The sequence below is a fragment of the Pseudophryne corroboree genome, chromosome 11 (assembly GCF_028390025.1).
Source record: "Pseudophryne corroboree isolate aPseCor3 chromosome 11, aPseCor3.hap2, whole genome shotgun sequence".
In the NCBI taxonomy this organism is placed as follows: domain Eukaryota; kingdom Metazoa; phylum Chordata; class Amphibia; order Anura; family Myobatrachidae; genus Pseudophryne; species Pseudophryne corroboree.
In genome coordinates, this window is record NC_086454.1 from 158,223,002 (window position 1) to 158,367,180 (window position 144,179).

General features: G+C 44.9%; 1 protein-coding gene across 1 annotated transcript; it reads right to left on the reverse strand.

Annotated features, from left to right (window-relative positions):
* Positions 1-14,388: 14,388 nt before the first annotated feature.
* On the reverse strand, positions 14,389-107,971 carry AHNAK (AHNAK nucleoprotein). Its single transcript, XM_063945015.1, has 5 exons — positions 107,876-107,971; positions 50,518-50,595; positions 33,066-33,216; positions 32,701-32,888; positions 14,389-31,066 (listed from the first exon to the last, which is right to left on the reverse strand). The coding sequence occupies exons 3-5, from the start codon at positions 33,214-33,216 to the stop codon at positions 15,644-15,646; spliced, it is 15,762 nt and encodes a 5,253-aa protein (XP_063801085.1). The 5' UTR covers positions 50,518-50,595; positions 107,876-107,971; the 3' UTR covers positions 14,389-15,643.
* Between the last annotated feature and the right edge of the window lie 36,208 nt (positions 107,972-144,179).

Sequence of the window (144,179 nt, forward strand, 5' to 3'; positions counted from 1 at the left end):
GAAAACTCTGGAGAGCTCTCTGTAGTGCACCCATTCTCCTCTGGGCACAAGATCTAACTGAGGTCTGGAGGAGGGGCATAAAGGGAGGAGCCAGTGCACACCCATAGTCAAAGTTCTTTTTAGGTGCCCTATCTCCTGCGGAGCCCGTCTATACCCCATGGTCCTTACGGAGTCCCCAGCATCCTCTAGGACGTAAGAGAAAAAGGCATTTGAGATATATCGCATGGGATGGATAGCAGTGCGTTAGATCGCATGAGATAAATCACATGTAAAAAATAACTCAAGTAGTAAATTGCAATCGCAGGGCTCCTGGGAACCTCCCAGACAGATTGCAGGAAAATTGGAGCCAACTCATTGCAGAAATAAAACTCCCTAGTGGATGGGCTGCCTTAAGGGTTCCTGGATCTGAAGGGTGCAATGTACTTAGTGTTTGCTCACCAGCTCCTGTTTACTGTGTTCACTGAAGCACCGTCCCCTTTCTCAGGCTGGGAGCTGCATCCAGTCCGCCCCGTAGGGGAGGGGAGCTATGTCACCATACTCCCCAGGCCAGCTCCAGCAATAGAAACTCCACTTCAGCTCCGCCCCATTCGGTGCATGTCCGCTGCGATCACTGGAAGCGGGGGATATGTTGCGGGAGGCTCTCACTGCTCTCTGGTTGTCATTTCTCTAACTCTAAATGGAAGGAAGATCAAAGGCGCTACTTTACAAAGAACTAATATATCAAAAAGAAAAATATAATATACATCACATGCAATCTTCGTAGTCCTTCATTAATTTCTTTCTATTATTCCAATGATTACCGGATGTTTACATGCAAAAAAACAAAATTGAACAACAAATGTATAGTAATGTTTGTAATAAGGTGCATTTCTGTGAGTTCTCCAGCGAAACAGAACCCTATGTTGTGAAGATTTCTTGATAGTAGGTAAGGATAGTTTCTCACAGTGCCGTAACTAGGCATTTTAGCGCTGTGTGCAAGAAATGGCATTGGCGCCCCCCCCCCACACACACCTATATGTAAAAAATAGGGGCGTGGCATCATGGGGAAAGGGTGTGGCCACAAAATTATACCAATTCATACTACGGTGCACAGTAGTCTCCATTATTCAAATTACACCGCACAGTAGCGCAGAGCCCCTTTTTACACATTACGGCAGAGAGCGTGCCCTTTTTACACATTACAGCAGACAGCGTCCCCTTTTTACACATTACGGCAGACAGCGTCCCCTTTTTACACATTACGGCAGACAGCGTCCACTAACTAGGCATTACGGCAGACAGCGTCCCCTAACTAGGCATTACGGCAGAAAGCGTCCCCTTTTTACACATTACAGCAGACAGCGTCCCCTGTCACAACTGAGGGCCTGAGCTGACGGGAGGCAGCCTCAGTTGTAGGGGCTGAGATGTACCGGAACCTGGGAGGTTGTATCAGACCCCTGGACATGTAAGTAACATGAATAATAACTGCCCGAAGGCGTGACCACGACAACTTGGATAAAAGTCAATGATGTTTATTATGACAACTCCGCAACACAGCAGCAATAAAAGAAAACGTAAAAGTCAGCAAAGAATAAATACAGTTCCTGGGTACTACAGGATGGCAGGAGCCACAGGGCACTGGTAGTGTGAGATAGTTCTTATGATCTTCTAGATGGAAAGTCCTTACCAGGCCCAACTGTAGCAATGGAGATAACCCAGGATTGTGCCAGCTGGTGTTCCAGGAAAAGCTGGGTTGCTGAAGATAAAACAGCTGCTGTGGATACTGGCTGGAACCAGACTGTTGTTAGTACGGAGTGGATACTGGCTGGAACCAGTTAAATAATAAATGAACTTGGGAGCGATGAAATATGAACTGAAATGTAGAACTTGAGAGCGGAGAAATAATAATACCGGTGGAGAGTGGTAAAGTGTAGAAAGGACACCGGCCCTTTAAGAGAAGCTGTACTCTGCTGGAAGCTGAGCTGGAAGCAGGTAATGCTGTAGCTGGAAACAGATGAATCCACAATGGGTTGGAGAGTCAGGCTACACCGCAGGTGGAATGCTGGTGCGGGTCTCTATGGTGGAAGTCTTGAGACAGGAGCTGGAACCTGGAAGACAATCACAGGAGAGAGACAAACAGGAACTAGGTTTGACAACCAAAGCACTGACGCCTTCCTTGCTCAGGCACAGTGTATTTATACCTGCAGCAAGGAAGGGATTGGCTAGGCAATTATGCAGATTATCAATACTGAGAACAGATTGGTGGAAATGATCAGCTGACAGAATCCAAGATGGCTGCGCCCATGCAGACACTTGGAGGGAAGTTTGGTTTGTAATCCATGTGGTAATGAAAACAGTAATGGCGGCGCCGGCCACCGGAGACAGGAGGCGCCAGGCTGACAGATGCACATCCAACCACGCGGACACAGCGGAGGCCGCGGCTGACGTAATCGCCACTCAGACACTCTGCATGCAGAAGTTCAGGGACGGCGGCGGAGGCCGCGGGAGACGCCATGCCAGGTGTAATATGGCGTTTACTGTGACAGCGTCCCAGAGTGACAGGAGAGGATACAGGAATGTACACCTCAGGATAACAGATGGGATCCGGTCCTGGAGCGCTGAGCCAGCCTTAGGAGGCATCTGATGGGTAAGAAATGGCGTCCAGATACCCGGATCGTGACAGCACCCCCCCCCCCTTTAGGAGTGGCCCCAGGACACTTCTTTGGCTTTTGAGGAAACTTGGAATGGAATCTCCGGACCAAGGCAGGAGCATGGACATCAGAAGCATTGGTCCATGAACGTTCCTCAGGACCATAACCCTTCCAGTCAATAAGATATTGTAGTTGACCGTAACGGTGACGTGAGTCCAGGATCTTGGCCACTTCATACTCAACGCCTCGTTGAGTTTGGACTTTCGGAGTTGGAGGAAGTGAGGAATGAAACCGATTCAAGATCAGCGGTTTCAACAGGGAAACATGGAATGTCCTGGGTATTTTTAAGAAGGGAGGCAACTGGAGTCTGTAAGCAACAGGATTGATGACTTGTTCAATCTTGAAAGGACCGATATAGCGAGGTGCAAACTTCATACTGGGAACTCTTAACCTCAAATTCTTCGTGGATAACCATACCCGATCACCCACCTTGAGAGCAGGAACTGCTCGACGCTTCTTATCCGCAAACTTCTTGTACCTGAACGATGCCTTGAGCAGAGCTGATCGTACGCTCTTCCAGATATTGGCAAACTGATGCAAGGTGATATCCACTGCGGGAACAGAAGTTGCTGGAAGCGGTTGGAACTCAGGGACTTTAGGGTGGAATCCAAAGTTAGTGAAGAATGGTGTTGAAGCAGATGAAGAATGATACTGGTTGTTATGACAGAACTCGGCCCAGGGAAGTAATTGAACCCAGTCATCTTGAGAGGAGGACACATAGATGCGGAGGAAGGCCTCCAAGTCCTGATTCACCCTCTCGGTTTGACCATTGGTCTGAGGATGGTAAGCCGTGGAAAACTTTAGCTTGACTTGGAGGACTTGACATAAACTTCGCCAGAATTTGGCTGTGAATTGAACTCCTCGATCTGAGATAATTTCTTCAGGAAGACCGTGGAGTCGGAAGATCTCTTGTATGAATACTTGAGCCAACTTGGAAGCTGACGGAAGACCGGTGAGAGGAATGAAGTGTGCCATCTTGGTGAACCGGTCAACTACCACCCAGATGGTATTGAACTTGTTGCACATGGGTAAGTCTGTAATGAAATCCATCGACAAGTGGGTCCATGGTCGACGGGGAACGGATAGTGGAACCAGTTGCCCCGCAGGCGACTGGCGGGATACTTTATGTTGGGCACACTTTGGGCAAGATGCAATAAACTCCAAGACGTCCTTTTTCAGAGTTGGCCACCAATAGGACCTAGAGATAAACTCCAGGGTTTTTTGGATACCTGTATGTCCGGCAAAACGGGAAGCATGGGCCCAATGCATGAGCTTCTTCCTTAGCATCGGCTTCACAAAACTTTTCCCTGATGGGGGCGTAGAGTCCATCCCTACCGTGGAGAATGCCAACGGATTTATAATAGGATGCTTGTCTGAAGACTCTGACTCATTTTCTTGCTCCCATGAGCGGGAAAGGGCATCGGCCTTGCGATTCTGAGAGCCCGGACAGAACTGGAGTTTAAAGTCTAACCTGGAAAAGAAAAGTGCCCATCTGGCCTGACGAGGGTTGAGACATTGTGCGCCCTTCAGGTATAAAAGGTTCTTGTGGTCTGTAAGTATGGTGATTGAATGAGAAGCTCCCTCCAACAGATACCTCCACTCTTCTAGAGCGAGCTTGATGGCTAGCAACTCCTGGTCGCCAATGGCATAGTTGCGCTCAGCTGGGGAGAACTTCCGGGAGAAGAAACTGCAAGGGTGTAAATGGCCATCTTTAGCCCTCTGAGATAACACCGCTCCTACTCCAACGGAGGAGGCATCCACCTCTAAGATGAAAGGAGAGTCGATGTCAGGCTGTTTCAGAACAGGCGCAGAGATGAACCTTTGTTTTAAAAGATGAAATGCTTGCATGGCTTCTTCAGACCACTTGGACGGGTTAGCACCCTTCTTAGTGAAAGCAGTAATAGGCGCCACAATGGTGGAAAAGTCTCGTATAAACTTTCGGTAATAGTTGGCGAACCCTAAGAACCTCTGGACCCCTTTGAGGGTTAAGGGTACCGGCCAATTTTGGATTGCTTGTAGTTTCTCAGGATCCATCTCTAGTCCGGAACCGGACACAATGTACCCTAGAAACGGAATGGACTTGACTTCAAAGACGCATTTTTCTAATTTGCAATAGAGATGATTGACACGGAGACGGGACAGAACCTCTTTAACCCAAAAACGATGTTCCTCTAAATCGTTGGCAAAAATGAGGATATCGTCTAGATAGACCACGACATGACGGTATAGAATGTCTCTGAAGATCTCATTGACAAAATGCTGGAAGACAGCTGGAGCATTGCTCAATCCGAAGGGCATGACGAGGTACTCATAATGTCCGTCACGGGTGTTAAAGGCGGTCTTCCACTCGTCACCCTCACGGATCCGGATGAGATTGTATGCACCTCGCAAGTCCAGCTTTGTAAAGATGGTAGCTCCGCTAACTCTGTCAAAGAGCTCAGTAATCAGGGGTAAAGGATAACGGTTCTTGATGGTAATGTCGTTCAAACCTCTGTAGTCGATGCACGGCCGCAGACCACCATCTTTCTTTTTTACAAAAAAGAAGCCTGCGCCGGCTGGAGAAGAAGAAGGTCGAATGAACCCCTTTGCTAGGTTCTCTTTAATATATTCCTCCATAGAATGTGTCTCAGGCAGAGACAACGGATACGTTCGGCCTCGAGGTGGAACCTTCCCTGGAACGAGATCAATCGGGCAGTCCCATTCTCTATGAGGAGGAAGGATATCAGCAGAAGCTTTACTGAACACATCCGTGAAATCTTGATATGGAGGAGGTGGAACATCAGACGACCTGGGGGAGGAAGAACAGACAGGCAATACTTTAAACAAACATGTCTCAGCACAGGAGGAACCCCATGCCAGGATTTGCGTAGTCGTCCAATCAATTGTAGGATTGTGAAGACGGAGCCATGGAAGGCCCAGGACCACAGGATGTGTGGCTCTTGGAATCACTAAAAAAGAAATAAGTTCGGAATGAAGAACTCCCACTCTCAGACGAACTGGTAGAGTCCTTAAAGAAATAACTGCATCAAAAATTTTGCTGCCATCCACGGCAGTTAAAGAAATGGACGAAGGAAGTCTCTCGGTGGGTAGGGACCACCGTTTAACATAGGCTTCGGTAATAAAGTTCCCAGCTGCTCCGGAATCAAGGAGGGCAATGACGTTCCGATAACGTTGAGCAACTTGAAGCGAGACTGGGAGATTACAATCTTGAGGAGATGGAGAGGAGATCATTACTCCTAGCCGGCCCTCTCCTTGGCGAGCTAGGATTTGGAGTTTCCCGGACGTTTGGGACAGGCACTAATGGTGTGAGACGGAGCTGCACAATAGAGACAGAGAGACTCGGAAAGACGTCTTCGGCGCTCAGCAGGAGTTAAACGGGAACGGCCAAGTTGCATGGGCTCATCTTTAGATGGTGACAGTTGACGAGGAGGAGGAGCAGAAGATTTTGGAGCAGATGATCTTCCACGCTCAGTTGCTCTCTCTCTGAAACGTAAATCAACTTTCGTGCAGAGTGAGATTAGCTCATCTAACTTAGAAGGTAAGTCTCTGGTAGCTAACTCATCTTTAATACGCTCAGATAAGCCATGCCAGAATGCAGCATACAGGGCCTCGTCGTTCCATGCCAGTTCGGATGCCAGGATCTGGAACTGTATCAGATATTGTCCTACAGTACGTGACCCCTGGCGTAAACGGAGAATCTCGGATGAAGCTGAGGTTACCCGGCCTGGCTCGTCGAAGATGCGCCTGAATGTTGACACGAAGGCAGTGTAGGAAGATAGCAGGGTGTCGGACCTCTCCCATAACGGTGATGCCCAATCAAGGGCTGAGCCACTGAGAAGAGAAATAATGTAGGCAATTTTTGTACGGTCACTGGGAAAATTGCCAGGTTGTAGCTCAAACTGAATCTCACACTGGTTGAGAAATCCCCTGCAGAATCTTGGAGATCCGTCAAATTTTGCTGGCGTTGGAAGATGAAGACGTGGAGCAGAAATGGGTAAGGTGGGTGGGGTTATAGCTGGAGTCACTGTGGTTGACGCACCAGACGCGCCTGATCCACGGAGAGTTGTCTGAATCCCATCCAGCCGAGTAGAGAGATCCTGGAGACAGCGGATGATGTGGCCCTGTGCAGCCTCCTGATGTTCTAGTCGGGCTGCCAGTTCTTGCATCGGCCTGGCCGCTTGATCCTGGTCTCCAGCTGGATTCATTAGGTCAGTGCTTACTGTCACAATTGAGGGCCTGAGCTGACGGGAGGCAGCCTCAGTTGTAGGGGCTGAGATGTACCGGAACCTGGGAGGTTGTATCAGACCCCTGGACATGTAAGTAACATGAATAATAACTGCCCGAAGGCGTGACCACGACAACTTGGATAAAAGTCAATGATGTTTATTATGACAACTCCGCAACACAGCAGCAATAAAAGAAAACGTAAAAGTCAGCAAAGAATAAATACAGTTCCTGGGTACTACAGGATGGCAGGAGCCACAGGGCACTGGTAGTGTGAGATAGTTCTTATGATCTTCTAGATGGAAAGTCCTTACCAGGCCCGACTGTAGCAATGGAGATAACCCAGGATTGTGCCAGCTGGTGTTCCAGGAAAAGCTGGGTTGCTGAAGATAAAACAGCTGCTGTGGATACTGGCTGGAACCAGACTGTTGTTAGTACGGAGTGGATACTGGCTGGAACCAGTTAAATAATAAATGAACTTGGGAGCGATGAAATATGAACTGAAATGTAGAACTTGAGAGCGGAGAAATAATAATACCGGTGGAGAGTGGTAAAGTGTAGAAAGGACACCGGCTCTTTAAGAGAAGCTGTACTCTGCTGGAAGCTGAGCTGGAAGCAGGTAATGCTGTAGCTGGAAACAGATGAATCCACAATGGGTTGGAGAGTCAGGCTACACCGCAGGTGGAATTCTGGTGCGGGTCTCTATGGTGGAAGTCTTGAGACAGGAGCTGGAACCTGGAAGACAATCACAGGAGAGAGACAAACAGGAACTAGGTTTGACAACCAAAGCACTGACGCCTTCCTTGCTCAGGCACAGTGTATTTATACCTGCAGCAAGGAAGGGATTGGCTAGGCAATTATGCAGATTATCAATACTGAGAACAGATTGGTGGAAATGATCAGCTGACAGAATCCAAGATGGCTGCGCCCATGCAGACACTTGGAGGGAAGTTTGGTTTGTAATCCATGTGGTAATGAAAACAGTAATGGCGGCGCCGGCCACCGGAGACAGGAGGCGCCAGGCTGACAGATGCACATCCAACCACGCGGACACAGCGGAGGCCGCGGCTGACGTAATCGCCACTCAGACACTCTGCATGCAGAAGTTCAGGGACGGCGGCGGAGGCCGCGGGAGACGCCATGCCAGGTGTAATATGGCGTTTACTGTGACAGCGTCCCAGAGTGACAGGAGAGGATACAGGAATGTACACCTCAGGATAACAGATGGGATCCGGTCCTGGAGCGCTGAGCCAGCCTTAGGAGGCATCTGATGGGTAAGAAATGGCGTCCAGATACCCGGATCGTGACATCCCCTTTTTACACATTACGGCAGACAGCGTCCCCTAACTAGGCATTACGGCAGACAGCGTCCCCTAACTAGGCATTACGGCAGAAAGCGTCCCCTTTTTACACATTACGGCAGACAGCGTCCCCTAACTAGGCATTACGGCAGACAGCGTCCCCTAACTAGGCATTACGGCAGAAAGCGTCCCCTTTTTACACATTACGGCAGACTGCGTCCCCTTTTTACACATACATACATACATACATACACATACAGACACACACAGAGAAAAAAACGTCTGGCACTCAGCTACAATAAATCCACACACACATGAGGGCACAATGAGGTGAATTTCGCAAGTGGCGGTGCCCCTGACCCCCACTTACCACAGAGCAGGAGGACTGTGCTGCTACTTGTGGGGCTTTTCCTCAGACACGTTGGGAGTGACAGGTGCGTTGGGCGCTTGGGGAGTTAATAGCGCGATGCACATGCTATTGCTGCCAAACTTTTCTGGCTCCTCGTCCTCTGCTGCGGAGTGCTGTCCTCCTCCCTGTCAGCATGTCGCCAGATCACCCCACCGCTGCCCGTGCCCCGTAGTGCTCCTCTTCCTGCGTCCTGGGAGCATCCTGCCTGGCGTGGTTGCGGCCGCGGCTCTCATGAACCAGGAAGTGGTGCGCATGTGACCTGTCATGCTGCGCCGCCCGCTCGCCGTAGCTTCAGCACCGCTGCAAAGGGGGATTAATGTCCCCTTCAGCAGCAGCAGCAGCAGACCTGGCCTCTTCTGCCTCCCCGCTCCGATGCTCTGTACAGTGGAGCTGAGGCTCGCCAATAGAGCTGTACGGAGCTCTGATGCTCCGTACACAGAGCTCCGTACAGCGTTAATACAGGGCCGTGACTGCGCTCCCCAGGGCTTTGCGCTGTGTGCGAGGCCCCCCTCGCACACACCTAGTTACGGCCCTGGTTTCTCACCACCACTTCATAAACATAGGTAAACGTACCAAGACTCACTTAGAATTATATATCACCATACACGTAAAGGTTTCTTTTACACTTCTGATCATAGCATATGAAGCAAGCTCTGTTCAATAAAACGTACCACACTCACTTTTCAGCAGATGGAATTCCACACGTAGCGGTTTCTTTAAACAGACGAATCACTCTTCTCTCCAAAAAATGATTTATTTGTACATAATAAAATTGTAATGAACAATCGAATAAAATCTCCTTATTCAATTCCCAAAAATTATTTCCAGGATAAAACAAATGTGTGTCAAGATGGAATTAAGACAATCACAAGTAAATTCCGGACTTATACTTGTGAACACAAATGCTAAATTACCTTGGAATGGTATGAATGGAGAAGAATTGAAAAAAACACTGTCTGGTATCACCAACGCCGTTTCGACACAAAGGTCTTTATCAAGGTGTGTGCTCAGACAGTGAATGACAAAAATATTTATACCAGTAGACAGGAAATAGAAATGCATGGTGGGTAAATTAGACAAAATAAAAAAATAAAAAAAAAATTGAGAGATTTTCTTATCTCACATTGTGTTGAAATCAAATAGAGAGCATTGTAACTCTCCCCCTACTGTTGAATCATATTTTTGTGAACATTATGGGCTGAATAGAACAGGGAACGCATCGCGATCGCGGCCAGCCGCACTTCCGCGTTCCACGATGCGCTCCATAGCCCGGAAGTGAGTCACGATCCCGTGACATCCGTTTCCTTTCTCCCGCAGAGTGATGTTGTGTGTGCATCATGATCGCGGCCAGCTGTACTTCCGCGTTTCACGATGCGTTCCAACGCCCGGAAGTGAGCCGCAAACATGTGACACCACCTTCCTCTTTCACGGGGAAAAATGCTCAGTGCGTCCCAGTCACCTAGCAACAATGTAGTACAATTATACACTTTATTTCTGGCTTCTCTAGTTAATATGGCGCTGGGACTTAATTAAATACACTCTAATTGCCATGATTCTTACGTTTAAAATTGCATTACACACCTCATTATCAGTAGATGTCAATATACAAGATGTGTAATTAAAAAGTTTAAAAAGATTTTTTACAAAAAACACAATAAGAGCATCAAACGCATATGGACATCAAACGCATCCGTGGTTGAAGTCGGGGCAAATTTTAACCCCTTCTGTAAGATACTTTGTTCCTCCTCAGTCAATATGTGGGAACTTAAATTGAATATTTTGATTTCATCTACACTCTCCGTGTCCTCTATTTCACATACTTCTTTTTTCTTTTTCTTTTTTCTCTTGTTATGTCCCCCCCTTTTTCCCCGACTTTTTAATTTTAATTTTGTTATCTCATATTCCTCCTGTTGTCTCGACGTCCTAAAAAAGGCCATCTATTCTCTCTAAAATGATCAAAAGCCTCGAATCTATTATAAGTATCCACTGGGGGTCTACTGTTCCATCTATTATATCTGAAGTCCCTTCTAGCGAATCTCCTTGGGTATGTCCAGTTGTTTTGTTGGAATCGATCTTCTTCTCTATTCCTTGACGAGTATCTTCCTCCTCCTTGTGCAACATCAAAAATATCTTCATTTATGGGAATTCAGCAAGTTAGATCCAATTGGAGAGATAGGGATTTGGAAACAAACCTTGCAAAGGCTGAGATGCAGTGGATTTTTAAACTGAATACCCTCATCCCCTGTGGCTTGAATTCAGACTTTGAGCTAAAATGGTTCATGTAAGTTGTTCAGGGTCGGAACCGATTAATTACTTTTTAAAATATAAATTTTAGAGTGCACTCATTGTTATTTTGCCGTTTGATGCTCTTAGTGTTTTTTGTAAAAAATCTTTTTAAACTTTTTAATTACACATCTTGTATATTGACATCTACTGATTATGAGGTGTGTAATGCAATTTTAAACGTAAGAATCATGGCAATTAGAGTGTATTTAATTAAGTCCCAGCGCCATATTAACTAGAGCAGCCAGAAATAAAGTGTATAATTGTACTACATTGTTGCTAGGTGACTGGGACGCACTGAGCATTTTTCCCCGTGAAAGAGGAAGGTGGTGTCACATGTTTGCGGCTCACTTCCGGGCATTGGAACGCATCGTGAAACGCGGAAGTACAGCTGGCCGCGATCATGATGCACACACAACATCACTCTCCGGGAGAAAGGAAACGGATGTCACGGGATCGTGACTCACTTCCGGGCTATGGAACGCATCGTGGAACGCGGAAGTGCGGCTGGCCACGATCGCGATGCGTTCCCTGTTCTATTCAGCCCATAATGTTCACAAAAATATGATTCAACAGTAGGGGGAGAGTTACAATGCTCTCTATTTGATTTCAACACAATGTGAGATAAGAAAATCCCTCAATTTTTTTAAAAATTTTTTATTTTGTCTAATTTACCCACCATGCATTTCTATTTCCTGTCTACTGGTATAAATATTTTTGTCATTCACTGTCTGAGCACACACCTTGATAAAGACCTTTGTGTCGAAACGGCGTTAGTGATACCAGACAGTGTTTTTTTCAATTCTTCTCCATTCATACCATTCCAAGGTAATTTAGCATTTGTGTTCACAAGTATAAGTCCGGAATTTACTTGTGATTGTCTTAATTCCATCTTGACACACATTTGTTTTATCCTGGAAATAATTTTTGGGAATTGAATGAGATTTTATTCGATTGGTCATTACAATTTTATTATGTACAAATAAATCATTTTTTGGAGAAAAGAGTGATTCGTCTGTTTAAAGAAACCGCTACGTGTGGAATTCCATCTGCTGAAAAGTGAGTGTGGTACGTTTTATTGAACAGAGCTTGCTTCATATGCTATGATCAGAAGTGTAAAAGAAACCTTTACGTGTATGGTGATATATAATTCTAAGTGAGTCTTGGTACGTTTACCTATGTTTATGAAGTGGTGGTGAGAAACTATCCTTATCTACTATCAAGAAATCTTCACAACATAGGGTTCTGTTTCGCTGGAGAACTCACAGAAATTGACCTTATTACAAACATTACTATACATTTGTTGTTCAATTTTGTTTTTTTGCATGTAAACATCCGGTAATCATTGGAATAATAGAAAGAAATTAATGAAGGACTACGAAGATTGCATGTGATGTATATTATATTTTTCTTTTTGATATATTAGTTCTTTGTAAAGTAGCGCCTTTGATCTTCCTTCCATTTATTGTTTTTCACTTGTTTCTTGTGTGATCTGGATTTGAGCGGATCATAGGAAGGTTAGGATTGGGCTGCTAACTTCATTGCGCCAGAACTCATACATATCTATTTTTATTTCTCTAACTCTGGTCACCGAGGACAGTGGCTTTTACAGGTAACCTGCGCAGCACCTCCTCACAGCAGACCAGCCACATCCTCTCCCTAAGAAGGCCGTCCAACAACCAGCAACTATCACAGCTGACTTTGGTCATGTGTCCATCTCCTGACCTCTTGAGCAGCTGCAGAGGCTGCTGGGAATTGTCTGCCTGTGAAATGATAGACATGCGATGTAGTGCGCTGCACAGTGTCAGATATACAGTAATATATCACATAGCGGGGGTATTATATATATACAGAGAGAGAGAGATATGCTATCACATTTTATTAACATGCAGCCCCTGCTACCAAACTGAATGAGCCAGCAGCGGATCCCAGCAGCAAGTCCCTCATCAAAAATAACACAGTAAGAGGGAGAGAGACAGAAGAAAGAAGCAAGCACTGGGGAGAACTGTTAGTATATATATATATATATATATATATATATATATATATATATAGGGATATGGAAGAAAGGCGGCACTCAAACAGACTTGTATTGCGGTTTAAAAGTGGTCAGTTTAATCCGACATGTTTCGGGGTAATCACCCCGTCCTCAAGGTGATTACCCCGAAACATGTCGGATTAAACTGACCACTTTTAAACCGCAATACAAGTCTGTTTGAGTGCCGCCTTTCTTCCATATCTCTGTACAGAGGTCTTCGCCTCCAGGAGGGCACCGCAGCATCTACTAGCCTGTCAGAGTGAGTGCTGAGTACACAGCAAAAGGTATATATATATATATATATATATATATATCCACAAGATTTCCTGCACTCGCATCAATCCTAGTTCGAAGTGGGCGGGTGCTCCCAATGGCCTTGTTGGAGGTCCACAAATATGCCGCATCTACCACATAGTGGAGGGTGCACTCTCGACCAAACAAGTCTCTGAGATATATCACCATACAAGGGTTTTTATATATTTTATTCAAATAGTGCAGTCACAGTCGACGTTTCAGTCCGTTCACAAACCTTTATCAAGACAGGTAGTTCATAGCATCTACAAAAAACATCAAAAATACTTAATTATAATATACATGAAATATTAGACACAGGATAACATGCACCATCACCACCACTGCCTCCCAGGTACCTGGCACCTGTGGTCGGAGGTTTAGCTGCAGCATTTGTCTGATTTTGAAGCTCCCAGGTATGAATGAGCTATATGGTCTTAATATCTGAGACACTTATAGTATTGTTTTTCTGATGGACTGTGTTTGCTTGAACTTTAGTGGCATGCCTTAATGGAGTCGTTTGTTATTTATACAATGCACTTTTAAGACTGCTATCCATTGTAGTGACAGGTAACTCTTTCTGTTATCGTTTGTTTACGTGCTTCTGGTATAAGTGGCTTTAGGTCTAAGCCGTCACTAGCATTATATTAGAGAAGGTGGTGGCTCATTCCTTGAAAATGGTGCATATTGGTATTTTTTTATGACTAATACGATAAGGGCCTGGGAGTCAGTGGTGGTGATGGTGCATGTTATCCTGTGTCTAATACTTCATGTATATTATAATTAAGTATTTTTGATGTTTTTTGTAGATGCTATGAACTGCCTGTCTTGATAAAGGTTTGTGAACGGACCGAAACATCGAGTACGACGGCACTATTTGAATAAAATATATAAAAATCCTTGTATGTTGATATATCTCAGACTTGTTTGCGCGAGAGTGCACCCTCCACTATGTGGTAGATGCGGTATATATATATATATATATATATACACGTGGGTAGAAGAAACGGCACTCTTGAAAACAGCCTGTTAAATGCAAGTATACATATATATATAAACACGTATACATCTACACACACACACACACACACACACACACACACACACACACAAATATACATACATTTTTGTGACAGATTGTAGACACAGACATTTTACTAAAGGTTAGAAGCTTTATTTTGGTTTTGTTTTTTTAACAATCCACCATAACACATTTCTGAATGAAGTGTTTACAGATTTATGAAGTTAAAACTTTATTTAAATCTTATTTTTATTTATTTTTATTTTACTAGAAATGAAAGCAAATCTTGTTTACGTCCAACAAATACAAGCAGCAGTTTAGGTATGACAATTGAAGAAAAGTCTTATAGTACAAATAAAAAAATGACGCATTGAACCACCAGATGCTAAAGACAGGGCTGAAATTGATCACCTTTAGAAAGATGGAGAGTTTCAGCGTAAAATTGAAATAACACATTGACCATACCCCTCCCATTAGCTTTTTCCCCCCCCTATGTTACACAATTTAAACAGGTCAGTGTCAGTTTCTAAACATATGTAAGGTTTACATAGTTTGGGAGTTTACCAGTTATCAGCTTGATTTACTAAGGTGACCAAATATCAAGCGGGACAACTGCATATGAAAAAAAGAAAAAGAAAAAAAGAAACTCTTGCACAGGCACATTTAATAATTCATAGCAGTAACAGCTATTTTTTATTTTACAGGTGTCCTTCACTTGAGATATAGCCACTTTTCAAAAAGAGTGCACCAATGTTTAGTTATTTTTTATATTTTTTCACTTTCACTTCTTTGTGACCATGATCACATGAAAGAAGCAGAAAGCAACACTATATATTGTGAACGATCTGCAAATAAATTAGACAGGATGTAAAAAAAAAAAAAAAAGTGCACTTTTTCTGTCAGATTAGATCTCTGAAAACAAATGCTGTTTTAAACATTACATATTTTGTTACCATTAGATTACAACTTCTCAGACTCCTGAATTTCATCCACCTAGCTGGTTCAATGCAATTTACAGTGTTTTATTACGTCTGTTTGCATCTATCTGTAAAGCCCCACAAAGGAAAATATCAACTGTAAATGCAAGTAAAAAAAATATATGGAAAAATATATTTCCATGTACAAATTGTTATATCAAAAACAGATCATTAAATCTCTCACTGCCCGGGTTTGGCGTACAAGTAAAATATGTCAGGTAGTGAAAGGTTTAATGTGTGCATGGAATTTAATAAACAATTGAGGATCTGTCTGCTTTTACTTTATCACCTTTGTTTTTCATCTCCACTGTTCATTCAAAAAGGTTAGAATTCTATAAAGGCTGCAAAATGTATGTACAAACACACAGATATATATATTTATATACATGCTGGGTTAAAGGTGGGGGATTCATTCTTTCTTTTTGGCAACAGTAATCTCCACCTTAGGCAAATGGACGCCTGCCTTAGTTGCACTGTCATTGCTCGAGGAGGAAGAGACCCTGGACTTACGAGAGGAAACAGATGCCCCACTACCTTGGACGTTTTCATCATCACTTAATGTGACCTCATAGGAACCCTTTGATTTAGACCCTAAGCCACCAAAAGTGCCAAATTTAATCTTAGAATGTTTTCCTTTCTTTTTCCCTCCTTCTGCTGACAATGAACCTTCTGCTTCCAATGTACCACTTGGAGATGAGTGTGCTGATTCGTCCTTCTCCTCACTCAGAGAGGAAGATCTGTGTCTTGGCTTTTTGCTAGTAAATAAGGAAAACTCATACTTTGCAGGTTTTTCTACCTCCACTTTAGCAGACCCCAACCCTACTTCAGCAGAACCTAAACTAGCTTTTGAGCTTTTAAGATCTCCCTTTGACCCAGAAACTGAGACATCTGGGAGACTAGCATCACTTTTACCTTTGGATTTGAAGTTGAACTTGGGCATTTTTATTTTAGACTTTTTTATTTTTATGTCACTTTCTTCAAATTCTACATCAGCTTGGCCAGACTTTTCAACATGCACATCTGCAGATGGAAAGTCTACATCAACTCCCACTTCTCTTCCAGACAGTTCAGGACCAGCTGTTGTAAATTTTGGCATTAAAAGTCTGGGGAAAGTAATTTTACCAGAAGAACTTTCTAGATTTGCATCTATTCCTTGTACATTCAATTTTCCATCAGGTCCTTGCAAGCGTGGACCAGAAATGTCCACCTGAGGCAAATTAATCTGACTGTCAAATCCTTTCACTTGAATGCCTGGCACTGCAACACTTACATTTTGTTTTTTTCCACCAAAGATTCCAAACTCACCTTCAGTCTCTGGTCTTTGAAAATTCATGTCAATATCTGTACCAGAAACCTTTGGAACAGATATATCAACTTTAGGCATGTTGATGGAGGAACCTTTTAGTTTTGCCCCCATCTGTGGTCCTTTAAGTTCAGTATTAAAACTAACCTCAGGACCATCTCCAGATGCTCCAGAGATGCCCAATTTAGGAATTTTAATTTGCCCACCTGACCCAGAGATGTCTACATTAGGTGGACTTAATTCCATACTTCCAGAAGTTACCTTATAACCTTTAACTTTTGGTCCTTGCAAATTCACATCCGCATCTGGAACAGACATTTTTGGTACTGAGGTGTCAATTGAAACATTGGGTGCTTCATTTCTAATATTTAATGCACCAATATTTACATCTAGGGCAGGAGTTCCCAAGTCTGTTGCAACCTTTGGGCCAGATATATTAATTTCTCCTTTTGAAAGGGAAAGGTCAGTTTCAGGTATGTCTACCTTTGGCCCTGACATATTGAAAGTTGGGAGTTTGAATTTAGGTTTTTTCACCTTTATATCAGGACCTTCAATGCTAACCCCAGCAGATGTGAAGTCAGCTTCTGGAGTGTTTATTCCACCATCAATGTCTAACTCAGGAGTCTTTAAGTCTGCTCTAGGAGTTTGAAGGGAAGTTTCTCCTTTTATTTTTGGAGATTTAATGTCGAATTCTACATCAGGGAAATACAATTTTCCAAAGAGTGGTTTTCGAGTTTTAGGTGCTTTTAAGCCAACATCGGTTTTCAATCCTGCTTCTCCTCCTGAAATATTTAAATCAACATCAGGCGCATTAAGGTTTATGTCACTATCTATGTCAGGCGCACTTACATCAAAACCACCTTTTTTGCCTTTTATTTTCGGGCCACTCATGTGAATTTTTGGCATTTTAAATTTACCCTTTTTGCCCTTGGCTCCAACACTTATATCAGGAACCTCAGAATCAAAATCTGCATCTGGAATTGTAACATCTACTGACGGAGTTTTTATATCTGATTTAGGTGATTTCATGCCAAAACCAAACTTTGGTTTCTTACCTTTAGGCAGTTTTAAATTAGCCTCAGGGCCCTCGATCTCTGCTCCTTGACCTTTCACACTAATGTTTGTAGAACCAAAGTTGATATCAGGCACTGACATGTCAATTTCTGGGCTCTTCAGTTCTCCTTCTAATTGTCGGCCAGTGAGAGCAACATCAAAATCTCCTGTCAAATGTGGACCCTTCAAATGTATGTCTTTTTCCATATTTGGGCCACTCAGGTCTGCTTCTCCCTTAATTTTGGGTCCCTTTAGATTTATTTCTGGCATGGATACTTTTGGTAAGCTAAAATTCATTGATGGCATGTTGAATTTTGAGCCCTTTGCCTTAACATCTGGGCCTTCAATGTTCAATTCTGGTGCAATATCTACACCTTCCCCTTTTGGTACAGAAATTCCAAACTTAGGCATTTTTAATTTTGGCATCTTAATTTTGCCTTCAGGACCTTCTAGGTCAATATCGGGTACATCAAGGTCAAGTTCAGGACTTTTTAACTGACCCTTTACTTTTGGGCCTGACAAGTCTGCTCCTCCCTTCCAGCTTGAGCCTTTCAAATTAATGTCAATATCTGGCATATTCAGTGAGGGCATCTTAAATTTAGAGTCTTTTAGCTTTCCATCAGGGCCCTCAATTTCTATTACTGGTGCTGTAACATCTAATTTAGGACTAGAGATATCAATATCTCCAGATATATCAACATTTCCTTTGGATGGACCCTTAATGTCAATAGTGGGACCTTTCAAACCTCCTTCAAATTTGGAACCTTTAACATTAAGGTCAAAATCGGGCATGGATACTTTTGGTAAACTGATATTCATAGATGGTATTTTTAAATTAGGACCTTTTAGCTTACCTTCAGGGCCCTCAACATCAATTTCAGGTGCTTTAATGTCTACATTTGGACCAGCTATATCAAGTTTTCCCTTGGGCAGGCTAGTATCTACATCTAGTTCCCCCATTTTTGTCCCAGAAATACCAAATTTAGGCATTTTGAATTTGGGCATTTTAAGTTTTCCGTCTGGGCCTTTCAAATCGACATCTGGAGCATCTATTTCAATGCCTGGACCCTCAACATCAAATTTAGGACCTTTCAGATTAAAGTCAGGCATAGACACTTTTGGAACATTCATTGTTGGCATCTTAAATTTTGGGCCTTTTATTTTCCCATCAAGGTCTACATCTGGGGCTTCAAGATCTACCTCAGGCACTTTAATATCAACATCAGGACATTTCAATTCTCCTTCCATTTTAGGGCCTTTTAGATTAAAGTCAGGCATAGACAATTTCGGAACATTCATTGTTGGCATCTTAAATTTTGGGCCTTTTATTTTCCCATCAAGGTCTACATCTGGGGCTTCAAGATCTACCTCAGGCACTTTAATATCAACATCAGGACATTTCAATTCTCCTTCCATTTTAGGGCCTTTCAGATTAAAGTCAGGCATAGACAATTTCGGAACATTCATTGTTGGCATCTTAAATTTTGGGCCTTTTATTTTCCCATCAAGGTCTACATGTGGGGCTTCAAGTTCCACGTCAGGCACTTTAATATCAACATCAGGACATTTCAATTCTCCTTCCATTTTAGGGCCTTTCAGATTAAAGTCAGGCATAGACAATTTCGGAACATTCATTGTTGGCATCTTAAATTTGGGGCCTTTTATTTTCCCATCAAGGTCTACATCTGGGGCTTCAAGATCTACCTCAGGCACTTTAATATCAACATCAGGACATTTCAATTCTCCTTCCATTTTAGGGCCTTTCAGATTAAAGTCAGGCATAGACAATTTCGGAACATTCATTGTTGGCATCTTAAATTTTGGGCCTTTTATTTTCCCATCAAGGTCTACATCTGGGGCTTCAAGATCTACCTCAGGCACTTTAATATCAACATCAGGACATTTCAATTCTCCTTCCATTTTAGGGCCTTTCAGATTAAAGTCAGGCATAGACAATTTCGGAACATTCATTGTTGGCATCTTAAATTTTGAGCCTTTAATTTTCCCATCAAGGTCTACATCTGGGGCTTCAAGATCTACGTCAGGCACTTTAATATCAACATCAGGACATTTCAATTCTCCTTCCATTTTAGGGCCTTTCAGATTAAAGTCAGGCATAGACAATTTCGGAACATTCATTGTTGGCATCTTAAATTTTGGCCCTTTTATTTTCCCATCAAGGTCTACATCTGGGGCTTTAAGATCTACGTCAGGCACTTTAATATCAACATCAGGACCTTTTAAATCTCCTTTCATCTTAGGACCTTTCACATTTAGATCAAGATCAGGCATGGAAACTTTCGGCAAATCTACACTAAATGAGGGCATCTTCAGTTTTGGACCCTTCAGTTTTCCATCTGGGCCATCAATATCCATATCAGGAGTTTCCATTTTTAACTTTGGACTAGACAAATTGAGGTCAGCTTTTGGAAATTTTAGATCAATATCTGGAGCATCTGGTTTTGAACCAGAAAATCCAAACTTGGGAAGACTGAATTTTGGCATTTTCAGCTTCCCTTTACCTTCTGGGCCTTCTAGCGAAAGGTCAGGTGTCTCAAGGTCCATATCTGGAGTTTTTATATCTAGCTTGGAACCCTTTAATTCACCTTCAAAATTTGGCGATGAGACATCTACATCTCCTTTTAATTTGGGTCCTTTTAAATTTAATTCAACATCTGGCATGGATACTTTAGGGCTAGTTATGTTTAATGAGGGCATTTTAAATTTTTGACTTTTACCCTTTATTTCCATATTGGGACTTTCCAAATCAGGGCCGCTGATATTAATGTCAGTTTTTGGAACCTTAATGTCAACACTGGGTGCTTGTGCTTTAGGACCTGAAAAGTTAAACTTTGGCAGCCTAAATTTGGATTTCTTAACTTTTGCTTCTGGCATGTCAAAGTCTACCTCTGGCAATTCTACTCCCAACTCTGGGCCTTTAAGTTTGCCTCCCACTGCAATTGAAGCATCAATATCACCCTTCACTTTAGGTCCTTTCAAATTAAGATCTACATCTGGCATGGAAACACTGGGTTTTGAAAAACCCCATGATGGTAACTTAAATTTTGACCCTTTAACTTTGCCTTCTGGCAATTCAGCAGACAGAGTTGGGCTTGAGATATCAAATTCTGGACCTTTGATCTTGAATTTTGGATCCTTTATTCCTGCGTCATAATTTGCATCAGGTTTATCCACATCCCCTTTTAATTTGGGACCTTTAACATGCAGGTCCATGTCTGGCAGCTTCAACTTCGGGCCCTTTACTTTAGCTTCAGGACCTTCTATGTCAAAATCTGGCCCAGACACTGCAAGGTCAGCTTTTGGAAGATCAATATCTACTCCTGGAGCATTAGATCCTGAAAAGCCAAACTTAGGCATTTTAAATTTAGGCAATTTCAGCTTTCCTTCTGGACCTTCGATATCAACACCAGCCATTTCTAGATCAACACTTGGACCCTTTAGAGCAACATTAGGACCTTTCAATTCTCCTTCTAAAGTAGGTAAATCAACGTCTGCTTTTCCTTTCCAGTTTGGACCTTTCAAATGAAAGTCAGGCATAGACATATGTGGTAGATGCATTGATGGCATATTGAATTTTGGGCCTTTTATTTTACCATCAATGCCCACATCTGGGCATTCAAGGTCTACCTCAGGTCCCTTTAGGTCAACTTTTGGAGCTTTCACATCTCCTTCCAGTTTAGGAGTTTTTACATTAAAATCAACATCAGGCATTTTTGGAAGACTCATAGATGGGATCTTGAGTTTTGGACCTTTTCCTTTACCATCAATGTCTATTTCAGGGGCTTCAAGGTCCAACTTGGGTCCCTTAATATCCACTTTAGCATCACCGGAACCTTTCATGCCTATATCAAAATCAGGCTTAGACATCTTAGGTAGATTAAAATTCATTGATGGCATCTTGAATTTTGAGCCCTTTACTTTAGCTTCAGGGCCATCAATGTCAAAACCTGGCCCAGACACTTCAAGATCAGCTTTTGGAAGCTCAACATCCCCTACAGATGCGTCTGTACTCGATCCTGAAAGGCCAAACTTGGGCATTTTAAATTTAGGCATTTTCAGCTTTCCTTCTGGACCTTCAACATCAACACCTGCCATTTCTAGATCAACCTCAGGCCCCTTTAGGTCAACATTAGGACCTTTCAACTCTCCTTCTAAATTAGGCAAATCAACATCTGCTTTTCCTTTCCAGTTTGGACCTTTCAAATGAATGTCAGGCATAGACATATGTGGAAGATGCATTGATGGTATCTTGAATTTTGAGCCTTTTATTTTACCATCAATGTCCACATCTGGGCATTCAAGGTCTACCTCAGGACCCTTTAGGTCAACATTAGGACCTTTCAACTCTCCTTCTAAATTAGGAAAATCAACATCTGCTTTTCCTTTCCAGTTTGGACCTTTCAAATGAATGTCAGGCATAGACATATGTGGAAGATGCATTGATGGTATCTTGAATTTTGAGCCTTTTATTTTACCATCAATGTCCACATCTGGGCATTCAAGGTCTACCTCAGGTCCCTTTAGGTCAACTTTTGGTGCTTTCACATCTCCTTCCAGTTTAGGAGTTCTTATATTAAAATCAACATCAGGCATTTTTGGAAGACCCATAGATGGGATCTTGAATTTTGGACCTTTTCCTTTACCATCAATGTCTATTTCAGGGGTTTCAAGGTCCAACTTGGGACCCTTAATATCCACTTTAGCATCACCGGAACCTTTCATGCCTATATCAAAATCAGGCTTAGACATCTTAGGTAGATTAAAATTCATTGATGGCATCTTGAATTTTGAGCCCTTTACTTTTGCTTCAGGGCCATCAATGTCAAAATCTGGTCCAGACACTTCAAGGTCAGCTTTTGGAAGCTCAACATCCCCTAGAGATGCGTCTGCACTCGATCCTGAAAGGCCAAACTTGGGCATTTTAAATTTAGGCATTTTCAGCTTTCCTTCTGGACCTTCAACATCAACACCTACCATTGCTAGATCAACCTCAGGCCCCTTTAGGTTAACATTAGGACCTTTCAACTCTCCTTCTAAATTAGGCAAATCAACATCTGCTTTTCCTTTCCAGTTTGGACCTTTCAAATGAATGTCAGGCATAGACATATGTGGAAGATGCATTGATGGTATCTTGAATTTTGAGCCTTTTATTTTACCATCAATGTCCACATCTGGGCATTCAAGGTCTACCTCAGGTCCCTTTAGGTCAACTTTTGGTGCTTTCACATCTCCTTCCAGTTTAGGAGTTCTTACATTAAAATCAACATCAGGCATTTTTGGAAGACCCATAGATGGGATCTTGAATTTTGGACCTTTTCCTTTACCATCAATGTCTATTTCAGGGGTTTCAAGGTCCAACTTGGGACCCTTAATATCCACTTTAGCATCACCGGAACCTTTCATGCCTATATCAAAATCAGGCTTAGACATCTTAGGTAGATTAAAATTCATTGATGGCATCTTGAATTTTGAGCCCTTTACTTTTGCTTCAGGGCCATCGATGTCAAAATCTGGCCCAGACACTTCAAGGTCAGCTTTTGGAAGCTCAACATCCCCTACAGATGCGTCTGCACTCGATCCTGAAAGGCCAAACTTGGGCATTTTAAATTTAGGCATTTTCAGCTTTCCTTCTGGACCTTCAACATCAACACCTGCCATTTCTAGATCAACCTCAGGCCCCTTTAGGTCAACATTAGGACCTTTCAACTCTCCTTCTAAATTAGGCAAATCAACATCTGCTTTTCCTTTCCAGTTTGGACCTTTCAAATGAATGTCAGGCATAGACATATGTGGAAGATGCATTGATGGTATCTTGAATTTTGAGCCTTTTATTTTACCATCAATGTCCACATCTGGGCATTCAAGGTCTACCTCAGGACCCTTTAGGTCAACATTAGGACCTTTCAACTCTCCTTCTAAATTAGGAAAATCAACATCTGCTTTTCCTTTCCAGTTTGGACCTTTCAAATGAATGTCAGGCATAGACATATGTGGAAGATGCATTGATGGTATCTTGAATTTTGAGCCTTTTATTTTACCATCAATGTCCACATCTGGGCATTCAAGGTCTACCTCAGGTCCCTTTAGGTCAACTTTTGGTGCTTTCACATCTCCTTCCAGTTTAGGAGTTCTTACATTAAAATCAACATTAGGCATTTTTGGAAAACTCATAGTTGGGATCTTGAATTTTGGACCTTTTCCTTTACCATCAATGTCTATTTCAGGGGTTTCAAGGTCCAACTTGGGACCCTTAATATCCACTTTAGCATCACCGGAACCTTTCATGCCTATATCAAAATCAGGCTTAGACATCTTAGGTAGATTAAAATTCATTGATGGCATCTTGAATTTTGAGCCCTTTAATTTTGCTTCAGGGCCATCAATGTCAAAATCTGGCCCAGACACTTCAAGGTCAGCTTTTGGAAGCTCAACATCCCCTAGAGAAGCGTCTGCACTCGATCCTGAAAGGCCAAACTTGGGCATTTTAAATTTAGGCATTTTCAGCTTTCCTTCTGGACCTTCAACATCAACACCTGCCATTTCTAGATCAACCTCAGGCCCCTTTAGGTCAACATTAGGACCTTTCAACTCTCCTTCTAAATTAGGCAAATCAACATCTGCTTTTCCTTTCCAGTTTGGACCTTTCAAATGAATGTCAGGCATAGACATATGTGGAAGATGCATTGATGGCATCTTGAATTTTGAGCCTTTTATTTTACCATCAATGTCCACATCTGGGCATTCAAGGTCTACCTCAGGACCCTTTAGGTCAACATTAGGACCTTTCAACTCTCCTTCTAAATTAGGAAAATCAACATCTGCTTTTCCTTTCCAGTTTGGACCTTTCAAATGAATGTCAGGCATAGACATATGTGGAAGATGCATTGATGGCATCTTGAATTTTGAGCCTTTTATTTTACCATCAATGTCCACATCTGGGCATTCAAGGTCTACCTCAGGTCCCTTTAGGTCAACTTTTGGTGCTTTCACATCTCCTTCCAGTTTAGGAGTTCTTACATTAAAATCAACATCAGGCATTTTTGGAAGACCCATTGATGGGATCTTGAATTTTGGACCTTTTCCTTTACCATCAATGTCTATTTCAGGGGTTTCAAGGTCCAACTTGGGACCCTTAATATCCACTTTAGCATCACCGGAACCTTTCATGCCTATATCAAAATCAGGCTTAGACATCTTAGGTAGATTAAAATTCATTGATGGCATCTTGAATTTTGAGCCCTTTACTTTTGCTTCAGGGCCATCGATGTCAAAATCTGGCCCAGACACTTCAAGGTCAGCTTTTGGAAGCTCAACATCCCCTACAGATGCGCTTGCACTCGATCCTGAAAGGCCAAACTTGGGCATTTTAAATTTAGGCATTTTCAGCTTTCCTTCTGGACCTTCAAAATCAACACCTGCCATTTCTAGATCAACCTCAGGCCCCTTTAGGTCAACATTAGGACCTTTCAACTCTCCTTCTAAATTAGGCAAATCAACATCTGCTTTTCCTTTCCAGTTTGGACCTTTCAAATGAATGTCAGGCATAGACATATGTGGAAGATGCATTGATGGCATCTTGAATTTTGAGCCTTTTATTTTACCATCAATGTCCACATCTGGGCATTCAAGGTCTACCTCAGGTCCCTTTAGGTCAATTTTTGGTGCTTTCACATCTCCTTCCAGTTTAGGAGTTCTTACATTAAAATCAACATCAGGCATTTTTGGAAAACTCATAGTTGGGATCTTGAATTTTGGACCTTTTCCTTTACCATCAATGTCTATTTCAGGGGTTTCAAGGTCCAACTTGGGACCCTTAATATCCACTTTAGCATCACCGGAACCTTTCATGCCTATATCAAAATCAGGCTTAGACATCTTAGGTAGATTAAAATTCATTGATGGCATCTTGAATTTTGAGCCCTTTACTTTTGCTTCAGGGCCATCGATGTCAAAATCTGGCCCAGACACTTCAAGGCCAGCTTTTGGAAGCTCAACATCCCCTAGAGATGCGTCTGCACTCGATCCTGAAAGGCCAAACTTGGGCATTTTAAATTTAGGCATTTTCAGCTTTCCTTCTGGACCTTCAACATCAACACCTGCCATTTCTAGATCAACCTCAGGCCCCTTTAGGTCAACATTAGGACCTTTCAACTCTCCTTCTAAATTAGGCAAATCAACATCTGCTTTTCCTTTCCAGTTTGGACCTTTCAAATGAATGTCAGGCATAGACATATGTGGAAGATGCATTGATGGTATCTTGAATTTTGAGCCTTTTATTTTACCATCAATGTCCACATCTGGGCATTCAAGGTCTACCTCAGGTCCCTTTAGGTCAACTTTTGGCGCTTTCACATCTCCTTCCAGTTTAGGAGTTCTTACATTAAAATCAACATCAGGCATTTTTGGAATACCCATAGATGGGATCTTGAATTTTGGACCTTTTCCTTTACCATCAATGTCTATTTCAGGGGTTTCAAGGTCCAACTTGGGACCCTTAATATCCACTTTAGCATCACCGGAACCTTTCATGCCTATATCAAAATCAGGCTTAGACATCTTAGGTAGATTAAAACTCATTGATGGCATCTTGAATTTTGAGCCCTTTACTTTTGCTTCAGGGCCATCGATGTCAAAATCTGGCCCAGACACTTCAAGGTCAGCTTTTGGAAGCTCAACATCCCCTACAGATGCATCTGCACTCGATCCTGAAAGGCCAAACTTGGGCATTTTAAATTTAGGCATTTTCAGCTTTCCTTCTGGACCTTCAACATCAACACCTGCCATTTCAAGATCAACCTCAGGCCCCTTTAGGTCAACATTAGGACCTTTCAACTCTCCTTCTAAATTAGGAAAATCAACATCTGCTTTTCCTTTCCAGTTTGGACCTTTCAAATGAATGTCAGGCATAGACATATGTGTAAGATGCATTGATGGTATCTTGAATTTTGAGCCTTTTATTTTACCATCAATGTCCACATCTGGGCATTCAAGGTCTACCTCAGGTCCCTTTAGGTCAACTTTTGGCGCTTTCACATCTCCTTCCAGTTTAGGAGTTCTTACATTAAAATCAACATCAGGCATTTTTGGAAGACCCATAGATGGGATCTTGAATTTTGGACCTTTTCCTTTACCATCAATGTCTATATCAGGGGTTTCAAGGTCCAACTTGGGACCCTTAATATCCACTTTAGCATCACCGGAACCTTTCATGCCTATATCAAAATCAGGCTTAGACATCTTAGGTAGATTAAAATTCATTGATGGCATCTTGAATTTTGAGCCCTTTACTTTTGCTTCAGGGCCATCGATGTCAAAATCTGGCCCAGACACTTCAAGGTCAGCTTTTGGAAGCTCAACATCCCCTACAGATGCGTCTGCACTCGATCCTGAAAGGCCAAACTTGGGCATTTTAAATTTAGGCATTTTCAGCTTTCCTTCTGGACCTTCAACATCAACACCTGCCATTTCTAGATCAACCTCAGGCCCCTTTAGGTCAACATTAGGACCTTTCAACTCTCCTTCTAAATTAGGCAAATCAACATCTGCTTTTCCTTTCCAGTTTGGACCTTTCAAATGAATGTCAGGCATAGACATATGTGGAAGATGCATTGATGGTATCTTGAATTTTGAGCCTTTTATTTTACCATCAATGTCCACATCTGGGCATTCAAGGTCTACCTCAGGTCCCTTTAGGTCAACTTTTGGCGCTTTCACATCTCCTTCCAGTTTAGGAGTTCTTACATTAAAATCAACATTAGGCATTTTGGGAAGATTCATTGATGGCATCTTGTATCGTGAGTCTTTTACTTTTACCTCAAAGTCTACATCTGGGGCATTAAGATCTACTTTAGGGACATCAATGTCCACGTTGGGCCCCTTCATGTCAACTTTTGGTTGTTTCAAGTTTGCTTCTAATATAGGGCCAGAGGTACCAGTCGCTCCTTTCCATTTGGGTCCTTTCAAATTCATGTCAACATTGGGCATTGACACTTTTGGCATATCAAGATTTATTGATGGCATATTAAACTTTCGTCCTTTAATATTACCTTCAGGACCTTCTGTACCAAATTCTGGAAAATCCATATCTAGACTTTGTAATTCTCCTTCAATTTTAGGACCTGAAACATCAACTACTCCCTTCAATTTAGGACCCTTTACTTTACTTTCAGGAATATCAATTTTTGGAATTTCAACATCTACTTTTGGACCACTGATCTCAATTTCTCCTTTTGGCAATTTAACATCTGAACCTTCATCTTTAAAACCAGAAAAGCCAAATTTTGGCATGTGAAATTTAGGAGTTTTTAATTTTGCTTTTCCCTCTATATCTATATTTGGTGCAACAACATCAGCTTCCGGAGCTTTAATATCAATTTCAGGACCATTTAAATTTCCTTCAATTTTGGGCCCTGTGATTTCAGCTTCTCCTTTCCATTTTGGACTTTTCAAATTTAGGTCAACATCAGGCACTGACATTTTTGAAAGCGCAGGAGGCATCTTCAATTTAGGCCCTTGCACTTTAACATCTGGGCTTTCTAGGTCTAACTCTGAAGCTTCAATATCAATCTCACCCTTTGGAAGTTTGGCATCTATATTTTGACCTCCACTTTTTGAACCAGACAAATTAAACTTGGGCATTTTAAATTTGGGCATTTTGAATTTTCCTTCAGGACCTTCAAGATCAACATCTGGAAAATTTACACCAACTTCAGAAACCTGTGCATCAACTTTTGACCCTTTAATATCTCCTTCAATCTTAGGGACAGATATATTAACATCTACTTTCCCACTGAGACCATCAATGTTTGGAAGGTGCGCAGACCCTTTTACCTTTCCATCTACACTTAGTTTTGGAGCATCAAATTCTGTACCTTTGACATCAACTTTTGAGCCCTCCATTTTAGGACCTTTCAATCTCAGGTCAACTTCAGGCATAGATAGTTCTGGTAACTTAGGGCCCTTCACCTTACCCCCTGTGCCTTCAATATTTAAGTCAGGAGATTCAACATTTATATCTTTTCCTGATTTAGCAATATTTACATTGGGGAGACTTTTATCAATAGTTGAGTATTCCACTTTTGGTTTAGAAATGCCAAACTTGGGCATTTTAAATTTAGGCATTTTAAGTTTTCCTTCTGAACCTTTCAGATTGAAATCAGGTGCTTCCAGATCAACCTCTGGCACTTTACCATCCATCTCTGGTCCCTTAATATCAAGACTGACACCTCTAAAATCTCCTTCTAGCTTAGGACCTTTCACGTTAACATCAATATCTGACATTTTTGGATGATGCACACTGACTTTGGAACCCTTTACTTTTCCAGTATCTATATCTGGAGCCTCAAGGTTAACTTCTGGCACTCTGAAATCCACTTTGGGACCTTTAAAATTGCCACCCAGATTAGGACCTTTCAGGTTCAGATCAACATCAGGCACCTTTGGTAAAGAGACATTCATTGACTGCATGTTAACTTTAGGGCTTATCATTTTCACATCTGGGCCACCAATATCTCTGTTTGCTTTTGAAATGTTTATATCTACATTTGGGACTTCCACATTTGACTCACTAATACCAAATTTAGGCATTTTAAGCCCTCCTTTTGAGCCAGTCACACTGACATTTGATACTCCTAAATTAATTTCTTGAGCCTTAAGATCAATGCCTGGGCTTTTTAGATCTGCCTTAACTTTAGATTTTGGAATATCCATTCCTTTGGGGCCTTTCAAGCTGAAGTCTGGCACAGATACGCTTGACATGGAGACACCCAAAGATGGCTTAGTCGTATCACCACCTTTCACATTTACCTCTGGACTTTTAATATCAAATGCTGGAGTCTCAATGCCAACATCAGGACCTGTTACCTGTATAGCACCTTTAGAAATCACTACATCATCTTCTTTTGTAGAAGTCCCAAACTTTGGCATTTTAAATTTTGGAATCTTTAGTTTGTCTTCATACCTGTGAATATCTAACTCCGGAGCCTCAAGTTCAACTTCTGTTGCTTTTACATCTACCTGTGGACCTCCTTCCCACTTGGCACTCTTCAGATTTATGTCAACATTAGGCACTGAAGCTTTCAGTACTTTCTCTGGAGCTGCAATATCAATTTGTGGGCCTGAGATATCAATACCACCTTCTGGTTTCGATCCTGACATTTCAAATGTAGGTAATTTAAATTTTGGCACATTCAACCTTCCTTCTAGCCCTTCAACACACACATTTTGCATGGCTACCTCTGCCTTTGGAGCATTAATAATACATTTGGGATGTTTTACATCAGCCTCTACACTTAAGTCCACATTAGGAGTGGGTGCATCAACTTTTGCTCCTTTTAGGTCCATCTGCAGACCTTTAACACCTATATCTTTTGATGCAAGGTTAAACTGTGGACTCTTCACATCAATTTTAGGAACTGTTACATCGCCTTCTATTGTGGGACCTGTAATTTGCGTCACTCCCTTCGATTTAGAACCTGGCATATCAATGCTAACATTTGGCATGGAATAGTTTGGTACATCAACAACAATACTAGGACCCTTAATTTTACCATCCAGATGAATGTCTGGATTTGTGACACTGGTCTTACCCACTGTTATGGGAGTGTCAACAGTTGCTTCTGGAAATTTCATGCCAATTTTGGTAATCCCTTCACTTGTTTCTGAGAAACCAAACCGTGGCATTTTAAATGAGGGTATTTGTATCTTTCCAACAGAGCTGTCAAACTCAGCATCCGGTTCTTTCACACCCAAAATAGGTGCGGTCTGGTTTACTTTTGGAGCTTTGATATTCATAGTTGCTCTAGTTGAAGTGTCAAAATCTGATACTTTCCCAACATGACCTGTTAAACCAATGTCCGTAGAAGAAGAACTTCCTGCAACATTAGGACCTCTAAAACCAATATCATGCTCTGCTCCAAATCTGGACATGTTGACATCAATTTTCTTTTCATAATTTTGGAACTTTGGTCCAGAAACACTTACACCAGGCACACTGATGCCGAAGGATGATCTGCTGTCAACCTGGGCATGAGAATCACTATAGCCTTCCGGAAACTCATATTGCCTCCCACTCAAATCTTGATATCTTACAGTGGTACTATGAACATTGACAGAATCTCCTGGCTGGGAAACGCTGTATTCTCCACCTGCCTGAAAGCTTTTTCCAGACACATCAATACCAGGAATCCGGATTACTGTTTTGCCCTCATCTGTCTCCACGCTGGTTTTTGATATTTCAGTTATTTCATGACGAGGAATTTTGATTTTGTATTCAGGGCTACTTATGTCAATCTCTTTTGAATCTTTTGCCCCTGTCACATCCACAGTGTAGGCAGTCACCTTCCTGGTAACTGTGATGGTCCTTGTCTGAGTCTCTGGCTCTAGAGACTCATCTGACTTCAGTCGTGGCTTAATCTTCTTTGTGTAAATTCGTCTGTATTCCTCATCATCTCCACTCTGCAAAGAAATAATATGGTTAAAGAAAGTGCTGGAAAAAGACTGGAAAATAGATGTTGGTCAGTCTGGTATGCTTAACAAATAAAGTTCATTTAAATAAGATAAAATAAAAAAATAAACATTCCCTCAGCTTTCGTGATGGACAAATTAATTTTCTATTAGAGATGTGCGGGTTCTGATTTACTTGGTTCTTATAATGCCAAATTAGCACAAGTTCGGATTTATCCAGATTTTTCTTACTTGCTATCCAAAACACATGACAACCAAATAGCCAATAAGATGCTGTTTCGAATCAGATTAAATCCATGTAAATTTGAACCTGCACATCTCTATTTTCTATCAAACAATGTTAACATGAAGCACCCATGTAGAAGCTTATATTGATGAAGTTAACTTCTTAATCTATGTAAAACATTATTAAAAGAAGTCTGTTTAGGGCATCCCCTTCTTAATGAAACATGTCCACCATATATGGTAAATAGTTTATCTCTGGGGACCTTCATTTACTTCAACCAATCCACAGCTCTACAAAAAAAACTATATTATATAGCTATGGATGGCATGTAATAAACACATTTTTCTGCAGTGTCTGTCCATTATGAATGGCATAACTTGAATTCCTTAAAGTTGTAATAATTTATATTATGGGCAGGATTAAGAACCCATGGTGCCACTTGTTACACATTGATCACTGTACACAGGTCACCGGTGGCCTGATAGTAATATGTACTGCAAAAACAGTAATACAAAGTAATAACTGCTTACCCTATACATATTATAGCTCTATGGTATCTGCCAGGATACAATGCTTTATTAGTGTCCCTGAGAACAGCACTATTTGGAGTGAGGGGAGTATACTATATCTGGTAATCAGTAATGGTGCCAAGTGAGAACATTATACAGGTGCATAGCGGGAGACTATTTACTGAGTACATGGGGCTTGCAGAGCAATGCACATAAATTACATGACATACTGTATAAAGTTCTGCAACCTAACTTTGTTATATAAAATAATGATCACCAGCATCTATAATATTAATAAAATAATTCATTTGTATGCATTTTCACAATAAACTCGAGAACTACTGAACTGATTTTGATCAGGGTTTCACTGAAACATTCCTTGAGATCCTCCGAGTAACACATGCTATGAATCATCTCACTATCATGTTAATTGGCTAATTAGCTAACAAAATCATCGACCCATTGAATCATTTCAATTGTCGTGCAACAGAGCAGGTAATGGAGGGGAGGGGGCATACATGGGTCATGGGGGGAGGGGCATAGGCAGATATGGGTAATAGGGCACATAATAACGGGGCACGCCCTGTCATTTTTGAATTTTTTTAACTTTATTCAAGTGAAGCAACACAGTGTGCAAAGGCACATGCCGGTACGGGGGATGGGGCAAGGGGGCGCCATCCATTGTCGTGGGGTGCACTGCACTGAGGAAACTAATACCATTTGGCTGTTGCTTGCCTGTCCCTGACTGCAGTGCTGCAGGGATCCTGCCACCCACCGAGTCAGCAGTACTGCAGTCAGGGACATGCAGGCAACAGCCAAACCATATTAGAAAATAATCACTTATACACCACTACTTTCACTCAAAAACATAAGTATTAGGACTCGCTCACCAGAACAACATCAGGACTTTTCAGGCTAAAGACGTCATGTGAATAGGTCATGCCAGGTAGAGGGGATCGATCCCCTTTCCTCTGTAGCTTGAGACCTACAGTATGGTGTCCTACATTTGCCAGCAGATTTTGTATGTCTTCTGATGACATGTTGTCAAAGTAGACCGTTGCGCCAACAATCTGGTCACCTAAACAGACAAAAAAATGTTTTATTTATTTTTTCATATTTAAGTGGGAACATATTTTATCACCCTAGTAAACGTTCTCAATTCCCCATCTCCACTTTATACAGGCTATCGCCATCCCACCTCATGGGGGTGGGAGGGGGTACAAGAGCTAGTTATTTCTTGCTAAACAGCACTCACCTTCCTTTACAACTCCTGTTTTGGCAGCTGGTGAGTTCTGCACCAGCTGTTTCACAAATACTCCTTCTTCGTTCTTGTCCAGGGTTAGACCCATCGATCCACTGCCTTGCCAGTTGGGTAGCAAAAGTTCCCGAGTATCTTCCTCCTCCATCTAAAAACATAAAAATACGCCACATGGTTTAATCCATGACATAATATGAACATGTTAGTATATAATATTTTTTTTTCAAACATATCTTTATTCATCCAAGTACACACTTCTATATCACATAACAGTATAAGAATCCAAAATATAATAAGTACATAAATATTTTTAGGAAGAGCAATCCAAAGATGAACCACATAAACAACTAGTGACAGTAATATATATATCTATATATACACAATAGAGCAATGCAGAGTATGCAGTTTCCCTACCTAGGTATAGCCAGCAGTCTCTCCCAGAACCCTGAAAACCATGTGCCAGAAACAGGGCATAATTCAGCTTGAGGGTGACAAAAAATCCGAGGATCCTCCAACAAGATATGTGTCTCATACAATATGTATAACAAAAGCAATTATATATGTGGCGCTTAAGTTCTGGGGTGAAGGAATCTATAAATTCCTTCACATAGCTGAAAGAAAGAAGCCGCTTTTTTTTTTATGAATTCAAAAGTTTTATTGAGAAATTTTCATATATAGTACAGAGAAAGAAAACAAACTACAAACCCTCCCCAGCAACTGCCATACAGTATAGTAGTAATATTGCATTTGGTAATCTCAAGGAAATTGTACAGATGAGTAAGGCAAACAAATAAATAACTATATGCGAATTATCCTGGTATCACGTGTGGTTCTTGTGTTCAGATACATAGTAAAGTGCATTAGTACAGTAGAGTCAATGAATCATAATCATATCAGCTGACATTTTAGTTAAGCAGCACCAAGCGGCCAACAACATCTAGACAGAGACACATCTACCGGTGTATGTACGGTGAGTTCAACCACCTCTCCCAGATGCAACAATATTTTGTTTCAGCACGTCTGCTCATATATACTGTGACAAGAACACTGGGATAGTGTTTGAGGGCAGGTATATTTGTCCCAGGTTCTTGTCTTACATGTTTTAGAAAATGTTAACTTCTAGGAAAAATGCTTTTTGTTTTGTCTGAACCTTTTCAGTTTGCTGTAAAAGCTGGGTAAAGGCTCTGAGAGAGAGATAAGGCGAGTTCTAGACATTGGGCCCAGTTCGGGTCTTTGGCCTCACAGAGGGCTAATCAGGGTTTCAGCTGTGTAAGAGTGTTATAGTGCTTCTAACCTGATTAGTATGGGCAGACTGCCTGGGAAGGCTGCAGGATCTGTGTGTGAGAGACACGCTTTCTGATGCAAGTAAGCTATACAGTATGTACTGAAGAACTCTGTGTTTTGTTTAGTGACAGTTAGGAATATCTTATGTTTAGTTAGTGCCGGACAGGCAAGGTATTTTTATTTTGGGGTTTGTTTTATTTTCTGTTTCAATAAAACTGGCCGGGGTCAGTTGTACCAGAAACTGGACTTGTGTTGTTCCTCAGCTGCTGCGTGCGGTCATATTCCCCAGGAAAAGGCGCCTTGCACCCCTACAGTGTTACAATACATATTTTTCCTGTTTGACAACCTTGTTAGTAAGAGATATCCAGGCCGCGGTACAAGGACCGCTAGCGGACATCCACAGTCTGGCTATATAGACCTTGGCCAGTATACAGCGGTTGGCAATATATCGTTGCATATTTTTGTCAAGAGCATCATCATCAAAAGCCGCTAGCAAACATATAGCAGGTGTGCAAGCGTCCGAGCGTATACCGGTGGAAACCAGAATACGGACAATCTCGGTCCAGAATAAATTAACCACAGGGCAGGACCATAAAAGGTGCCAGAACGTGCCCTCCATCGAGTCACATTTAGGGCATTTAGAATCCCCCATACCCCCCATCTGAAGCAGGCGCATAGGGGTAATGTATACTCTGTGCAGTATGAATAATTGAATCTGTTGAAATCTCGCTGAAGTGGACGAGGTACGAGGGCCAGTCAGAGCAGCGTCCCAGGCGTCCTGAGACAAGGGCTCCAAGTCCACCTGTCATTGTAAACGAAGGCGTGGCATGTCAGTCGCATGGTGCGAAGCGAGCAGGTTAGAGTATATCTGGGACGTGAGGAGGGAACCATCCAGGGACAGCAGCATTAGCCTAACAGGGGACTGTTGCAGCTGGATCAAATTGTCAGGGAATTGAGCAGAGCAGGCATGCCGCAATTGTAATAAGCGATAGAAATAAGTATGGGGAATCGGATAATCCGACTGTAGTTGTGAGAAGGATTTAAACACATTCCCAGAGTATAACTGCCCAATAGTATATATACCCCAACTACCCCATACATCACGGAGCCTAAGAGCCCTCAGTTCCTTAAACCCAATGGTACCATCTAATGGGGCATCCGGGTCCCAGCCCTCACTCAAAAGCAGAATCCCAGCTTGCTTCCAAATCATCACAGCCTACTTAAATATCGGTAAGCCAATTAAGTTGTTATTGCCAGACAGCAAGCAGTGCAATGGAGTGAGTCCAAGAGCCAACGCAGATACCACCAGAGAAGGAAGATCCAACCCAGCCTTGTCTCCAAGCCAGTCATAAATATGTGTCAGTTGTGTGGCCCAATAATAAAGTCTAAAACATGGCACTGCCATACCCCCAGAGTCTCTATCCTGAGTTAGGGTGTTCAGTTTGATTCGCACTCTCTTGCTAGACCATATTATGGAGGAGATGAAACTGTCCATGCGCTTAAATACCGCTTGAGGGATATAAATCGGGGAATGCTGCAATATATATATATAACAACTTAGGTTGTGCCGCCATTTTAATTAGATTAATTCTCCGGGTGACAGTCAGCGGGAGCCTGCCCCAGACCGATATCCGGGATTTCAAGTAATCCAATTGGGGTTGTACGTTAAGGGTTGCATACCGAGATGGGTCGTTAGATATCCATATTCCCAAGTACTTAAAAACCTCCACCCACTGAAGCGGGAGGGATATTCTAGGAGTCTCCGGACACTGACCCCTGAGCGGCATTATACAGGATTTGTCCCAGTTTATTAGAAGGCCTGAATACACACCAAAGTCATTAATTATAGTAAGGATTATAGGCATGGTGACGGGGTAGTTGGAGACAAAAAGCAATATGTCATTTGCATACAAAGCTATCTTGTCCTCTCTCAGACCAATTTTAAAACCGGGTACAGCCGCAGTATGTCTAATGAGACACGCCAACGGCTCCACCACTAGTGCGAACAGGGTAGGGGATAGGGGGCAGCCCTGCCTAGTCCCCCTCTGCAACGGGAATGAGGAGGAGATAAAGCCGTTAACCGATACCCTAGCCCTAGGGTTCGAGTACATCAATTTAACCCATTTAATAAAACCAGGACCTTCCCAAATTTCTCCATGGTCCCCCAAAGGAACTTCCACTCCACCGAGTCAAACGCTATAGCAGCGTCCAATGAAAGTATAATCGAGGAGTGGTCATCCCCATGGGGGACCTGCAGATGAGTAACTAATCTCCTAAGATTAATCAGAGTAGATTTCCTCGTCATGAATCAGCTGGGCAATAACTGAGTTAAGTCTAATTGCTAGAATTTTAGCTAGGATTTTGACATCGGTAGGCAGCAGAGATATGGGCCGATATGACTCCACTCTAGTGGGGTCCTTATCAGGCTTTAAAAAAACAATAATCAGTGCCTCAGACATAGATTCTGGTACTGTCCCCTCCCTGAACATTCCCTCATAGAGAGCCAGCAATCTAGGCGTGCAAAATTCCCCGTGCTTCTTATAGAATTCTACAGGTATGCCGTCCAGCCCGGCGCTTTGCCGCCAGGGAAGGACTTTATGGCCCTTTCCACCTCAGCCAGTGAGATCGGGGAATCAAGAAAATCCCATGCATCAAGGGTCAGTGTCGGCAGAGGGACAGCAGCAAGATACGACAGAAGATCCTCATCCGTGCAGGACAACCTAGTGCTATATAAATGTTTATAGTAATCAAGAAATTGATTGGATATATCGGGGGTATGGTCGTACACAATGCAGTCGTGGCCTATAAGACTAACTACAGTATTAGACGGTTGCTCAGTACGTGCCAGTCTGGCCAAGAAGCCACCGGGTCTGTCACTCATTGCATAAAGTGAATGCTTAGTAAAGAGTAGTCTGTACTTAGCTTTGTCAGTCAAGCAGTCAGTCCATTCCCTCTGTGCTCGCAACCAAGCCTCCTTGGAAGAAGACAGATTATCGGTCAGGTAGGCAAGCTCCAGGGCCCTACAAGAAGTCTCCAGAGCAGCCTCCCTTTCCCTATACGATTTCTTTAGAGTCGATACCGCCCGGATAAGAGTACCCCGTAGGTGGGACTTAAATGCGTCCCAAAGTACAGATAAAGGAACAGTACCCTCATTAAACTCCATGAACTCCGCCCACTGCTCCTCCAGCGCCCCATCAGTACCCAGCCTGGTAAGCCAGAAGGGATTTAGCTTCCAAAATGCCTGACCTCGCATCCCTCCCATATCTAGAACTAGGGAAACCGGGGAGTGATTAGAGATCCCCCTGGTTTCATATTGCACCGAGCGGACTCGTGGTAGCAATTCAGGAGAAACCAGAGCAAGGTCTATCCTAGAAAAAGCAGAATATGTAAGTGAGAAACAAGAATATTGTTTAGTACCAGGGTTTCTTTGACGCTACATGTCAACCAACCCCATGCCCTCCACCAATGCCCTAAAGGAACCACTGCCTTGGCCGGGAGGCATCCCAGCAGCCGTAAGTCTATCCAGGATCAGATTTAGGGTATTGTTATAGTCCCCCAGGCTAATGACGGGAGCATCAGGGAAAATAGCAAGAAACTCTGCAGCTTTTTTAAGGACTTCCGGGGAATACAGGGGTGGTATATAAAGTGCTATCAGTACAAGAGATACGGAGTGAATCTGGCACTTAATAAAAACTGACCTACCCCAGGGGTCAATCTGCACCTGCTCTATTGTAAACGGAACATGTTTCTTGATCAAGATGGAGACCCCCCGAGAAGAGGAGGTATGGGTTGAGTGGTAAGTCCAAACCACCCACGGTTTTTTCAACGACAGAAATCTAGCCTCAACTAGGTGGGTCTCCATCAGGCACATGACGTCCGCCTCAAGCTGTTTGAGCTGTCCAACGTCCTTTTAACCTTGTCGTTGAGGCCACATTCGTTCCAGGAGAGAAATTTAATTAAATTAGTTGTCATAGTACCGTATTGTGTCGTAGAACCGGGACTCCACTGGCCCACACACCATCCAGCATGTACCATAGTGCACTCCCAATATCACAGAAATACACACTTCCCACACACCATAATGCAGTTGAAGAAAAAAAAAAAACATCTCAATAGTGGCAAAACAATCCTAGTATCCACTCCTCCAGTTGCCGCCTCAAACCTTGATAAACCTTTACACCCAGATCCCACACCCCCCTCCCTGTATACCACCCGAACATTGGCATAGTTGGATCCCTTCAACAATAAACTAACCCCCACCCCCCTTTACCAGAAAACACTTACTATAATCCTAAATACCCAATGGGAAATTGGTGGTCAAAAAATACAGTTGCGACTAGACATGTCACAGCGTCCTCCGTACAAGTAAGGCATCCTCCTATATTAGATCTACAAAAGACATTCTATATAACATAACATCGTGGCGTGAAGCATTAACTTTAAACTGCCCCAACCCCAAAATTCCCCTAAATAGAACCAGTGCGATGTCTAACCAACTAAGGCGGACCCTCTTGCTAACCCTATCCAGCTACTAACCCTTAAGGGGACACACTATAGAGCCCACCCAGAGCCCCTGAACTTAGTAGGTACACAAAGGGAGAATAGGAGGCCGATTTTCAATATACATTCCCCCCAGCATCCCTGCCAACATTAAGTAAAATCCAGATCAAGATGTACAAGAGAGTGTCCACATCAGAAGGATAAACACACATCATCAATCCTCGGCCATAGCCCTTCTCTCCGGCCTGGCAGTGTCCAGCCATACAGAGGCTTCCCGAGGAGTGGAAAAGAATTTTGCCTCTCCATCCACCACAACTCTCAATTTAGAAGGGTATAACATGGCATTAGATATGTTCAGCATAACACAAAGACGTCTCTTAACTGGGGTAAATTGGGCCCTATTCTTTTGGACTTCCACTGCAAAGTCAGGGAATACGGATATACGGGAGCCATTCCACAGCAGCGGGCCTTTAGTCCGATTCAATCTCAAGAGAGCATCCCTGTCGCGGTAATTAAGGAGCTTAGCTATCAAGGTACGAGGAGGCGCCCCAGGTGAGGGAGGGCGGAAGGGAACTCTATGAGCTCTTTCCACGGTGAAAAAGGGCGAGAAGGATTCCATTCCGTAGCTATCAGTGAGCCATTTTTCCACGAATTTCTCAGGAGACTGGCCCTCCTATCGTTCCGGGAGACCTACGAAGCGCACGTTGCATCTCCTCAGACGCCCCTCCATGTCCAGCAGGTTGTGTTGTACATCCGTCAATTGAGCTGTAATAGTAGTAACCTTGGCCCCCAGTGGCTTCACTGAGTCCTCAAGGGAGGATGTGCGGGCCTCCACCTCACCTACTCGTTCCCGGACCCTCTGAAGGTCATGGTGTATAATAGACAGATCAGATTGAACCTGACCAATTTTATCCGCTAGCCTAGCCTCACTAGCCGTCACAGCCTCCAGGACCTTCTGTAGGGCAGCATCAGGAGAAGCGTCCGAGGCATCCGAGCCACGCAGAGATTTAGGTGGAGGAGAGGAGTCACGGTCAGGAGTCACCTCTTTACGGGTAGGATTACATGACCGGGAATACTTCTACAGCTTAGCAGCAGCCGATTGCTGCGGTTTCACCATTATGATGTAGTATAAGGAGAGGTACCCAGGCAGAGGTCAATAGTATAGAATAAAATAGCAAAGATACTGTGCAGGGTAAATATCAGATCAAGCACTGGTTAGGAAGGAGCAAATGACCACACTTTTAAGGCACACAGGCACTGTACGGGTAAAATGGCGGCGCTTCCCGCCTCCGTATTGTCCACACTGTAAACTCTGTGGAGTATGGGGATCCCAAAGACCACGGGTCTCAGCAGAGAAGCAGAGCAAGCCACATATGAGCAGAGAGCTATTGGGGCCAGGGCACACAGCAATAGAGCCCAGGCAGATGACTCTTCTCTACTCTCAGCAGCCTCCTGTCTCCCCCCACAGGGTGGATGCGTGTGCTTTAATGGCGTCGGGGTTGGGGTTCAGTAGGAGGCACAACAGGGCCCACGCATGTGACTGAGCTTACCCCTCCAAGCCTCCGAGCCGCTGAACCGCTGTCCCCGTCTTCTGCTGCACCCGGCGCCGTCCTGCGTGCGAGCCGCAGCTTCAGCTCCAGCTTCTTCCGCCCGTGATGGCGCCGGCTTCTTCCCGTGCGACGATTCCCGCAGCACTCTTCGGGTCCTCATGGCCGCCGCACACAGCCCGGAGCAGGATCACTGCAGGCAGGGCAAGTTCCCCCACACTTCAGATGCCGCACAAGATGCAGGAGGGATATCAGGATATGTTAGACAGGATAATGGAGACGGAGAGCGCTGATCAGAAGCTGCTACTCCATGTCCGCAAAGCCACGCCACAAAGAAGCCGCTTTTTAAGGCATTGTATACCTTGTTCCTAAATAGGGAGAGTGATGGCATGTTTTATAATATTACATGGTTTTCATTACTGAATGGTAGGTACCATGGGGGGTAATTCCAAGTTGATCGCAGCAGGAATTTTGTTAGCAGTTGGGCAAAACCATGTGCACTGCAGGGAAGGCAGATATAACATGTGCAGAAAGAGTTAGATTTGGGTGGGTTATTTTATTTCTGTGCAGGGTAAATACTGGCTGCTTTATTGTTACACTGCAAATTAGATTGCAGATTGAACACACCACACCCAAATCTAACTCTCTCTGCACATGTTAAATCTGCCTCCCCTGCAGTGCACACGGTTTTGCCCAACTGCTAACAAAATTCCTGCTGCGATCAACTTGGAATTACCCCCCATAGAAATTAATATGCAAACTTCACTTAATAACTATCGCTTCAGATGCATGTCTACGATGCCAGTTTATGTTACTGGGTTCCATACATGGCTATATAAAACAGATACAGTGGTCATTACAACACAAACTTTAAAAATAGGTGTAATTATTGCATTGAAGTGTTGGGTATGTAGTATCCAATTAGGGGGAGACTTACCAAACTTTCTAAGGAAAACAAGTGGAGGAGTTGCCATAGCAACCAAATAGATTCTAGCTATCATTTTATAGACTGCAGTAGAGAAACAATAGCTAAACTTTGGGTTGCTATGGGAAACAACTCCATAGTTAGAAGAATACGATGTGCCTTCAATGGTATCCGGTCTTTAGGGCGACATCACTTAGGTCGACCACTATTGGTTGACTTGCATTAGGTCGCCACATGAAAAGGGCGACATAGGTTTTTTTTTTATAAAAATCTTCATTTTTTGAACTTTTTCATACTTTACGATCCACGTGGACTACGATTGGGAAAATTAACCTGCCCGCGAGCCATGCGAGGGGACAAGGAGCACTAATTGGGGTTACTGGTCACTTTTACAAAGAAACCAACACCCCAAAAAAAAGCAACTCATTTCGACCTAGTCACTGCCGACCAATAGTGATCGACCTAATGACAGTGGACCTAGTTACTGTCGACCCAGCGAACCATACCCGCCTTCAATATGCTCCAAAAACTATTAATGCTTTTGCAGACTTAACTTCTTTTTAAAAAAATGGGATTTTGGTATTAATCGATAAATCCATAGGGGATACTGAAGTTGCTAATTACAATGGGGTATAGATGGGGTTCGAGAGCCAGTGCACTTTAAATTTAGTGTGTGTGTGTGTGTGTGTGTGTGTGTGTGTGTGTGTGTGTGTGTGTGTGTGTGTGTTGGCTCCTACCCTCTATGCCCCTCCCATTCAGACCCAGCTCAGAAAAACTGTGCCCGAAGAGAACGGACTATGGGGGTCATTCCGACCTGATCGCACACTAGGTTTTTTCGCTGCGGTGTGATCAGGTCTAAATTGCGCATGCGTATGCACCGCAATGCGCATGCGTGTCGTACGGGTACAAAGCGGATCGTTGCTGAGCGATGGATTTAACAAAGAATCCATTTGCACAGCCGATCGCAAGGAGATTGACAGGAAGAAGGCGTTCATGGGTGTCAACGTGTCCAAGCGTTTGCAGGGCGGGTGTCTGACGTCAATTCCTGACAGGCTGAAGTAATCGCAGCGGCTGAGAAAGTTCAAACCTACTCAGAAACTGCACAAAACTTTTCTGTACCACTTGGCTGCACAAGCGTTCGCACACTTGCAAAGCGAAAATACACTCCCCTATAGGCGGTGACTACCTGATCGCAGCGCTGCAAAAAGTAGCTAGCGAACGATCAACTCGGAATGACCCCCTATACTGGAGAGGAGAAAAGTAAAAGAACAGAATAAGCATAGAACAGAAACAACTAATAACAGAACATAGAACTTAATAGCTGATACAACCATCAAACACACAAGTGAAAGAGGGTGGTCTTCAGTATGCCGATAGTCGGGATCCCGGCGCACAGTATACCGGCGCCGGAATCCCGACACCCGGCATACCGACAGATATTCTCCCTCGTGGCGTAGCGCGCCACTGTGCCCGCAGCGTGGCGAGCGCAGCAAGCCCGCAAGGGGCTCCTTTGCGCTCGCCACGATGTCGGTATGTCGGCGGTCGGGCTTCCGGCTCCGGTATGCTGGTCGCCGGGAGCCCGGCCGCCAGCATCCCATACTACACCCAGTGAAAGAGGTATGCAGTAGGAAAGCAGCACCGGGTGGGCGTCCAGTATCCCCTATGGACTCAGAGAAAAGGATTTATCGGTGAGTACCAAAATCCCATTTTCTCAGTAGTCCATAGAGTATACTGAGTTGCTGTTTACAATAGGGACATCCCAGAGCTCCCATTTCGGGAGGAGTGTCCTGTGAACCCTGTCCGAACCGAGAGTCAGACGCTAAGGTATCAAACCTATAAAACTTAACAAAAGTGTTACTTCCCGACCAGGTAGCAGCATGACATAATTGCAGAGCAGAAACTCCACGGGCAGCCGCCCTGGAAGAACCCACCAAACAGGTAGAATGAGCCGTAACGGAAGACGGCAGGGACTTAGACACCCAAGAATAAGCCCGTTGAATGGTGAACTTGATGCAAACAGCTATAGATTGCTAGGAAGCTAGACTATCTTATTAGCATCACAGAGGATAAACAGGGACTCCGTTTTCAGAACTCCTGCTGACCTCTTCATGTAGATGCGAAGGGCCCTCACCACATCCAGAGCCCTGGAACCTGAAGAGGCAGTTGAAAACACCAGAACCACAATGGGTTGATTAATATGAAAGGCTGAAACAACTTTAGGGAGAAACGCCTGCCGAGTCTGTTATTCAGCTCTGTCAGCGTGAAAGATTATGTATGGAAGTTGACATGATAAGAGCCCCCAATTCCGAAACCCTCTGAGGCCAAGGCAAGGCGAGTAGCTGTTTTCCACGCGAGATATTTGAAATATGCAGTCTCCAATGGTTCAAAGAACGAACATTGGAGGAATTCCAAGACAAGAGCCAAATCCCAAGGAGCAGAAGGTGCCGTAAATAGGGCTGATACGCAAAACTCCCGTTCACACCAGATAACATACGCCTTCCAAATGCGGTGGTAATGCTTGGAAGTAACCGCTTTTCTGGCTCAGAGCATGGTGGGAATTACCGTATGCGGTATATCCTTCCTCGCTAGTATTGCCTTTTTAACAGCCACACCGTCAAATGCAGCTGCTTTAAGTTGGGATAAATGAAAGGACCTTGCTGAAGAAGACCTTCCTGAAGTGGCAGGGGCCAGGGTTCCTGGACGACGAGAAGAGCATAAAGTTCGCCATACCAAACCCTGCGAGGCCAATCAGGAGCAATAAGAATTGTCAACACTCCATCCCGTTTTATCCGTTTCAAAACTCGAGGAAGTAGCAGGAAGGGAGGAAAGCTGTAGATCATGCGGAAACACCAAGGAGCTGTTAATGCATCGACCACTATTGCTCCTGGATCCTGCATCCGAGCACAATACTGCTGAAGTTTTTTGTTGTGGCGAGACGTCATCAAATCGATCTCTGGTCTCCCCCACCGAGCGATTATATGGTGGAATACCTGAGAGTTTAGGCCCCAATCTCCGAGGTCTAAATCCTGTCTGATTAAATAATCCGCCTCCCAATTGTCGACTCCTGGAATGAAAATCGCTGAAATTGCGGAGGCGTACTTCTCTGCCCATTGCAGGATCCTGGTTACTTCTCTCACAGCTGCCCTGCTCTTCGTTCCGCCCTGTTGATTGATGTACGCCACAGTCGTGACGTTATTGGACTGAACCTGAACAGGACGACCTTGTAGTAGAGGAGAGGCCTGACCGAGGGCATTGAAGATCGCCCTCAATTCTAAGATGTTGATAGGGAGAGTGGCCTCCCTGTTGGATCAACGACCTTGAAATTGAGAGCCCTGAATTACTGCCCCCCAGCCTCTGAGGCTTGCATCTGTGGTCAGGAGGATCCAGTTCTGGGAGCTGAAAGCCTGATCTGCCAACAGGTGTGGGCTCTGTAACCACCACAGTAGAGACAGGTGAGCCTGAGGTGAAAGGCGGACTAACTGATGCATGTGGAGGTGTGAACCCGTCCATTTGGATAGTAGATCCAATTGAAATGGGCGGGAATGGAACCTTCCGTATTGAATCGCCTCGAAGGAGGCTGCCATCCTGCCCAAGAGGCGGATGCAGAGATGAATGTAAACATGACATGGCTGCAGGACCAACCGTACCATGGCTTGAATTGCCTGGGCCTTGTCCAGGGGAAGGAACACTCATTGAGACACAGTGTCGAGCATCATCCCAAGGAACTGGAGGTTGTGTGTGGGTTCCAGCAGAGACTTTTGAAAACTGAGAATCCACCTGTGTTGGATGAGCAGATTCTGAGTGAGTGTTATGCTGCGGAGCAGACGTTCCCTGGACGGTGCTTTTATGAGCAGGTCATCCAGGTAAGGCACAATATTTACCCCTTGTAGTCGGAGTTGTGACGTAATTTCTGCCATGACCTTTGTGAAAACTCTCGGTGCCGAAACTGCCGTAGCAGACATTCTGGAAGTAAACAGACCAATCTCTCTGAAAGCCTCACACAGATACACCGCAGATTCCTGGATGTGCTGTGATACCATGATTAATTCCTCCTGGGACATGTCTCCCTGAATGCCAGAAGCAATCTTTTGTGCCCATGCCTCTATTAACCCTGCAACATACTATTGTCGGGCGTAGAGAAATCCCCGCTGCCGTGTATATATGTGTTTTCCAACTTACGGTCCTCTGAATCATTAAGTGAGGTAGCTCCTGGGACCGGAAGCACAATCTTCTTTGATAACCTCGATACTGACGGATCCACCAGAGGAGGATATTCCCAACACTTTCTGTTTTCCCGAAAGGAAAAGACGTAAGAATACGTTTAGGTACCTGATACTTCTTGTCGGGTGTACCCAGGCCTCCTGAAATTGGCTAACCAATTCCTCCGATACAGGAAGAGTTGCCAAGGATTTCACCTTTTTACAGAAAAAAGAAGGTTACATCCCTTACAGCCTGTATTAGAGCGTCCACCCCCTGAGAGGAAGCATTTGAGTCATCTACCTGTGATTCTAACTCAGTCTCCTCCTCCAGGGCCGGCATCTCATCATCATCCGGTGCATCAGATTGCAAGACTGCAGAGAATGCATTTTTGAGACAGGATGAGCAGGGTGAGATGAACTGTGTTGTGCTGTGCCCAATGTAGTGGTTAAAGGGTCCACGGACTTTTTAAGCGCCAGCGCCCATCCGGGTTCGGAGCCTTGCATAGGCTGAGCTTGATGGGCCTTTCTGTCATGTCTGGCCGCAGCTAATTCAGAGGACAGATCAGACATAACACCAGTAAGTGTCGACAGCTAGGCCGGTGCAGAGTCCTGAACCAAGCTGTCTGTCTATGAATCTGACTCCTCTGTACACTTTTCACAGAATAAAGTAACTTACAAGTGAACAGCTTCTGTGAACCTTTTGATGCAGTACTTTTCCCTGCCATTCTCACAGTAATCAGGCGCACAGAATGAAATACAAAAAGGTATCAGACACAGTCAGTGAGGGTAGGAACCACCACCTGCCCTTGATGCTAATAATACCGTAATTAATAGCCATGCAGTCTAACAAAAACACTCCTAGAAACAGAAATAAGAGACTAAGGGGGACATTTACTAAGCAGTGATAAGAGCGGAGAAGTGAGCCAGTGGAGAAGTTGCCCATGGCAACCAATCAGCACTGAAGTAACATCTATAATTTGCATACTATAAAATGATACAGAGCTGCTGATTGGTTGATGGGGAAATGTCTCCTCCGGCTCACTTCTCCGCTCTTCTCACTGCTTAGTAAATGTCCCCCTAAGTAGTATATGTATTAGGTGTTGTGTCTAACCAGCACTGGTCCCCCACACAGTCTCCCTCTGTGTGACTACACCTGCAGAAGTGTGGGAGAGTCCAAGCAGCCTTTCATCCACAGTCTGTGACCTGTGAGCTGCCAACTGTCTACCTGTGAAGAAAAACTGAAGGAAAATAACTTTAAAATAATAATAAATGGAAAATCACTGGAGCCCTCAGGAGTGTGACCGGCTCTGCAGGCACTTTTTCTAAAACTGGGTCTGATGGGAGGGCCACAGAGGGGAGGAGCCAGCACACAGACACACACATTAAATTTAAAGTGCACCGGCTCTTGGACCCCATCTATACCCCACTGTAAACAGCAGCTCCAGTATCCCCTATGGATGACTGAGAAAAAAAGTTAAAGGTTACTAATATTATATGTTAGGGTCATAGAAAATGAAAAAGCATTTTATAACAACAATATATAAAGCTCCCATACCCCGACAGTAGTCATATTATCAACCACACACATTCTTTTCTGTTATTAGCCATTTTAGGCTCCAAAGGGTGTTCCTGACATGAAATCATCCAGTTGTAATTAGTCACTGTATTATAGGCATCTTCGTTTTCATGGACTGTCAGATGCAGAAACGTGTAAGAACACAGGGACATTAACAATACCCACACATCCCATCAGAGGTGGGCGGTGGAAAGTTCTTACACACATTATTGTTTTCTATGAAAATCAGTTACTCATCTTTATGGTTAGTAATGGTTAGTAAGAAATAGACCTGACAGGGAAATGTGTAATGGTTAAGCTGCCCAAACACCTCTTTTTATCAGGGTCTTGGAACTTACCTTGAGCAAACTGTTGATCAGCCCTGTGAAGCAAACCGTTACAAGGGACATAACTTTAGTCATTGTAATGGGTCTTCTTTCTCTCTTTGGGTGTTTTTTTAGTTTGTTTAAACCTTACTAAATGTTTAATTGTGTTTGTGTGCTATTTTAAATCTATAAAAGTATACAATCATTTCCCATGCTTTAGAATAGTGTTTAGAAAAAGAAAAAAAAACACCCACATTTAGATATGGTAAAAAAGAATCTATTTGGCTGTAACATTTGTGTTTGTTTTATTATTGTGCATTGTTAGATACAATTTGTAACTGGCTAAATATCACTTGCTAACTTTCCCCTTTTACAATGTATAAATAAATAATAATAAAAAATGTGACTGCAGAGGACGGGGGCGTGAGCAGGAGTACCAATGAGAATATGCTATATCAATCCTCTGATTGGTCTCCCACTCACACCCCCATTCAATAGAATCACACAGCCTAGGTTTTGTTGCCAGGACAGTTAATGGGATCATTGAGCCCAGTAAATATAGCTGCATGTAGTAGCGCCCTGGGTGTTAATCTGCTGTAGATGGTAATGGGGCGTCAGTAGTATATAAAAATGATTACAAGGTTGCATGACTTGTCGTGATTATGTCTAACATAAATGTATAATGTGTATATCTCCCTATACAGTAGTTCTAGATTTTCTAACATGCGCTGCATTTATACTGAAATATATAAAACAGGACATTTTTATTTTATTATCGAGTCCCTTAGAAAAGGAAACAAGGACATTAATATTGTGAGCATTTTATATCACCTTTAATGGGTGCAAGCAACAAACTTCAACCCATTTTAACACCACCAGGCTGGCCTATTCACAAGTATACAAACACTTACGGACAAGGATCTGTATATTTGCCAGATATTTTTTTTTTTTTTACAAGGCCATTAACCCTACCGCTCAATTGGGTGTGGATTATGATATCTACACTAAAAAGGTCTACAGTCAATAGGTCTACCACTAATGGCAGACATGCATTAGGTCGACAGTGTCAAAAGGCCAACATAGAAAAGGTAAACATTAGAAAAGGTCTACAGGGCCAAAAGGTCGACAAGGTCAAAAGGTCGATATGGACAATGGAAAAGGTAGACACAATTTTTTTTTTTTTGGGGGGGGGGGATTTGTCACTTTTCTGCCACAAACAAGCCCCATTAGTGTACTGTGTCCCCTCGCAGCTTTGGGCAAGGTGCCTCGCTCTGCTCGCACTGTGCTCGGCAGAGGTTACTACTCCCAATCGTAGTCCACGTGGATGGTATGAAAATGTTTTTAAAAAATGAAAAAACAAATTAAAAAAAACTTGTGTCTACCATATGTGTGTCAACCATTGTAATGTCGACGTTTTGACCCTGTCGACCTGTTGAACTGTCTACCTTTTGCATGTCGACCTTTTGACCCTGTCAACCTCATGCATGTCTACCATTAGTGGTAGACCTATTGACTGCAGACCTTTTTAGTGTATATCACTAACAGGGCGCGGCTGACCCCTTCGCTGCGCGCTGGGACTCCGGGACGGTCTCCCTGCTCTAGGCTTCGGGACCCGGCGTGCGGTCAGCGGTCTCTCCGCTCCATGGGCGCTGCCACTGTGCCCTGCGTCCACGTAAGCAGGATGGGCTAATGGTGCAACCCGGAGCTCCCACCCCCACCAATAAGAACAGAGCGGGCAGTTAAAAAGGAGGTGCCGGGTAAAGCTCCGGTGCCTGAGTATCGTCGCTGTACTAGATGCTCCCAGGCTCACGCTGCTTTTCTTGGAGGCCCAGCGTTTCCAGTGTGTATCCCAGCATTCACTAAACTTCAGCGTTTTCAGCAATTCCAGGCTTCATTCAGTGTTCTTCAGCATCGTTCACAAATTATCATTCATTTCTTCATTCAGTGTTCTTCAGCATCGGCACAAGTCATCACTCATTTCTTCATTCAGAGTCCTTCAGCATTGGTCACGAATCATCAACCATTTTCTCATCCCGTATTCTTCAGCATCATTCAAGACATCGCTTACTTCTTCACTCAGTGCTCTTGGCATTTTTCTCAAAGCATAGTATCTATAAATCTGCATGAAGAAGATCTACATCCGTCCATCTTTATTTCGACCCAGCTCTCCAGTTCCTCTTCCTGATCATCGGAAGAATCTCCGAGTACCCAACTCTCCCGTTCCAGGTCTGTGACAGTGTAGATCTATAGTCCGGATACCCACAAAATTTTCCTTAAATAAAAGAGCTACACTGCACTCAGCAATGTCAGGAGATTGCCAGAACTGGAGAGATGGACGATAACACAAAACTACTGCCATTCTATAAGACTCCAACAACGTACAGGATATTAAATATTAATATATTAAATATTTGTGAATGTATTAAATATGAATATATTAAATATTTGTGAATGTTACTGCTGTCATTATTACTTAGATAAGGTTTTACATAAAGCTGTCCCTTAATACTTACAGGAGCTTTATGTGTACAGAAAAGGGGCAATTCAATTGTTTTTCTACTTTTGTGTGCCTTACGGAGCAATTCAATTGTTGCTCTGTTCGGGCATGAATATTTCAGCCTCCTGAGATGGTGAGCTGAAATGTGTGAAAAGTCGGCTGTTTGGGTGCCCAAACAGCACTTTTCATGTCATGCCCATTAGTTTAGATGGGTTTAGACAAAATATCACCCCACGATCCCCCATAAATTGAAACAACTGAATCGCCCCAAAGAGTCTAGAAAATTATTATGTTCATCACCGAGACTGGCCTGGCAGTCTTGACTTTTGCTAAACTCTTATTAAAGACCTGCAGCAGGACTCCGTTGCAAATGCTGTCATCCCGCACTATACATGATTGCAAAGGGTTGTATATTGCAGATATGCTTTGGCCACCATGGAATATCTATATATTTGGTATGAGCCAAAGAAATAGATTATTGGAATTACACAAAATGTATTACTTTTCCATACTGCCCAATAACTGCTTGGCAGGCAGAGTTAAAAAGTACATGACAATTATATTAGTCATTTAATAGTTTCCCTTGTAGGCACATTAAATATGGGGAATAAATTACCTTGATTTGTTGAGTCAGTTACCTTGTACAAGACTTTGCTGGCTCTGACTGCACATATGTTCGCATTAGGACTTCAGTCTGTAAGATACAAGGAAAACTACTTCAGATATTGGAAAAAAAGACTCATGCACCTCATCATTCCGCATGTGACACCATTTATGCTTTTTGCACATGTAATATACACGGGTACATAATGAAACCTACAAATATTGTGTCTATACACAGACAGAGCAGGGTGTGGGCCTCTATAAAATGTGGATACCCATACAAATCATGAAACATTAAACAAACCTCCCTGTGTAAATATTATACAAAGAATTGAAGATAAAGACTACTTCTCCCATGACTCCGGCCAAATCAACAGACCATACGCCCCAAATTAACTAGACACTGCTACTCTGTATGAAGGCAAGCTTCATCTGACCTTCTCTAGCTCCCGCAGCGAATGAATTAAAATGCCTGATGCGCATATGCTTGTCACCACATCAAACCATTGATAAAAAAAACAAAACAAAATAAAAATAACCTTGATGAAAGGAACATTTTTATTGCCTCCATCTAAGTAATATTTCTGGGTACAGATATAAGCAAAGTTGGGTGAAATGGCATACAAATCGTAGAAGTGCAAAGTTCTAGCAATACGATTTTTAAATTCCATATACAGTATTTTCCATACTGTGGAACACCATTTTAGACTTGTAAATGAGCACTTCATATAATTCATGGTCTATGAATAGAACACGACTTACAGGTAATTACCACCTGCAATATGCTAAATATTTGTGTGGACAAATTTTTTATGGAACGATTTTCACTGCTGCTAGACCCCACTAGTTTGGAAAGTTTGGAAGAGACTGCCTATACTGCTGCTAAACCCCTCCAGTTTGGAAGAGACTCCCTATACTGCTGCTAGACCCCTTCACCTTGGAAGGGACTACCTAAACTACTGCTACACCCCCCTCCGCACCCCTACTTTGGAAGAGACTGCTTATACTGCTGCTAGACCCCTCTAGTTTGGAAGAGGCAGCCTATATTGCTGCTAGACCCCTCTAGTTTGGAAGAGAGTGCCTATACTGCTGCTAGACTCCTCCACTTTGAAGTTGACTGCCTATGCTGCTGCTAGACCCCTTCAGTTTGGAAGAGACTGTATATACTGCTGCTAGACCCCTCTAGTTTGGAAGAGACTGCCTATACTGCTGCTAGACCCCTCCACTTTGAAGGAGACTGCCTATGCTGCTGCTAGACCCCTTCAGTTCGGAAGAGACTGCCTATGCTGCTGCTAGACCCATCCAGTTTGGAAGAGACTGCCTACACTGCTGCTAGAACCCTCCAGTTTAGAAGAGACTGCCTATACTGCAGTTAGACCCCTTCACTTTGGAAGAGACTACCTAAACTACTGCTAGACCCACGTCCCTAATTTACAATAGACTGCTTATATTGCTGCTAGACCCATCCAGTTTGGAAGAGACTGCCTATACTGCTGCTAGACTCCTCTAGTTTGGAAGATACTGCCTATACTGCTGCTAGACCCCTCCATGTTGAAAGAGAGACTGCCTATACTGCTGCTTGACCCCTCCAGTTTGGAAGAGACTGACTATACTGCTGGTAGACCACTTTAGTTTGGAAAAGACTGCTTCTTGCACAGTATTTTCCAAGCAGAACAGCCTGGAGAACTGTAAATCAGGAGCGACAGGACGGAAGATAATTGCCACAGAATCCTCATACCATCAGCATGCCTAGATAAACTGCTCAAAACCTCATTCAGATTCAAAGGAAGGAGGTTCTGGTGCTATTCAATTCAGCACGCTGCTATGTCAGCGAAAACCGGTTACTTGCGCCTTAAACAGGGTGCGAGAATGGGCATTCTCCGACTTAAATGTCCCACCGCAATGCTGTTTGAGTCGGGTTAGGGCACAAAACAGCATTGCAGACCTAGGGGGTAATTTAGATCTGATCGTAGATGTGCTAAATTTAGCACATCTACGCTCATTTTCTCAGACATGCGGGGGGACGCCCAGCATAGGGCTAGTCTGGCCCTACCCCCCCACAAGGGTCCCCCCCCGCATGTCTGGCCCAACCCCCCCCCCCCTCCCACAAGGGTGCAAAAGCATTGCACAGCGGCAATGCTTTTGCACCCGCTGAGTAGCTCCCTACTCGCCGCGTACCGGGTCACATCTGCTTCATGTGACCTCACGCAGCTGCAGGGGTATGCAACCATCTGGACATGCCTCCGCTGTCTGGACCGCGCCTCACCAACCGCGTTGGCACGCCCGCGACCACCCCTGCCTGTCAGCGATCCAGTCTGAATTAGGCCCCTAGGTTTGTCTGGTTTCTGCTCACAGTGTAGAAATTCACTAGACTTAACTGCGCACTGAATTGAATTGCTCTGGGACCTCCTTCCTGTCGCTATTAAATTTGTGTTGAATTGAATCAACCCCAAATTGATGCAGTCTGTTATACCTTGAGAAGTCAGAGATTATTTATTCTAATGGACTGAATTATACACAAAATGTCCGTGGGACCCCTAGTAGTCTTTTCTGACCCCACATACCTTGACAATTCTGCTACTTGAGGAAAGGTTTAAAAAATATTTGCCCAGATTTTTACAGTAAAACATGTGCACGTATTGGCCAACTCATACCCTGAGTCTGTCATGTGATATATTTCTTTCTATTACATTCCTCATTTAAATAAGCCTTCATATAAACATTCTAGTACTGTTTGCTATCCACAAAGGGATAGTCACTGTTCACAGGTTATAAAGGGAGTGGTCAACCCCTACTGTATATAATAAGGGTATTAGAAGACACAAGTCACTCTGTGATAATATATAAAATACATAAAATAACTGTTGATAACAGAAACCACATGCATGTAAATACAAAACCTTAGTAAAGCTTCTTATTGGAAAAAGTGCTTGTATAAAATCAACTTTTGTGAAAGTAGTAGCATGTCTACCAAACAATGAGTCAGTGATAGAATTTGTTCTTTCAACACACAAATTCATGACAAATGATAAAACCTATTTTCTTACAGAAAACATATCTGTCATTCACCTCAGATTCTGCCCCATTTGAGATTACAGTCTAATTATGTTCCATATTAACACGGTTATAGTAATGTTCCAATTAAACTACTCTCACAGCTCAACCAATTACGGTCTAAAACAAAACTGCACTTTTTATCCAAAGAATTAAACTAACAGTAAATTGTAAACTCTGAAAAAGAAGGCACTGTACAAAGTACATGCCTACCGCTAAAATACTCTTCCCATCCTTGTTGCTACTCACACAACACGTACGCAAATACACAAACATGGTTCTGCCCTATTTTCTCAAACATAAATTATATTTAAAAAAAAAAAACCTCTTGAGTTGAGAGCAGACTTTAGTGGAAGGCGGACAGCCCCAGAGACTGAGAAGGGGCAAGGGAAAAGAGTGTTTGGCAGAAACTTTACAGCAACTGTAAAAAATAAAAATTGAAAAAAGTACATGGGGTTATTAAAAATGGGAAAAGGCTTGGTTTAGAAACAAAGCAAGATTGTTGTGTTCTGAGAACAGAGAGGCTTTGAGGTGCAGGAATGCAGGGAGGCCATGCAGAGACATGCAGGGGAGGCTGTGTGATCTAGAAGAGCTGGTTTATCCATGTATATGGCCACATATACCTCTCCGATTACAGAAAAGGTCGAGAAGGGAGAGAGAGAGGATCTACCATACACATGTCTGCAACATCTGCAGCTGATGAACTCCCCCGCCTCATCCCCCCACACTCTAATAGTAGGAAAATATTTCTCAGATTAAGAATCCCCTTTGGCAAACATTCAACAGTTTTTATAAGTCACGTTTAAATCAAATATTTTCCCAAAATAGTTACCATGACATTATTTAAGGCCAACGCGGTATATGTGCAACTCGGTTTCTGCGGTTATTGTATTAATACACTTTTGCTTCTGTGCAGTGTCTGCAAGCTTATGTGCTATTTTCTGCAAAAAGGAGGCTGGCCAGTGTCCCACAATGGGTTAACCCTAATATCTAGTCCTGCAGTTCTCAAGAAAAATACCTTTTCACTACAGCTTCCATTCTAATGAACTCTGATACATTTTTACATAAGCATTTACTGAGGGGTCAATCCTATTAGCTGCGATTATATCGTGGATGCGAGTCATTGCGGTAGCGGACCCACTTTTTTACGGCGACCCGAATTTGCACAAAAGTACTTGCTGCCCCTTAGGGCTCTGTAGTGTTTTGAATGCAAAGGATGTTCACACCAAATATTAATTTGATTTAGATTTCTGTTCATTCATTTTGCATTTTATTAATTGATAAAACTAAACTGTTAAACAAGCATGCTTACTTTTTTTCCAACACCTGTCTGATATATGTATTTAGGGGGAGAGAAGAGGCCAGGGATCTCCGTGGTTGCACAGAGATTTCCTGGCCTCTGCAATGGGCGGCTTGTGCATCACCATGGGTGCCGCAAGCCACCCTATGGTGAGTCCAGTGATCTGATGCTGCATCCTAAGATGCAGGTTGGATCACTACTGCAGCAGGAGGCGTCTGCTTGTAATAGACACCTCCTGCTGCACTAACGCTGCTGCTTCATACCACCTCCGACCACATCTGAATTAGGCTCTTTTACATAATATTTTCTGTTTTGAGATGAACATCTGCAACAAATGCTTCATGCCTTGAACATCTCTGCTTTGCTTACATCAGGCATGTCCAAACTGCGGCCCTCCAGCTGCTGTGAAACTACATATCCCAGCATGCCCTGACACCGTTTTGCTGTCAGAGAATGCTGAAGCTGTGTGAGGGCATGCTGGGATGTGTAGTTTCTCAACAGCTGGAGGGCCGCAGTTTGGACATGCCTGGCTTACATACTGCCATCAGGCTACCTCCCGCTTGCTTGCACCTCATGTCATCTGTCTGTTGCCCCTTCCCACTAGATTGTTAGCTCTTCAGAGCAGGGCCCTCTTTACTCTTGTTGTCAAAGCCCTCTTCTCGACACATTTCACTCACAGCTCTCTCCTACTCAGTGACCAGCTTTTCCTCCTGGTGGTAAAGGCTCATCTCAATCTATGGCCGCCAGCCCCAAGTAGTACGATGATTACTCCCTCGCTACTTACATCTTAGCTGTATTATGTTTTGAGAATTGTGGTGCTTTGTTACCTGTACTATATTTTTGTTATTTATTTACTGTAATGCTAAGTTTTGTCTCCATGTACTGTCCTTTGTACGGTGCTGCGAAACACTTGTGGCGCCTTATAAATAAAATGTAATAATAATAATAGTAATAATAATAAAAAATGTCCTTCAATTTTATCATCATTTAATTAAATAGCCTAACCACAGAATATTTCCCATAATCAGCTGTGTGAAATTGAGGCCCCATTAGGCAAACCACACACATCCACGTTTTTACCACAATAAAATGGTATATGTGAACTCACGATCGGACAGATTTGAAGTTTGAGGCATTTGGGTCTGAATGTAAGCATAAAAAAGTGCTAAAAATTATTATTAGTATTAGGGATGTATCATGTTGATTTGCCTGTACTTCCAAGGTGCATTTAACTAGAAACACAGCAGTACTACAGTACAACACACAAACAAATGAGGATACATACTGTGGAGGTGCAGTCAGACAGTATTAGTTATAAATGCAAAGGTCGCATTACCCTAGTCATACATTGTATAATGTATTATAGTCTAATGTACACAAGGAATATTCTCCTGACAATAATGCTACAGTTGCATATTCTGTATTTATTGTATTACACCCACACACAAACACATGTCCTTTGATCACCATTTAACAAATCCAATAGGAATCTTTTTTCCTGCTTCAGTACACATGGAAATGACAAATATGAAGAGACGCCACGACGGCAGTTAATATTCAAACAGCCAATCAGAAGTGGCTAAACAATGGTAGGCAACAGACGGGACATCATTTGTTGCTCCGAGTCCTAGTGGCTGTTCCTGATCTTACTTGGGACCTGATTCAGAGGTAAACACAGTGGAGTATATTTACTATTAAGGTGTTAGTTTTTTTAGAAGTGGATATATTGCCCTTAGCAACCAATCTGATTCCACTTAACATTTATCTAGCTGCTTCTAGAAGATAATAGAATCTGATTGGTTGCTATGGGCAACAGCTCCACTTCTAAAAAAAAACCTCACACCGTAGTAAATATACCCAGTGAGTGTACTCCACTTACGCTTCGCACCTTTGTTCCGTCTCTGCAGAGGTAAGTTGCAGCAAATTTAACATATACCTATAACTACACAGAGACAAATTTTGGTATGCATGCATAATAGTTGTACGGACCCTATATGCATAAAAATAAAAATATCAAAAAACCTCTTCAAACGGTTGAATTGAAATTTCTCACTTGGAAGGTGGTCATGTTGTTGGCCTTGGCATCTGCAAGGCGGGTGTCCGAATTGGCGGCCTTGTCTCACAAGAGCCCCTATTTGACCTTCCATGTGGATAGAGCGGAGTTGAGGACTCGTCCTCAATTTTTGCCTAAGGTGGTTTCTTCATTTCATTTCATATGAACCAACCTATTGTGGTGCCTGTGGCTACGAGTGACTAGGAGGATTCCAAGTCCCTGGATGTAGTCAGGGTCTTAAAAATCTATGTAGCCAGGACGGCTCGAGTTAGGAAAACAGAAGCACTGTTTGTCCTATATGCAGCCAACAAAGTTGGCGCTCCTGCTTCGAAGCAGACTATTGCTCGCTAGATCTGTAACAATTTTCTTGGGATCATACAGGACAAACAGAGAGTCCGATTTTCTGTGACGAGCAGTCCTCTTCACGTAGATTTTCAGAGCCCTTACAACATCTAAGGACTTTGATGAAATTGAGGAGGCAGTCGCAACTGGCACCACAATAGGTTGGTTGATATGAAATGCCGACACAACCTTCGGAAGGAACTGCCTACGTGTCCGGAGCTCAGCTCTATCTTCATGGAAGATCAAGTAGGGGCTTTTACAGGACAAAGCCCCAACTCCGACACACGTCTAGCAGAAGCTAAGGCCAACAAAGTGACAGCCTTCCACGTGAGAAACTTTACCAGTCCGACTGGAGGAACTGCAACACCACGTTAAGATCCCAGGGTTCCATAGGTGGCACAAAGGGAGGTTGAATGTGCAGAACTCCCTTCAAAAAAGTCTGAACTTTAGGGAGGGCAGCCAATTGTTTCTGGAAGAAAATGGATAAGGCCGAAATCTGGACCTTCACAGATCCCAGCCTCAGGCCCATATCCACACCTGCTTGCAGGAAGAGGAGAAACCATCCCAGTTGAAACGCCACCGTAGGAAACTTCTTGGACTCGCACCAAGATACATATTTATTCCAAATACGATGGTAATGTTTAGACGTTATTCCTTTCCTAGTCTGTATCAGGGTAGGAATAACCTTGTTCGGAATGCCCTTCCGAGCTAATATCTGGTGTTCAACCTCCATGCCGTCAAACGTAGCCGTGGTAAGTCTTGATAAGCGAATAGCCCCTGTTGCAGCAGGTCCTCCCGAAGAAGAAAAGGCCTCGGATCTTCCAGCAGTAGATCCAGAAGCTCTGCGTACCAAGCCCTTCTATGCCAGTCCGGAGCAATGAGGATTGCCTGAACTGTTATGAGTTTTAGAACTCTTGGAATGAGTAGAAGTGGAGGAAATACGTACACCGATTGGAACACCCACGGAGTCACTAGGGCGTCCACCGCCACGGCTTGTGGGTCCCTCGACCTGGAACAATACCGCCGAAGCTTCTTGTTGAGACGAGAGGCCATCATGTCTATTTGAGGTACGCCCCAAAGTTTTGTCACCTCCGTGAACACCTCCGGATGGACTCCCCATTCTCCTGGATGAAGATCGTGTCTGTTGAGGAAGTCCACTTCCCAGTTGTCTACTCCCAGAATGTAGATTGCTGACAGCGCCAACGCGTGTTTTTCTGCCCAATGGATTATTCTTGTTACCTCTGACATTGCAGCTCTGCTCTTCGCTCCACCCTGACTGTTTAAGTTACTGTTTAAGCTACTGTCGTTACATTGTCCGACTGCACTTGAATGGCCCGGTTTCTCAGAAGATGGGCCGCTTGGAGAAGACCGTTGTAGACGGCTCTTATTTCCAAAATGTTTATCGGTAGGCCAGCTTCCCGACTTGACCACCTTCCTTGGAAGGATTCCCCTTGAGTGACTGCGCCCCAGCCCCGGAGACTTGCATCCGTGGTTAGAAGGAACCAGTCCTGAATCCCGAACCTGCGGCCCTCCAGAAGGTGAGGTAATTGAAGCCTCCAGAGGAGTGAAATCCTGGCCTTTGGCGACAGACATAGTCTTTGGTGCATGTGTAGATGAGATACCGACCACTTGTCCAGGAGATCCAGTTGGAAGGGCCGAGCATGAAACCTCCCATAAGGGAGAGCCTCGTAAGAGGCCACCATCTTCCCCAGAAGGCGAATGCACTGATGAACTGATACCCGGGCAGGCTTCAAGACATCCCGGACCATTGATTGTATCACCAACGCTTTCTCTACCGGTAGAAACACCCTCTGCACTTCCGTGTCAAGGATCATCTCCAGGAAAGACAATCCCCTTGTCGGTTCCAAATGTGACCTTGGAAGATTCAGGATCCAACCATGATCCCCGAGCAGTCAAGTCGTGAGAGCAATGGACTGCAACAACTTCTCCCTGGACACTGCCTTTATCAGCAGATCGTCCAGATATGGAATTATGTTCACTCCCCGACTGCAGAGGAGAACCATAATCTCTGCCATCACTTTGGTGAACACCCTTGGTGCCGTGAAGAGACCGAATGGCAGTGCCTGTAACTGATAGTGACAGTCTAACAGTGCGAATCGGAGATAAGCCTGATGCAGTGGCCAAATCGGAATGTGGAGGTACGCATCCTTGATATCCAGGGATACCAGGAACTACCCCTACCCTAGACCTGAGATTACTGCTCTCAGAGACTCCATTTTGAATTTGAACTCCCTCAGATAGGGGTTCAACATTTTTAAATTCAAAATTGACCTGAGCGAACCATCCGGTTTCGGTACCACGAAAAGGTTTAAATAGTAACCCTTGTTTTGCATCTGAGGTGGAACTGGTACAATGACCTGTGACTTTTCTAATTTTTGGATGGCTTCCTGTAGGACAGCCCTGTCTGACAGCAAAGCTGGTAGGCCTGATTTGAGGAATCGGTGAGGCGGGAGTTCTTGATAGCTGTACCCTCTGAGCCTCGCCCCCGCCGGCCCTTCCACCAGGCCGCGCGGACCGTCATGCTGAGGATTTTGATGGACCAGAAGCAGGCTGCTGGTCCTGGGAAACTGCAGTAGCAGGATTTTTGGATTTTGTCCGATCTCCTCTAAAGAAGGTGTTAGACGGCTTGGTCTTTTTTTAGCTGTCCGAAAGGACTGTGACGTAGCTGAAGAAATGGGTTTCTTTGTAGCAGGCGCAGCTGAGGGAAGAAAAGGTGACTTACCCGCGGTTACCATGGAAATCCACGCATCCAACGCTTCCCCAAATAGAGCCTGACCTGTGTAGGGTAGGTACTCCACACCTTTCCTAGATTCTGCGTTGGCAGACCATTGGTGTAGCCAGAGTCCTCTGCGAGCTGAGACAGACATGGAAGATATCCCTGCAGCCATCGAACCCAGGTCTTTCATGGATTCCACCATTAAACCTGCAGAATCCTGTATGTTACGTAAAAACAATGCAACGACCACTTTACAATGGCTTTAGAAATCCATGCACAGGCAATAGTGGGCCTTAACGCCACTCCTGAATGTAAATGGATTTGAGCGTAGTGTCAATTTTACGATCAGCTGGGTCTTTCAACGCGGTAGAACCCGGGACAGGCAAAACCACCTTATTTGACAGTCTGGAGACAGACGAGTCAACTATGGGTGGGGTTACCCAACTTTTCCTATCCTCTTCAGGGAAGGGAAAAGCAACCAAAACCCTTTTGGGGATCTGGAATCCTTACTCCGGATTTTCCCAGGATATAACAAATATAGCGTTTAATTCATTAGACGCAGGGAAGGTTAGCGAGGCTTCCTTATGGTCAGTGAAGTAAGCCTCCTCAACCTGCTCAGGTGGAGTGTCAGTAATATTTAACACATCACAAATGGCCTCAATCATGAGCTGCACCCCCTTTGCAAGGTATGCCGCCCCCGTCAGTATGTCCTCATCACCTTCTGCTGTATCAGAGTCGGTATCCGTGTCAACTTGCATAATCTGGGCAAGTGCACGTTTCCGTGGGAACATACTAGGGGATTTTGCATGAATAGGGACAGAGCCTGACCAAACTGTCACTGATTTCTTAAACACCTGAGTTTCAGTCGCAGTATTAGATACCCTAGTAGATATCTGAGATATCATCCCCTTCTGAAACAAGGCATTACATTCCTGTGTACATGGAATGGATCCCTCCTGAGAGGAATATCTCCTGTAGCATATGACACAGAGTCCCTAGACATGGCTATGGGAGATATTAAACCCCCCCCCCCCCCCACACACAAACACACACACAGGCAGATGTCCGACACCATTCCCCCCCAAGTATGCCACAGAGAGACACAGAGATTGGAGCCAACCCACACACAGCCCTTTCTGAGGCAGACTAAATAAAACTACCAGCGCTGTCTCTGTACCTTAATAGGCTACACAGACTTTACACAGCCTCCCCCTCCCCCTTCTACAACCCCCTGGTACCGTACAGGATAGCTGGAGTTGCTTGGTGGGGTAGCTCTCCCTGTCAGCATCTGTGGAATAGGAGCTGCAGGCAGGAAATGGCGCTGAACACTGCTGGGTCCGCTCTGAGAAGCTCTGCCCCCTGAAAATGGTGCTGCTTCCCGCTCTTCAGTTGTATTATACTGGCCTGAGGTATGTGCTGGCAGTGATCCGGGGTCCCTGACAGGCTCGCCGACCAGTGTAGGGTGTAGGCTCTAGCTCAGGGCACCCATCACAGCGCCGCACTATGTACCGCTGAGCCCCAGAGCGCAATTAGTACTGCGCTCCATACCCTGTTGCCGCCATCTTCACACCAGCTCCCCGCTTGCTAGGGGGATCGGTGACTAACTCGCCACAAGTCTTCTGGCTCTGTAAGGGGGTGGCGGCATGCTGCCGGGGTGAGCGATCCCCTGTGGCGGCGATCGATCAATCCCTTCAGGAGCTCAGTGTCCTGTCAGCGGAGATAGTGGCTCAGACCCCTTAGGGCGGACACTACTCCCCCCCCCCTTAGTCCTATGAAGCAGGGAGGCTGTTGCCAGCAGCCTCCCTGTAAAATAATAAACTCTAAAAAAAAAACTTTTACTGGAGAAACTCTGGAGAGCTCCCCTAGCTGTGACCGGCTCCTCCGGGCACATTTTATAAACTGAGTCTGGTAGGAGGGGCATAGAGGGAGGAGCCAGCCCACACTCTTAAACTCTTAAAGTGCCAATGGCTCCTAGTGGACCCGTCTATACCCCCATGGTACTAATCTGGACCCCAGCATCCTCTAGGACGTAAGAGAAATATAACAGTTTTTTTCTATCCCTCTAGCATTCCTTATTTGGTCTCCATGGATAATCATAAATATTGTCAAGGTCCCCCCTCTTGCACCAAAACAGCTCTGACCCTTCGAGGCATGCATTCCAGAGAAAGGCCTCTGAAGGTGACCTGTAGCCTCTGGCACCAAGACGTTATCAGCAGATCCTTTAAGTTCTGCAAGTTAGGAGGTGGGGCCTCCATTGGGTCTGACTTGTTTTTCCAGAACATCCCACAGATGCTCAATAGGTTAGTGATGTGGGGTATTTAGATGCCAAGTCAACACCTTAAACTCTTTGGGGGTTAATCAGAGATGAACGCAGATGGCTGCATACGCAGACAGATCTACATCTCTGCACATGCTAGGGGGCCGACTAGCACTGGGCAAGGCCGCCCAGCATGTGTAAGGCTGCCTCCCGATGCATCTGCAATCTAATTACGAACGCATTGGATCTAAGGTTGACCCCTGGCAGCGCAGCCAGGTGGTCAGTGGCCATTTCTTTTTATTACACAGCGTCACGCAGCTTTCCCGAAAACGGTCCTGGCCCGGCCCCCAACGGCGCGTCGCCGCCCCAAAAATGCCTACCGCTGTCGGTCACACTGCGGTCGCATCGATGCAATCGCAATGTGTGAGTCTGCGCAGCCACTGTGCACTCACTGCGCTGTATGCTGCAACAGCGACTGGGTCTGAATGACCCTCTTTGTCATATTACTCACACCATTTCTGAACCAATTTTTGCAGTGAGGCATTTTGCAGTGTAACATCCACATTAATGGCAGGATCCATGGTTTTCCAGTAGAATATTGCCCACAGCATCACACTGCCTCTGATGCCTTTTTACCATGGTGCATCCTGGTGTCATCTCTACCCCAGATAAACAACACACAAACACCCAGCTGTCCAGAGAAAACACAGTCTTCCATTGTTCCATGGGCCAGTTCTGACACTCAGTGGTCATTTGACAGGGGTCAACATGTGCAGTGTGACCGGTCTATGGCTACACAGCAGCATGGGTACTCTGACTGGTCTTAAGGCTACGCAGCAAGGTACGATGCACTGTGTGTTCTGACACCTTTCTACCATAGCCAGGACTAACTATTTTATTAATCTGTGCTACAGTAGCTCTTCTGTTGTATTGGACCAAATGGACTAGCCTTCACTCCCCACATGCATCAATGGGCCTTGGGTGTCCACGACCCTGATGCCAGTTCACGGTTGTCTTTCCTTGGACCCCACTTTAGTAGGAACTATCCACTATATACTGGAAACACCACACGAGACCTGCTGGTTTGAAGATGCTCTGACCCAGTCGTCAAGCCATCACAATTTGGTCCTTGTCAAAGTCACTCAGATCCTTACGCTTGTTCATTTTTTCTGCTACCAACACATCAACGTCAAGAACTGACTGTTCACACACACACACACACACACACACACACACACACAATAAGGGAATACAATACATACTGAAACCGGCACGCTTAGGTCTCACATGGTCTATTAGGTTGTCTTTTTTTTTCTTCTTTTAGTCTGTATTCTAATAAGCTTAAAGGACACTACTATGTGATTTTAACTATGCGATATTGGCTATGTGCGATTTTGGCTATGGACAATTTTGACTTTACTTTAGTACTAGATAGTAAAAATGTACTTGCCTGCACAGTCTATCTAACCTTGCGATACCGACCCCGCGGGACCACGCATTGGTATTGCAAGCTGTGTACACATGGGGCCTAATTCAGAGTTGATTGTAGCTGTGCAAAATTTTGCACAGCTACGATCAGTTTCACAGACATGCGGGGGGACGCCCAGTGCAGGGCTAGTCCGCCCCGCATGTCTGGCTCTGCCCCGCCGCATAGGTACAAAAGCATCGCACAGCGGCTATGCTTTTGTACCTGAGGAGTAGCTCCATGCCAGTGCAGCTCCTGCGCTCTGGCAGGGAGCTACTCGTCGCTGCTCGGTTCGCAGCGACTGCGTGTGACGTCACACAGCCGCCACAGCCCGCGAAAACGCACAGCAGCGATCAGGTCTGATATACCCCCCATGGTGTGATATGCACTAACTTTCCTTGTGATTTTGACTATATAGTCAAAATCGCAAGGATATATCGCACCGTGTGCATGCACCTTTAGAAGTGGGTGGCCTGTCACTTAGTATACCTTCCAACAGAGCCAGAGTCTAAATTGAGACAGGAGGAACAGGGGGAAGTTTGTGGCCGTGTCAAGCCTGGGGTGTGACCACATCATGGGGAAGTGACCCCTGACATCAAAACCGTACTACCAAAAAGTGACAGATGTGAGGTATGCCTTAGGGCCTAATGAGAAGACACTATTGGGAGAGATTAAAAAAAACTTTCTCTGTGAGGCGCAATGTTAAAAAATGTGTGTATATATATATATATATATATATATATATATACACATACATACTAAATTGCATAAAAATTATAATAATAACCTGTAAGAATTATAAAAAAAAACAAAGGACCCAGTGGTACTGTGTGTCAGAAACTAAAGATATGACTAAACTTACAATGGAGATGAATTCCATATACAGGTCTATAGAATTCTTGAATAAAAATAGGATTTTGGTACTTACCAGGTAAATCCTTTTCTTTGAATCCATAGGGGGCACTGGAGTACTCTTGGGATATGGACGGGCGGAGCCGAACAAAGGCACTGAATATTCAAATTTAGGACCCTCCCACCCCTCCATATCCCCGAGTACCTCAGTGTACTATCTCAGTGTTTTTTCGGTGCTCACAGCACGAACATCGGCTTGTGGTATAGCCACACTTGGATTTTTATTTTTATTTTTATTTTTACACTTAGCACATCCCTTCCCAGTTTCTGGAAAAACATGGGTCCGGGATAGTGCCGCTGCACGGGCAGCGCATGGCGTGTCGGTCCTCACAAAGAGCACCCTCACAGCCACAGACAGCATGGCGTGTCGGTCCTCACAAAGAGCACCCTCACGGCCACAGACAGCACTGCTTCTACAAACAGCAGCCAGGACTAGAGAGCTGGACGGGCTTGCAAGAAGCCGTCGCAGCCATAGATCACTGGAAGCTGACTGGAGTACAGGTCTATAGAATTCTTGAATAAAAAGAGCAGAGTATGGAAATGGCCACGTGGGAAATGGTTGGCATTAAAATCTGTCTACAAACGTCAAAGTACAGGTTGATCCAAATTGCAGGCATATCTTCACCATCACTGCTGTATGCATGTATTTATTTTTCCATTATGCAATAAAGTTAAAAAGGAACAAAGAAGATCTATAATAAAAAGACGTAATTTGTCATAGGAACATTTACATATATCACCATATATATTATCGAAAAATAGCTGCATTGCTTCATACACGACATTAAAACAAGAAAATTAAAATATGGTTGCTTTTAATCAAAGCTAAATGTGATATAGCAACATAAAACGGGAGTAGCATTACCAGTAAGCCATCTTACATCAAATGCATTTTTTATATTGTTGTTTCTTATACAATGCCATTATAATGAACAGTATCAGCTGAGAGACAGGATATACAATTAGTGGTGGACTGTGGTCTCTTGCTCACAAAGGAAATAAAACACAGGTAATATTAAATGAATCCAGGAACACAAAGCAGAGCACCCGGTTTACAAACCACAGAGTACTTTTACATTTCCAGAAGGCCATACTTAGTGAGTCCTCCTTACTGTACAGACAGCTGGTAATGGGCCCTCGCTCTGCAGTGCCTACTTCATGGCATACTTGCTTCTTTTCCATAGCTCCCTCCTGGTAGGGGAGGACCAGGTGGACAGCATGGCGCCACAAATCATGTCATTGGGGTCAATTCAATTCAGCAACTTATGAATAGCGCCGGGAATTAGCTCCCGACGCTATTCAATTCAGCTGCTAGTTACCCGTGTGAAGGGGATTGCAACCTTCCCCTCCACGGAGCGACGGGCGGCGGAGCGACGAGCGGCGACTCGGCGGGCGGTTTCCAGTCTGGAGGGGCTTGCATCCGAAAGGATTCAAGCCCCTCCAATCCCAGCGGCGCATTTCAAACGGCGCGCCAAGCGCGAGCCAATCAGGGCTCGCGCCTTGGCCGCCAATCAGAGCTCGCCGCGGCGAGCCAATCGGGGCTCGCCGCGTCATAGCTCCGCCCGCTCCCGGCGCCATATAAGAGGCGCTGCGGAGCGGGAACAGGCAGTCGGACGGCGGACGGGAACAGAAGAGGAAGAAGAGCTCCAGCGAAGAGAGACGGCGGCCGAGCAGCGGAAGAAGACGTCGGCGGAGCAGAAGACATCGGCAGTGCGGAAGAAGACGTCGGCGGAGTCACGCAGGAAGACAGAAGACGGCGACCAGCGGCGGAAGTCCGGCGGAGAGTGCTGCAGCGTGTGGAGAGCAAAAGAGCTAACGAAGCTCCCCGCTGCAGCCTCTCCCTCCGCGACAGGTAGGCGGCCTTGGGCCACCTCTACCTACCTATAATCCTCCCTAGAGCACCAGGGACAGGCACTAGGCCTGCGGGCAGAGTCAGGCCCTGTCGGCCTGTGCGCACGTTAGGCGGGCTCCGGCCTGTGCCCACTCCAGGCCTCCGGCCTGTGCCCACTCCAGGCCTCCGGCCTGTGCCCACTCCAGGCCTCCGGCCTGTGCCCACTCCAGGCCTCCGGCCTGTGCCCACTCCAGGCCCCCGGCCTGTGCCCACTCCAGGCCTCCGGCCTGTGCCCTCACTCCAGGCTTCGGCCTGTGCCCTCACTCCAGGCTTCGGCCTGTGCCCTCACTCCAGGCTTCGGCCTGTGCCCTCACTCCAGGCTTCGGCCTGTGCCCTCACTCCAGGCTTCGGCCTGTGCCCTCACTCCAGGCTTCGGCCTGTGCCCTCACTCCAGGCTTCGGCCTGCGCCCCTCATTCAGGCTCCTGCCTGCGCCCCTCATTCAGGCTCCTGCCTGCGCCCCTCCGGCTGGAAGTGGGCTGTGTAGCAGCTCTTGAGGGGTCAGTGGCTGTTGTTTGTAGCAGACCGGCCCCACGCGGTGTATGACCCAGGGGATTGGAAGCGTGGAGTAACGTTCCCGTCCCACACGTCGCCATCCCCCGGTCATCGGAAGTGGGCCACCGTCTGTTCCAGACCCCCGTCCTTCATTGTGAGCCAAAGGCACCGGCTGGTGTCCAACATCCGGAAGGTAGGACTGGTAAATCGGGGTATACTGTTAGGCCGGGGAATTGTTCCACTGACTTGCCGGGTAGTGAACATGTTAATTGGTCCAGTCTCCGTTTGATTGGGGTAGAACCAGTAGCCTCCAGTTGTTTAAGTTAGTTTGTTAGGCAGGCGTAGTTGGCTGTATTGTTGTTAGCCGTAGAGTAGCCTGCAGGTAGGGAGGTTGTTCTTCTTGTCCCAACAGGAGCGGAGAGGTGCGACAATCAAGGTGACCCGCAAGTTGGAAGTGAGTATCACCCTGTGTCTGTCTGTCTGTCATCCCCCCTGTATACCGGTCCGGAGGGTTTGCTCGCGGACGCGAGGACCCCCTCTCACCACACAACGTGCGAGAGTGCGAGTGTGTGAGAATTGGGTAGCTGAGGCCTATTGGCCAGTGATGACCTTCCGCCCAGCCGGTGAAGGTCGCGGCTACCCCTGACGTGTCCCGTACTCTAGGCGGAGGTCGGGCGTACGTCTCAACCGACATATTCCTCTCTTTCCAGACCCCCGTCGTCCGCGGTGAGGTGGTGTCCGCCCCGAGGAGTGGTCTCGAGAGTGAAGTCTCTGACGCGTCTGGATATCGTCTGTGGCGGCGTTGCACAGGTGGGTGGAGTGACGACACCTGCACAGCAGCAGGCGGTACATCCTTGTTAGCCGCTCACACTTGGCGTAGTCGGCAGGATGGACGGAGATCGGTCACTACCCACGGCCGAGAAGCCGTGGACAGATGCGCCGAAACCACGCACTCGGAGAGGCTCGACTGCCAGCTCCACTGATGTGGTGGCGAGGGGAACGGACGACGAGCGACGGAGGTCATCGCGTCGACTCAACGTCGGACCAGCCCTCGCCCACCTACCCCGTTACGACGGTCGCAATATGACCTTAGAGGACTGGAAGGCCCGACTAGAGGCGACATTCCTCATCTATCGGGTGCCCGACGACCTGCAGGTGCCCCTCGCCCTGAATTCTCTGGAAGGCGAGGCTCGTAGGACGATTCTCTTGCGGCCCGACGATGAACGCGAGGAGCTGGAGGAGATCTATAATATCCTGGGGGATATTTATGGCGACACCTCTTCGGCGGGGACCCTCCGGCAGCGTCTGTTTGGCCGGTTCCAGAGGGAGGATGAGTCCATCCCCCAGTATGCAAACGCGCTCCAAGAGATGATGGGAGAAGTGCGTCGGAAAGACCCCGATGGGTTTGGGGCGCTCACCAACACCAGCCAAATATTGCGGGACCAGTTCGCCATGGGACTCCGGAACGTGCCCCTGAGGCAGGTGATGCTGGATAAGATATCCCAGGATGACACCCTGACCTTCCATCAGGTGGAGATCGACGCCGTAGCCAGGGACCGCAATGCCAATTACGGGCCACACGCCATTTTTCCCCAGTGGGTACAGCCGATCTCCGCGCCCGTGGCTAGCCGGGAGACCAATCCCTTAGAGACCTGCGTGCAAGACCTGAAAGAGGCCTTCCTTCGGGTGACTAAGGAAATGAGGGAAGAGGTCTCCCAGCTGAGGGAGGAAGTGTACCGGCGTGACCAGCGGGGCACGGAGTCCCGTGAGCGGGACACCAGGCGGCCCCGTGGGCGAGGCGCGGAACCGGACGGCCGTCCGGGAGAGGGCCGGGGCCCTCGTTGTTACCGATGCCATCGGTATGGGCATATTGCGCGGACCTGTACCGAAGCAATCCCGGAGGCACAGTTAAACTGACCTCCCTCGCGGTAACGGGACCACCCGTGGGGGGGAGCGATGGGGAGAGATCAGCCATTAACGAACAGGCTGAATTGGTAGGAGAGTGTCCCGTGGTAGTCAGCCGCCTCGGTGGGAAAGAGCAGTCTTGCCTGTTGGATACCGGCTCTCAAGTATCCACCATTTCCGAGGCCTGTTTCCTTGAACATTACGCCCATCTTAAAAGTGAGGTGTCCGAGAGCTTCATTACCCTCACGGCAGCTAATAACCTACCCATTCCCGTGGTGGGGGTGGTGTGGATGGAGATGGTAGTTTGTGGCCGAGAGCTGGGTAGGAAGGGGCTGCTGGTAGTCAGCAGCCCGGGGCTGAGCCATGGCCCAGTGATCCTCGGGATGAATGTACTCCGACATCTCGACCAGCTCTTGTTCCAGGAAAATGGGCCACAATATTGGAAGAACCTGGGAGTCCGGCGCCCCGTCCAGCAGGCACTCCAACAAGTGGGACGACGGGGGACCAGGGCCCTAGGGGCAATCGATGAGCACCTGGGTCTTTTGAAGGTCGGTCACCACCAGCGCCTGGAGTTGCCACCTCGCCAAGAAGTCCTGATCCCTCTGGAAGTACGGACTCATCAGAGCCTAAATGGCATGGAGGTGATGGTAGAGCCCACTGATGCGCTGAGGGTGGGGTCTGGAGTGATGGTGGCACGGACCGTGTCGGTGGTGACCGGGGGAAAGGTCTCCGTCCGCTTTTGCAATCTCACCGATCAGCTTTGCCGAGTCCCGGCTGGGACAGTCATCGCTCAGGTGGTGGCGATTCACGAGGATAGCGTTCAGGGTATGCGAAAGCTCTCCCTACAGCCAGAGGCTTCCGAGGCATGGGCATTATCTGTTCAAGTGGAGGAGCAGGAGGGGCCCTGCCCCGAGTGGAACGGCACCATGATCCGTACGCAGATGGACGTGTCGCTGGAAGAGTGTGCGGCCGGGGACGTAGCCAAGCTGGACCAGATGCTCTGGAACCGTCAGAAGGTGTTCTCCCGGCATGAGGAAGACTTCGGGTATACGGAGGACCTGCAGCATGAGATCCGCACCGGAGACGCCCCCCCGGTTCGGGAGCGGTATCGGCCGATACCGCCCCGGTTGTACCAGGAAGTAAAGAGCATGTTGCGTCAGATGCTGGACAACCACGTGATCCAGGAGAGCAAAAGTCCCTGGGCTGCACCCATAGTCTTAGTCCGGAAGAAGGACGGGACTATCCGGTTCTGTGTGGACTACCGGAAGCTGAACAGTTGCACCGTCCGGGACGCTTACCCTCTCCCTAGGATCGAGGAGTCCCTAGCTGCACTGGGCAATGCGAAGTTTTTTTCGACCCTGGACCTGGCCAGTGGATACTGGCAAGTGCCGGTGGCCCCCCAGGATAGGGAGAAGACCGCATTCGTCACTCCCATGGGGTTGTTCGAATTCTGCCGCATGCCGTTTGGGTTAAACAATGCACCCGCCACATTCCAGCGGATGATGGAACGGTGCTTGGGAGACTTGAACTTTGAAGCCTTGCTGATTTACTTGGACGACATCATTGTGTTCGCCCCGACCTTGGAGGAACACTTTGCTCGACTCGACCTGGTTCTTCAGCGGTTGGAAGCATACGGCCTGAAGCTCAAGCCCCGGAAGTGCCACCTGTTGAAATCCAGCTTGGAGTACCTCGGGCATGTAGTGTCACGTGATGGGGTGTACCCAACCCCCAGCAAAGTGGCGGCCGTCCAGGAATGGAAGGTGCCCACCACCGTCACGGAATTGCGGGCATTTCTGGGCTTGGTGGGGTACTACCGGCGCTTCATCAAGGATTTCGCCCGGATCGCGGAACCCCTACATGCCTTGCTTCGGGGGATTGCGACCACTAAGAAAGCTGCCCTGGAGACTTGGGGAGAAGCGCAGAACCTGGCCTTTGACCAACTGAAAGGAAGTCTCACGGAAGCTCCAGTGTTGGGGTACGCAGACTTCGAGAAGCCCTTCGTCCTATACACGGATGGGAGTCTACAGGGGTTGGGCGCGGTCTTGGCCCAGGTCCAGGATGGGCAGGAGCGGGTGATTGCTTACGGCAGTCGTAGCCTGCGAGAGACCGAAAGGAACCCAGACAACTACAGTTCCTTCAAGTTGGAGCTACTGGCAGTGGTGTGGGCCGTGACCGAGAAGTTTGCGGAGTACTTGACCGCCACCCACGTGGATATTTTCACGGATAACAACCCCTTGGCGTACCTGGAGACCGCCAAGTTGGGTGCCTTGGAGCAACGATGGGTGGCCAGGTTGGCCAAGTTCTCCTACAAAATCCGCTATCGACCGGGGAAGAGTAATGCCAACGCAGATGCCCTGTCTCGTTTTCCGGTGGAAACCCCCGAACCTGGTGGGGAAGAAGAGGACTGCGGCGAAGAAATGCCGGATCTCACTCGTGTGCGGCAGGCCACGGCCGGAGAGTTGTACCGACAAAACGCCCAGACTGCCTTGCTTAGGTACACGGAGATGGACTGGGCACAGGAACAGCAGGCTGATGAGGATTTGGACCTCGTTCGACAGTGGGTACAGAGGGGTCATGTGCCATCCCGCCAAGAGCAGGATGGATTGACCGGGTTCTGTAGGAAGGTGGTACGTCGTTGGGACCATTTGCGGGTCTGCGCTGGTACCTTGCGGAGACGCTGCTACTTGGAACAGGAAATGCGTACTGTGGAGCAGATGGTCGTGCCAGAAGCCCGGGTGCGGTCGCTGGTGGAAGAGGCGCACGAGCAAGGGGCCCATTTGGGGCCCTATAAGACATACCATTGGTTGAGACGCCAATATTTCGCCCCCCGGCTGCAAGCGGTCGTGGACCAGGTGTGTCGTGAGTGCAGGCGGTGTGCGGTAGTTAAACCACCGGAACAACACGTGCCCATCCAGACGATCCGGACCAGTCGGCCACTGGAGATGCTGATGATCGACTACGTGTTGGTCGGGGAATCTGTAAGTGGGCACCAGTATGCCTTGGTAATGACTGACCACTTCACTAAATTCACGGTAGTGGTTCCCACCCGAAACCAGACCGCAGAGTCGGCAACACGAGCGATCGTCGAACATTTCATTCGGCAGTACGGTTGTCCTGAGCGGATCCATTCGGACCAGGGTGCCTGTTTCCAGGGGCAGCTGATGGAGCGCCTCTGCCAGCTTTATGGCGTTCAAAAGTCCCGCACGACACCTTACCATCCGCAGGGGAATGGCGCCTGCGAGAGATTCAACCGGACTCTGCTGCAGATGCTCCGCGTGTTGGAGCGTGCCGAGAAGCAGCGATGGCCCGAACGTGTTCAGGAGCTGGTCTGGACTTACAACAACAGAGTTCACCACACCACGGGATTTTCACCTTTTTTCTTGTTGTTCGGCCGACCCGGACGGGAGGCACACGACTTACAACTGTCCGGGACTGAGGAGGTAACGCCCCTCGCCCCTGCCGAATGGGTCGAGGACCATCGCCTACGTCTGAAGGCGGCGCACGAGTTGGCTGGGAGGCTGATCGCAGACCACCAGCATCCACCTGTGAGGTCCCACGAGCCTGGGTCGTTGGCCGTGGGCCAGCGAGTGTTGGTGCGAGAGGTTCGCCCAGGGGGGAAATTGTCTGAACGGTGGGAAGTTACCCCATACCTTGTTCGCCGTCGCTTGGACCCAGGTGGACCAGTGTATCAAGTAGAGTCTACCGATGGGACGGGGCGCCTGCGCACGCTACATCGGAGTAAACTGCGACCTTGTCCGTTCCCAGATCCGGTGAGCAGGGCTGAGTCCCCTGTAGCGGAGGACGGGTTAGGGGCCCCTATCGGGGAAGCTCTGACCCCTCTGTCAGACGAGGAATGGTGGTTGCCGGTTGAGGAGAATCAGCCGGAGGAGGCATCAGAGCCTCAAACCCCAGCCGAAGTAGTGGCCTCTCCCCTGCCAAGACGCTCTCTGCGTTCAAATAGGGGCGTCCCGGGCCCTCGCTACGCGGATCCGAACTTTGTATGGTCGGATTCTTGCTTTGCGGGGACCACAAAGGACAAAGGGGGGGGAAATGTGAAGGGGATTGCAACCTTCCCCTCCACGGAGCGACGGGCGGCGGAGCGACGAGCGGCGACTCGGCGGGCGGTTTCCAGTCTGGAGGGGCTTGCATCCGAAAGGATTCAAGCCCCTCCAATCCCAGCGGCGCATTTCAAACGGCGCGCCAAGCGCGAGCCAATCAGGGCTCGCGCCTTGGCCGCCAATCAGAGCTCGCCGCGGCGAGCCAATCGGGGCTCGCCGCGTCATAGCTCCGCCCGCTCCCGGCGCCATATAAGAGGCGCTGCGGAGCGGGAACAGGCAGGCGGACGGGAACAGAAGAGGAAGAAGAGCTCCAGCGAAGAGAGACGGCGGCCGAGCAGCGGAAGAAGACGTCGGCGGAGCAGAAGACATCGGCAGTGCGGAAGAAGACGTCGGCGGAGTCACGCAGGAAGACAGAAGACGGCGACCAGCGGCGGAAGTCCGGCGGAGAGTGCTGCAGCGTGTGGAGAGCAAAAGAGCTAACGAAGCTCCCCGCTGCAGCCTCTCCCTCCGCGACAGGTAGGCGGCCTTGGGCCACCTCTACCTACCTATAATCCTCCCTAGAGCACCAGGGACAGGCACTAGGCCTGCGGGCAGAGTCAGGCCCTGTCGGCCTGTGCGCACGTTAGGCGGGCTCCGGCCTGTGCCCACTCCAGGCCTCCGGCCTGTGCCCACTCCAGGCCTCCGGCCTGTGCCCACTCCAGGCCTCCGGCCTGTGCCCACTCCAGGCCTCCGGCCTGTGCCCACTCCAGGCCCCCGGCCTGTGCCCACTCCAGGCCTCCGGCCTGTGCCCACTCCAGGCCTCCGGCCTGTGCCCTCACTCCAGGCTTCGGCCTGTGCCCTCACTCCAGGCTTCGGCCTGTGCCCTCACTCCAGGCTTCGGCCTGTGCCCTCACTCCAGGCTTCGGCCTGTGCCCTCACTCCAGGCTTCGGCCTGTGCCCTCACTCCAGGCTTCGGCCTGTGCCCTCACTCCAGGCTTCGGCCTGCGCCCCTCATTCAGGCTCCTGCCTGCGCCCCTCATTCAGGCTCCTGCCTGCGCCCCTCCGGCTGGAAGTGGGCTGTGTAGCAGCTCTTGAGGGGTCAGTGGCTGTTGTTTGTAGCAGACCGGCCCCACGCGGTGTATGACCCAGGGGATTGGAAGCGTGGAGTAACGTTCCCGTCCCACACGTCGCCATCCCCCGGTCATCGGAAGTGGGCCACCGTCTGTTCCAGACCCCCGTCCTTCATTGTGAGCCAAAGGCACCGGCTGGTGTCCAACATCCGGAAGGTAGGACTGGTAAATCGGGGTATACTGTTAGGCCGGGGAATTGTTCCACTGACTTGCCGGGTAGTGAACATGTTAATTGGTCCAGTCTCCGTTTGATTGGGGTAGAACCAGTAGCCTCCAGTTGTTTAAGTTAGTTTGTTAGGCAGGCGTAGTTGGCTGTATTGTTGTTAGCCGTAGAGTAGCCTGCAGGTAGGGAGGTTGTTCTTCTTGTCCCAACAGGAGCGGAGAGGTGCGACAATCAAGGTGACCCGCAAGTTGGAAGTGAGTATCACCCTGTGTCTGTCTGTCTGTCATCCCCCCTGTATACCGGTCCGGAGGGTTTGCTCGCGGACGCGAGGACCCCCTCTCACCACACAACGTGCGAGAGTGCGAGTGTGTGAGAATTGGGTAGCTGAGGCCTATTGGCCAGTGATGACCTTCCGCCCAGCCGGTGAAGGTCGCGGCTACCCCTGACGTGTCCCGTACTCTAGGCGGAGGTCGGGCGTACGTCTCAACCGACATATTCCTCTCTTTCCAGACCCCCGTCGTCCGCGGTGAGGTGGTGTCCGCCCCGAGGAGTGGTCTCGAGAGTGAAGTCTCTGACGCGTCTGGATATCGTCTGTGGCGGCGTTGCACAGGTGGGTGGAGTGACGACACCTGCACAGCAGCAGGCGGTACATCCTTGTTAGCCGCTCACACCCGCAATTGTCGGGAATTCTTCTCTCATCCCCGGGGGATGAGAGAAGAAACCCGACAAAAGTGCTGCCTCGCGGGGAGTTAAGTCGGAGAATGCCCGTTCTCCCGACAATTCAACCTGTTTAGTCGCCGACTTAACTGGAGCTGAATTGAATAGCGTCGGGAGCTAATTCCCGGCGCTATTCATAAGTTGCCGAATTGAATTGACCCCATTGTGTCCAAAAGACGCGTTGAGGACCACACCTATAGCTTTCCTCTACATCAGGAGTTCCCAAACTTGGTCCTTAAGCACACTAAGGGTTAGATTCAATCGTTTTTGCGATAGGTACCACTAGGGGGTGCTCTATTTATACGCCCGGTACACGCCAGGGAGACTTTTCTTCTTGCAGCCTCCTGAGGTGAATTGTGACAATTGAGTGTAACAGTCCAGATTTTAAGCATAGCCATACTTGTGACAGGTGACGTGATTATCAGTGCCGTATCTAGACATTTAAGCGTTGTGCGCAAGTTTCTTCACTCCCCCCTGTCACCTGGCTCTATAGCAATGCATACTAATATGGACGAGATTGTCCATATTGGCCTGCATGCATAAGCGACGGGGCAACAACGATGAACGAGCTCGGGGCCGCGCATCGTTCATCGTTGGTGCCTACACACTGCACGATATGAACGAGTTCTCATTCATTAATGAACGAGAACGTTCATATTGTGCAGTGTTATCTGCCAGTGTGTAGGGCCCTTAAGTTACAATTAGGACACTGAGTGCATATCCATCTAAGCTTGTATAAACAACATAAGAACAAAACTGTACTAAATTATGCAAACAGTTGATTATTGATTAATATAGATCTGTAGATTGTTTGCACAGTTTACATGCCACAAATAGGTCACTAAAATGTTCCTTGAAATCTAATTACAAGGGTCTATTTATAATGGACAGGGGTTGTTAAAGCGCAGTGGATTGTGTAAGAGTCTTGCTCTGAATGTCATAGCTGGATACCAGGTAATGTGAGAAGAAGAATGCTCCATGGAATGTTTTGACGCTATTTTCATCTTTGTCACATGTGTCAGGGCATAGGGGCAACAGGATCGTGTGTCTACGAGACATTCAAGGGACATCAAGTGTCACACAAAAGAAGTCTCCCTCAGTCGGGCAGCACTGCATTTACTAGTGTCCCCAAACCTATCAGTGTCAGTAGTATATACAAACTCTAGTGGACAGTAGTGTAGGGAGGGAAGACAGGGTTGAAGCAGTTTAAACAGTTGGGGTTTTGTTTTTGTTTGTTTTGTTTAAACCAGGTTTTTTTTTGCATTAATGTTTTAATGAAGAAAATGAAATAGTGTATTCGAAACCTAAATAAACCATGTTTTAACGCTTTCTAACATTAATAATGTTATTAGGCTTGATTTATTTTACATCTTTCAATAAAACTATTTTTTACAGCTTATTATTCCTACTACTTCTGAATATATGTAGATAGACTAAATATATTAATACATAAGTACACTTTAGAGATAGATGAAATTAAAAATAAGACCAAGTTAATGTTAAGCATTAGTCCTACTTATTACTTATTATAATTAAATAAATCTGAATAGTAATACAAAATGAAAAATGCAAAAGCACTTTTTAGAGAGAAACACATACACACACACACACACACACACACACACACACACACACACACAAACAAACAAAAGTTAAGCATTAGCGATGGGCATGCCACTGGTATTAAACATTTTGTATAAAAACACTAGTTTTTTAATATAATAGGCTTTTTTTTAAGAAGTTACGGCACTGTCCCAGTAGTAACAGGATAATTGAAAAAAAAAAAAAAAAGGTTTAAAACAGCCAACCCTGCTTGACAGCAATCTGGCACTTATAGAGCTTAAATAGAGAACTTAAATAAGCACTTGTAATGTAAATACAGGGTAGTTACACGTTCTGTATAACACCAGAGAATGTTATATACTTCTAATGGTGAGTACACACGGTGAGATTTTTTCTTTCGATTTTGACTATATAGTCAAAATCGCAAGAAAAGTTAGTGCAAATTAAGGTGTTATGCCACTTGCGATCCCGGTTCGATCCCGATGCGTGGTACCGCCAGGTCGGTATCGCAAGAGAAGATAGACTGTGCAGGTAAGTCAATCCTTGCTAGATCGGTGTACTATCGAGTTCATCTCACATGTCAATTACATCTCACATAAGCCAAAATCGTAAGCACACATAGGGGTCAATTCTATGCGGCAACTTAAGAATAGCGCCGGGAATTAGCTCCCGACGCTATTCAATTCAGCTGCAGTTAAGTCGGCGATGTCCCGGGTTCGCCGACTAAACAGGTTGAATTGTCGGGAGAACGGGCATTCTCCGACTTAACTCCCCGGCGCGAGGCTGATTCCTGACAGAATCAGCCTCGCGCCGGCCGCGAGGCAGCACTATTGTCGGGTTTCTTCTCTCATCCCCCGGGGATGAGAGAAGAATTCCCGACAATTGCGGGTCACTAGCAGCTGAATTGAATAGCGTCGGGAGCTAATTCCCGGCGCTATGCTTAAGTTGCCAAATAGAATTGACCCCATAGTCCATATCTCAAGAAAAGTTAGTCAAAATCGGTGGTGTTGGGCTCCGGGGAGTTCACGGGAAATCGCAAAGTGAATATCGGGCACACCTTTACTCTTATTTCTATAGAGCAGTTTAAAGCTCAAAAAAGTCCACTTTGCGTTTCATTTGTACTTCATAGAAGTAAGGGGGTGCACTAGTGTGGGTCTGTCTACCAGTCAGTATCTTGTACAAGTGCAGAGTGTTCTGGAGGCGGTGTTGTCGACACAATACATAGTAGAGTTTTCGCCATTGTAGTCATACCTCTGAACGAGAGCAATTCAATCGTATTTTACACAGCACTAATTAATGGGCGACCGATGGAGCAATTCAATTGTTCCAGACGCCCATTAATTACCGAGCCAAAATAGATGTCTAAACTCCTCGTTAGGGTGCCCAATCACAGAGTTTTTTCACATTTCTGCTTGCACCTAAGGAGACTGTGACACTCACGCCTGAATGGACCAACAATTGAATTGTTCAGTTGGGCGCCCACTAGTGGCAGCCACTGTGGGAAACAATTGACCCGCCCCCAACATGTCATATGAACATAAAGGGAATGCTGTCCTATGGGGATTTTTACCATTTTATGTGGAATCTATAATTTACCATGCGGTACCCTAAGCTTTACCACGCAGGGAAAATGCAGACTAATTAAACAGCTTTAGGTGTGAAACCCGCTTAACCCTGCACCTTACTGAATATGCCCCAATAATAACCTTTGCAACAATGTCGGGATACTGGTGGCGGCACTGAGGCGTCAATATAGTCATTGTCAACATAGCAACTATTGTCATCATAACGAATGTCTCTCCATGATAGAACTTCCAGTCTTGCAGTAATACCGCTTTGCAGATGTTTATAAAGGTACTTGAAGAATCTGCAAAGATACTGGCGTTATGTGTGTGCCAACTGGCAATACGGACATGCTAGTTGCTTCCAAGCTTACTTCGGGCATGCTTCCCGTGTGATTATTATATACGATTATTATTTTGCCTGTTAACTTTGTGTAAAATCCCAATTTACACACACATTTTAATTTATACATATACACACACATACATACATAATCCCCATAGAAAAAACATGACAAAAGTGGGAGATGTTTTCAGTAAAGCGCACAAGTTACTAAAAAATTGCAATAATTATTAAATCTTACACAATTATGATTGAAGACAATGGGAAATGTCCATAGGAAAGTACATAATATGTGCTGGGGGATAGTCAGAAGGGATACAATCTACCTACACCTGGATTCTGAGCTGGCAGTGCCATACATTGGGTGCAAAGAATGTGGCGGTATGGCAGGAAAAGTAGATGCTCAAACAATGGGCTCATTAGATGTGCTGCCTCACTTACAGAGACAGCTGGCGTGTAACTGGCTGGGAGTGTGTACGTGTGTGCCTGGCAATAGAAAAACATGGCTTGCTACTTCCTAACCACACAGTACAGCAGTCATGTCACACTCCACTTGAGATGACCCACACAGGTCACAGGAGCAGAATCACTTAGGGGCGATGAGTCGCAACACATCCTGCGCTATTCAGCTGCGCACATATTTACCCATTTCGGTACCCTGAACATTGCATCCTTATGGGATGCAAAGAAAAAAGTGCAATGCTTCTGGCAGCCATGTGCCGTTCTAGAATGACACATGAAGGCCAAGCCGCTAACTCAACTGCCCCAACACAGTCCAAAAAGTTGGGCTTTCCTAAAGTCTTTGATGACATGCACCGGAAAAGGAGATGAAAGGACCTACTAATGGGTTAAATACAGAGACCTAACTTCACACAAAAGGTGTATGCAAATATATGACATGGTTGTATTTGGTTAAGAAGCAAGCTGTCCATATGTGCAAATGTGTGTATATATATATATATATATATACATACACACACACACACACACACACACACACACACACACACATTAATTAAACAATACACACCCTTAATTTGAAAAGTGCAGTGTAATACGTGCAGTACCTACTGTAAAAACATTCACTCTCGAGGTAAATTTGTGTGCAACTTATAGGCCCTACACACTGGCCGATTTTTTGAAAGATATGACCGATCTCGTTAATAAATGAACGAGAACTCGATCATATCTTTCAGTGTGGAGGCTCCAGCGATGAACGATGCGCGGCCCCGCGCTCGTTCATCGCTGGTCCCCCGTCGGCTGTGCATGCAGGCCAATATGGACGATCTCGTCCATATTTGCCTGCACTTCAATGGAGCCGCGTGACGGGGGGAGTGAAAAAACTTCACTCCCCCGTCACTGCCTCCCCGCCGCCGGGTCGCTCGTCGGCCGTATCCGCCGTCGGGCAGCTCGGCGGCGGGTCGGCCAGTGTGTAGGGCCCTTAAGAAAATAAACCGATCTTATACATTGTTGGGGCAGGAGGGGGGGGGAATATTATAGAGTGTCTGCCCTGAAGCAGCATCTCTCACCCCTTTGCTCTGAGCCATGCAAACCACATTCCTGAGCTAGTGGTAGTGGAGGTGTACAGTAGATCTAGGACTGAGAACCAATTTCTGACTTACCCCTGTCACAAGGGCAGGCTGGGGCCTGCATTTCCCACAAACAAAACTATGCATGCAGCTAATTGGTTAAATAAACTAGAAAACAGAGACACTTTCATTATACCCCTAAATAATGTTAAATATTGCATAGAGAATTATAGTGCCAGTGTAATGATAGTGTCTGGGTAGATATGTTGCAAATTCCTGTTACAGACAGTTGCAATAATGACTGGCTGGATCAGCAACCAGCAGTAGGAGTGACAGAACCAGGAGAACAGCTCTTCCCTGTGCTGCTGCTGCTGCTGCTGCTATTAATAATAGATTGTGCTCTTGTAGAAAGTAGCTTTAACATGACTAATGTTCTGATATTGCTGCTTATATTGAGCAGCATACGTGGGGCCCAAAACTGTAGAATGCAATATATCAAGTATGGTGGTAATACTGGAGTATACATCGATCCCCAAACTATGTAATATCTTGTCTGATTAGTCAAAATGGAACAACAGATTCACAGACATTGGCGTATCTATAATGGGTGCAGTGTGTGCGAGGCACACAGGCCCCCAGGGTCCAGGGGGGCCCACCCCGCACCCATTTGTTTAATACTTACCTCTCTGGAGTCCCCCGTCGGAGCCATCCCTTCTCAGCAGCGTAATAGAGTTTGAACACTAGGGGGAACAAACTCTATTGCGCTTGCTGAAAACTCCGAAAAGAGCACGGTGGCCATTTTTCCGGAGTTTCGCGCATGCGCATTAGCAAAATCTTTGGGAAAATGGCTGCCGCGCCGTGTTCCCGGAGGTTTGCGCATGCGCAATAGAGTCTGTTCTCAGACTCTATTGCGCTGCGGAGAGGGATGGCACCGTCGGGGGACCCAGGAGAGGTAAGTATTAAAATACCTGTGCATCAGTCAGAGAGGAAGGGGCCCCTGAAGCAGAAGGCTGCACACGGGCCTCCTCCTCTCTTAAAACGCCCCTGTTCACAGATGTAATTAAACCTGATGGTTCGCGTACATCTCTGATGTTTGTAGTACTGCACATGTGCAGAATGGGTCCTGCATCATCGCACACAGTGCCCATTAAGCCACAGCACCATTTGGGGATAGTGATAGGGCAGCAAAGGAGACCATTTTGCAAAATGGGGACGTATTACCCCCATTATGTAGACGTGTCAAAGCCAGGGTCATTTCCTGGCCTCTGAAGCGTGAATTACTTGGCCATCCTGAGTAACCCATGGGTCACACAGATGGCCAATGTTCACGCAAATGACCCGATGCGGTGTCTTTGGACACAGAACCCGGCAGGAGGAGTCTTATTTACACAAGACGCCTCATGGGACATAACTCCATCTCTGAATCAGGCCATCTCTGAACGTGACTCTGGACTCTCATGTTGAGCAGGACCATCCCATGTGTGGTCGCAATAATCGGCGCATGTGGCTCTAGCTGGCACCAAACCACTTATGGTTGTTGTATTTAGCAGCATTACACATTTTCATAAAGACACAGCTTTAGTAGAGGAAGACACCAAACAATGTTACCACCTAGAGTCAGTCCAATGCAGAGGAAAGGTCCCAAATGGAGAAAGCTAAAATGCTGGGCATGTCATGGTTGTATATTGAAACTGGGCCCTATCATTTTCATTAAATTGCAATTAAAATGTGATCTATATAAATGCTTTGTTTTCCACCAATGAAATTTGTGTTTCACTTTATGAGAATTCTGTAATTCGAAGGGTCAATCAATCCTCTGAGATGTCCTTGCAGGCATCCATTATAGTAATTCCCAGGGATGTGTGCAGATAGAAACACATAACCGTACACTCCTGGGAAGTGAGGCCCCCTATAGTTTGATTCTACAGGAGAACTAAACATTCTAAAGATCCAGGAAAAGGTGTCCTCAAAGGAACAAAATTAAAGTGTTATACCCCTTTCACACCAGTTAGGGTCCAATGCTGGATGAGATTCCCAGGTGGGATCTGGCATTGGCGGTGTGAAAGGGGTATTATACCCCTTTCAGGCTGCCACCACTGAACAAGGAATATTGGCACATGAACGCGCATAACCTGTGTTCATGTGCGGTCTGAAAGGTGCAAGGGCTGAAATACCAGGTCGAGTGACCCGGTATTTCAACCCTGGTCGTGAGCATGGTTGAACACGTGTTCAACTCGGCTCACTGTGCGGTGTGAATGGGAAGCGGGTCGATGCAACTCGTTTCCCGTTCACTCTCTGTGTACGGGCGGCGCTAGGAGAACATGTGATCTCCAAGCGCTGCCCCATCACCAGCCCGACAATATGCCGGGTTGCAGTCAGCGGCGGCGGGGAGCCTGAGGCAGGCTGCACGCTGGAAGCTCCCATGTGCGACCCGCTTCAGGCGGTCTGAAAGATGTATTACAGAGCTCTTTAGACTAAACTACCTTTAGGGGACAATCAAATATACCACACTAATCAGAAACCTAAACTTCTGGGTCATACCATTACCCAGACCATCGATTCTTTTGAATTGGAGTCACTTACCAAGGAGTGGGTAAAAATATACTTCAGTGCCCTGCCTATTGGTTGTACAATACAGCACTGTATGTATGTACGAACTAGAATAGCATCAGGCGTCCACTTATCAGATGCTTTAAAATCACAGTGAACTGTAAAAAATGCATTTAATGATAAAACGTTTTGCCACAGAATTGAATCATCCTTTACGTAGTATGGATGCACACACTCAGAGTAAGGGTGCCCTGAATCATGTTAATGTTTAAAATGTATTTTCTCTCAATACACAAACTCCCTCCTGATACACACATACAGTTACTGTGTGTTTGCAATGGATTAAGTGTCATTTCCGCATGTAACCAGGTCAAACATGGAGACAACAAAAAGCTGCACAGCCTGAGGTGTGACACGCCTAGAAACACACACACACACACACACACACACACACAGAAAGAGATGCACAAATACAGATACACAATAAACAAAATTTGCTATTACACTAGAGACACAATTCTAGAAGCAGAGAATGGGATCCACCCATACATTTCACAAAGACAGACACACCCAAAGACAAATCCAAACAGCACATAACACAGACCGGCCTTCAGATACTTTGCTGACCAGAGTTACATATTTGTATACTTGTGCATACAGCATCTGAGGAGCTCAGGGCAGGGGAGGCTTCCTGACCCCTGGCGTGTAAGATGGGGGGAGGGAGTGTAGGAGTGTTCTGTAGTGTGACCAGGACTACAATCATTTCCAGATGTTATGAAAAAGAAGTACACATTGTTTCCTGATAACATGTGCAGAGTTTATGCCATTAAATGTATGAAACAACAACTGCTCTCACTGCACACCATGTCGTGCAGGCGTGCTTTAAAGAGCACAAATCTTTTTTTCTTTTTTTATTTAATCATGTACAATAATACAGTAGAATCCACTGAGGTACCCTTATACAATGTATATATTCTCGCAAGTCCATACTACTGGTTACATGCAGTAATTAACATCTCCAGATCATTGTGGAAGCGGAGAAATTAGTTATTAAACAATTTCTTCCTGTGGCCTCACCCATTCACAGCGCCTGCCAGCAGAGCAGCACTGCTCAGCCCAGGCAGCTGAGTGACACATGGCATCCTGTCCCCCTGCCAGCTCTTTTTAAAAAGACCACAGAGAATTGTCATTAATTACATTTCAGGGAAGCTCTCCCTTTCCCCAAAACACAGAGCGGCTTGTAAATCACTGTCATATGCTTGTTGTTTTTAGTGTGGCAGTCTATGTGCAGAGGGTGCCAGGGCCGGCCTGAGCCAAAAAAAATTTGTAAGCCAATATATATTTTGTCGCCCCTCAGTGAAATATATAGGTCCGTGGCTTCATGGAAAGGGGTGTGGCCTCAATAGTATCAATTCACGCACGCTATTGGGGGGGGGAGAAAATGGCGGTGCTGACTGCGGTGCCTATTTGAACATGGATGCTCAGCAGGGGCTGTTCTGGCCAGTAGGTCACCAGTCTTCCCAGTACAGGGGCATCCAGTTGCCTCTCCCCAAAGAACCCGTCCAGCACTGACTCACTCTCTCCCTGCACTCACTCTCACCCCCTGCACTTACACTCCCTCCCCTGTGTCTGTACTCTCTCCCTTGCACCTGTATTCTCTCCCCCTGCCCAGCTCTGTCCGCTCCGGCTCACTCGGTCTCAGCTCAGGCACGTACATGCAATCATCCACGCATTACAGGGCTGACTTGCGGTGCCTTTGTGGAGATGGGTGTGTTGGGCAGGGGCTGTTCTGGCCGGTTATACCCACACACACTGTAGATCGCCGATCCTCCCGGACTTTGCCTGCAGGGTTATCCCGCCGCCTCTCCACATAGAACCCACCCAGCACAGGGAGAGGACCGATTCCGTTCCGTAACGCAGATGCATGGAGGGCGACTGTAGTCTTCTGCTGACTGGAAGGCAGTTCCCGCTGAATGGATGCATGGGAAGCAGCGCACTCATCAACCTGGCGCTCTACACAGCCGCGTAGTCTGCCTAATGGTAGAACCGGGCCTGGAGGGCGCAGTGCTGTTGCTGTGTTTGAAGCTTACCACATTGTTGAGTTGCACTTACAGGTAAAGTTACATTTTTATGAAACTGCAGAAGCTCTGGCCTAACAAAGACCCCATAATTCTGTAGCTCCTGTATCAATGCCAGATGCATACCCTCCAACATTTTACACATGAAAACCTGTACAAATTAGGAAAGGGGGCGTGGCCACGAGTGAGTCAAAAATCGGTACAAAGCCCTTTTTGGCAGGTACAGGCCAAAAAAAAAAAAAAAGTACAGTTGGAGGGTATGCGGATGTGATACGAAATGATACGAAATACAGATGGATGGGATGTCGGCGGTCATAAGAAAGCATGCAACAGATCAACAGGTCATTAAAAAAGAAAAAAAAATTTGTTTCGTTATAATCTACTTAATTCATGGATCATTGTAGACCAGTGTTTCCCAATATCGGTCCTCAAAGCACACTATAGCCAGACTTAAGAACAGGTAACTCATACCCCTTTCACATCGCACAAAAAACCCGGTATCGACCCGGCATATTGCCGGGTTGACACGGGTCACTGCGCAATGTGAAAGGGTCAGTCCTGAATTACTGGGTCGCCTGTTATTCCCGGGTAATTACCGGGTGAAGCGCAGTGCGAATGGGTTACCCGGCTCGATGCGAGCCGGTACGTACCCATTCACACAATAGGCAGGAGGCGGCGCGGAGATGAGCTCATCTCCCAGCGCCACCCCCACCTTCGCATATTGCCGGGTCGGGAAGGCAGCCGGGGAGTCTAATGCCGCGTCACACACGGGAAGGACCCGTTTTCAATTCCCGTGTGTGACCCGGCATATGCGATGTGAAAGAGGTATTAGTGTCTCAGTTATTGCGATTTAACCATCTGTGCTCAAGTATAAATATACTTAAAACCTGGACTGTTAGTGTGCCTTGAATACCGAGGTTGGGAAACACTGTTTTACATTTTATAATCTGCCTAAGTACATAATAAGAAATATACCTGAAACTGACAGGACAGTTTCAACGATTAAGGTTCTGTGGCAAAATGAAAAGTCTAAAAGGTGTGTAAACACTGTGCGATATGCATTTAACTTTTCTTACGATTTTGACTATATAGTCAAAATCGTAAGAAAAGTTAGTGCATATTGCACCGTGTGTACACAGCTTGCGATGCCGATGCGCGGTCCCGCCGGCTCGGCATCGCAAGCAAAAACAGACTGTGCAGGCAAGTCAATTTTGACTATCTCATGTAAAAAAGATAAAAATTGCCACTTAGCTAAAATCGGTATCGCAAGCACAGTCATCTTTGCTTGCGATACCGACCAAAGTCCATGTCGCCTAGTGAGAATTGGGCATAGCCTGAATCTCATCGTATGTATGGACCATAAGACCACCAAGAAGAGAAAAAGCTGTACTGCATGTAATCACAACATTCATTCCTCCAAAATGACGTTGTTTTTGTGGGTAAGTGTGTGTATTGTGTATGATGTTCAAGTGTTACACACACACACACACACACACGTGTAAAACATGTGGTCAGAACACTTTATGTACATCACAATGCTTTGTAAATGCTTTATGCCACCATATATACAGTACATAAGACAGAGAAGGGAAAATGCCAGCCTGGGATGAAAGGAATAGAGAAGAGAGGTCAGGTTGCACTCAGGATTTACCCGAAATGGAAACATTTTTTAAATTAATATATACAAAATTATTTTTGAAGTCCTCTGGGTGCCCTCTCTCCATAGTTTTTATTATCATTGTTTTCCCCAAAGATAATGGCAGTTAATGTATGAAAATATAATGACGTGACAGTGAAAGAGGTCATCAACAGGAGGGTTGAGCACACACAAAACTCTAACGCCTGAAATCAGCTGGGCTTCTGGCTTAAAAAATAAGTAAATAAATAGGGGGGGAGTTCTACCTCCTCCTCCCTGCCATGCCACACACAGATCACCTTCCTGTGCTAAGTGAGTACAGATTTCTGGAATTGCAGAGGAGGGTGTGGACAGTCACAGAGGACACAAAAGCAAGGGTCAACCTCGTTTGCCCATTTCACACACGTTTATAAAGTGTATTGCTCTGTACTTGGAATTTAAACTGTGGGTATATACATAATGCCTGTTGATTGCACCTCAGAAAACACATAATACACATATTGTTCTACGCAATCAGTACTAATACTTTTGTAATTATTATTATTTTGTTATGAATTACAATGTATATTTTTGGTTCACAACAGAGCATACTCATATGGCAGTGTTTCCAAAACTCCACCATTACAGTCCAGGTTTTAAGGATATCCATACTTGAGCACAGGTGACTTAATTAGTATCTCAATTTGATTTAACCATCTGGACTCAAGCACATACCCTCCAACATTTTACACACAAAAATCGGTACAAATTAGAAAAAGGGGCGTGGCCCTTTTCCTATACTTTCAATGGAAGTTTGGAGAGCCAAAAATAGGTACAGACCATAAAAAAAAATAAGAATTTACTTACCGATAATTCTATTTCTCATAGTCCGTAGTGGATGCTGGGGACTCCGTCAGGACCATGGGGAATAGCGGCTCCGCAGGAGACAGGGCACAAAAAGTAAGCTTTTAGGATCACATGGTGTGTACTGGCTCCTCCCCCTATGACCCTCCTCCAAGCCTCAGTTAGGTACTGTGCCCGGACGAGCGTACACAATAAGGAAGGATCTTGAATCCCGGGTAAGACTCATACCAGCCACACCAATCACACCGTACAACTTGTGATTTGAACCCAGTTAACAGTATGATAACAACGAAGAAGCCTCTGAAAAGATGGCTCATAACAATAATAACCCGATTTTTGTAACAATAACTATGTACAAGTATTGCAGACAATCCGCACTTGGGATGGGCGCCCAGCATCCACTACGGACTATGAGAAATAGAATTATCGGTAAGTAAATTCTTATTTTCTCTAACGTCCTAGTGGATGCTGGGGACTCCGTCAGGACCATGGGGATTATACCAAAGCTCCCAAACGGGCGGGAGAGTGCGGATGACTCTGCAGCACCGAATGAGAGAACTCCAGGTCCTCCTTAGCCAGAGTATCAAATTTGTAAAATTTTACAAACGTGTTCTCCCCTGACCACGTAGCTGCTCGGCAAAGTTGTAATGCCGAGACCCCTCGGGCAGCCGCCCAAGATGAGCCCACCTTCCTTGTGGAGTGGGCATTTACAGATTTAGGCTGTGGCAGGCCTGCCACAGAATGTGCAAGTTGGATTGTGCTACAGATCCAACGAGCAATCGTCTGCTTAGACGCAGGAGCACCCATCTTGTTGGGTGCATACAGGATAAACAGCGAGTCAGATTTTCTGACTCCAGCCGTCCTTGAAATATATATTTTCAATGCTCTGACAACGTCCAGCAACTTGGAGTCCTCCAAGTCGCTAGTAGCCGCAGGCACCACAATAGGCTGGTTCAAGTGAAAAGCCGAAACCACCTTAGGCAGAAACTGAGGACGCGTCCGCAGTTCTGCCCTGTCCGAATGGAAAATCAGATATGGGCTTTTGTACGATAAAGCCGCCAACTCTGATACTCTCCTGGCTGAAGCCAGGGCCAGTAGCATGGTTACTTTCCATGTAAGATACTTCAAATCTACCGATTTGAGCGGCTCAAACCAATGGGATTTGAGAAAATCCAAAACTACGTTGAGATCCCACGGTGCCACTGGAGGCACAATCGGGGGCTGTATATGTAGTACACCTTTGACAAAGGTTTGTACTTCAGGCACTGAAGCCAATTCTTTCTGGAAGAAAATCGATAAGGCCGAAATTTGAACCTTAATAGACCCCAATTTGAGGCCCATAGACAATCCTGCCTGCAGGAAATGTAGGAATCGACCCAATTGAAATTCCTCCGTTGGGGCCTTCTTGGCCTCACACCACGCAACATATTTTCTCCAAATGCGGTGATAATGTTGTGCGGTCACTTCCTTCCTGGCTTTAATCAAGGTAGGAATAACTTCCTCTGGAATGCCCTTTTCTTTTAGAATCCGGCGTTCAACCGCCATGCCGTCAAACGCAGTCGCGGTAAGTCTTGGAACATACAAGGTCCCTGCTGAAGCAGATCCCTTCTTAACGGTAGAGGCCACGGCTCGTCCGTGAGCATCTCTTGAAGTTCCGGGTACCAAGTTCTTCTCGGCCAATCCGGAGCCACGAGTATTGTTCTTACTCCCCGTAGCCGTATAATTCTCAGTACCTTTGGTATGAGAGGCAGAGGAGGAAACACATACACGGACTGGTACACCCACGGTGTTACCAGAGCGTCCACAGCTATTGCCTGAGGGTCTCTTGACCTGGCGCAATATCTGTCCAGTTTCTTGTTGAGGCGGGACGCCATCATGTCCACCTTTGGTTTTTCCCAACGGTTCACAATCATGTGGAAGACTTCTGGATGAAGTCCCCACTCTCCCGGGTGGAGGTCGTGTCTGCTGAGGAAGTCTGCTTCCCAGTTGTCCACTCCCGGAATGAACACTGCTGACAGTGCTATCACATGATTTTCCGCCCAGCGAAGAATCCTTGCAGCTTCTGTCATTGCTCTTCTGCTTCTCGTGCCGCCCTGTCTGTTTACGTGGGCGACTGCCGTGATGTTGTCCGACTGGATCAACACCGGCTGACCCTGAAGCAGCGGTTTTGCCAGGCTTAGAGCATTGTAAATCGCTCTTAGCTCCAGTATATTTATGTGAAGAGACGTCTCCAGGTTCGACCACACGCCCTGGAAGTTTCTTCCCTGTGTGACTGCTCCCCAGCCTCGTAGGCTGGCATCCGTAGTCACCAGGACCCAGTCCTGTATGCCGAATCTGCGGCCCTCTAACAGATGGGCACTCTGCAACCACCACAGAAGAGACACCCTTGTTCTTGGTGACAGTGTTATCCGCTGATGCATGTGCAGATGCGATCCGGACCATTTGTCCAGCAGATCCCACTGAAATATTCGTGCGTGGAATCTGCCGAATGGAATTGCTTCGTAAGAAGCCACCATCTTTCCCAGGACTCTTGTGCATTGATGTACTGACACATTTCCTGGTTTTAGGAGGTTCCTGACAAGTTCGGATAACTCCCTTGCTTTCTCCTCCGGGAGAAACACCTTTTTCTGAACAGTGTCCAGAATCATTCCCAGGAACAGCAGACGTGTCGTCGGGGTCAATTGAGATTTTGGAAGATTCAGAATCCACCCGTGTTGTTGAAGCACTACTTGGGTTAGTGCTACTCCGACTTCCAGCTGTTCTCTGGACCTTGCCCTTATCAGGAGATCGTCCAAGTAAGGGATAATTAATACGCCTTTTCTTCGTAGAAGAACCATCATTTCGGCCATTACCTTGGTAAAGACCCGAGGTGCCGTGGACAAACCAAACGGCAGCGTTTGAAACTGATAATGACAGTTTTGTATCACGAACCTGAGATACCCTTGGTGTGAAGGGTAAATTGGGACATGCAGATAAGCATCTTTTATGTCCAGGGACACCATGAAGTCCCCTTCTTCCAGATTCGCTATCACTGCTCTGAGTGACTCCATCTTGAACTTGAATTTCTGTATGTACAGGTTCAAGGATTTCAGATTTAGAATAGGTCTTACCGAACCGTCCGGCTTCGGTACCACAAATAGTGTGGAATAATACCCCTTTCCCTGTTGTAGGAGGGGTACCTTGACTATCACCTGCTGAGAATACAGCTTGTGAATGGCTTCCAATACCGTCGCCCTTTCTGAGGGAGATGTTGGTAAAGCAGACTTTAGGAACCGGCGAGGGGGAGACTTTTCGAATTCCAACTTGTAACCCTGAGATACTACCTGCAGGATCCAAGGGTCCACCTGTGAGCGCGCCCACTGTGTGCTGAAAATCTTTAGTCGACCCCCCACCGCCCCTGAGTCCGCTTGCACAGACCCAGCGTCATGCTGAGGGCTTTGTAGAAGCCGGGGAGGGCTTCTGTTCGTGGGAAGTAGTTGCTTGCTGCACCCTCTTACCCCTTCCTTTGCCTCTGGGCAAATATGACTGTCCTTTTGCCCGCTTGTTCTTATAGGAACGAAAGGACTGCGGCTGAAAAGACGGTGTCTTTTTCTGTTGGGAGGTGACCTGAGGTTAAAAAGTGGATTTTCCGGCTGTTGCCGTGGCCACCAGATCCGATAGACCGACCCCAAATAATTCCTCTCCTTTATACGGCAATACTTCCATATGCCGTTTGGAATCCGCATCACCTGACCACTGTCGCGTCCATAAACTTCTTCTGGCAGATATGGACATCGCACTTACTCTCGATGCCAGAGTGCAAATATCCCTCTGAGCATCTCGCATATAAAGAAAAGCATCCTTTAATTGCTCTATAGTCAATAAAATACTGTCCCTATCCAGGGTATCAATATTTTCAGTCAGGGAATCCGACCACACCACCCCAGCACTGCACATCCAGGCTGAGGCTATTGCTGGTCGCAGTATAACACCAGTATGTGTGTATATACTCTTCAGGGTAGTTTCCAGCCTCCTATCAGCTGGATCCTTGAGGGCGGCCGTATCAGGAGACGGTAACGCCACATGTTTTGATAAGCGTGTGAGCGCCTTATCCACCCTAGGGGGTGTTTCCCAGCGCGCCCTAACCTCTGGTGGGAAAGGGTATAATGCCAATAACTTCTTTGAAATTAGCAGTTTTCTATCGGGGTTAACCCACGCTTCATCACACACGTCATTCAATTCCTCTGATTCTGGAAAAAGCTACAGGTAGTTTTTTTACACCCCACATAATACCCCCCTTTGAGGTACCTGCAGTATCAGAGATATGCAAAGCCTCATTTATTGCCGTGATCATATAACGTGTGGCCCTATTGGAAAATACGTTTCTTTCTTCACCGTCGACACTAGATTCATCTGTGTCGGTACCTGTGTCGACTGACTGAGGTAAGGGACGTTTTACAGCCCCTGACGGTGCCTGAGACGCCTGGACAGGTACTAACTGGTTTTCCGGCCGTCTCATGTCGTCAACTGACTTTTGCAGCGTGCTAACATTATCACGTAATTCCATAATTAAAGCCATCCATTCCGGTGTCGACTCCCTAGGGGGTGACATCACCATTACCGGCAATTGCTCCGCCTCCACCCCAACATCGTCCTCATACATGTCGACACACACGTACCGACACACAGCAGACACACAGGGAATGCTCTTATCGAAGACAGGACCCCACTAGCCCTTTGGGGAGACAGAGGGAGAGTTTGCCAGCACACACCAAAGCGCTATAAAAATGTATATAAACAACCCTAAAAGGTGTTGTTTCTGTTATATGCGCTTAATATATAAAAATATCGCCAAAATATGCCCCCCTTCTCTGTTTTACCCTGTTTCTGTAGTGCAGTGCAGGGGAGAGTCCTGGGAGCCTTCCTCACAGCGGAGCTGAGCAGGAAAATGGCGCTGTGTGCTGAGGAGAATAGGCCCCGCCCCCTAAAACGGCGGGCTCTTCTCCCGGAGTTTGCGATATATGGCAGGGGTTAAATACATCCATATAGCCTCAAGGGCTATATGTGATGTATTTTAGCCATAGAAAAAGGTATTATACATTGCTGCCCAGGGCGCCCCCCCCAGCGCCCTGCACCCTCAGTGACCGCTGGTGTGAAGTGTGCCGACAACAATGGCGCACAGCTGCAGTGCTGTGCGCTACCTTATGAAGACTGAAAGTCTTCTGCCGCCTGTTTCCGGACCTCTGGACCTCTTCAACTTCGGCATCTGCAAGGGGGGTCGGCGGCACGGCTCCGGGACCGGACTCCATGGCTGGGCCTGTGTTCGATCCCTCTGGAGCTAATGGTGTCCAGTAGCCTAAGAAGCAAATCCATCCTGCACGCAGGTGAGTTCACTTCTCTCCCCTAAGTCCCTCGTAGCAGTGAGCCTGTTGCCAGCAGGACTCACTGAAAATAAGAAACCTAAAAAACTTTTTCTAAGCAGCTCTTTATGAGAGCCACCTAGATTGCACCCTGCTCGGACGGGCACAAAAACCTAACTGAGGCTTGGAGGAGGGTCATAGGGGGAGGAGCCAGTACACACCATGTGATCCTAAAAGCTTACTTTTTGTGCCCTGTCTCCTGCGGAGCCGCTATTCCCCATGGTCCTGACGGAGTCCCCAGCATCCACTAGGACGTTAGAGAAAGGTACTGTACCTATTAAAAAGGTACAGTTGGAGGGTATGCAAGCATGGACATCCTTAAACACCTGCCCTGTAATGGTGAGTTTGGGAGACTTAGTACAGGTTGAGTATCCCTTATCCAAAATGCTTGGGACCAGAGGTATTTTGGATATGGGATTTTTCCGTATTTTGGAATAATTGCATACCATAATGAGATATCATGGCAATGGGACCTAAGTCTAAGCACAGAATGCATTTATGTTTTATATGCACCTTAAACACACAGCCTGAAGGTCATTTTAGCCAATATTTTTTATAACTTTGTGCATTAAACAAAGTGTGTGTACATTCACACAATTCATTTATGTTTCATATACACCTTATACACACAGCCTGAAGGTCATTTAATACAATATTTTTAATAACTTTGTGTATTAAACAAAGTTTGTGTACATTGAGCCATCAAAAAACAAAGGTTTCACTATCTCAGTCTCGCTCAAAAAAGTCCGTATTTCGGAATATTCCGTATTTCGGATATTTGGATATGGGATACTCAACCTGTATATACATATTAGGGGTGGGGGGAGACTAAAAATACATGCACACTTTTAGTCAGATCTTTGGGTGCTAAAGAACCCTCAGTAGTTGTGCAGCTTCAGCCACTAAACATGTCTCTGCGCAGAATTTTTGTGATCAGCCAACAATCATTATTAAATGTTGGCTCCTATGCATACATGCAAAATATGTATGCTTAAAAAGGATGGCAATATGTGTTTTGTAGTATTAACAAACATGAAAGGAGTTCCTGCCCAAAGAGCAACAGACTAGATGTATATTGTTATTTTGTACAGCACATAATAATCTGCACCAACCAAAGAATGTATATACAGGTTGAGTATCCCTAATCCAAAATGTTGGGGACCAAAAGTATTTCGGATACCGGATTTTTCCGTATTTTGGAATAATTGCATACTATAATGAGATATCATGGTGATGAGACCTAAGTCTAAGGTGCCCACACACGGTACAATTATTGCATGCTATTTGATCTTTTTAGTTCAAATAGCATCGCATCTAGTTCAAATAGCACCGTGTGTATTGTCCCTTGCGATGCAATACGCGCTCCTGTCTAGTCCATATCTCAATGCAAAATAGTATGTGCAGGCAGGTATTTTTGTACTACAGCACACATAGTACATTGTAGTGTATTCAAAATTGGATGTATTTCAAATAGCATAACCCACTTAGTCCAAATCGCATAGCACAGATTGTAAAGGCTCAAATCGCACCTAGCATAAATAGCAGCGTGTGTGGGCCCCATAAGCACAGAATGCATTTATGTTTCATATACACCTTATACACACACACAGCCTGAAGGTCATTTTAGCCAATATTTTTAATAACTTTGTGCATTAAACAAAGTGTGTACAGTCCATACTTGCCTACCTAACCCTCTCCATGAGGGAGAACATGCTCTGTTCCTGGACTTTCCTGGTAATGTATGATTGCCATCACCTGTGGTGAGCTAGTTAATTGATAAGAAAGGTGTTTCACCACAGGTGATGGCAATCATACATTACCAGGAAAGTCCAGGAACAGAGCATTTTCTCCCTCATGGAGAGGGTCAGGTAGGCAAGTATGCCGTATACACAGAGGCTGAAGGTCAATTAATACAATATCTTTAATAACTTTGTGTATTAAACAAAGTTTGTGTACATTGAGCCATCAGAAAACAAAGGTATCACTATCTCGCTCTCACTCAAAACATTCTGTATTTCGGAATATTCCGTGTTTCGGAATATTTGGATATGGGAAACTCAACCTGTGTGTGTATGTATGATTTTATATATATATATATATATATATATATATATATATATATATTTATACACACATACACACTCATTTCATTTCAGGCCAACCTAGCACCAGCGATAGTGAGTACCCCCCTTAAGGGGCTGACATGAGGAGACGTGAAGCTCATAAAAATGAAACTGATCCAACAATGATCAGATTAGTTGGTTCTATTCACCAGTTTCTGTGTTTGTACAGCTATTGTCCTTACACAATGACACATTTACTTGGTGCTGTGCACACAATGTTCTGGTGCACCATATTTTTACATAGATCCTATAATGTACACGTCTATTTGTTCTTAAAAGCCCTTTGCTCCTCTGCAGCGTTACAGCAGTGGAAAACACTGGTCCTGTAAATATATAACACTAACTAGAATAATAAAGTGAATACAAATTGTGAAGCACAGATTTGCACATATACATTTTGCAATGTGCCCTTGTGCACAGCATACATATCTAAAGGGTGCAGGTCAGCAGGGTGTCAAGAGGGCGTGCAATTATTTGTACAAGCAAACAATACACACAATTGGGAGTGATATGATATCAGGTGAATTTATCAGCACTGCTGTTATATACACAAATCTTACCCACCCCCCTGCACTTTCACACCTCCTATAACTTCCTTCTACACGGAACGCATGTGCCGCCAATACAATGCTATTGCTCAAATAGCTGGAGTTTAAAATCATCCAATTTCTTTTAGAAAAAGGCTTTTTCTATTGAGAATCCTTTCAAGGACAGTGTTTTGTAGACACAATCGGTTACCTTGCCATTCATAGAACTGGTTGAAAATACAATATTATTATTATTATTATTATTATTAATATTAATAATAATAATCACAAACTACAGGCAATTGCCATACAGTTATGGATTCTCATAAACTTTGTAAACAATTCCCAAAACCATAGTTATTATAGTGCTTGGCCAATCTAAAGGCCCGTACACACCAGGCGATATAGTAAACGATATAGCTTATTTTTAATCTCCTATCGTTTACTATATTGCCCAGTGTGTACGCAGTAAATGATGACCGATGCGCGTCCCCGCGCCTCGTTAACGAGACTTACTGTCGCCTGGACAGGCAACTCAATTTGGACTCAATGTGCGATATTGCTAGCAATATCGCACAGTGTGTATGCGCATGTCGGGCGGGCCGGGAGGGGGAAACACTAGGCGATGTCGCTCATGGAGCACATCGCCTAGTGTGTACGCACCTTTACTTTACACAGGCAATGCTCAAAGGATATTTGTATTTAAAATAATTAAAGTAAAACATATACCAGTTGTTGTTTTTTTGTCAGTTTTAATAATGAGGATTACATTCCCCTCCCCTTCCCTTCCAGGGGAAAGTTTACATAGGTTTAACTGTGAACTTCAAACTGGTGTGATTTGCTCTTGTTACTAGGGCATAGTAATTATGTGTAAATAAAAGTAATTCTCAGGGCGGTATTCAAATGATATATCACGCCTAATCTCCTTTCTATAGTGATCCCCATTATCGCGCATATCCCGCCCATAGTAATCAGGTTTAGCTGCGTAAAGGGTTTCGCCCTCGCTATTCCCGAAGTAGCAAGATGAAATGATTATACCACACCCATCAGCGGAAACAGAACGGGTGTGGAAGGGGGTGAAAAGAATTGAATACCGCCCTCAGTATCATTATTTTATGAAGCAAGATAAAATAAGGGCAAGAAATTATAAAGGAAGATGGGGTTAAATACTTTGTGATGCCTGTGTGACATCAGTATTAAGGCCAAATGGTATAAAACAATGCATTTATATCACATACTTAACATTTATAACCGTGGTTCCCCAACGGAATGCACAAGACACAACAGTCCAGGTTTTAAGGATATCCATGTTTAGGCACGTGACTTTATTAGCACCTCAATCGGTGTTATTATACCAGCTGTGTACAAGCAGGGCTATCCCTAAAACCTGGACTGTTGGGGTGCCTTGAGGACCATGTTTGGGAACCACTGATTTATAAGACCAGAAATATACAAGGAACAGGGTAACAATTTGGGTCCAAATGTTGGATGGTGACATATATAATCTATATTACTGATACAAAATACATATGCAGTCTTGTTACAGTCTGAAATATTCTGTGCTGCACCGTGAAAAGTCTAGAAGGGCAGAGTGTTCTATATATAAACAAGGGACAGTTAATACCAATATAATAATCTCTTATGGTTAGGCTTACCATACTATCCCTTTAAACAAGGACACTGATGGCTTCTGTGGCTGGCTGACTGACTTCAATTCCGCTTTTCAGCTGGTTTTAATCAGACACCGAACCTGTGTAATCCAAGATGAGCATCCCAGTTTTGGTAAACCTACTAATGGCTGCTTAATTAAATCTATAATGAGCATTGTAAAGTAAGCAGTGGGCGGAGTTTGTTTTCTTGACTTTAATAATGACATTTAAGGAAAACTCTAAATTGGTTCTAAATTACTTTAACCCCCTTTATTGCAAAAAGGGACCTCAAAAGTATATCCGATCTGGAACCAGACAGTGGAATTCACTACCACATTCTGACATTCTAAAATTCTAAACTATTTTCCAAGAACTATATCCCAGAAGACTCAGTCTTTCCTTAGTCTGCGAAACAGCCAATTTTACTCCTGGATGGATTTTCTTTCATGTTGGAGAGGATGACCGTATAATGCCGCAGTTCACCTAAATTACCACATACACTTGATATCTGACCCCTAAAATCTTGGAATTCTATTTTTCTACTACAGGTATATTAAAGTCAAAGTAGTACAACACTACTAGCATGATGCAACAAGATTACATACCCTCCAACATTTTAAACAGAAACATCGGTACAAATCCGAAAAAGGGGCGTGGTCGCGGGTAAAAGGGGCGTGGTCACACCCCTTTTCCTATACTTTCAATGGAAGTTTGGGGAGGCAAAAATCGGTACAGACCATGAAAAAAAGGTACTGTACCTATTAAAAAGGTACAGTTGGAGGGTATGAGATTATAAAGTGGGACTGGCAGCTACATACAGTGGAGAAAGCTATTTTGCGACACTTGTGACAATATTTGGCTTATAAATTAACTAGGGACACCACTGAGGTAGGAGGCTGCATGAACCGAGACAGCACTACAATGAACATTGATTCATGCCACACAATTTCCATCTCCACTCTGTAGGCAACAAGAAAACAAAAACTACAACATGTAACTGTGTATGATATAAACAGTACGTTTGATTTACTAAAATAAATCTAGTTCACTAATGGAAAGCAAAACATTTAACATTGTTGTAAATCTGCAAATAGATAAAAATAGATATAGATACCCACTGGTAAAAAGAAAAAACTTCATTACTATTTGATGAAGGAGAACAAAAAAAAAAAAAAAACAACAGCATAAATTAACCATAGTGAAAGTTATGCAGGGCGCCCATCAATTGATCTCTTTGACGTGCTGCATGTGTTATCCACATGAACAGCAATGAAATATGACAGAAAAGTGACCACAAGCATGATAACCAATGTAAGCAGTAGACCATTTAATTCACCACAATTGTGGTCTATTCCAGCTTCTGGCACTTCACTCGTATACATTACCAAGCACACACAGGCTGCTGCACGAAACAGGGGTTTCTGCTTAATAACTTTTACTAATGTCCCTCCATTCCTAATAGTAGTCATTTTCTCTGTGTAGCAGAGTGCTACCACACACCGGCACTCAAAACCCCTGCAGATCACCTTCAGGGCTGTTCTATTCTCTCCATCCAATCCTGTACATTGGCTTTCATTGAAAGCGTTGCAGCTGCTGTGTACAGTAGGATCTCCCTTGCCATGGAGAGCGCCAAGCAGCGTTGAAAGTTATCAGCGAAGTTCTCGGCTATTCGTAACCTGAGGAACACAATTATATAGAGTGCATGTTGATGGTGAAAAGGGAAGAAGTGTTAGTGGGGAGAGACAAAAATTAGTCTAAATAGAGTTTACAACTTCCCTAAATATAAGATGGTTGATGGTATGTAGCCACTATGCTAATTATGTAAATTACATTCTGCTATATCGTATTTAAGAAACATGCCAAGTCATGTGATTCAATTGTTTATGCGCGCCTGACCCCCATCTAAAGTAACAGGAGATCAGGGGGGCACTATTTAATTAATCTTTTTTAATGAGCTGATCGCACCCTGCAGTGTTGGGTTTAGCCGAGTATCGTTTCAGTGCCCAAACAGGTCACTTTTCGCACATTTCTGCACACCAACACGGGGTCTGCATGCAGAAATACTGGGGCCGGCAGCTGTACGCACCCGAACAGAGCAACAATTGAATTGGTCTATCGGCTGCCCAGCACTGACAACAGCAAATGCAAACATTTCATTTGTGTTGGATTATTTTCTCAGTGTAAGTTAGAACAGGAACAATACTTCTATTTGCATTATAATTTTCATGTTCCATGTGCTATTTGTTTCTTTAAACTGTGCTATAGCTTTCAAAGTATTTATTTTTAAATTCAACAAGCTTGAAGACTGGAATAGGGAGCCATTTTGTGATGTGTCTGGATTTGAAGACTTGTACAGCATTCATCTACAAGTTAGGACATCTTAAGTGTTAAGCAACTTCAATTACCTCATAGGCTCATTTTTGCTGCAGCTGTGTCACAGTGTTGGCCTTGAGAAGTAGAACTCCCAGTTCCCCACATGATCATCCTGTATTCTTACCAGTGGTTCGGCAGTTACAAAGCCCCCACTGTCACCGGCAACAGTTACTTCCCCAGGCTTTTATGTTTGGAAAAGTTTGAAAGTATACATTTATTACTAAACTGTTGTCACTGCAGCTAATTAAACAAGCCGCGGCAGCCGTCCAGTCAGTTATGTTGACTGCAGACAGTGTACTTTCAAACTTCTCTGCGCTTTTATATCTGGGGAAGCAATTGTTGCTGGTCTCGGTACAGTGGTTAGGTGCCAAGTCACAAAGGCCACCCACTTATTTGAGGATGGCGAAGGGGAGCGAGTGGTAGTAAAGGATATTTTTCTAAATTGTGTTATACACAGTACATAGAAAGTTGTATTAAAGCTCAACTTTGCAGATTTCCTATATTTTATTTTTTTTGCAAATAAAAGTTAAAACTGGAGACAAAATGAGTCACTTGTGCAATTCACACACAGTTTATACTGCCCCACACTGACATGGCTCACCTCTTCCGTTTCATGATGATTACGAATGGAATATTACCATCATATGTCTATTACACCGTTATGCTCTTGGTTGGTATCAATTTTTGTGAGCAAATTGCAAATGCACTGATGCTGTACAATATAAACACAAATCATTACATGCCCCATATGTCTTCCACTTCAATTCTTGCTGACTAGCTTTATCTTTCTATTGTTCCGTGCTGATATGTAATACAGATGAATGTTTATTTTAGAGTGTATTCATTAATCACTTTTGTTTGGCCATTTGCATTGAGTGCTCTTCCAGATTATCTGCCCATATATTATAGACCATGGAACAAAATGGTTACTTTCCTCAGTTCATTTTAAATTATCTTCTGCTGTTGGCCACACAAATTTCGGCAAAGGTTTTCTTTGGTTTATGTAGCCACCTAGCTAGCCCAACCTCAGCAGAAAACTTATACTGGGCTCCTTTTCCAATCAAATCGAATAGTCCATTGAAGAGCAATTGTACAATGTTGAACCAATGCAACTGGATAATAATGCCGCAACTGGCTTATTACGGTAATGCCGCAGCCGATGTTGATAATGTGAGACATCTACTTGCATCGTCTGGCGGTAAGGCATTTCTGACTCATTGCGTCTTTAGCTGTATCATCGGATCACCATCGAAACTTGCACCAGCCTATGGCAGGTACGGTTTCTCTGTAGAACCATGTACTCCAGTGTGAGCGGTTGTGTGAGTTTGGATGCAGCTGCTTACAGTGACAAGCCCACTTCTGCTTAGCCACTCCTATTACTTCCCATGACCACCCTGACTGCAGTGAATCAAGTCTGTTCTGCTTCTCTCAGTGCTAACAATCGGGGCACATGCACAGACTGAAAATATCAGCTAACTGCGTGCGGAACAAACACTGCATGCATCTCAGAATCAGACCCTAAAAGGGCGATTTATTTGTTATGGGCATTGCCAGAATTAATGGGTGCCTGACAGTGCAAATAAATTGTTTTGGGCACCCAATTAGTTCCGAGTTTATCCTTGTTAGGGTGCCCAAACAGCCAGTAAGGTGTCCAAACCACTGCGTTTTCACACATGTCTTCTCCCCACCTCAGGAGGCTGTGAGAAGTAGTATGTCCCCTGTGTGCCCGAACAGAGCAACAATTGAATTGCACCATTGGGTGCCATCTAGTAGCAACCATGGGGAAACAACTGAATCGCTCCCTAATGAATGATCTCACTCATTCATTCAATACAATGAGGGGTGCTCAACCTGGATTTCCACTCTCTCTGATTAAATCCAGATTTGAATTGCTGTGTCCTGTAGGAGAAAGAACGCTATATAAATAAAATTATTATTATTATTATTAATTTGGACATTAACTATCAAACTGGTTGACATAATCTAGATAGGTTTGGCCTGCATTAGCTGCTGTAATATTTGCATTCCCTGTTATGTTTATTACAGATCCTCCTTTATTCCCAATACGTTTGGCCTTCTAGGCCACCTTATAAATGTAATCTATTGGTTTGAACGTGCACTCTAATATGTTTAATAAATTAACTGCTTGTTTTATTTTTTTTTAATATTAATAGTCAGTCTGTGTTTTTCATTAAAGTGTCTATATCATCTAGTCAACGTTGACTTTACATTGCACTCAGATCAGTGGCGCAAAAAATGTCTTATAAGTACGTCAAAACTGGGTGTGGCCAAATGAGGCGTGGCCAATGAAAATGGTGGCGTGATACACATATGGGGGGGGCAAGATACACATATGACCCCAATAGTGCCGGATACACGTTGCCCCACAGTGCCAGGTACACGTTGCCCCACAGCGCCAGATATACATTGCCCCACAGCGCCAGATATACATTGCCCCACTGTGCCAGATATACATTGCCCCACAGCGCCAGATATACATTGCCCCACAGCGCTAGATATATATTGCCCCACTGTGCCAGATATACAATGTCCTACTGTGACAGATATACATTGCCCCACTGTGCCAGATATACAATGTCCTACTGTGACAGATATACATTGCCCCACTGTGCCAGATATACAATGTCCTACTGTGACAGATATACATTGCCCCAGAGTGCCAGCCCCCCCTCCTGCTCACCACTGTCTCTGTTGTTTCTATGTGAGGGGAGGAGAGCGCAGAGCGCGCCTCTCCTGCCCCTCATTGCTTGTGAAGTCTGAGTCCGACTCCGGCTGTTTGTATCTCAAATGAGGCGTTAGCCAATCAGAGCTCACGGACCGGCAGCCAATCGGGAGCCGCGGCTGCCGGTCCGCAAGCTCTGATTGGCTAGCAAACCGGTGCCTTATTGAGATTGACCTTGCCGCCGCCGCTGGAGACCGGACATCATAGAGAATTGAGGGGTAGGAGAGGCACTGCACTCTCCTCCCCTCATACAGCAGCGGGATGCAGGTATGGTGGACGGCCCGGTGGTACGGCGTACCGGCTGGAAATTTCTTACCGGTACGCCGTACTGCGATACTTGCAGCACTGACTCAGATACAATAAACAGAGCAGAAGTGAATCATAAGAAGGAAAAATAATGAAAAATACACAATGCAATGATTTAAGTAAAGTTGAAGGACGTCATCCACATGCCAGTAAATTAATGTTATCTAGATGTTAGGAAAAAGCCTTCAACTGTGTATTGTGAGAGCAGAAGTATTACCACCCGATAAAGGTAAAAATTACTGACTAGGCTGAGCTCTGCAAACAATATGAATTGAGCAACAGATATGGATTAGACAACACCAGCTATTGTGTTTACAGAAGGTGAGGTAGAACAATGCTGAAATTATCGGAAGATTTACTGGCCTCAACTCTCTTTACTGCATATATTTTAGCCACTTTGTGAACTCATCGTCGGCTCACTCTAATCTGAACAATATGGTAATGATAAGTAATAAAAACTGACTTTGCTAGAAACAAATGCATTGTATAAGAGAGAGGGTGAAGTTTACACATTTCTTTTTCAGTTTGTTAATAATAGATGGAACATTGAACTTCTCCCGACTGGTGTTTACGGGAGATGCTTCATTATAACAAACTAAAGGTAGAAGTAGTAGAATGTTACATATTTTATAACGTATAATTGGCGAAGCACATACGTGCCACTTTGAACCTGCTTTTTGTATGTGTTTATGGGTAAGCACAAGAGATTACATTGTATTACCTGGAAAATGTGATAATGATTTAATTAACCAGAACTAGGAGTACTTACATTTCCATTAAACATACTTTATCTAAATCTGGCATCTGAGAAAATAAAGTGAGTATGAACTCTCTTAAGCACTGGAATATCCCCCTATGAACCAATACACTCATTAAATGTCAGCGTTTTAGTACTGAAATTTCATGATTACTCAATTGTAACTCAACAGAACCACACCCTGATCTCCCCTTCTCCTCTTCAGGATTTCTAGATTTAACTAATCTGATAGTTACACGTCACTGCCTGTTCCATGGTGAATGATCACACTCTGTCCTTCCAAACTCAATCTATCATTGCCTATATCTTAAAAGGGACATTCCAAAGCAGACATTCACAGTGTGGGTAACATACTGCAGATGCTATCAGTCTGGTACTGTAAGACGTTTTTACTTTTTTTCTGTTGGTGGGAAGGATGGGTTTGTGGTTTACAAAAACATGCACACAATGTACACACTCAAATGTCTTTAAAAAGCAAAACTGTAAGTACTTAGGGTGCTATATTTATTAAAGCTTGGTAAGAGATACAATTGTAAGTGATAAAGTACCAACCAATCAGCTCCTGTCATTTTTAAACTCCGCCTGTAAGATGTTAATTAGGAGTTGGTAAATAGCCCCTAATAGATTATAAGGAGGACTACACTCTTATTTATATACTTACCTCTTATGATGAACACTTCTAAAGATGTATTTGTCAGATAACTTACATTGATCTTGACATATGTAAATAATTGCATTTGTTTTTATTTTAAAAAAAAGTACTAAGGAATGTAATCATAAAAATAATTTTATAATATATACTCATAACTATGTACACTGGCTGACACTGACTTAGCAGCAACTGTGTCCAATATCTGTACATAAAAACAGCATATTACGAGCCTAATTCAGATCTGATCGCAGCAGCAAATATGTTAGCAAATGCGCAAAACCATGTGCACTGCAGGGGGGGGGGGGAGATTTAACATGTGCAGAGAGAGTTAAGGCCAGTACTCACTGGCAGATGTGGGGAGAGATGTGTGCTGAGCGAACCGCTCAGCACACATCTCTCCCCCTGCTCAGCACAGCGCGATGTGTGCTGAGCGTGCGGGGGGAGCCGCTCATTTCACCCAGCGGGTGAAGTGAGCGACCCGCTAGATTGGCGTACTAGATTGCATTGGCGTGCTAGATTGCATGCAGGCCAATCTAGCACCAGCGATAGCGATGCGTGGGGCTGCGCATCGCTATCGCTGTGAGGGGTACACACTGAGAGATCACTGCTTAAAATCTAAGCAATCTAGTGAGAGATTTTAAGCAGCGATCGCTCCGTGAGTAACCCCCTTTAGATTTGGGTGGTTTATTTTGTTTCAGTGCAGGGTAAATACTGGCTGCGTTATTTTTATTCTGCAATTTAGATTACAGTTTGAACACACCCCACCCAAATCTATAGGCCCATATAGATGGCCCGATTTGGGAGAGATGTGTGCTGAGCGAACCGATCAGCACACATCTCTCCCGCCTGCATGCAGGCCAATCTAGCAGCAGCGATAGCGATGCGCGGGGCTGCGCATCGCTATCGCTGAGGGGGCTACACACGGAGCGATCTTGCTGAAAATCTAAGCAATCTAGTGAGAGATTTTAAGCAGCGATCGCTCCGTGAGTACCCCCCTTTAGATTTGGGTGGTTTATTTTGTTTCAGTGCAGGGTAAATACTGGCTGCGTTATTTTTATTCTGCAATTTAGATTACAGTTTGAACACACCCCACCCAAATCTATAGGCCCATATAGACGGGCCGATTTGGGAGAGATGTGTGCTGAGCGAACCGATCAGCACACATCTCTCCCGCCTGCATGCAGGCCAATCTAGCAGCAGCGATAGCGATGCGCGGGGCTGCGCATCGCTATCGCTGAGGGGGCTACACACGGAGCGATCTTGCTGAAAATCTAAGCAATCTAGTCAGATTGCTTAGATTATCGCTCCGTGTGTACCCCCCTTAACTCTCTACACATGTTATATCTGCCCCTCCTGCAGTGCACATGGTTTTGCACATTTGCTAACATATTTGCTGCTGCGATCAGATCTGGATTAGGCCATATTCTGAGGTGCACACGTCACATGTTGCAACCAGTGCTGCACCACTGAACACTTTACGCCAGGTACACATACACTTATAAACACAACCAGATCCAAGCACAAAATGCGTTGTTGTTTGCAAGTGAAAAAAAGGCATTTCGCTAGTCAGTTTGAAATGAAGAACCTCTTTAATTCAGCAGATCTATAATATTCCGGATACAGAAAGCCTCACCTTCAGGGGTGAGTCAGTAATCAGCCAATCAGGAGCTGCCAGCTAACGCTGGAGACCATTATCGGCAAGCATGCATTTGCACCAGTCCTCAGGAACCCGCAATGAATAAAGCTACGGACAGGTATCTACTACGTCTCTGTGTAGCTTTGCATTTATTCGCAATTACGACAACAAGCTCTTACTGTACTCATCCTATTCTAGACTGTTGCGTCCCTCCCTGTCACTTCAGGTGCAAGTGGGCGCAATCAAACCTGCATTTGTACAGATGTGCGGCTTTGCGTTCATGTAAAAATGTGCAGATTTCACGCTACGCAAGCAGAGATATGCCAGACTCCACATATGCCCTGCGCATCTAAAATTCCAAAAGTTGGTTAGAAACGCATTTCTCTTTTTACGCCTCCAGAAGGACAACTAAAATCCTTCAACACGTAATAGGTATTGATTTGTAGACCGACGACCAAGCGGGAAGGCAGACACTAATGAAGTACTGTGCACCCATCAGGAGCAGAGGCAGCCATATAGTTACACCTATAGTGACACACACGTGTGCCTGTGCAGGGTGGGTTTCCCATGTGAATTCCTCCCTTCTGCCCCTCTCCTCCCCTCCCCAGACTACAGAACTGTTGTGAGTCACTCTGCTCTCAAACCAACATTCCTGAAGGATTCTGGACAGAGGCCAGCACTTGCAGACACACCCAGTGCACAGCAATATACAGAGGAGAGCCATAATATACAGAGCAGCGAGAAAACCAATACACAAGCAGTGCTTTTAGTCACATCAGGAACAGATAAATATACAGAGAGAATTTAGCTAGAACAGCTCCCTCCACAAGCACACCCCCTGGTTCTACAGAGCACATTGCCAAGAAGTTTTATGAGGGTTTAGGAATGTTTTCAGTGCAAATGTGTCCCCTCGCGGGCTTCAGCCTCAAACCTTAGCAGAACAACTTAATGTTTTCAAGGCCCAAGATTTTCAAACATTTTTTCATGAAACCATTTGAGCTGAGAGCTAATTCCAGATTACAGAGACAGAAGAGAACTTCATTTTTTCCAGACGTTCTCAAAATTGTGTACTCCAAACCATACTCCAGTTCACGTTCCTCTAGAAGAAAGACTCTATCCAGAAGTACTCCAGAACAATTTTTTAGGTCGGATTAAGAGATTGCCCCATATTTTATATCATTGTCTATTATATGTTACAAAATCTTCTTCCCTACCACAAAATCTTTGCTTTCTATATTACAACTTCTCCCTACCTAGGTGGAAGAAAAACTTCCTCAGGCACTTTTACTGCGGGCACCGCACCCTTTCTCTGATTACAGTTCTCTCATCTCATTCACGCCCAGAATTTTGGAGGGGGGGCATGTTTCTCTCCATCAGAACCACTAAAATGAGCCCCTCCCATGCAAGGGGACATGCTGGGCACCACATGATTCACATGATCACCCCTGCCTTTCATAAATTATTTAGTGCAATGCTGTAGCTACAAAACACTGCAAATCCCTTGTGCGGAGTTCAATTATAGTGACAGCATATGGAAAACAAGCAAACGCATGTCTATAATCTGTACATAAAAATAATACAGAAAGTCATCAGAATGTGTTAAAAGAGGTTTTCCAGACCACACAGTGTCAAATGGCATTGCAACTGGATACAGAATAGCAACAGATGGAACAAAACAGGATTTTAAACACTTCTTGTATGCCTATGTCATCTAAATAAGAAGTGCACACCATGACATGCGCATTATGTGTGTACACACACACACATACATTCTCTATATTCTCCACATGCTTATTTCAGCAACAAGCTGCCCTCCGATCCAAATATGTAGCAAGGAGGGTGTGGTACCTCCAGCTCAGACCTCTTGTGTTGTAATAGCCAGGGAACTCCGTCCAAAGCAAACACTGGCGATAATGCACAGGCAGAGAGCCTGTATAGTGCATACAATAGGGGGAGTAGGAGATAGTATGCATACAGATATACAATAGTGAGTGCACAAAGCTGTGTGTGCGCAAAGTTTTGTAGACCTGCCCACACATGTTGATATAAACGAACGTAGTATACAGTAGTATGCATGTATATTATGGGGTATATTTATTATCCAAGCAAAACCCCAGATTCTGTCAGATTTCATAGGGCAACAATATTTAATGCAAAACAAGCGTGATTTATCATTTTGCATTTACTATTATTGTGCTTTTAAATATGGCAGGCACAAATCGTGGGGTTTGAAAATCCATGGCTTAGTAAATATACCCTTTAATCATCTAAAAACACAACTCCAAGAACTATATGTAAGAATTAAGTGTGCAGATATTAGGTGGTAGAAGGGACAACGAGCAGCCTGCTTCTGTACTGTACAGTATACGGGGAATAAGTTACAATTTACTACAAAGTAACAGCATTCACCTTCTGGAGAAGTTCCACCTAAGACTACCACAGTGCCATGTACACAATGTACCACGATTTATTACCCACCCAGCCAGGTAACAAGAAGTGCGCACAAGGAAAGTTCTACAACACAACACAACTTCCACAATCAACTGTGGGATACTCCCAAATAGACCACGTTCCAGTTATACACAAACGTCTATAAACAGCTGGATATCTATATATACATATATATGTGCATATAAGGTTATTTACCTGTGTGGTCCTTAGCTGGCACAGTGAGTGCAGGGAGCCAGCGGTTCTGGTCTGCCTTGGTAAGCAGAGCTAAGTGATCAGCTCAGGCAGGGTAGGGCTGCTATAGCACTGTATGGGTGTGTCTGTGTCCAATCCTGGAGAGTAGGCTGAGCTTGCCCTGCCCAGGGCTAGAAAGTATGCTGTGCTGCTGTGTGTTGTATTCTTACAGTACAGTACATGAGAGTGCACACCTATCTATGTACTGTACTGGTAATGGGTCATTAGGTCATCTGCTGATGTAGCTATGTTTATGTACCCTGTACTTGTCCTATATTGCATTCCACTGTAAATCACTCTTTTCCTGTTTTGATGATTCATTTATTATGTACTCTGTAATTGGGCGCTGCGGATCCCTTGTGGCGCCATATAAATAAAGGAGAATAATAATACATAATGCATCAAACCTTCTAAAGCAGACAAGTGCATAAGTTGTCCATGAAAATCAATCAGATTCTAGATATTATTTCATACACTATGTAGACAAAAGTGATTGGACGTTGGACAGCAGACGCATGTCTGTGAAGGTATAAAATGGGTAGAGGGGCACTGATTAGATCATTTGCTAATGAAATGGCTTGTAGGTAGGAGCTAACAGGGATTGAAAAGAAGATTATTGTAGGCTGTGCAATGTCATCTTTCCAGGTCAACAACCCTGGACTGGTATACAGAACGTTTGGTAACACAGATGGACTGGCCAGCTCAGAGTCCATTCTAACCCCATTGAGAACCTCTCGGACGAATTGGAGCGACGGGTGCATTCTAAACCGACTCTACTTTCTTCAGTGTTGCAGTTGGTCACTGTACTTGCAGAATGGCAAAACATACCGCCTGTTGTTGTCCAGGATTTTGTGGATTGTTTGCCAAGAAGGGTGTCTGCAGTAATTACTGCATGTGGTGGTCCTACAAAGGGGCCTAGCATGATTTGCCAGCAGAATCCGGAGGCCAGAATCCTGACGCCGGCATCCCGATAGTTGAAATTCCGACAGGGGGGAAGTAAGACTGTTCCCCCTCTGTCCCCTACCACTCCCTTTCCATAGCCTAACCCTAACTTCCCCCCTTAGTGCCTGACCCTATCGCCCCTGGTGGTGCCTAAACCTAACACCCCCCCGAACACCCCTACCTGCAGCCTAACCCTAGCCCTTCCCCCTTGGTGCCTTACCCCTACCCCTCCCCCACCCACCCCCTGCCCCTTGGGTGGCACCTAAGCCTAACCAACACAACCCCCCCCCCCCCCAGCCCTAACCCTACCCTGCCCACTATACATATAGTTAGTTAGGATGCTGCCTGTTGGGATTTCATCGTCGGTCTCCTGATCCTGTCTGGATTCTGGTGTTCTGGCATTCCAGCTGCCGGGATCTTGTCCCACCAGCATCTTAACCGCATCCCCTGCAAAGTACTCACATCAATAAAATCTTGTTGATGTATCTGCTGTCAGTGTCCAATCACTTTTGTCTACATAGTGTAGAATGTCCTAAGTAAATTCTAACTAGCAGCTGATTGGTGTCTATGTTCAACTTCTCCACTTGTCTTCTTTAGAAAGTTTGGTACATCTACACCGAAGTATCTATTTGATATGCAACTAGAACATATTGGTTCCAAGTACCCCAGACACACTTGTACTTTAGTCAGGGGCAAATATCTGTAAATGATTACCAAGTACCCTTATATGTGTTTTTTTTTAAATTGAATACCCCATCTTATTTTGTATACGCAATTCTCCATCATATTACCATTTTTAGTAAACATTTACACAACAGCATTTTAGTAAGGGTGGTGTAAAAAGAAAAGGGCGGCATGTAAGGGAATTAACACCTTTTAATGTAACTTTGTGCTAAAAATATCCCAGGTTCTAAGGGGTTGTTATAAACAGGGTGTGATAATTTCTATCCTTTGCTAATTGTTTAAAACTCATTTAGAGCTACATTTTATAAGTTCAGTATCCATTTAATATGTCTGTGGTAACCCTGGGGGTCATTCCGAGTTGTTCGCTCGTTGCCGATTTTCGCTATGCTGTGATTTGTTGCTAATTGCGCATGCGCAAGGCACGCAGGGCGCATGCGCTTAGTTATTTAACTAAAAACGTAGCAGTTTTGCTGTGGATCCTGCGGCGCTTTTCAGTCACACTGCCGATCGGTGAATGATTGACAGGAAAGGGGCGTTTCTGGGTGGTAACTGAGCGTTTTCCGGGAGTGTGCTAAAAAAACGCAGGCGTGTCAGGGAAAAACGCGGGAGTGTCTGGAGAAACGGGGGAGTGGCTGGCCGAACTCAGGGCGTGTTTGTGACGTCAAACCAGGAACTAAACGGACTGAGCTGATCGCAATCTGTGAGTAGGTCTGGAGCTACTCAGAAACTGCAAAGAATTATATAGTAGCAGTTCTGATAATCTTTCGTTCGCTATTCTGCTAAGCTAAGATACACTCCCAGAGGGCGGCGGCCTAGTGTGTGCAATGCTGCTAAAAGCAGCTAGCGAGCGAACAACTCGGAATGAGGGCCCCTGTGCGTAAATCTACTATAAGAAATGGAACTCTATTCTGTATTTATACATAAACAAACTTGATAAAACAAAAAAGTTGTCTTTGTCTTTCATCCACTTGGGGCGACACTGTACCATGGGGTATTGTGCCTTTTTTTCATAATTCTGACCCTTTAAAATAATCATGTTTGTTCTCCCTCTACTATATCCCATCCACATTGGGAAATTAGTTTTTGGGGTTTTTTGTAGCGAGGACAGAGTGTATTCAGCAGTTTTGTTATTAAAATTATATTTTACTAAACTTTTTACTTCATAAAAGGTTATTGTTCTTTTGACTCAGACAGATTCACGGGGCTGACTAAGAACCGAAGCGGACTGAGGCAGCACCACTCTGTGTACCACTTTCTGATGTCTTCTGCTCCTGATGTGTAGGGCTCAGAACCCCTTTACTGCTAATGTAGTTAGTAAATGCAGACCTTTTGCTGACTCCATGACATCTGATGGCTGGAGCTGCACCAGACTGTAGCCAAGTATATGACTTCTGGTGTTGGTAAAAGTGGAATTATCTTAACCTGTGGTCAACTGCTGGGGAGAGAGTCTAGAGCAGAGATTTTCAGCCTTTTACAACTTGCGGAACACTGAACAAGATTTAAATATTGCCAAGGGACACTCAAATATAATGATGATGCATGGTGTCATGTCGCAGCTTCTCCATAGGTAACGCTTGAGCAGGCCCGGCGACAGGGGGACACATGTGCAGGGCCCCATATCAAGGACAGAAATAACGGGGCCACAGTGCCAATATTGCTTTTTAAAGTGTATGCTTCAACTGCTCAATTTAAGCAGGAAAACAATCAACAGGTCACCTAAAAACTCCCCCCTCCTTTTACCCCATAATTTTGTCCAGTCCCTGTGGTCCATACTGTATTGTCATTATGCATGTCGCTGCGCTGGCGCTTTTCTGTATGTACCTGCCACCGAAGAGCCGGGTAGCCCAGTATGAAAACCACCTGCTGGGCTCACTGACAGTCTGAGTCAAAGGCCCCATTTTTTTTTTTTAAAGATCCTCTCTGACAAGTTAAGGGGGGTTGAAGGGGCCCCAGAGATATCAGTGTACAAGGCCCCAAGATTTCTGTTGCTGGCCCCAGGGGCAAACGCAGGATTTGGGATGGGGAGTTTCCGCATGTGTGCAATATATATATATATATATATATATATATATATATACGTGTATATATACACACAAAGTCCAAACACCGGCACTCCCGCTGAAAAACGTACATCCCAGGTGATCTCCCAGGTAGTATACCTCACACATAAACCACAAAGTCGGGTGGCACTCAAGGGTCTCCGCAATGGTTAAAAAGACAATAGATCTTGTAGATCAACGTTTCAATTTAATGTCTAAATCGTCATCAGGATCTTTTTCTTTTTGGCCATTGCGGAGACCCTTGAGTGCCACCCGACTTTGTGGTGTATATATATATATATATATATATATATATATATATATATACATATATATACACACACTAGGACTGTGGACTGTTGTCGTGCCCATCCCCTCACATCCCTTCCCCCCACACACACACACACACACACACACACACTGGGACTGCAGGGTGCCCAGCAACCAACACCATCCATAGACAGACAGCACCCCCCACCTCTCCCTAGACACAGTACACCTCCTCCCCTCCACAGACATACAGCACCCCCTTACCTCCACAGACAGCACCCCCTCTCCCCTCCCTAGACAGACAGCACCCCCCTTACCTCCACAAACAGCACCCCCTCTCCCCTCCCCAGACAGCACCCCCCCTCCCCACCACAGACAGACAGCACCCCCCTTACCTCCGTAGAGAGAGCACCCCACTCCCCAGACAGTCAGAAGCACCCCCCTCCCCTCCATAGACAGAGAGCACCCACCTCCCCTCCATAGAGAGAGAGCACCCCACTCCCCTCGCCTCCATAGACAGAAAGCACTCCGTCTCACCTCTAGCCGGGAGCCGGCGCGGACAGTGAGGCCAGGCAGCAGGCTAAACTGAAGTGCGTGGTCACGCTCCCGGCAGCAGCCCTAGCAAAGTGGTGGCTAGGAGCTGCTGCTGCTGCTGTAACGCCGCCGAGCACTACGGACTTTGCTCGGCGGCGCAGTTACCTGCTCCCCAGCTAATTAAAAAAAAAAACCTATATATACATATTTACATCATATCTCTCCAGCTGCGTGACAGATCAGTGGACAGGGGGGGTTTCCAGAGACTCGGAAACCCCCCCTGCGTGCGCTAGTGGGCCCTGCAACTGAGCCACATCTGAGAAAGCCAGAAGTGCCAAACACTGCCCAGGCCCACAATTAGAACTGGCTCTGCAACCACTAAACCCACCAGTATTGATCGTTCCAGGGCCTCAGTAGCGACAAAACACTGACGGGCTTGGCTCTGTTTCTATGGCGGCACACCTGGAGAATGCTCAGGGCACAATAGTGTGCCACTGTACAGTGTTTGAATAACACTGGTCTAGAGTCTACATGAATTTCATAGCTTGTTGGCCTGCATGTAAGCTTGGTAAGGCTATGGCTATCGATATTCCTGATTCAAGGCTTTTTCCGTTTGATGCTGGAATTGTAATGGTTGCCACCATCGCACCCTTATTTCTAATGGTTCATCCAGTGTCTGATGACGTCCATACTGCTGTGGATACCAGGAGAGCTTCTCTGCACAAGCACCAGTGGCAGAACTTGTGAACGATGGGACCAAGGGCAAAAAAATGCTTTGGATACCATCCTCCGCCTCACCCCGAGTACGTACTATGCTGGTAGTGCACCATGTTACCACAAAGGACAGAGAGGCAGTGGTTGACAGGGCATGGCAAAAGGTAATGGGGGAAGCAGTGGGTGACAGGGAGGGGCAGGTGGGGACAAGGGAGGTAAAGGGTGTCCCCTGCTCCAACTGAGTCAGCCCCGCCAGGCATGTTGCCCCCAGTTGTTGCCCACATCTCTCCGCAGGTTCTGCAGCCTTCTCCCACCACTCACACAGCACGGATGCAGGAAACATATTGCATTCTGTACTGTAGCACTATCCCCTTTTCCACTCATCCTTCCCGATGTGCTACCTGTGACTACGCACTCAAGTTCAACATCACAAGGTCATACTGGCAGCTCCCCACTGGTCAGTCGAACCCTGAGGAAATGTTCACGCGACTCATGCCAGGGAAAACGCACGTTGATGGTCTGGGCAGTGGCAGGACCCTTAGTACCTATGGGGCCCAGTGCAGGGCACCTGCTGTACCACTTATAGTTCCACCCCTGACATGCATAAACTTCCATGTATGTGTGAATATAGAAACAAAGTGGACTCTGAGCTCTCACTGTCCTCTCCCAACAACTTACTGCATAGTCAAACTATCAATAAGGGTAGGTCCTTTTATATTGTTATTCTTATATATAGTATAGAATTACAGCATCTTAAACATTCAAGGACATAGAATAAATGTTTCTGGTAAACGTTGCAACACGTACTTAAGCTATCCTCCTTAACTCTCTCCACTTTATGAGAAATTAAGTAAAGCCAGGAAGGCTGAGGTGCATGAATTAAAAAGAGTATACTGCATTCACTTTCATTGCTCTTAGTGGCCTCCGTGTGTGCTTTTCAGCCACGCAGTTATATAATCAAGCAAAGTTGTTTATTACTGTTGCCACATAACACCACATAATACTGTGCTCTCTGATTTAGACACAACTGATATCTACAGAACAGCTTTATATTTTATAGCATAACCAAAGACAACAAAAAATATAAAATATGCTTGATGGTATAAAAATCTGGAAGAATAGACTAATAGACAAAGCAATGACCTTACTAGAAGCTGCAGGAGGGTGTGTACAAGGCAGCTACAGACACCACATATGCAGTGTCAGATACATCACAGAAAAATTATCTTTACAAACTGAACATTTCATTTTGGTTGTGTCTATGTTACCTTCGTGATCAGGACCTGGAAGTGACATAACAAGAGGGCAGGACAGAACTTCTGCCCTTCCAGCACCTAAATATTTTCTCCGTTCTCCGTTTGTTTGAGGTTATTTTTTTTTTCTATGCACCATTGGACCCTCGCGGCCTCGCTTTGCTCACCACGCTTTGGGCTCTGTGTCTCGCTCCGTTTCGCTCGCCACAGGTTACTATTCCAAATAGAGTGTGACATGGACCCAGGGGGTTATGGGAAAGGTCCTCTCCACAAAGGTACACTAGAGGCTTCCATTTCAGTTTCCCCACTAAAGAGGACTTGAGCAGATTCATAAGGTTTTATGGGAAATATGGGCCTTCTAGCACTGACCCAGCAAGTTAGTACACAGAAGTGATGTTTCTGCTTTTGCAGATATGCATATTTTTATCATAGGCCATAAGCTTACAAAATATTGCCGAAATCTCTGTGTAGTCAAATGTCAAAAAGCGGAATGGAGAGGGAAGATGTGTATGTGCAGAAAAATCAAATGTGATTGAATCTCTCACAATGTAATAAATACAATTGGTTAATAAGTTGGCAAAACTGATCAATCTAAATTACAGTGGGTATTTTCAGTCAATCCCTCAAAGAAGATAACAATTAATTTTAGGATAGATGCTTCGTCTCATTCTTTAAAATAGGTCTGATCATGATTAATTTACTGAATTTAATATTACTTTGATTAGATGTACCACAGCTATCCTGTGGAAACGGTTTCACTGCTAAATATAACTGGTTTCTGTTTAATTACAACCTTGTAGTTAATACATTTTTAGCTTGTTGATGCTGTTCAGAAACTCCCCATTCTAGTATATTACAATGGTGGTTTCTTTGTCATTCTGACTTGGAGCATTTTCCCCTGGGCGTTTTGAATGTTTTGTTCTATACCTGTTTAGTGTATCTTTCTCTTTTCTACCACCAAAACCATCCTTGATTTTTAACTGACACACAATTAGGCCATTGGGGCAGATGTATTAATCTGGAGAAGGCATAAGGAAGTGATAAACCAGTGATATGTGCAAGGTGATAAATACACCAGCCAATCAGTTCCAATATGTAAATTAACAGTTAGGATCTGATTGGCTGGTGTATTTATCACCTTGCACATATCACTGGTTTATCACTTCCTTATGCTTTCTCCAGGTTAATACATCTGCCCCATTATTCCTTATTGTGTTAAAGGGAGATGCGGTAACAACCCCGCCGGTCATGATCCCGGCACACGAGACACCGGCTCCGGAATCCTGACACATAACGAAATGCCGGTCCCGGGATCCCGAAAAAAGGGACAGGACACCTAAGCCAGAATCCTAACTGTTGGAATCCCGTTCGTCCAGACAGCGGGGCGGGTAAGTACTATATCGGGGATGGGGGATTAGGTCTAGGGTGCGGGGAGCGAGGGTTAGAGTTAGGCTCCGCAGGGGGGCTTAGGGTTAGGTTGCAGGGTGGTGGGGAAGGGGTTAAGGTCAGGCACCTAAAAGGGAGGGTTAGGGTTAAGGTAGGATAAGGGTAGACTGCTTACCGCCCCTTGTCGGGATTTCAACTGTTAGAATGCTGCTGTCAAACTCCTGACTGCTGGCATCCCGGCAGCCGACATTTCATACCCAACCCGTTATAGGCACTGCTGGTAGTTTCCCAGTCAGAGCGTGGTGAGCTCTCACACTGACAAGTCAAGAAGCCCCAAAAAATGAGCCTGAGATATTTAGCATTGTGTTTGAGTTTGGCATGCAGCACAGTGCAAACTATTGGTTATAGTTACCTTCAAAATTACCTCAAAACCTTTCCTCACATTATTTAGATAATAGTTTATTTCCTCATATTTCTTTACCAGGTTGTTCCTTACTCTATATACAGTATATAAAGAGTTCAAAACAATGCCACTGAATCCTATTATAGTGGCTACTTGGAATGCTGCCTAACCACTTTTGTTTAATCTCAGATACACTCTGTGAAAGTCATGAGAAAGTCTTTGCTCTCAGTTGTTCTACCCTATTACAGTCTTGCCTTAAATTCCTTCAAACATGCTCCGATATTTTAACACTTGGGATACTCTAGGGCCTACTATGATCGATGTACATTGCACCTCTTTTTAGGGCAATTCAAATATATGAATATACAAGTTAAAGGGGAGCTCCAACTTCAAATACAGATATGCTTACCCCACTTTGAGCACATCACGTGGCGGCCTTCCCGTTATCGCCTTCAGAAGTGTGCAATCTTGCTTTCCCATTTTACAACAAACTCTATGGGCCGGATTCAATTAGCCGCTGTCATTTAGAGCGGGCTAATTGGTTGGTTGGCTGGGGCTATTCAATTACATCCCGTGATAAGCCCACAGGTTGCACTTAACAGGGATTTCTGTTCAAGCCTGAGGGAGGCTCAAATACGGTAAGTGCTCATATCGCGGAAGCTGCAAGCGCATTTACCTACGCACAGGGAAATGGGGTTGTAATTGAATATCCTCAGGCATAAAAGTCCAAGGCTACCAAACTATTCCTCACATATTAAATTAACATAATTGAATCTAAAAGGCATATTTTTATTTTTTAAATTGCGGCTATCACTGAAAACTCCCATTTACGAAGGTTAACTGCAAATGTTAAGGATCTTCAGAATTTTCCATGAAGAGACTGCAGCAGATATCTGTCAGTCTCTCCATATCTGACCACAAGCAGCCCCCCATCGGTTGCTTGTGCTCAGATATGGAGGGACAGTGGAATGCGAATGCCATCAGCACAAGCACCAGTGGCAGAACTTGTGAATGATGGGACCAAGTGCAAAAATATGCTTTGGACACCATCCTCCGCCTGACTCCGAGTTCATCGGGGCCGACCTTCCCTCAGTCTATGACCTGTACCTGTCCAGAGCTAAAAAGCGGGCAATGAAGATAGTAAAAGACCAGCTACACCCCAGCCACAGCATGTTTAACTTGCTTCCTTCATGCAGGCGTTACAGGGCCGTCCCCACCAGGTCCACCAGAAGCCTCAAAAGTTTCTTTCCCCAAGCAGTCCGCCTGCTGAACTCCTGAACATTGACTGACTAGACGTACATGTAACTAACTTGTGTCCCTACGGTATACCTATCTGCGTGACTTTTCATTGGTCCCCCCCCCCCCCCCCCTGCTTATCTGTTACCTACGTGGCTGTTGTATAGCAACCCGAAGACAAATTCCTAGTATACGCAAGTATACCTGGCCAATAAAGCTGATTCTGATTCTGATACTATGCTGGTAGTGTACCATGTTATCACAAAGAATGTAGAGGCAGTGGTTGATAGGGCGTGGCAGAAGGTGATGGGGGAAGCAGTGGGTGACAGGGAGGGGCAGTTGGGGACAAGGGAGGTAGAGGTTGTCCCCTGCTCCAACTGAGTCAGCCCCCCGCCAGGCATGTTGCCACAAGTTGCTGCCCACATCTCTCCTGGGTTCTGCAGCCTTCTCCCACCACCCACACAGCACGGATGCAGGAAGCATATTGTATTCTGTACTGTAGCACTATCCCCTTCTGTACCTTAGCAATATCCCCTGCAATTAAGGGCAGAAATAAACGTCCCTAAAAACCACACCCTTTAAGCCTGGTACATGTGATTGCTACTCAAGCTGGCCCACCAGCCTTCTGGTTTTAGCCACGCCAGGTTTATCCAAGGCTTCTGTTATTCTTGGCTACAAGAGACCCAAAGCATGAAGCAGAGAGATAGCATAAGCTGCTTACAGCTCTTCAACCGGTGGAGCTCTTATTTGAGTCCACGTGAAAAATTACATTTTCACCTTGCAAATTTAGGCGAATATTATTTATAACATCTGCATTAAAAATGTGGCTTGTGATAAATCTGGTCGGAAGGGTTTCTGCATGTGTGAAGACTTTGTGTTCTTTACACTTTTTAAAGTGTAAAATGTTTAAATTAAGCATGAATTATTACTATTGTTTTTATTGTAAGTAATTTGTCTTGGTGTCTCCCAATCACCTGCACAATGACACTTAGGGCGACATTCAAATCTCCCCCCACCCCTTCCCTTGTCGTTCTCGCTAGGAGTATTCTAATGTTGCTTTCGGATGGGCGTGACAAGTTGATTTCAGCTCACTACCCCTGGGGGTAGCGAGCTGAAATGCGCATAAAGAGATCCATTTGGGCGCCCAAACGGGTCTTTTCACGCTCGATCAGAACGATAAGTGGGGGCATTTGAATATTGCCCTACGATCTCCTGTCACTATAGATGGGAGATCGGGGATGCGATAACATTTTAATTCTCCAATTTATGTTTCAGCGATTTAGATATTGATATTGATATTAAACCCAAATATCCGTTTCTTCCAATACGATGGAGACCATTATAGCTTTGGTGTTTGTTTGAATACTGAGCTTGTGCAAGTCAAAAAAATTTAGTAATTTTTTGATGCAGTAAAAAAAACTTTTTTATCCGCATATGCCACTGTTCTTACATTACACAGCAAAGTACAGAGAAGCTGGCAGCCAAAACAAGTTGTACCGACACTACCTTAAAGAAATACATTATAAAATATTAAATACGGGGGGAGGGGACAGATCCATTCTGCACAAATGGGTATGGGCATATGGATTTTTGTTGGGAATATATGGGTTTGGGCATATGGCTTTTGTTGGGGATATATGGGTTTGGGCATATGGATTTTGTTGGGGATATATGGGTTTGGGCATATGGCTTTTGTTTGGGATATATGGGTTTGGGCATATGGATTTTTGTTGGGAATATATGGGTTTGGGCATATGGCTTTTGTTGGGGATATATGGGTTTGGGCATATGGCTTTTTGTTTGGGATATATGGGTTTGGGCATATGGCTTTTGTTGGGGATATATGGGTTTGGGCATATGGATTTTTGTTGGGAATATATGGGTTTGGGCATATGGCTATTTGTTGGGGATATATGGGTTTGGGTATATGGCTTTTTGTTTGGGATATATGGGTTTGGGCATATGGCTTTTTGTTGGGCATATAGGGGTTTGGGCATATGGCTTTTTGTTGGGGATTTATGGGTTTGGGTATATGGCTTTTTGTTGGGGATATATGGGTTTGGGCATATGGCTTTTGTTTGGGATATATGGGTTTGGGCATATGGATTTTTGTTGGGAATATATGGGTTTGGGCATATGGCTTTTGTTGGGGATATATGGGTTTGGGCATATGGCTTTTTGTTGGGGCTATATGGGTTTGGGTATATGGATTTTTGTTGGGAATATATGGGTTTGGGCATATGGCTTTTGTTGGGGATATATGGGTTTGGGCATATGGCTTTTAATTGGGGATATATGGGTTTGGGCATATGGCTTTTTGTTTGGGATATATGGGTTTGGGCATATGGCTTTTGTTGGGGATATATGGGTTTGGGCATATGGCTTTTTGTTGGGGATATATGGGTTTGGGTATATGGCTTTTTGTTTGGGATATATGGGTTTGGGCATATGGCTTTTTGTTGGGCATATAGGGGTTTGGGCATATGGCTTTTTGTTGGGGATATATGGGTTTGGGTATATGGCTTTTTGTTGGGGATATATGGGTTTGGGCATATGGCTTTTTGTTGGGGCTATATGGGTTTGGGTATATGGCTTTTTGTTGGGGATATATGGGTTCGGGCATATGGCTTTTTGTTGGGGATATATGGGTTTGGGCATATGGCTTTTTGTTTGGGATATATGGGTTTGGGCATATGGCTTTTGTTTGGGATATATGGGTTTGGGCATGTGGGTGCAGATGTATTACGCCCGGAAAAGTGATAAAGCAGTGATAAGTGGAAGGTGATAACACACCAGCCAACCAATTCTAATATGTAAATTGGCAGGTAGGAGCTGATTGGCTGGTGCGTTATCACCTTGCACTTTTCACTGCTTTATCACCGCTTTATCACTTCTCCAGGCTTAATACATCGGCCCCAAGTTTTCTGTTTGGGGGATATATGGGTTTGGGCATATGGATCTTTGTTGGGGATATATGTTTTGCTAACAAGAGAATAATAAAACAGAAATCTGTTTTGGTGTTTCCATGATCTGTGAAATTGCCTCCTCCTGACTTGCTCCACTTCTACTCACAAGCTCTCTCCAGCAACAATTGGTCTATTATTCCTCTGGCCATGCTGCTGGAAACATTCAGGGGGAAAGTACAAATCCAAATGCTATAGTACGTGCCCTCAGAACAGCATGTGCCATCACTGGAATGTATGTAAACATTTTACTGCAGCTTTCACAGCTTCTGCCTCCTGGTGACAGCAGGGCATGGTTAGGGCAACATGGAATGGTTGCTGAGAGTTAGAAGGGTTTTTATGGAATTATTGGAGAAGCCCCTTTAGCAATGGTCAGGAATTGGTCCCGATAATCGTAGCGATTAAATTTCCACTGAATGTATCAAAAATCACACACGGGGAGAAGTACCCGTCCATATGATGTGCGAGAAATAAAGAGATAGCACATGTTTATTTATTAACATTTATTTATATAGCACTAGCAAATTCCGTTGCACTTACAACGGAATATTAAAATACTGTTGCCCAGATTTAGCAAGCCTTAGAGAGTGATACATTGCATGGTAATAAAGTACTAGCCAATCAGCTCCTAACTGTCATGTTACTCTATGGAACTCACTTCCCTGCACAGTGCGAGAGGCCCCAACTATAGAATCCTTCAAAAGTAGACTCAAGACTTTCCTGTTTACTCAAGCATTTCCATAATGTCCCTTTTAGTATCTTCATGCTTCTGTATTTTATGAAAATGTACTTCATTATTTTCTGTACTATATTATGCTATGTATCTGTTAAGCGCCTTGAGTCCTATTGGAGAAAGAGCGCTATATAAATAAAATTATTATTATTATTATTATTATTACAGGCTCTGTTTGAAAAATGACAGTTACAGCTGATTGGTTGGTACTTTATCACCATGCAATTTATCACTTTTCAAGGCTTGATAAATCTGGACCTATGTTTATGCAACCTACTTACCCTCAGGTATCAAACACCCATTTTTCGTACAGATTGCAGGCTTGCATAGACATTTTTCCAATGGGTGTACGGTGCACGTGGGCTCTTGTTCAAGATGAGCACTGTGCCGCACACTATATATATATATATATATATATATATATACAAATTGAGCACACTGACATCCACTCACCTCTGTCACCAGAGGCCTGGGCCCTTCTGTACTTTCCACTAATCCAACAGGTCTCTTTGGCAGAATTCACTGTATGCTTAAGGGCATACATGAGTCTCTGTCTCTGTGCAGCATTGCATTATATGGTTGCTATATAAATAAACAATAGTATTAGTAATAATAATAATAATAATAATAATATCATAGTTTATAAAACCAGGACATTTTCAGGAATAATATTTTCGATATATTTATGAGCAAAATTCCATGACCTACAATTCTGGATGAAGAAATCAAGCACGCTAAGCTCATTGGGGCTAATTCAGACCTGATCGCTGCTGTGCGTTTTCGCACAGCAGCGATAAGGTCTGAACTGCGCGTGCGCCGGCCCATGCCAGACAGCCGTTGGCTGTCTTAGCCCTGCGATCGTATCTGCCTGATTGACCGGTAGAGGCGGTCACAGGTCGGAAGGGAGAGGGCCGGTGGCGTTTGGCCGCCGTTTAGGGGGCGCGGTCCGGGACATTGGGTGGGCGGACCGCGGCAGCTGCATGATGTCACACGCAGGAGCTGCGCTGGCAGGGAGCTACTCTTCAAGTACAAAAGTATCGCCGCTGTGCAATGTTTTTGTACCTGTGCGGAGGGGGTAGGGCCTGACATGCGGGGCGGACTAGCCCTGTTCTGGGCGTCCCCCCACATGTCAGGGGAGCTGATTGTAGATGTGCTAAATTTAGCACCTCTACGATCAGGTCTGAATTAGCCCCATTGTCCTAAAGACTGCAAAAGGAAAAAGGAGCTTGACCCATTGATGTCCAGCATAAATTTATTGGCACTTACTGTATTTATTAAAATGTGGCTATATATAAAAAATCTTCTGCATATACACTGCTCAAAAAAATAAAGGGAACACTTAAACAACACAATGTAACTCCAAGTCAATCACACTTCTGTGAAATCAAACTGACAATCAATTTCACATGCTGTTGTGCAAATGGAATAGACAACAGGTGGAAACTATAGGCAATTAGCAAGACACCCCCAATAAAGGAGTTGTTCTGCAGGTGGTGACCACAGGCCACTTCTCAGCTCCTATGCTTTCTGGCTGATGTTTTGGTCACTTTTGAAAGCTGGCGGTGCTTTCACTCTAGTGGTAGCATGAGACGGAGTCTACAACCCACACAAGTGGCTCAGGTAGTGCAGCTCATCCAGGATGGCACATTAATGCAGAGCCCTGCATGGCACCCTCCTGATTGGCTGTGTGCTCCTGTAGTGTCTGTCAGGCAGCACACGGCAGTGATACAATGTAGCGCCTATGCGCTCCATTGTAGCCAGTGGTGGGAACTTTGCGGTCAGCGGTTGACCGAAAGTAACCTCACCGCTGACCGCAAAGTTCCCACCATTGGCTACAATGGAGCGCATAGGCGCTACATTGTATCACTGCCGTGTGCTGCCTGACAGACACTACAGGAGCACACAGCTAATCAGGAGGGTGCCACGACGTGGCGCACCCTGATTGGCTGAAGGGACCCTCTTTGACAGGAGTCAGGGGGGGTCCTGGCAGTCGGGGAAAGGGGTCCCATGTGTAAACATGGGACCCCTTTCAGTGCGTGGTCGGGTTTGCGTTTTTTTTTTTTTTTGCCAAGTACGTGGATTATTCAAAGGCAGGATTCTTCACTGGATTATGTGAGTATAATTTTTTCCACAGGTACCCCAAGGATTCTACATGGAGAAGAGGACCGAGCCTCGTGGGAACATAGGTAAGTATGTGTGTATGTTGGTGTGCATGTATGTAATAAAGTTGTACTGTCACGGTGTGTGTGTCCTGTTTTTATTGGGGTATTTTTTTAGTAGTAGTACTACAGGTACCAGCAGGCCCTAGTTGCCGGTTGATTAAATATGGGGGAACCCCTGTCATTTCCCCCCCCATATTTTTTCAACCAGGACCGGCTCAAAGAGCCCGAGGCTGGTTATGCTTGGGAGGGGGGACCCCACGCAATTTTTTTCCCCGTTTTTACACTAAACAGACCCTTTACCATAGATAACCATGCACAGATCTCACTGATCCGTGCATGGTTATCCAAACTCGACTGGAAAAAGCAGGTCTATTTTATTGCTGGTTTTTTTAATGAATCGAAAAAAAATAGACCCGCACTTGAGCACTCAGAAACTAACACCCAAATACGAATGAATAGTGAATGCCCGTATTCTATGAAATAACAGCCGCGTTTGACCGATGGTCTATTCATTCGTATTTCGGAAGGTTGACATTCAAACCATTACGAATAGACCAGACACTGCCGAGATTGGTGCTTAGTGAATTCCCGGATTGGGACTTAGAAAAAAAACACAAATCGGGCAAACTCGGATTTTTAGTAAATACTGGCCCCTGTGTCTAATCATGTGCTGCTGTCTCTCTCTCCTGTCAGTGTCAGGGGTTTCCACAAGGAGGGATGATGAGAGTCGTCAGCAGTGACTCGTGAGCAGCTACAGCAAATCACTGTTCTTGCAAAGAAACTCCTTAGTGTCACCCATGGCAGAATCTGAAGAATCCCGGGAGAATTAACCTACAAAGCAGGGCAGCAGGAAATTTATGGCTGAAACGGGCGCCTCCCACGTAGGCAACTATATCTCAGTATGATGATAGCAAATGTGGCTAAATATTACTAGCTATATAGTTTTATTATTATTATTATTATTATTTTTATTATTATTGACAGGGGTGCAATACCCCAGAAATAGAAATGATAAGTCATACACAGGGGCACCAAGGTTTGCGGGGGTGCAGACTATTTGGATCCGGGCCTGTCTGAGGGTCTAGCAGGGAGTGGGTCAGCCAGGGAGGTGGACCAATGGGCCCCTTCAGGTCGCATATTCTGTCCATGCCCCATGATTGGCCACGCCCCCACTCTAGCGCCAGTGTCCCTGGTCACACATGAGCAGTAGGGACAGTAAGTCACTGCTGACTGCTGTCTACCAGTATCACAGAGGAGCTCAGCATCTCTCAACCAACACAGCGATTTGTTTTTTTAATGACAAATAGCCTGAAAAAATATGTTCTATCTCTGCTGCGAAGCCACAGAATGAGATCAGACATGCAGTGCAGCAGTAATATCAAATCTTTTTATTATCCCTGTACAGACACCTCAGTAATAATCGTGTCATCATACTTCTACATCTACCTAATCACACAAAAGCTGCTCTGTCAGCTGCCTAGAAATGAGTATTGAGCTTTTTTTTTTCTGTCCTCACAATGGCAATTACAGGTTTCTACAATCCTTCAGGCTCATCACAAACAGTTCTGTATGGATGTGCAAGTTAGACCTGCCCTAGTAAGGCCGCTCCTTCAATATATGGAAATATGGGAGAGCAAAGGCAGAAACTCATACTGACACCCAGCTCTGTTGCATTTCCAAGTCACTGTACGTTTGTTTTCTTGTAATATCGAAGCGGAATAATGGGATCCAGCTGATATCAATCTAAGAATCAGTAACTGGAGATAATATGATACTTGGGCCAGAAGTATAGATCTATATTAGAAAACTGTTCTACTGGCTCTAAAAAACGTTTTCAAAGCTCAAGCATCAAGCTTGTACTTGTCTGTGTTTTTAGTGAGTTGTGTTACTTGGATTCAAAAGTCCATTTAGGTGTGTCCCCGTGTCTACAAACACAAGGAAAATGCATTATCTTTGACTAGTCTTAAATGAACAGTAAATGACACCAAGATATTTATTTATTCATCCTTTGCATGACCATAGCTATGCCCGGCCCCCTCTCTCTGCATTGTGCTATAAGTCAGTGAGAAGCTCTGCTCAGTAGCCACAGAATTTGGGACCCATCTTTAACTGGACTAACCAAGTGGGAATTCTGGCCCCTCTCTTTATGTCAGGAGGGGGAAAGCGGGGATTATGACTGCTACACTGCAGCCTTGCAGTGGTTAATGACAGCTGCACACCGGTCACTAAGCGTGCGACTGTCACTGGGATGTGCTAGCCAATCTTCTGCCTGAGGCACCGACTGAAATAGTGCCCTTGTCATTCCTCATATTAATTACCATAAACATTTGTATTACAGTTGTGTGAGACATAAAAGAGAAATGATGTCATCTAATATACAGGTGAGGGAAATACCACTCATTTTGTGCTTCTACATTTATTTTGCTTCCACCAAAACATGTTGCTGGAGACCGCTGCCTCATGTTGCCCCATTATAAGCACACCCGTGAGGACTGCAGATTTGTATCCCTCTGACAATGCAGCCACAGCAATCCCTGCCACTCCCTTTTGGTATAAAGACCAGAAGAAGGGTGTGCATTTGCAACCTGGACAGCCCAAAGCGGACAGTCCAACAGAACATGGGCCCTCTGTTGGGAGACGGTAACAATGATGTTCTAGAAAAGAAAAGAAATGCATCCATAGTGAATTATCCTTTTAAATTGTCAATATTAAACAGCCAGATGGATGCATACTTCTAAATAATGAATGTTGGGCTTATCTGATTTATAATCAGTCTCTGCACTGCAGTCTTAAGGCTTCTAAATGTAGAAACCCGCAATCGTTTTTCTTCCTTATTCTGTTGGTAAATATCTGACCACTAATTACTCAGTTGATTAACACTGTACTTAAACTGTAAAACTTTATAGGGCAAACTTAAAAGGCCACACAGCACCGTAAACGTGCAATTTAGCCAACTATTTACGTTCTCCATATAAACCTCTACAGCTAACAGGCTAATTTCCCTACTAAAGACAAACAAAACACACTTAAACACAAAGGCTAATTTAATTATATATACCCTTTGGGATGAGGAATGAAACTGGTACACCCGGAAGAAACTCACGTATAGTCTTACACAGTATAAAAGGAGCTTTAATTTCATAACGTTTATACTTACTATATGCCCCACTCACAGTATTAATATCAGTCAACAGCACTAGTTTCTCTGATGTGGCAGAGTATCTGCCTATTATTGTATGTAGAGTGCTATTAAGTGTATAATATAAAAATAAAAGATTTCCTTACATAAATAAAGATACACAGAGAAGCTACTGTGCATGTTCTGGACTTAATACATTCCAACAAATGTGTTTTAAATAGTTATTTTTAGTCCAGTACTGAACTGAAATGGACAAATACTATATGACAAATCATATTTCATGCTTAGGCTAAATATGTAATGGTTCTGAAATATATCACAGAGGCATCAATTGTTACTGTGTACAGGTCAAACGTTGCTGATCAGCCACAATTTTCTCAGGATTTCTGTGACATCATGCATAGCATGCAACACTCAAGAATGTTTCACATGTTACAAATTCTTTCAGAGTCAAGTCCCAGGTCATTTTCTCAACCGCAAAGTGCATGGAAATCTCCCTTCACCACCAGTATGTTTTGTTGCACGAAAATAATGGACTCTGAGCTGATTTGATGGACAACAGGTAGCAGGGCCTCAAAATGGCCACATGACCCAGTGAAAGGGTGAGAATGATGTTACAGAGCTAGCATAGTGCAGTGCAGTGCAGCATGGTGACTGCCCCACAGCAATGGGGTCATGGGTTAAATTCCAACCAGAGCCTTATATGTGTTTTCCACATTATTACTGTATGCATGGGTTTACTCCAGGTACCCTAGTTTCTTCCACAATCCAAAATCATACAGGGACTATAGTAATTCAGAATCGCAAGTCGTCTGCAGAAAGTCACCATCAGACTATCAGGGGCTGATTCTGAGGTGGGAGTAACCCCCCCTCCCCCCAAACAAAAGCAATTGACAGTGCACCTTGGTAAAGCCATGGCCATGCAAGCCGACCTTTTGGATGGAGCTGCCAGGTCGGCTCACCAGGAGGCGGGGCTCTGCAAAAGGTGGGGGTCCTTGGACATGGAGATGCGACCGTGTCATGCAGCCCTGCCCCCCCATCCCGGCTTCGCAATGCCTACATTAACGGCATTGCAAAGCGGGGGGACGAGGCTGCGATGATGCAATTCACCACAAATTGTAGCATCATCCTGCCCACTGTTCCTCTTGGTGAGGGTGGCTGCAGGGGTAAGTGGGGGGTGCGCGGCATTCAATCAAGTTGTGTCACTCCATTTTCGGGAGCCTCCCTTTAGGGGGAGTAGGCAAGTGTGGGCATGGCGCACTGCAGGTGGGGCAGATATAAAATGTGCGGAGAAATTCAGATTTGGTAGGTGTGTGTGGTGGGGGGGGGGGGGGGGGGGGCTTGTAGAGAGGTATCAAAACACCAATCTAAGTTGCAGTGTAAAAATAAAGTTGTCCAGCTTGTTTGGGCTACATGGAAAATCAACCAGCATTTACCCTAAATGCAAAAAAATAAAAATAAAAAAAAATTCAATGTATTTGCAGCCTTTGCAGTGCAACATGGTTTGTTCCAGATACAAAGTCACATGCTTTTTTTCCTTTGGTCCTTTTTCCTTTTTTTCCTTTTTTTTCCTTTGGTCCAAGCTCAAAATCAGCGCATCAGTGTGCATCTGCACCAGCAACTGTCTTTGGTTCAAGAAATCCGTCTGATGTCAGATGGCTTTCTGCGTATGCTCACCTTCGAATAGCCCTCTATTCTGTCGGCATGCCAACGACACACACATTGAACACTTATCTGGCATGTAACACTTGCCACCCAGTTACGCATACTTAGCCACAAGTGGAGATGCATACAACTTGAAATCACCGGTAGTTGCCCAAAGTTTTGTTAGTTCAACTACAAAGCATGTGCAGTGCAAAAAATATCAAGATTTGTCCACATAATGTACCTGCATGAACGTAACCCTCGTGTGTATGTGTGGTACGAACTTAAGGTCTAATTCAAACCCCGTCGCTGATGTGCAATAATCGCTAGGTAGCGATTTTTGCACATTTGCGCATGTGCGTACACCGGTACGTGCATGTGCAAGGTCCTAAACTGCGTTCTCAGTAGAACGCAGTTTAAGACTTGGAGGGGGGTGGGAACGGGGTGTTGACGCCGCATTTTGTGGGTGTCGGTGCTCTGTTTAAGGGGCGCGGTCCGGACAATGCAGGCGTGTCCAGACCGTTGCTGTGACGGCCGGCGTGAACAAAAACATGGTGAGTAGCTTCGCAGCTAGGATGCACAGGCGGAGGGCTACTCAGCACATGCAAAAGCGTGGCCGCCTTGCAATGCTTTTCGCATGTCTGCGGGGGAGGGGCAGGACCTGGCATGCGGGGTGGACTTGCCCTGTGCTGGGTGTGCCCCCGCGCATGTTAAAGATTTTGATCAGAGATGTGCGTTTTTATGCACATCTATGATCAGGTCTGAATTACCCCTTAAGACTACTGGCATATCTACCACCCCCACAGCCGCTGAATAGTGCTGCGTGTGAGGCCGGAAAGGAGGGCGCAGCGCGCGTCTCTTCTGTGTCTCTGGCGGCAGCGGCGTGTCTGTCAAATGAAGCGCCGGTTCGTGAGTCAATCAGAGCTCGTGGACCGGCAGCCAATCAGGAGCCGCAACTGCCGATCTGCGAGCTCTGATTGGCTCACGAACTGGTGCTTCATTTGACAGACATGCCGCCGAAGACACAGCAGGACGGATACAGGAGCGGCATGCGTTGTGCCCTCCTTCCCGGACTCACACACAGCACAGCAGCGGTGAGCGGGGGGAGTACCTGGCACTGGTGGGAGGGCATATATGGCACGGGGGCATATGTGTATCTGGCACTGGGGGGGCATATTTGGTACAGGGGTCATATGTGTAGTATCTGGCACTGGAGGGGGCATATTTGGCACTGGGGCATATGTGTATCTGGCACTGGGGTGGCATATTTGACACTGGGGGCATATGTGTAGCTGGCACTTGGCGGGCACATGTGGCAATCGGGGCATATGTGTATCTGGCACTGGGGGGCATATGTGCATCTGGCACTGGGGGTATATGTGTTTCTGGCACTATGGGGGCATATTTTTTATCTGGCACTGCGGGGGCATATGTGGCACTGTGGGCACACCCCTAGCAACAACCATTACCCCCTGGTAACAAACACAACACCCGGCTCATGAAATCCCTGGCAACAAGCATTACCCCCTAGCAACGAGCATGACACACAGTGCATGAAACCCCTGGCAACTAATATTACCCCCTGGATACAAGCTTGACACCCAGCACATGATACCCCTGGCAGCAAACATAACACCCAGCATAGGAAATCCCTGGCAACGAGCATGACACCCTAAGCATGAAAACCCCTGGCACCGTGCAAAGAACCACAGAACATGAAACTCCCGGCAGCGAGCAGGTAATTTAAAAGTAATTAGAAGCCTTACTGTAGGGCTTAATGTGTAATGGGCATTGCGGTGTGTGGTATAATGTATTTCTAGTTATGCCACTGCTTAGGACTGTAGCTCCACTGGTTCCGGGACTGATGTGAATGTACAAATATTAATGTAAATCTCTGCGCAATATGTAAGCATTATGTACAAAGCTTCATGAATAAAATAAATAACTGGATGTATATCTCCTTAGTCAACTATGGGTTAATTTACTGCACAGCGCGGATAAACGCTGATTTTCTAACATTTTGATGGTTTACTGCGAATGTGTCACTCCCATATTTATTTATTAACAGTTATTTAGATAGCGCCAGCATATCTGGTCGGCTTAAATTAGGGGAAGGGCCACTTATGGACACCCTAAAAATCCTGTTTTACCGCCACACACTTAGAGCAATGTTAGAACTCTGCCAATTTGAAATCTCAGCCGGTGTGATACACAAGTGGCACCTGTGGAAACAATAGTTTACCCTGCTAATGAGCGGTTCTTTCTGTGTCGCCTCCTGCAAACAGTTCAATACAGCGCACAAACTCTGAGGCACTTCAGAAGTACAGTGAAAGCCAGCGACACGTGGATTTATGTATACATAGGAAATACTGCCACTTGTAATGTTTATAAATGTATGACATACAGATACAGCAAATACAAATGACGATGATGTGGGACTCTGTTTTGCAAATGTTAGCATATCCCGTTAGGGCTAGGGAGATCACGCCAAACGTAAATATCAAGTGAAAGTGAAAAATGTGATTAGATTTAGGGAAGGGATGAAGAGATATATCTTATGTTAATATGTTTTTTTAGGCTATGAGATACTTATTTTTAAGTGTCTAATTGTTATGAGTTATGGGGTGAATGAAACAGTATGTTATGGTTGTATAGGTTCTACGTATACTCCAACAAAGGGGTATATTCAATAAGAGTCGGGTCCATTCCGACATGCAGTTGTCGGAATGGACCCGACAACCCCTATTCAATGGACTGCCAAATCCGACTGTCGGATTTGGCCGTACCGGGGTCCTGTGCTGCCACTGCTGTCAGCGGCTGCCGGGTGCGCTGACAGCAACGTCAAGGAGAGCTGGGTTGCGGTGGGGGGAGCTGGGTGGCTGCGTGCGGCGGGGGGAGCTTCCACGGTGGCCGGCGGAGGTGATGTCTGTGGCGGCGGGGGACGCACTGCAGCGAGAGAGGTGCCTGGCCAGGGGACGGGCGTCAAGGTACCTCTCATCCCCAATCACCGTAGCCCGCCGCACTGCTCCCTGTCTTCTCACCTCAATCCGACTTGTTTTCAAGTCAGATTGAGTTTGTCGAAAATGGGCCTAAAACCTGTCGGGTTTGGCCCCATTTCCGACAATGCACGCTGATTGGCGGCTGAAGCCGCCGATCAGGGTGCATTCCGACAGCATTCCGATAAGTCGGGTTTTCCAACTTGTCGGAAAAAACGGGGCCGTAATGAATAGGTCAGAACCCCTTCCGACCTAAAACAGTCGGAAGCTGCCATTTTTCCGACAAGACGGCAGCTTCCGACAGTTATTGAATATACCCCTAAGTCGTATTTGTGTTATACCAGACATAAACAGTCCTCAATATTTCAGCTGCAACAAGTATGGTTTGCTACATCTTTTGCCTCTGGCACGCATGTGTCTTCATGCTACTATCGTGGCAGATTTTATTTATTGTGAAATGCTCACTTGCAGTAGTGTAAATCCTACTTGGTGCGTCCACCATTGATACACCATCGAACGCGCCATTGAAACTTGCACTATGACAGGCACAGCTTTGCTGTCTGGACATGGTGTCCCATGTGGGCAGTTCTGCATCTTTGAGCACAGCTGCTGTGGGTTCAGTATGATTTACCAAATGACACAATACCAACAGTCATAATCCCAACAGCCATTGGCCTACAGTCAAAATACCGTCACGGTCAAAATACCGACATTCATTATGCCAACATGTTCAAAATGTCAACCTAGTCAGAATACCGACATTTAAAATACCGACATATCAAAATACAGACATTAACTTTTCTGGGGGGTTTTCCAATGTTGACATAGGTCGACATGGACACCATCTAAGTGTACCACGTCCCCTCGCATGGCTCGCGCGGGCACTCTATTATAATCTCCCGCAAGCTCCACTGGGATGGTAAAATAGGATTTTGGTACTTACCGATAAATCCATTTCTCTGAATTTCACTGGAGATCTAGTACAGCTGGGGGTGTGAAGGATGCAGACCAGAGGTAGCACAATCTATATATATAAAAAAAAATGATGCACCGCTGGCTCCTCCCCCTTTACACACCTTAACCCCTCCAGTTTGAAAAATTGACGGAGAGAAGAGGGAACATGAAAAACTCAATGCCATACAGGAAGGAACCAACCGTATCAACACCTCAAACATTAACCAAGAACTAATAACACAATAACCAAACTGTTTGAACTAATTTTTACAAGAACACACAGGCTGACAGCACCAATAGGTGCTTATCGGTAAGTACCAAAATCCTCTTTTCTCGTTCATCCACTAGGGGACACTGGAGATCTAGTACAGCTGGGGACGTCCCAAAGATACTCCCATGGATGGGAGTGCTGTCCGAAGCCTGAAAAAAACAAACATCCAAAACTTGCATCTCTAGATACAAGAGAACATGTCAACAACATGTGTGCTGATGACCACATTGCAGCTCTGCAAAATTGGGTAGTGGAAGCTCCTCTAGCCGCAGCCCATGAAGCTCCTACTGGTATGAGCACCTACCCGAAAAGGAACTCTGTTACCCCAAGAAATATATGCCTGTTTGATGGTTAGTCGTATTCATCCTGCCAAGGCTCATATTGAAGCCAGCCAACCCCTCCTGGGTCCATCATACAGTACAAACAAAGCATCAGACTTCCTATTAGAATTAGTAGCCTGTATATAGACCCGTAAGGCTCTGACCATATCCAAAGACAAGTCCCCCTCTGGCAATCCTTGGAGGAGGGGACCACACTCGGCTGGTTTATGTGGAAAACCGTAACCACCCTAGGTAAAAACTCAGCTTTTATACAAAGCTCCTTCTGCCTTCATAAACAATTAGGAAAGGACTTTTACATGACAGGGCACCTAACTCTGAGACCCTTGTTGCTGAAGCTAAAGCTAGGAGCAGGACTACTTTCTAGCTCATATATTTTAAAACCGCCCTTTCCACAGGCTCGAAAACAGCCAATCTCCAAAATTTGAGAACTGAATTTAGATCCCACATGGTCGTGGGAAGACTAAAAAGGTGGTTGTATTCTCAACACCCCCTGTAAAATTGTTTGGACCTCCTGCACAGACGCCAGACCTTGCTGTTAAAGGACTGAGAGGGCCGAGACCTGTACCATCAAGGATCCTAATCTCAAACCGCCATCCAAACCATCTTGGAGAAACTTCAACAGTTAAGTGAGTCAGAACACTTGGGGGTTCCGACTCCTATGCTGGCACCAGTCCACGTACTTCTTCCAGATTCTATAGTAATGTGCCACAGTGACTGGCTGCCTTGCATCTAACATGGTCAGGATAACTGATTTCAGGATACCTCTGTTTCTTAGTATCCTGGTGTCAAGAACCACGCCATCAAACATATAAACGCTTCAGATCTGGGTGAAGGAATGAGCCTTGTGACAACAGTTCCTCCCTCTTCGGCCATTTCCAACTATCTTCCACCAGAAGTCCCCACAGGTCCAAGTACCAACTTCTGGGAAGCCAGTCTGGTGCTATTAAAATCATCCACGCTCTTTCCCGTTTCACCTTCTTCAACACTCTTGGTAAAAGGGGAAATGGTGGGAAGATGTACACCAGTTTGTTTGTCCAAGAATTCGCCAGTGCGTCCACCGCCTCTGCTGCTGGATCCTGTGACCTGGCCACATATCTTGGTAGTTGATGTTTGTTCCGAGTGGCCATTAGGTCTATCTGTGGTACCACCATTGTACCACTGTCTCGAATACCTGTGGGTTTAGACACCACTTTCCTGGATTCATATCCTGATGACTGAGGTAGTCTGCTTCCCAATTTTCTACTCCTGGAATGAAGACTGCAGCCAGAATTATGTTACGCTCTTCTGTCCAAGACAGAATCTTTGTGGCCTACTTTAAAGCCATGCGGCTTCTTGTTCCCTGATGGTTTATGTATGCTGTCGCCATCACATTGGTCGACGGCACTCTCACGTGATGAGCCCATACTAGGTCTTCGCCAGAAGAAGTACATTGTAAATGGCTCTTAGCTCCAGTACATTTATTGGGAGACTGCTCTCCTGCGGTGACCATCTTCCCTGAAAATGATGGCTGTTCAGTACTGTTCCCCATTCTCTGAGACTGGCATGTGTTGTTAACATTTTTCAATCCCAATATTCCAAACCCTTTTCCCGCCGCTATGTTCCTGTGGACCGACCACCAAATTAACAAGGTCTTGGCTTGGGGTGATAAGCGAATCCTTCAGTGAAGAAGTAAATGCATGCCTGCCCCCTGATTCAGCTGAAAGGGTCTGGAATGTAGTCTGCCATTTTGGATCGCTTCGAAAGATGCAACCATATTTCCTAGAATCCATACACAAATATGCAGAGAGAGCGTCTGGTTCTGTAGAACCTGACGTACCATCTCCCTGAAGTCTTGAATCTTCTATTCTGGGAGAAACACCTTCAATTGTATTGTATCTAAAATGAGACCTAGAAATTGAATCTTCTGCATTGGTTGCAGATTGGATTTTTTTGAAGTTCACGATCCAGCCGCGTCGAATCAGAAACTGATGATTGATCTGAGCATCCCAGAACAACTGGTCCTGAGAGGGAAACTTGATAAAAAGGTCATCCAGATACTGTATTATCTTTACCCCTAACAATCTCAATTTCGTTACCATGACTGCCATGAGCCTTGACGACTCTCTGGTCTGATGATAGGCCAAACAGTAGAGCTCTGAACTGATAATGAAAGCTGTCCACTGCAAACCGTAAATAGGCTTGGTGCGGAGTCCAAATCTGGACATGGAGGTAGGCGTCCTCTATGCCTATGGATTCCATGAACTCCCGTTACTCGAATCCCGCAATAACTGACTGTATTGATTCCATCTTGAATATGTAAACCGTCAGGAATTGATTTAACACATTAAGAATGAGGATTGGTTTGAGATACCCATCCGGTTTTAGCCCTACAAAAAAATTTGAATAAAATCCCCTTCCTCTTTGAGAAGATGGGACAAGCATAATTACTTTCACCTGAAGTCATTTTTGAATAGCCCTGTTTAGTGTCCTCGCTTTTTGATGTCACCTAGAAAAGCCTGTCGTAAAGAACTGACTCTGAGGTCTGTTCAGAAATTCTACTTTGTATCCCTGGGTAATAATATTGGTGATCCAGACTTCTGGTGAGGTTTCGGCCCAATAAATAAAGAAAGGAGTGTGCTCAATCTCCGCGCCCCACTGTTTGAAACATGTAGACCCTTCACCTCAATATAAAACAAGGTCACAAATAAATGCAGTATACTAAGCTTTAAATGTCCAACTTCTTTTGTCAGATTGTTCACAATGATGAATTTTTTAGAGGTTTCTTCAATTCCAAAAGATAACGGTTCTGCAAAAATTGTGTTCCAAACCAGTGCTTGATAACAGCGGAATGGAGAGCACAAGAAATACAATAATAGTGCAGTAGTAAAAACAAGGCTGATGTTTTAATAATAAGTTGCACTTACAGCAAAATAGAGTTATAATCGCATGTAAAGACCCAGTCGCACACAAAGGTACAGCAAATCAGCTCACCGACGTCTAACAGATGGTCTCCAAGAGATAACGACGGCCTCAAAGTACAAGAAATGAAACAATGATAGTGCAGTAATAAAAACAAGGCTGTTGTTTTAATTAAGTTGCACTTACAAAAAGATAAAGTTAAAATCGCATGTAAAAACCCAGTGGCACATAAGGACACAGCAAGACAGCTCACAAACGTCTACAGATGGTCTCCAAGAGGTAGCGACGGCCTCAATGCCGGAATTTGAAGTTGTCAGTCCTCGCGGTAACAGGCAGCGTCCTCAGGTGTCCACAAGAGTAGAAAATCCACAACCACACTTAACGCGTTTCGGATCACATAGGATCCTTCATCAGAAGTGTGGTAAGAGTACGTGTGCAGTCCTTTTAAAGACCTCCTAATTGTAAAATTCAAAACACATGTGCAGATCGATTTAGGAGCATTTCCTTCCGGCGGATATTCCACCAACCGGAAGTTGCGTATGCGTTCCAGCGTGGATTTGTATCGTAAATTTATCAAACACGCAAAATACACGAAATATTAAAATATACAGCACCTTCAACCCCATATCCACAAACTACATCAGTAAGAAGCCGTCAACCAATACTGATACACAATAAACAGGACAAACAGAAGAGGGACCATATGAATTTATAAACGTCTGGGCGGATGTGACGTAACCCGGAAATCCGGTATGCGTTCCAGCGCCGGTCTGCGTTCCATCGTCCTTTTCTTATGCAATCCCTATAGCTTTTTTTAATTCAAGGATTTATTTTGCTTGGGCGATCATGCGCATTCCGGCGCTGGCTCACACTTCACAAATAAGACCTTCAGTTGAATAATAATCTAAAACACAAAAAATATATGTAAATGTTTTGTAATATTAAAGTCTTAACACAAATAAGTCTAGAAAGGGGAACATGATCCAGACACCAAGATTTAGGGACAAGAAGATATAACCTCGTGATCTCAAACAAGAAAACATCCTAAATCAAAATCACTATTCAAACCTTTTGGAACTAGGGTTTTTAATTGATAAATCCATCGGGTTTCTGCCATTGCTAATCTTTTATCCATATCCCTAGTTCTAGATTTTGGTAGTATCAATTCTATTCCATAAAAAGTTTTTATATGGCATTCATTTTTTCCATGGTGTTTCTTGAAGTGGGCTGGAACAGTATGTGTCTCAAGTCCTTTTCTAATGTTGTATATGTGTTCTGCCAACCTCGTTTTTAACGCCCTCGAGGTCCGTCCCACATATCGAAGTCCACATGTACATTCGAACACATACACAACATTCCTAGAATTACAAGAAATAAACTGATTGATGGGATATGTTTTTCCATCAACTACAAATTCCTTAAATTTATTGGAATTACTTTTGACTGTTCTGCACATTAGACAGCTACCACAACGGTGGAAACCCTTCGTACGTATACTCTGACGAATATCAGTTTCCAGGCTACTTTTCACCAATTTATCCTTTAGTGCCGGAGCTCGTCTATAGATGAATGACGGATACTTAGGTATATAATCAGAAAGAACAGGATCTTGTAATAAGAGCTTCCAATTGGCTCTAAATATTTTTTCCACATTTTTATAACTATTGCTATATTTACTGATAAATGCCCATTGGTATCTATCATTTTTCTTTTCCCCCTCAGTGCTGGTGGTTTTCAACAAATCCTCTCTCTCCACCTTAGAAATTCTCTCTCTAGCTTGTTCAATGGTGGATGTGGCATACCCCTTTCTAGAGAAACGTCCTGATATTTCATCAAGTTGGTTTTCACATACAGTAGCATCACTGCAATTGCGCTTCACCCTTGTGAACTGGCCAAAGGGAATACCCTCTAGCCAGTTCACATGATGAAGACTTGATCTTTCTATGAAATTGTTGGAATCCGTAGGTTTACGATAGATTTTAGTTTTCAACATGCCACTTTCACTATAGATACATAAATCCAAAAAATGTATTTGTGCTTTACTATATTCAAAGGTAAATCTGATTGACAAATTATTTATATTTAATCTATCTTGGAAAGAGAGAAGAGATTCTTCATCACCTGTCCATATAAAAAGGACATCATCGATGAAGCGTTGCCAGGATACCAGGCCCGCCCCCAGTACGCCGCCCATCCATATCTGTTGTTCTTCCCAATGGGCCATAAATAAATTGGCATAACTGGGGGCGAACCTGGTACCCATAGCTGTCCCAACAATCTGTAAATAAAAAACTCCATCGAATACGAAATAATTATTTTTAAGGATAAATTCTATCCCTTCTAGTATGAATTCCTTCAAAGGTTTACTCAGATCACTTTTATCTAAAAAGAAAGAGACAGCTCTTAAACCCTCTTCTTTATGTATTATTGTATATAGTGTGCCCACGTCGGCACTACATAGAAAAGAATTATTATCCCAAGGAAGATCTCTCAATTTACACAAGACATCCCCGGTATCTTTAAGGTACGCCCTTGTGGTTCGAACCAATGGCTGGAGATAATGATCTATTAGAGCAGATAAATTAGAGGTAATACTGTCACAACCAGAGATGATCGGGCGTCCTGGGGGATTCTGACTGTCTTTATGTACCTTGGGTAAGGTGTAAATAGTCGGAATAGTGGGGTTCTTAATATTTATAAAATCCAATTCTTTTTGTGTAATGACCTCTCTCTCCAAAGCCCTTTTTGTGAGTTCTTGAAGTTCCTTTTCTATCTTAGTAGTCGGGTCACCTTTTAGTTTTTTATAAGTTATCCCGTCATTGAGTTGTCTAAGTACTTCCTCTATATATTTACTTTTGTCCATTAGGACAACACCCCCACCCTTGTCGGCTGGCTTTATTATTAATTCCAAATCATCTTTCAATGATCTAATTGCTTGGAATTCTTTTTTAGTCAAATTAAGTTTTCTATTATCTTTCCCCTTAGCTTTATTTAACGTTTGTTCAATTTCACTACAAACTATTTTATTGAAACTTTCTATTTGGCTACCTTTAAAAAAGGTGGGATAGAAAGTTGAGGGAGGTTTAAACTGTGACTTGTCACTCATTACAGAGGTATTATCCACAGATGTTTCCTTCTCTTTATTAATGAAAAATCTTTTAACAGTTATTTTTCTGATAAACTTTTGTACGTCAATAAAGACGTCGAAAGGATTGGGTTCATACGATGGTGCAAATTTAAGCCCCTTTTTTAGGACTTTTTCTTCATTAATATCTAAAACCCTTGAACTTAAATTGAAGATCTTTACATCCTCCTCATGTGTTGATTCCAGGGGTTCTGTAGGAATAACAGCTACCTTTTTTTTGGCAAAATTTCTCTCTTTATTTTTATTTCCTGAGCTTTTTCCTCTAAATCTCTTTTTAGTATTTTTTACCTTAGCTTTCTTGGGGTTCTCGGATCCCAGTTTAAATGGGCCGAGTGTGATTTGGCATTGAAATTTGAAGTGGGACGATCTTCATCGCCCACTAAGGGGAGTCCTGAAAATCTATTTGAGGTATAAATATCTCTTGGTGGTACATCAGGAAAAGTTTTTCGTGTGTTCCACCTAGGATATTGATCTCGCTCCCAATTGGGACGATATCTATTATCATTAACTGAGTACTTATTCCTCGTTGGCCGAAGGTACCCAGATTCAACCGGATCATGGGTATAATTACGATCATAGCCCCATCTTTTATTCTGTATTGGTTTTTTTGGGGGAGGAGCATTTTTTCTCCATTTTGGGGTTTTATCCACAGGGACATTATTTACAGGTGCTTCCTGTACTTTAATTGCACCTGTATCCCTCAGATATTTTTTATGTTTTTTTTCCCTTAATTCTTTAGTATTTTTATTGATTTTTTTCAGAAGTTCTTTTTCAGCATTTCTAAAATCTTCCAACTCTTTATAGGGGGTCACTAGTGACTGTAGTACATTAATTTCCTCATTCAATGTTGATAATGTACTCTTTCTTTCTCTAGTGATGAGATCTATTAGTGCAAGAGAGCATTTATTTAAAATCGAATCCCATTCTTTTTGAAAAGAGTCATCGCCAGTGCTAAAGGAAGGTGTTTTGTTAATTTTCAATCCCTTTGGCACTAACTGTTCAGCTTGGTATTTCTCTAAAGTCACTAGTTCCCACCACAATCTATTCTCTCTAAGCATTAGAATCTCTAATTTTTTAAAAACACTGTCTAAGTCATCATCACAGACATCAATAATATCATTGGTTTTTGAAAAGGTGGAAAAAATCAAATCTTTACGACTCTCTCTAAATGTAAACATGCCTGCAGCACCGAATAACAAACAAGGATGAATGAACGGACAAATGTGAGGAATTGATGTTACAATAGTGCGCTGTTAACAGACAGTATATTGCAGCGGAAGAACACACAAAGAGTAATCACCCAATACTCCTCAAAGACAAGCAATAAAGAAAGGAGTGTGCTCAATCTCCGCGCCCCACTGTTTGAAACATGTAGACCCTTCACCTCAATATAAAACAAGGTCACAAATAAATGCAGTATACTAAGCTTTAAATGTCCAACTTCTTTTGTCAGATTGTTCACAATGATGAATTTTTTAGAGGTTTCTTCAATTCCAAAAGATAACGGTTCTGCAAAAATTGTGTTCCAAACCAGTGCTTGATAACAGCGGAATGGAGAGCACAAGAAATACAATAATAGTGCAGTAGTAAAAACAAGGCTGATGTTTTAATAATAAGTTGCACTTACAGCAAAATAGAGTTATAATCGCATGTAAAGACCCAGTCGCACACAAAGGTACAGCAAATCAGCTCACCGACGTCTAACAGATGGTCTCCAAGAGATAACGACGGCCTCAAAGTACAAGAAATGAAACAATGATAGTGCAGTAATAAAAACAAGGCTGTTGTTTTAATTAAGTTGCACTTACAAAAAGATAAAGTTAAAATCGCATGTAAAAACCCAGTGGCACATAAGGACACAGCAAGACAGCTCACAAACGTCTACAGATGGTCTCCAAGAGGTAGCGACGGCCTCAATGCCGGAATTTGAAGTCGTCAGTCCTCGCGGTAACAGGCAGCGTCCTCAGGTGTCCACAAGAGTAGAAAATCCACAACCACACTTAACGCGTTTCGGATCACATAGGATCCTTCATCAGAAGTGTGGTAAGAGTACGTGTGCAGTCCTTTTAAAGACCTCCTAATTGTAAAATTCAAAACACATGTGCAGATCGATTTAGGAGCATTTCCTTCCGGCGGATATTCCACCAACCGGAAGTTGCGTATGCGTTCCAGCGTGGATTTGTATCGTAAATTTATCAAACACACAAAATACACGAAATATTAAAATATACAGCACCTTCAACCCCATATCCACAAACTACATCAGTAAGAAGCCGTCAACCAATACTGATACACAATAAACAGGACAAACAGAAGAGGGACCATATGAATTTATAAACGTCTGGGCGGATGTGACGTAACCCGCAATCCCTATAGCTTTTTTTAATTCAAGGATTTATTTTGCTTGGGCGATCATGCGCATTCCGGCGCTGGCTCACACTTCACAAATCTTTGTGAAGTGTGAGCCAGCGCCGGAATGCGCATGATCGCCCAAGCAAAATAAATCCTTGAATTAAAAAAAGCTATAGGGATTGCATAAGAAAAGGACGATGGAACGCAGACCGGCGCTGGAACGCATACCGGATTTCCGGGTTACGTCACATCCGCCCAGACGTTTATAAATTCATATGGTCCCTCTTCTGTTTGTCCTGTTTATTGTGTATCAGTATTGGTTGACGGCTTCTTACTGATGTAGTTTGTGGATATGGGGTTGAAGGTGCTGTATATTTTAATATTTCGTGTATTTTGTGTGTTTGATAAATTTACGATACAAATCCACGCTGGAACGCATACGCAACTTCCGGTTGGTGGAATATCCGCCGGAAGGAAATGCTCCTAAATCGATCTGCACATGTGTTTTGAATTTTACAATTAGGAGGTCTTTAAAAGGACTGCACACGTACTCTTACCACACTTCTGATGAAGGATCCTATGTGATCCGAAACGCGTTAAGTGTGGTTGTGGATTTTCTACTCTTGTGGACACCTGAGGACGCTGCCTGTTACCGCGAGGACTGACGACTTCAAATTCCGGCATTGAGGCCGTCGCTACCTCTTGGAGACCATCTGTAGACGTTTGTGAGCTGTCTTGCTGTGTCCTTATGTGCCACTGGGTTTTTACATGCGATTTTAACTTTATCTTTTTGTAAGTGCAACTTAATTAAAACAACAGCCTTGTTTTTATTACTGCACTATCATTGTTTCATTTCTTGTACTTTGAGGCCGTCGTTATCTCTTGGAGACCATCTGTTAGACGTCGGTGAGCTGATTTGCTGTACCTTTGTGTGCGACTGGGTCTTTACATGCGATTATAACTCTATTTTGCTGTAAGTGCAACTTATTATTAAAACATCAGCCTTGTTTTTACTACTGCACTATTATTGTATTTCTTGTGCTCTCCATTCCGCTGTTATCAAGCACTGGTTTGGAACACAATTTTTGCAGAACCGTTATCTTTTGGAATTGAAGAAACCTCTAAAAAATTCATCATTGTGAACAATCTGACAAAAGAAGTTGGACATTTAAAGCTTAGTATACTGCATTTATTTGTGACCTTGTTTTATATTGAGGTGAAGGGTCTACATGTTTCAAACAGTGGGGCGCGGAGATTGAGCACACTCCTTTCTTTATTGCTTGTCTTTGAGGAGTATTGGGTGATTACTCTTTGTGTGTTCTTCCGCTGCAATATACTGTCTGTTAACAGCGCACTATTGTAACATCAATTCCTCACATTTGAGGTTTCGGCCCAGGCACTCTCTAACCTATCCAACCCTTGCGCCCACCATAGGAGACCCAAGGTGATGGACTGGGAACGGCCTCTACATTTGTTTCCACGGGCTTGTCCAGCAAAGCCTCTTTCTCTGGCTCGAAAGGATTGAGACCTAAAAGAATTAAACACTGAACCAGAGTTTATCTTGCCGGTTGTGTGATACTAGGATACGTAGTTTGCAGAAACTTGGATTTTCCCGCTGTGGCTTGAGAAACCCACCTGTCCAATTCTGGACCAAATTACAGTTCTCCCACAAAGGGGATCGTTTCCACTTACCAATCTCTGAGCAAGCACAACCGTCTGGTCGATATTGCCGAAATTGAGATGCGTGACACTAACCTACTAGCATCTTTTGTGACTTGACAAACGGAAGTGGCCGCACATCGGCATGTTGGCATTTCAAATGTCGGTATTCTGACTATGGGCCTAATTCAGACCTGGTCGCACACAGGCTATTTTTGCACTGCTGCCAGGGGAGGGGGTAATCGCTGTGCAGGGGTGCGATCGGCTGTGCAGTCAGCTGCACAAACAAAAGTTTGTTTAGTTTCTGCACAGCCCTGGACTTACTCAGCCGCTGCGATGATCCTGGAAGATGCTGATGTCAGGAACCCTCCCTGGAAACAGCCGGGCACACCTGCTTTTTCCTGGACATTCCCTGAAAACGGTGAGTTGACACCCCCGGACGGCCTCTTCCTGTCAATCTTCTTGCATTCGCCGCTGTGAGCGCTTTCTTTGTTAGTTCCGTCGCTCCGTGGTGACGGCCGTCACCGGCGACCGACTTGCCTGCGCATTGTGGCCCACGCGCATGCGCTGTTCAGAACCAATCGCACGGCTGCGAAAAAAGGCAGCGTGCGATTGGGTCTGAATGACCCCCTATGTCTGCATTTTGAAATATCAGCACAATGAACGTCGGTATTTTGACCGTGTTGATCAATGGCTGTCTGGATTATGACCATCGATATTGTGTCCATCTGTAAATCAACTGCTACTGTGCCTAGCCGCCCCTTGTTACCTCCCAGAACCGCCCACTGAAATCCACACTCCCTGCGTCCAAATTCATCCTGTGTCACGTGCTGTAACCAACTGCATGTGGTTAGCGTCTGACTCACGCCCCATACCGTATTCTGTGCACATTTATACTTTCTACCTTGACTAAATCTCCTATTATGGGTAATCTAGTTCCCACCTTTCTCCTGTATGGTGCATACTAAACCCAACAACTAAGATCAATTTCCTGTTTTCTACCCACTGCCACTTGTCTCCAAATTTTTTCATGGTTCTCCATCTTTCACCACATGACCTATATTTGTTTCACTTTATGCAGCCATACCTGCTGGCGTGCTGGCACAATTTAATACAGTGCAAGGCTAGTGAAAAGAGTGTAATGAGTCTGACAGTAGACCACTGCCTCTGGTGTTACTGACTTTCTTACTAGCGCTGTGTTTCTTTCCATTTGCGTTACGGTTTTGGAACGCATTTCTTCTATGTTTTGCTCTAACTTCAGGGAAATGCGTTAAAATTGCCTAATGTGCTCTAAATGCCTGGCAATGTGTGTGACATGCATTTCTACTGGTGTTTGCTGAATGGCAATATGTTAAAGGCCAAGCACTTGCACAATGAAGGACACTCCATTGACATCAATGTGCTGAGCATAAAAGTTTGACACACCCATCTTACTGTAAGCTCAAATACTAGCAATTATGGGGCTATTGGAACTATTATTCTATAGGGCATAGTTAGTAACTATTAGTTACCAATTATCAGGTTTCAGAACAGTAATTAGAATTTCTTAT

Coding starts and splice junctions, on each gene's coding strand:
- AHNAK (XM_063945015.1), bottom strand. CDS start 33,216: ATGGAGGAGGAAGATACTCGGGAACTTTTGCTACCCAACTGGCAAGGC. Junction 32,889..33,065: donor AACAGGAGTTGTAAAGGAAG/GTGAGTGCTGTT, acceptor TTGTCTGTTTAG/GTGACCAGATTGTTGGCGCA. Junction 31,067..32,700: donor AAAGTCCTGATGTTGTTCTG/GTGAGCGAGTCC, acceptor ATTTCTTTGCAG/AGTGGAGATGATGAGGAATA.